A 104,673-nucleotide genomic window follows, 5' to 3' on the forward strand; every position below is an offset into this window, starting at 1 on the left:
ACACACACACACACACACATACACACACAAAGTGAAAAATAGTATGCTTTGATCTGCATTCAGAATCCATCAGTTCTTTCTCTGGAGGTGGATAGCATTTTTCATCATGAGTCCTTTGGAATTGTCTTGGATTGACAATGAAGTGATATTAAAAATTTTCATAGCAAATTTCTCTGATAAATGTCTCATTTCTCAATTACATACTGTGTATAGAACTGAGTCAAATTTATAAAAATAAGAGCCATTCCCCAACTGATAGTCAAAAGATATAAATGGGCAGTTTTCAAAAGAAAAGAAAAAGCTATCTATAGTCATATAAAAATGCTCTATTGGAACTATGCCCAAAGGGCTATGGAACTGTTCATACCCTTTGACCCAGTAATATCACTACTAGGTCTGTATCTCAAAGAGATCATAGAAAAGTGAAAAGGACCCACATGTACATGCAGTTCTCTTCGTGGTGGCAAAGAATTGGAAATCGAGGGAATGCCCATTAATTGGGGAATGGCAGAACAAATTGTGGTATATGAATGTAATAGAATACTATTGTGCTGTAAGAAATGATGAGCAGGCAGATTTCAGAAAAACCTGGAAAGGCTTAAGTGGACTGATGCTGAGTGAAATGAGCAGAACCAGAAGAACACTGCACACAGTGAAAGCAACATTGTGTGATGATCAACTGTGATAGACTTGGCTCTTCTCAGCAGTGCAATGATCCAAGACAATGCCAAAGAACTCATGGTAGAAAATGTTTTCCACATCCAGAAAAAAGAACTTTGGATTCTGAATGCAGATTGAACTATACTGTTTCTACTTTTTGCCTGTTTTTTTTTCCTCTCTTTTTTGAGGCTTTTCCCTTGAGTTCTCGTTCTTCTTTCACGATATGACCAATGCAGAAATGTGTTTAATGTGAGGGAGGGAGGGAGAAAAATTTGGAACTAAAAATCTTATGAAAACAAATGTCAAAAACTATCTTTATATGTAACTGGAAAATAAAATATTTTTATGATTAAAAATTCTCTAAATCATTATTGATTAGAGAAATGAAAATTAAAACAACTCTGAGATACCATCTCACATCTATCAGATATGACAAATGTTGGAGAGGATGAGGGAAAAATAGGTACGCTAATGAATTGTTGGTAGAATAGTGAACTGGTCGAACCATTCTGGAGAACAATTTAGAATTATACCCAAAGGACTACAAAACTGAGCATACCCTTTGACCCAGCAATGCCACTGCTGGGTCTGTATCCTGAAGAGAGCAAAGAACAAGGAAAAAGACCTATATGTATAAAATATTTAGAGCAGCTCTTTTAGTGGTGGCAAAGACTTGGAAATTGAGGGAATTTTTATCAATAGGAGAATGACTGAAAAAATTGTGGTATATGATTGTGATGAAGTACTATTGTATTATAAGAAATATCAAGGGGTGTGGTTTCAAAAAAATATGATAAAGCTTATATCAACTGATGCAAAGTGAACTGAGAAGCAGGAGATCATTGTGTATGGTAACAGCAACATTATAATGATGATGAAATGTTCAAGACTTGGCTACTCTGATCAATTCAGTGATCCAGGGAAAACACCTCCAGAGAGAGAACTGATGAACTCTGAGTGTAAACTGAAGTATAATTTTTTCACTTTCTTTATTTTTCTTCCTTTTTTGGGAATATGGTTGATATGGTTAAAATCATGTTTTGCATGATTTCACATGTCTAAATGATATCATATTGCTTGCCTTCTCAGAGGATGTGGGAGGGAGGGAGAGAATTTGGAATTCAAAATTTTAAAAGAATGTAAAAAAATAACTAAATTTGAAAATAAAAAATAAAGATACACACATATATGTACACATATATAGAAAGAGTATAACAAAAACAATTTCTCCACTCCAAAACTTTGGGAGGTGACACTTACTAGCTGTGTGACCCTGGGCAAATCACTTAACCCCAATTGCCTCACACACACACACAAAAAACCCAACAAAACTTTGGGAGGGAAAAGCATAATCCTCCCTATACTTTCTTTTTTCTCTGGGATGGAGTAGGTTCATATATGCTCAGTTCCTATAGAGCAAAGTTGTCACCATGGCTTTAGCTCCACGGTGTGGGAATGCCTCACCTTCTGCATCTGGAACAAATGAAACAGACCCATACCCCAAGCCTGATTCTCAGAGTCACCCGCACCTCAAGTAAGAGGAGGAAGGTACCCTTCCTGCATGGTCTTCATGCACCATGAGGTGAAGAAAACCTCAATTCTGGATGCTGCCAGAAAGAGACATTGAGATTGTTCTGGGGCGGTTGTTAAAGATACAGACTGTTCAGCTGTGCAGCCAATGGTCAAGGGCTGCTCCCACCCAACTACCCATAGCACGGAAGCACAGAATGTCTTTTTCCAGAATCAGGTCCTTCATGCCTCCCATATCAGATGCTGCCTCCATCTTAGGTGATCTGGGCCTATGCAGCGCCCTATTACACGATTTTTTTTACATTTAATTTTATTTTTTCTCAATTACATGTAAACAAAAATGATTAACATTTTTTTTTTTAGATTTTGAGTTTCATAGTGTCTTTCTCCTGTTAAGGGCTAAAATTCTAGCTAAACTGTCTAAAATATCTAATGAGTGGTAGCCAATAAATTATAAGCTTTAGCAAGAGTTAGACTTTTAAGCATTTATTAAGGAGAATAAGAATTTGGTAAAGAGGGAAGAAAGGCCTAGATTCCTCTATCTATTAAAGGGAGAGCGCATTTCTAGCTGCCTTCTCCACCAGCATCCCCAGGAAAAAAAAAAGAGCGAGACCGAGCGCCAGTCTCTTCCTTCTTCCTTCCACAAGCCAACGTCACTTCCTGATGCCCAAGAAAAGACTCCTGGTCTTGCCCTCAAAGACCTTCGCTTCATGAGCGGAACTCTTCTATGGTAAATCTCCAACAGGTGGCGTCATTCCAATCATTACAGTTCCCTGCTTTGTTTCCTCAAGAAATGGGATGTTTCCTTGATGACAGTCAAAAAATAACAGAATATAATAACCTATGCTAACTAACAATATGTTAACAATGATATAGAAAAGGAAGAGAGGAAAGTTTTGTCCAGAGGGGCGATTTTTTTTTTGTCCTCATGAACCGGCACTTTGACATTGGTCTTGCAAAGGGAGGGCCTCTGCAGAGAGTACATGTTACAGATGGTGTATATTATAACAGAAAGAGAAAAAGAAAAAAAAAACCAACAAAAACAAAACAAAACTGTTCATTTAAAGTCTCTGAAAGTCTTTTCTCAGATGTCCTCTAGGTGTAGTCATAGAATGGAAGTCTTTTCAGGGGTTGATATGTGGATACTGGTAATCAGCCAGGAAAATTTCCTACAAAATTGAGCTTAACACAACTTTAAAATAGCTTTGTCAATAATCAAATCAAACAATGTGAGTTCTCAAAAACATGTCTAAGGGAATTCAGAATCTTAGTTGTTACACATGAAACATATAATAAAACAAAAATTGAAACATTCTTTAAAATTAATATTAATACAGCCCCCCCTTATGGAGGGTAAATTGAGAAGACAATTGCTGTGATATTAATTTCTAAAAATAATTTTTATCTTTGTTTCATCACTTTTTGCATCATCTGCCTAATTATCCTCATGCCATTATGAGAAATTTAAAAATCTAATATAATTAGTTACGGATGTCAAGGCCAAATTCAACACTGTTATTTATCATGACACCTGAGATAATTATGGGGGTTACCATAAAAGAACAGAGAAATGATGGGATATGAGCATTCCCACACTTGAGCAATATATACTGCCCATGCAGTATGCCAGGCTTAAAATAGGTGGATGGAATATATGTCCATGCCACCGAACATATTGGAGGAAACTGAGTCAGACTTAATCAGATGCATGGGATTGAGATGTCCATGGCATCAGGCATATAGGAGGGAGCATAGAAGCCAGGTGTAGAAGTAAGATGGGTGGGATCAATACTTCCAGCCATCTGTACAATATTGTGGGGAAAAAATAAAATAAAATATTAAACCAAGAGAATCCAACCTCAACATTTGTCAAAAGCCGTTCCCTCGGCCATACCTTGACTTCATGCATGTCTCCCCTCATGTGACAGTTCAGTGTCTGCTCTTGCATGTATTCCTCTTGTGATTGGATGGCATCTTGGCCAACTGGTATCTGATAACTCAGAATAAAGGCAATTAATGTCTTAAATGATAAGTTCCCATAATCCAAGTCTCATATGGATTTAAAAATTGAGGATAATAAATGATTGCAAAAAATGTGAATACATCTTGACTCAGAATATAATATATAATTATGCAACAATTTCAAATAATACCTTTTTTTTACTTAGTCTACAATTACTTTTGTGAAAAATCTGAAGATATTTAAATACAAGTTAAAGCACAACACAATCCTAAAGAAAACTTTTTTTTTTTAATTTTTTAATTTTTTATTTTTGTAGGGCAGTGAGGGTTAAGTGACTTGCCCAGGATCACACAGCTAGTAAGTGTCAAGTGTCTGAGGCCAGATTTGAACTCAGGTACTCCTGAATCCAGGGCCGGTGCTTTTACCACTGCGCCATCTAGCTGCCCCCGAAAACTTTTTTTGAAAAAAGAAAACTTTTACAAACATTCCCCTTTTTTTTGAATATGCTTATTAAAAATAATACTTCTAGAATCAATTTACACTTGCCATGGCAACCAATTTGCCAAGGAAATGATTTAAAGAGTTTGATCAAATAATCAGTTGAGAGAAAAAAAAATAGCAAAAACAAACAACTCAGAAAATGGGAGCACAATACTCCTAGAATTAAAATTGTATTATGAAATCAAAACCACATTTCACAATTAGATAGATGAATGAATATAAGAAAATACACGTGGAATAATAAAAGACAATGAAATTCAACCTAGAGAAATCTAAATGAACATGAACTTAATATTAATAAGAGTCTTATAAAATATAAACTTGATCACATGACTATAAAAAGCTTTTACAAATATTCTCCTTGTTTTAAAAACTAAGTATAAGACACAATATCAAAAGCATGAAAATCTCTATGAAAATAAACCCATACCATTAATTTCAAAATGTAGGTATAATAGCATAGAAATCCTATGTAACCGCTGAACTGATACTATTACTCTGAGTGAATTCAGAACACTCTTGATTCCGATATCTAAAATCCCCAATACTCATATCAATACCTTGCTGTTTACTTCTACATTTCTGTAAAATATATACCCTTCCATGGCAAAAGCGGAGTCTTGAACCATGGTGATGATTGTCATTCTTATTCAGCTTAAGTTTTTCTTCTTTAACCCCTCTATATTGTCTGTCAGTCTTTTCACTATACAAATGCTTTATAAGATTACTAATTAAAGACAAAAGCAGGTTAGCAAAATTATGAACAAAACGAGTATATCTGGAATTTAAAGGGTTTTCTAAGGTTGTCTCAGAAGCACAGCCAAGCTGGGGAAGGGCTGAGCCTGAAGCTGCAAATGTAGTTAGAGAAAGTTGAGCATGGGCATTAGATCTCTGGACTTCCTGGGCAGGGGAAGCAATGGGATCGGTCATGGGAGGAGTAGAGGGTGGGGTCTGGAGAGAAGGGGAGGGGTTTGAATCATACTTGATTTTGAACTCAGGCCCTACCCCCACTGCTAGGGGATTAAAAGCTTCTTGAGGTTAGGTCGTTGCCCCCAGGCATGCAAAATTAGAGAATCTCCCAACATTAGAATTTGGAAAAAATTCCAGAGTGCTTGAGGTTTCTCTGAAAAAAGCATGGCTTGGAGAGGGTAGATAGTCCCTGGTCTGAGCACCTTGCTGGCTCTTCTAACAAAAAGAAAAAGAAAAATAGAAAATCCACAAAAACAAAGCATTAACATGATCTTATCCCCCATTTGTCTGGTTAAACAGACTAAACTCAAAAATAGGGTAATTAGGGAGTTTAAAAGGTCCATTTGAAAAAATTTAAAGGGAAAACACAGCCAGTACGCCCATACTTAGCAATTTAAAGGGTAAGGGAAATTTCTTACCCAACCGGAAGATCAGAAGCGTGAGATTCAGCTTTCCTCTTCGTGGTCAGCCATCTGTTAAGGGCTAAAATTCTAGCTAAACTGTCTAAAATATCTAATGAGTGGTCGCCAATAAATTATAAGCTTTAGCAAGAGTTAGACTTTTAAGCATTTATTAAGGAGAATAAGAATTTGGTTAAGAGAGAAGAAAGGCCTAGATTCCTCTATCTATTAAAGGGAGAGCGCATTTCTAGCTGCCTTCTCCACCAGCATCCCCAGGAAAAAAAAAAAAAAGCGAGACCGAGCGCCAGTCTCTTCCTTCTTCCTTCCACAAGCCAATGTCACTTCCTGATGCCCAAGAAAAGACTCCTGGTCTTGCCCTCAAAGACCTTCGCTTCATGGGTGGAACTCTTCTACAGTAAATCTCCAGCAGGTGGCGTCATTCCAATCATTACACTCCCTTCCCTCCCCAATCCTTGAGAAGGCAAGCAATTTGATAAGATTATATACATGCAGTTATGCCAAACATTTCCATATTATCCATGTTGCAAAAGAAAAAGCAGACCAAAACCAAACCAAACATCTAGAATAATAAAGTAAAAAAAAAAGTATGCTTCAATCTGCATTTAGGCTTCATCCGTTCTTTCAGTGGAGGTGGATAGCATCCTATTACACTATTAATGTAAAACACAGAAGGTCAGACTTCTGGATTTAATCAAGTCCTTAATCCATTTGGGAGAAGTAAAGAGCTTTTGATTCAATTAGATGATGACACACTGAAACTGTATTGCAATTGGCTGAATGAATTAGAAACACCCCTGGGCCTAGGTATGTTACAGAAAGGTTCTGAGCAGAAAGGCAGTCAAGATTCCAGAGGGCTTGGAGGAAGTGGACCCCTTGACCCTTTACCAGAGGACAACAAAAGGGTAGTGTCACATCCTGCCCCCCCCCCAACCCCATTGACTATGTCATCAAAGAGACTGGGCCAGTAATAAACAATGTTTCCAGCCAGGCGATGAGAGAGGACCAACAACTAAATAAGCTGAGAAAAGGCAGCTTTTCTGGGTGGGGTTAAGTTCAACTATGGATTCTACAAAGGGATTGACCTTCAGAGCACCTGCAGAGATCTGTACCTTGGGGGAATTTCATGAGGATAACATGGAGAGAGAACAGGACTTCTAATAATCTAGAGCTGTGAGTTTACCCTTTTACCACGTTCTCTACTTGTGTGATTTGCTGTTGTCTTTAAATTTATGCCCACTTGCCCGTAGACTCTGTATTTGTGGGGCTTGATTTGGTACAAACTTTTATACCAACTTTTCTTACTCTACCAACTTAGTAAATACCCCTTTTTAAAAGCGAATTAAATGTCTGGTAATTATTGAGAAGCACATGTGATGGAGTCTTAGAAGCAACAGTATCAGAAGGCCCCTAGTTACCATTAGGGGTAACAGTGTTGCCTCTTGGACTCCACCAATGTGAGTGGGAATTGGGAGAGTAAGCTCATAGAATGTGCTGGACTTTAATAAAAAAGCAAACTCTAAGTAAGAAATTTATGGTTTCATCAGCATTCCTCTCTGTTCTACTTTTTTTTTTTTTTTTTGCTGGGCAATTGGGGTTAAGTGACTTGCCCAGGGTCACACAGCTAGTAAATGTTAAGTGTCTGAGGTCGGATTTGAACTCAGGTACTCCTGAATCCAGGGCTGGTGCTCTATCCACTGCGCCATCTAGCTGCCCCTCTGTTCTACTTTTTAAATGGAAAAAATTTGATTTGTCAAGTTTGGAATTTTAAAACGAACAAAAAGTTTCTGTATACAAAAATATTCACAAAAATCCTTTTGTAGAAGAGTGGAAACAAAGCAGGGGCTCATTGATCATTTGAGGATCAACAGAATGGAGAGCTTATTGTGTGTATGTGGGACTCACAATGCAAGATGTGATAGGAGATGGAGATGGGGAAAGAAAAGAGGAGTTAAGTAAGGATCATGCGAAAGTTCCTCTTGAAGGGTTTTTAACATTTTTTCTTTCTGTCGTGGACCTCTTTGGCAGTATAGTGAAGCCTGTGTCCTACTCAGAATAATATTTTTGTTTTGTTTTGTTTTTTGGGTGGGGCAATGAGGCTTTAAGTGACTTGCCCAAGGTCACACAGGTAGGAAGTGTCAAGTGTCTGAGGCCAGATTTGAACTCAGGTCCTCCTGAATCCAGGGCTGGTGCTTTATCCACTGCTCCACCTAGCTGCCCCCCAGAATAATATTTTTAAATGCATAAAATAAAATACATAAGATTACAGGGGAAATCAAATTATTGTTAAAAGTTATCAATATTATTATTTTTAAATAAAAGGACTTCCTGAAATCTCCACGGACCTGAGAAGCTCTGCTTTAAATGAACCTGCCCCAGGGTTCCAGCCTAAATCTGGGCCTAAATCATTTTGGCTCCCTTTCTCTCCTTCCCGAGGTGCTTCCTATCGCAGCTGAATGATAGAGCTAGGACAGAACCACTGAGATCACCCAATGGCTGGGCTGGAGGGAAAGGCGAGTAAGAGATTTGGGGCGGGAGCAGGGGTGAGGCATTGGGAATTGGAGAGGAGTGGGAAGTCGAAGCGAGAGGTGCAGGCACCGGAGCAGAGATACAGAGACACAGAGCTCAGAGATAGCTGCAGAGATAAAAGATAACGATGATGAGCCAGACACGTCGATGCAAAAAGAACCGGCCGGGGGAAGAAAAGAGTCGGAATGGCGAAGTGAGAAGCTGGACGCCGGGACCCGCGGAGCTGTCAGTCAGTCAGTCAGTCTGCCTCGGCCCCGCCCTCCCCCTTTGAGGATCCGCCCCTCACTCTCCCCTCCCCCTCCCGGCCACAGCTGCTTCCGGAGTCTGCTGTTCGGCTCTGGTCTCCGACTGCGGTCCAAAAGCTTCCACCCAGGTACCCCGGAGGGGACGCTGCGCGCAGGGTCTTGACTCCTGGGCCGCTCCCTCTGCCGCCTTTGGGGGAGGGGTCTCGATCGCCGTCTCTGGACCCTCCGACACCCAGCAGAACATTCCCTGACCTTGGCCAAAGGCCCGGCTCCGCTGCTGGCTCAGAGATTGGCCTGGACAAATTCTGGGGTTTTGAGACCTCCTAAATCCAAAGCGTGCGGGGGAAACTTGAATCCAGAGAAGAGTTTTACAGGAGGGTGGACCACAGCACCCCATTTCTATTTCCAGACCTTCCCTCCAGCACAGAAGCAGATCACAGGGCATACAGCCCCCCAACTCTAGATACAGAGGAACCTGTGGATCCTGGAACACTTTGAGGGGCCTCATCTGCTGTGAGCACCATCGCCCTTTTTTCCAGTGGCATCTTGGGCTGTGGCATTGGTGAGTTGAAACTTGGGGTGCCACTTTATAGGGCCCAGAATCCTAGAGTCAGCAGGAAGACTTTTGTGGGAGTGCAAGGCTTTGCTATACCCCAAAGCATTCTTGGAATCTTTGTTGGGCGTTAATGAATTTGGAGGCCTATAGCTTCCCCAGTCTCTACCCTGGAATCTCCAGTGACGTTCTTGGGAGTGGAAAGTGCCCCCTCAGACCCTAAGAGGAGGGAACTGAACCTGACTGAAAATTGGGAGTCTTTGCAGAACTACCAGGGACACCAAACAGGCCCCCTTCCCTGAAGCTGGAACAGAACCTGGCATCTGGGGAGTCCAACCTTCTGCCTGAGGGGCAGAGGAACACTTGGCGGAGATCCTTTAGAAGTCTGGGGGGTTCCCCTTGCCCATCACCCAAACTATGTTTCGACGTCTTGGTGGCTGGCTGCCCCGTTCCTGGGGCCGCCGAAAAGATCCCTTGCCTGAGCCTGGCCCCGTAAGGGAGGATAGCTCTCTTGAGAACTCAGGAAGCAACTGGGACAGTGCTCCAGAGACCATGGGAGATCAAGGCCAGCCTAAGACTGGGTTCTCCAGGAGACAAATGGGTAGGGGGACTCCTCCTGAATGGAGCAGGGACTCTCCCAACTATGGAGATGCTGAGCGACTCGGGGACAGAAGGAACTCCCCCAAACTGAGCATGGCTGTGCCCAGCTTTGAGGAGTCCAGGAAACTGGAGGCTAGGGGAGTGATCCCCACAGTGGGAGGCAACCCCCCAAACTCAGAAGACTCTATGGGACAAGGGGTACCTCTTAAATGGGGAACAGACCCCTCCAACCCTGAGGCTCCTGTGGAGAAAATAGGGCATCACCAGAGGCTACTGGGCTGGCTTCAGGGGGAAACAAATAGAGGGTTGGGGGCCCACCCACAGTTCTTGGGGGGCTCCGAGGAGTGGCTTCAGATCTCCACCAACCTGACCCTGCACCTGTTGGAACTGTTGGCTTCAGCCCTGCTGGGTCTATGTTCCAAGCCCCTGCGCCTGGTCCTAGATGCCTTAGGTCTTCGGGGGCCTTTGGGGCTCTGGCTGCATGGGCTTCTCTCCTTCCTTGTTACCCTCCATGGACTTCACGTGGCCCTTACCCTGCTCACTGCACACCCCTTCCACTTTGCCTGCCTCTTTGGCCTTCTGCAGGCCCTGGTCCTGGCTGTCAGCCTCCGTGAGGGCACCCAGGTATCAGGGGAATACAAATCAGAGGGGGGGAAAGGAAGAGATAGGGAGGAAGAAGATGAGACTAAAGGAAGGGAGGGCCTCTGACTGTGTTGTTGGGGCACTGCCTTATGGATGAGGAACACATGGGCTTCAGGGAAGGGAGAGCGATCCCCAGGGTAGGGAAGGTGGCCCATAGAGACCCCCTTCCCCCTGCAACAGGGCTGGGGCACTTAAAGTAGGGAGAATTACCCTCTAATTCACCAGCTATTGTCACTTTTTTTTTCTTTAGTGTTATTCCTCTATCCCCCAATTAAAACATTCAAAAGGAACTTCCCCCCCCCCCCCCATCCCTTGTAATTTTCCAAGGGGATAAGGATGCTAGTAACAGGACACTCCTCGTCCAGGGAGAGGGAGGGGAAGCAGGGGGAATCTATCGGATACTAGGATCTGAGCCATAAATGGATAAAGGGGAGGGGTGTCAGCTATAAAGCTGATGGTTCAGAGAGGTGAGAGCTGAGATGTGCTTGGAACTGGAGATCCAGTTAGTATTCAAAGGAGAATCACACTGCTCTGGGAAACCCAGCAGAAATCCTTGAGATGTCATAGCAAAGGCCTAGGGAAACACCTATGCCCACCTGGAGTGTTTGGAGGCTTGATCACTGAGCAGTCACTTTTGCACTGATCTCCTAAATATACCACTACAAAAGGGAAGTTAACACTGTGGTCTCCTTCCTATCGACGATGAAGCTAAGGTTGGGTGACTGGGGACAGTGAATGATCTTCAGGGGAGAAAGGGCAGGGGTACTGAAAGGGTGGGGAAGGAGGGTGAAACTAGTGCCTGTAGACCAGCCTTAGGAAAAGACAAAGGTCAGAAAATCGTCTTTATTGTTCTTGAAGGGAGCAAGGGATCTCCAACTCCCTAAAGGGCACAGGTCAGTCACTGGACACCTCGCAGGCCTCTGGAGGGAAGAGAATAGGAGTGGAGAAGAGGGGGTGAGAATGAAAAAATGAAGGATAAAAGTGAGGAAAATCTGGAGGGATGTGACTCCCTCCTGAAAAAAAAATTAAGGCCTTCTGTGTTTTATACATCACTTCCTATATCTACTGAGGTCTCTGAAATGATCCCCTCTGGGAGGCTGAGGCTTACTTTGACCCACCTGGTCCCCTCCCCTTACCCCACCCCACACCCAATGACCATACAATTCCCTTGGCCAAGATCCTTTCTCTAAATCCCAACTCTTTCCCTTTGAAGAGCCCACCCCTCTTTGTTGATATCTTGGATATCTTCTCACCTAACTCCCTTGGGGTGAGCAGGAAGGCCTTTGAGTCCAGACAAAAGGTCAGGGACCTAAATTCATTCACACATTCTTCAGGAGGTTGTGGGGATCGGTCTGGAGAGGGAGGGAAGGAATGATATTGATCCCCCCAACAAAGACACTTCCATCCCCTTGCTCCCAGATCCCAGATCTCTGGGAATGACATCATAGACCTCCAGAGCACCACTCCCCTCTGGTGATGTCACCATGCTCTTTCCAGGTATTAGTGTGAGAGAGTAAAACTTCCTTCACCTTCTTTTAGAATTTCTACCTCCTACTTTGCATGGACACTCACTGTAGAGGAGGAAGCGCTGATAACCTTGTCCTGTCTCTCTCAGCATGATCCCATCTGGGCAAGAACTGGAGAAGAGTTCAGTCTTCATATCAGGGCGGCCTGTTGTGAAGCAGGGGGACAGAGATTGGAGTAGGAGTGGATAGAGGAAGAACTGGGTAGGGAGGGAGCTGGAGGACACAAAGAAAAGATCTGGAGAATGGGTAACCAACCTTCGGTCTTGAGATCTGTGCTCCCTTCAGTCAGATGGTAAGTCCATTCTCGGGGTACACAGTGCCCATTTTTCCTGGGAAGTTTGGAGGAATGAGTGACCCCTCCACACAAACAGATACAACCTTTCACCCATCCTCTCCTCCCATTTAATCTAACCCATTCAGCAAAAAGCCCATTTTCTTCCTTTGAGAGAAGACAACTGGGCTGGCAGGAAGATTTTGTATCTGTTATTCAGGATACTACCTAGGAACAAACTAGAGATGGTGGCTAATCAGGGTGCTTGGAGTCCTAATTATCTAATGGGGAAAAAAATCACTGCATTTAGCAGCTGAGAATGGCCCAATTAGAAACCTAACCTTAGCTCAGACTTTGATCTTGAAATAATAAATGGAGAGAAAGGTACCTGATGGGATGCCCTTCCCCACAACTTACATTCTGATGGTGGCCCGTAGTTGGAGCTTTTGGGGAATATGGCTAGCAGCCATATTGAAGAGAATGTTGTCCACTGGGACAAAGATCGCCAGTTCCTCCTGGGTAGGAGCTGCACCCGCAATGAAGTACCATTGACCCAGGTAGGGTCCAGGGAACTGGATGAGCAAGACAGGAGAAGAGGGGGTGGAATCAATCATAAACCCTCCCTTTGCAGGTAGTTTCATGTTGGTGTTACCCTTCCCTCAGCCTGATCCCCTAGTGGTTCAAGAACCAAGGGTGCTCTTCCATTTCACTTGCCCCAAGTCACTCCTATCCCTCTTAATAAGGCTTTTTCAGTTGTCAAGTCCTTTGGGCTTACTACCCTAATGATCTCCGTACTCTTTTCTAGCTCCTTTCCTTGTCATCACAATCCCCATATCATTTTGTACCTCCAGATGGTCCCCTAGGTTCTTCATCTGAAGTCCCTTAAAATCTCTTCTGCAGATTACCAAAGCCCAATTTAAGTCCCTCCCATTGTCTTTCCCCTACCCTCCTCCCTGCCCCCATACCTCTTTTCCATTTATTCCCAGAGGATTTAATTGATCAGTCTCAGGACACTGGTAAATGGAGTCATAGAAAATCCCGTAGAGGTAAAGGAAAGCTGCCCAAATTTGGTGGAACATCCTCAGAGATTATAGTGCAAGGGTGGCAGCTGCCTGAAACCGCTCTCCTCTAGGAGTTCTGTCTACTGCAGCCTCTGGCCCCCTTTCCCCAACCCTTGACCCCCTGGACCTGCTAATGAGTAACTCTAGTCTTGTTTTCCAGCCCAAGTCTGGGTTGTTGACAGTGTTCTGAGCTTTCCTCCCCCTCCTCACATTATATACCAGCAGCATAGCTGGGAATTTAGACCTGATTGGGGGATGGGAAGGGTACAACCTTCTAACTGGAGGAGTGAACCCTCCCCCCCAATTCATTCATTCACTACCAGTATTTATTGTATACCATGTACATAGATAGCACCATGTCTGGTGAGGGACAGAGAATATATACAGAAGCCCTGTCTTCAAAGAGGTTATTATCTAATTAAGGAGACAAACACTAGAAAACCACTACATTAAAAATAGTATCTTCGATATAGAACACTGTGCTGGGCATAGAGAGAGAGAAATAGTATTAAATTACAAAGGGACCTAAAAAGTCACCCAGTTCAAACCCTGCATATTTTTGGGGGGGTTGGGTGGGACAATAAGGGTTAAGTGACTTGCCCAGGGTCACACAGCTACTAAGTGTCAAGTGTCTGAGGCTGGATTTGAACTCAGGTCCTCCTGAATCCAGGACCTGTGCTCTGTCCACTGCGCCACTTAGCTGACCCACAAACCCTGCATTTTTAACAAACGAGAGCTTAAATCCTGAAAAAGGGGAGTGATTTATCCAAGGTCACACTGCTACTAGGTGGCTGAGTTGGGAATCAATCCAAGTTTTCTTACTTGAAGTTCAGTACTTTTTCCATTAAACCAAATTACCTTCTGATAGCTATCCTCACTGAACTCACAATCTCATAGTGCATAAAATATATATAAGTATAGTACAAAGAGCAAAAGTATATAAATGCAAACAAAATGTACCTCACTACAAAATAGTAGGGTTAGAGAAAGGATCATTTGGGGGAAGGACAGCGAGAAAGCTATTACTACCTGAAGGAGTTGTCACTTGAAGGTGGCCTTAGAGGATGAATAGGATCAGGAGTTGAGAAAGTTTGGGAAGCAAATAATTTAGTTTTGTAGAAGCTTAAAAAAAGAAATGCATGCAAGGATTAAACAACAGCGGGAAACAAGGATTCCAGAGAAACTTTTGGACAATAAATCATAGCCAAACTACTCAGAGTTGGAACCCTGCTCAACAGGGAACATATATCCCACTACCCCTGTTACCCTCAACCCACAGAGGCCACCATATACCATATGCCTTAAAAAGAATACACTCTACATTATACCCTACTACTGGCTGTCCAGGGTTTGCTTGAATATCTCCATTGAGGGGAACCCATCACTAAAGAGGGAGTAGCCCCTTCCACTTGTGAAGGGCTCTGTTAGGTAGAAACCCAGTATATATGTTCATTTCTCCAACTTCTGCCAGTTGGGGCCAAGGAAAAATGGCATAATAACTCTAATAGATGACATCACTCTTTAGCTACTTAAACAGTTATCATATCCCTTAAGACTTCTATTTTCCAGTTAACAAATCTATTCCTTCAACCAACAGTTATGTATATATATGTATGTGTGTGTTATGTATACTAGGGACAGCTAGGTGGCACAGTGCTGGCCCTGGGGTCAGGAAGACCTGAGTTCAAATCTGGATTCAGACACTTGTGTGACCCTGGGCAACTCACTTAGTCACCAGGCAAAGCTCAGTTTCCTAATCTGTAAAATGAGCTGGAGGAGGAAATGGCAAATCACTCCACCAGGATCTTTGCCAAGAAAACCCTAAATAGGGTCAGGAAGAGTTGGACACGATTGAACAACAAATGTAAATGTGTGTGTATGTGTATGCAAAATTCCTCCAAGTCCTTCACCACCCTGGTTGTCTTCCTTTGGATGCCCTTCAATTCCTCACTGTCCTTTCTAAAATGTGGTACCTCGAAGTGAACACAGGACTCCAGATGTGATCTGACCTGGACTGAGTATCACAAAACTATTTCCCACATCTGGACAACATACCCCTTTTAATGCAGCCTATGATAAATCTTATATGGGGAAAAAAGAGGACTTGAGCTGAGATCTAATTGATTGGATTTAAGTAGGCAATTAATGAAATTGCACTGTGTAAATCAGTTTTTGTCTTTAGCACAAACGAAGGCCCAACATAAGAAAAATCCTCTTGACAATGAAAGCTATCGAAAAGCAGAATGGCCTGTTAAAGAGTAGTAGTTCTTTCATCCAGGGCTTCAAAGCCGTCTTGATAACCACTTAGCTGGTAATTTCTTAGGGAGGAGCTTTTGTTGAGGTATGTGGTTGGTTGGAAAAAGGTGCCTCCTAAATCCTTTAGCGTTCTAATTTGTGACCCTCCTGGTCCAGGGGGACCTCCAAAGGTCAACCCTAACCACCTAGTACTATTTTCTCAATCTGTCACTTCCCTCTATGGTCCTATCTATTCACCAGACTTCCTCTGGTTCCCCCATTCTCGATCTGTGGTTTCTCTTGACTGCCAGTTACCACCCGTCCATTTCCCCTCCCCCACTAGCCTTTAACCAAGAGTAACAAAATGGCAGCAACCCCCGCCCTCAAAAATATGGTGACCTCGTTTCCTCTTCCCCATCAGACAGTCCCTCAACAAAGCTATCAACGAGTGGCTTTACTGCCCCCGGGACTCTTAGGATGGGGGGAAAAAAAAAAAAGAGGGTAAACCCGCCCACGCATCCGTTCCACCTTGGAAAAAACTTCGCGTTGCCCAAAAGGAATATGGCCGCCGGCTCGTGCTCCCTGAATCAACATGGTGGATAGCCCCAATATTCACCGCCCCTAACCGCCTTGTTGGAAGGATATCTAAGAAGGGGAGTTATTTTAGGTATCTAAAATATTGCCGTCTGATAGACGCTGCCAACCACGAATTTCTTCACATATTAGAGGAGCAACCAGCCTGCCAAAGGCACACGTGATCAAACAGAAAACAGGCCTTTAGCGAGGTAGGCAGCAAGCCCCAGGGGGAAAATTACTTTCAGGCATTTGCTGTAGTCATCCGCAACGCGACCTCTCCCCACCCTCCTCGCGGTGTGGCGCAGGCGCACACTGTAGGCTGGTAGACCCAATCAGTGGGGCGGGTTCTCAATCATGTACGCAAGCGCAGTGTGGTTTGCGCAAGCGCAGTAAGGTCCCCCGGGAGGCGGCGACGGTGGCTCTTCTGGGTGCTCGGCTCCCTCCCACCTAGGCCGGGCCCCGACTCGTTTCCTCTTAGGGGCTCCCCGGTGCCCGGGGCCGCCCCTCTCCTCGTCGTACCCCACAGAAGGAAATCTTGGGGACCGGGGGAACCGGAAGTGCCGTCTCGCGACCCCCCAACCCCCCAGTTTCTATCGGGGAACAGGAAGTGTTCGTAGGCGGAAGCTTGGGGGCAGGACCGGAAGTGGCGTTGTCGCCGGGAGGCCGGGGGCGGAGCCGCGGGGCAGGTGTGTGTGTGTCTGTGTGTCTGTGTGTGTACCATCTAGTGTGTATGTATGTATGTATATATACATATATGTACGTATGTGTGTTTGTGCGTAATTCTCGCTGTACCACCGAGGGTAGGGGGTGACATCCAGCTAGACGGGGACCTCTCTTTTCCTTTCGTCATTGTCCCGATTTCCCGATCTGTCGCGACAGAAGCAGGCTCGAGGGCTCCTTATCACTGTGGGCGTGGTATAGCGCTCGTCCTTGGCGCATGCCTCCCTGGTCCCTTCTCACCTTCTTGACAGAAGGGGCTTGTCCCAACCTTATTCAGGCCTTTGCTCTGCACCCCTTCCCTCCCCTTCCTTTTCTCATCCATGTCAACCTTTGAGTCATGATTACTGCCTTGATAGATGCTGCTTTGATGTCATTATAGGCATTATTTTAAATCTTCTCCCTTGTCTGAGTGCCTGCTCCTGTGTTTTTTTTTCCTTTCTTTTCCCCTTCATCCAGGATTGGAAGCAGGACGTGTGTGCTTGGAGGTGTGTGTGTGTGTGGGGGGATTCTTTGGGGAGCTGTGGCAGAGTTTGGATCAGCACTTGGAATATAGGAACTTAGCTAGGCCCTGTGATAATGTGTTAGTTTTCCTCTCTTCTTTCTCCAGTGTGTTGGTCATGGAACCCAGTGACAGTAGCAGCAGTGCTATGGAGGAGCCAGCCAGCTTGGAGGTACTGGTGAAGACCTTGGACTCCCAGACTCGAACCTTCACTGTGGGGGCTGAGGTGAGAACTGAGGATTCAGAGGTCTTGGAAAATTCAGTAAAAGGCTTTCCTTTAGCTACCTTTTCATCCTGGGGCAAGGACACCCAGATTCTCTGTCTTCTATTTGCCTACATTATTCATATTGAACATTAGTGGATTTTAGAACTGGAAAGTAGTTTAGAAGTCATCTAGTTCTTTTCATTTTGTAGAGAAAGAAACATCTTGTGTAGTATTCTGATTATTATTTGGGTCATAGGGAGATATGTTTCCTAAGAGCATAGTGTCTCTGCCTCTTGTATATACACATATATTTTTAGGAGAATCCTCAAGGGGCAAAAAGAGTTTCTATATCCTGTCCTTGAAGATACTTCAGCCATAATGAGAAAGGATCTGGAACTGGGGAGCAGGGGGGTAGGGCAAACAGGCAGAAATCACAAGTAGATAAGAAAGTATGAGAATAACTAGGGATGTTTCTTCCCCTAACATTGCTGGTTTATTAGTTTGGCTCTCTAAGGCAAGGCCAAGAATACTACAAGTTTTCCAAGTCCCACCAAGCTGGAAAGGCTTTGATTATGAACTCAACAATGTACAAATTTGTGTTTTGAGAAATACCCTAACTCAAAAAAGGTTGATCATCACAGGATTGGCCTATAGACAATAAATTTTTGTTAAGTATTAGAATAATTGTGATCCATATCAAGAGAGAAAGTATCTATCACATGAATGAAATTGAAGAGCCTAGAAGTAGAGTTGTTTGGGGATATTCCCAACTTTTGAAATTTCATGGAGAAAAAACATGTTTCACTTCACTTCAAATCATTCCCTGGTATCTGAGACAGGGACAAAATACTGAGTTGGGATACATCATAAATCTGGCCTAGTTGATCAGTATTGTGGAAATAGTAGTACCCTTGAAGTTAGGAAAGATGTGGGTTTGATTCCTGGTTCTGATACAAGCTAAATGACCTTGGTTAAAATTACTAAACATTTCTAAACCTAGATTTCCTTATGGGTTAAATAGAGATGATAAATTTATAATACCTATCTTACCATGTTTGTTTTTATGAAACTGTAAAATGCCATGCAAATGTTTCTTGTTAACTTCATGTAAATACAGCAGTGTATTTGTGTGTATGTATATACATATACATATATACACATACGTACTCACATAAATATGTATATATCTATAGCTAGCTAGCTATACAAAAAGCCCATTTCTTTGGGCATGCATGAGTCACTAATCTAATCTGATAAACTGAACACAGTCTGGAACCCTGTGCCTTATTCTAGTTCCTTTTCCCTCACAAAATGTTCCCTCATTAGTCATAGCTATACCTCGGGTAAGGACCTCCCTACCTGTAACTCTAGACATAGAACCAAAGAAAAAGGAAAGAATAGAGAGTTTTATGGGAATCTGTTGTTCTTATATCCTAATTCTCTCCTGGGCCTCCCATCTAATTTCCATTTAAAGCCATTGCTGTGATTTCACATGTATAATTGATATCATATTTCTTGCCTTCTCATTGGGTGTGGGAGGGACTGTGAAGGAGGAAGAGAATTTGGGATTTAAAATTTAAAATGAAAAGAATGTAAAAAATAAATAATAAATTGCATTTTCTTTTTTTAAATCACTGTTTTCTATGAAGTATTTCTTAGCACAGGACTTTTCAGGCAGTGGATACTTCATAAATATAATACAATGGGCAGTGATTTTTATAACTGTTGTATGACTCACCCCCCACTAATTGCCTGATGTTCTGCATTAGATATTCTCTGACCTTTCTTCCTGTTCCTTTTCATTTCTGCAGATGACAGTGAAAGAATTTAAGGAGCATATTGCTGCCTCTGTCAGCATCCCTTCTGAGAAACAGCGACTCATATATCAGGGCCGAGTTCTGCAGGATGAGAAGAAGCTACAGGAATACAGTGAGGGGCTAGATGGGACTTTAGGAGAAGGGCTACTTCCTGGGTAGGGGGCAGGGTTGAGGTACTTAGCTGACTCTTCTCTTTTCTCCTTTTCTCCAGATGTTGGGGGAAAGGTGATCCACCTAGTGGAGCGGGCCCCTCCACAGACCCAGCCTCCATCCTCTGGGGTTGCCTCAGGGGCAGGATCTCCCTCAGCCACCCATGGTGGGGGGCCCCCATCTGGTCCTCGAGGTCCTGGCGCACCTGTCCACGACAGGAATGCTAACAGTTATGTCATGGTTGGGACCTTCAATCTCCCTGTAAGCTGGAGGGAAAAGCGCTGTCTTTGGCGGTGGCAGGGAGGGAGTTGATGGAAGTGGCTGGGTGGGGAAAATTGGAAGGCCAGATACTTAGGTCTTTGGGTTGGAAGGTGGGGGATCTAGAGGGCCTGATAACCTGTCTCTTTCTTGGGTAGTGAGGCTGGAGGGAGAGAGTTGGGGGTGGGTGCATGGATACCTGAGTTCTCCCAGAGCTCAGTTGTCATGGCATCCTCTCTCCCCCCCCCCTTCCCCCTGCCCCTCCCCCTTCCCCAGAGCGACGGCTCTGCTGTGGATGTTCATATAAACATGGAACAGGCGCCAATCCAGGTATCCAGGGGCTGGGAACATCAGGGCAGGGTATTTGGGAGGGAACGAGCTTGAGATGGGGATTTTTACACAACGTACAGCATATGCAGTAGAATTACTTACTCATTGTAGAGACTGCATCTGTTATGTTGTGTCCTGGGTGCCACATTTTAGGAAGGACGTTGATAAGCTGAAGAGCATCCAGAAGAGGGCCTCAGCATGTCATATGAGCATTGGTTGAAGGAATTGGGGATGTCTAACATGGAGAAGAGAAGACAGGGAGGACATGATAGTTGTCTTCAAGTACTTGAAGGGCTGTCATGTGGAAGAGGGATGAGACTTTTTCTGCTTAGCCTCAGGGCAGAATTAGAAGCAATGGGTTGAAGTTGCAAAGAGACAGATTTAGACTTGCTATAAAGAAAAACTAACCAACAATTAGATTCCAGTCCAAATGTGGAATGGTCTGTTTTGGAAGGCAGTGAGTTCCTCCTCACTTCAGGTCTTTGAGGAAAGGCTGGATGAATAGTTGCTGGATATGTAGTAGAATGGATTCTTTTTCAGGTATGGGTTGAACTATCCTGCCTCTGATGTTCCTTCCAACTACAGATTCTGTGAGAAAGCAGAGGCCTGGTTTGGGTAGGATCATGGGTCTAATGTCTTCACCCATGTTTGACCATTTGCTTTTTCTGTGCTTGATTTTTTTTTTTATATCCAGAGTGAGCCTCGTGTTCGACTGGTTATGGCCCAGCATATGCTGAGAGATATACAGGCTGTGCTATCCCGTTTGGAGGTATATGGGGAGAAGCTGATGCATTCTTGGGCTGCTCTTCCTCCTCAGGATTTGGCTGGTGGTGTGGCCATATTAAGTTTCTGTGTCTCCATCCTTGTCCCCATATCAGTTTTTTCTATTTTCTTCTGAGATTTTGGGAGGAAGCACAGGGACTTGGAGATGATGTCTTATTCATATTCTACCTGGTCATGTCCCTGAGTCCAGGAAGCTCTTTCCTGGTTCTACACAAAGAACCTTTACTGTTTTTAAAGCCTTTTCCCTTCCATGTGGGAAAATGTCCCAAAACCTTTTTTAAGGTCCCTTATTCCAGTACTTTAAACAACTTAGTAGAAGATTTTTTATTTGGTCTCACCTGAGTTGCTCCTATGATAGCATCAGCCAGTTAATTAATTATCTTGGGCTCTGTTCTCCTTGGATTTGGAAAATAGTTCTCTGCCTCCCTCCTTATTTTCTGCTGATGATATGTTCAGAGAACTTAAATATTGAAATTCAGTCTTGTATTTTGAATTGTATAATCTACTTTTGACTCAGTCTCCCCTCAGTAACCTTTCTCACGCTTAATCTTTAGGGCCGAGCCAACGGAGGGCAGCATCAGCAGCAACAGCCACCACCACCTCCTGCTTCAGAGTCACCATCCTTAAGCTCAGAGACTCCTGAACCATCAGAGGGTGAAGCTCCCTCACGAGAGCCCATGGAAGCAGGAGACCCAGAGGAAAGCACCCAGCCCCGGAGCCCTGAGTCCTCTCCTCCTGGCCCAGCCCCAGCTCCCAAGTGAGTGCTTCTGAATGGGAAGTAAGGTTAGAGGATAGGAGGAAGGTGAATGATTTAGAGCAAGGCTTTGTTGGGAAGGGGAGGTTGCATAGGGGCTGAACTTTTCCTATTGATTGGCAAGGGAAATAGATGAAGATTCTCTTTGGGTAGGATAGGTAAATAAAGAGGTATGTAAGTATGAACCTAAGAAGCAGGGTTATGATGAGCTCATTGGAAGTGCTGGCTTCCTGGGTAGGAGAACTCTGAAGTTACTCTCTTCCCATGAAGATGTATCTTCCCCCCGTTTTTGGCTAGGAAGGAAAGTTGTTTTTGCTTCTTCTGATAGAAAAACTAAGGAGCAATACCATGCCCTGGGTTAGAGGAATGGGTAAGGGAGGGAAAGGCCATGCACAGTGGGACCTAGGAGACCTATGAAATCCTTAATGAATGCCCTGCCGTCATTTCATGTAGCCATCCATCCCCTTTGGAGTATGTTGAAGTACTTCAGGAGCTACAACGGGTAGAGAGCCGGCTCCAGCCCTTTCTACAGCGTTACCATGAAATACTGGGATCTGCTGCCACCACAGACTACAACAACAATGTGAGCAATTTCTTCTCCATTCCCTTCCTTATCCTTTGACCTTCAGGTAGGACTGGTTTTGAAATTTCCCAGCCTACCCAAGATGGATAGCACATTGCCCATTTATTGTTTCCCCTTCACACCAGAGTATACCAGCTGAGGATGATTATTTGGACTATTCCAATGTTATGCATACATACAGTAATCTGAACATTTTTTTCCTCTGCTCTCCATCTCTGTTTTCCTAGCCCAGTACCTGGTATACTCTCCTTTAAGTAAATAAGCTCTTACATGCAATTTGAATATGAGAACATGGATTTGAAAAATAGATAATTTACTGGCTAATGATTTCAAAAGGAGTTACCATGAAGAGTCCTTCCAACAGCTAGCTCCTTTTACTGCAATTAAATTGGTAGAAATTCAGTTTCTACATAATTGGTCTGAACATAGCTCTTTAGTAAAGGTAGAAACACTTCCTGCTTTTCTCTTTTTTCTTCTTGTTACATGGAATTGGCCTTCTTTATTTCTATTTTTATAAAAACATTTTATTTGAAATTTAATATTAAACATCAATCCTAACAACTATACTTAATAACTAGCTACATTTTCTTGAATTTCAATGCTGAATGTATCATAACATTTTTTCAGTTTTTTTCCTTTAAGTCACTATTAGGATTCTTTGTCCACTCAGTCTTTTTTCTTCATATGATTCTAATTAGTGCATTTTCCATTCTTCTGGTTATGGTTTTTTCTTTTTTTAAAAATAATGCAGTATAATAATATTAACTAAATTATGCAATAATTTTATATTGTTTTATAAAGGTCTTTCTAGATTTCTCTGTATTCCTTAATGCTTATTAAGTGTAATCACTTTGTAATGTTTTATGGTGTTAATGTGCCTTAATTAAACTGTTCCCCTATTATAAGATTTTTAGGTACTTCAATGTTTAGCAATTATTATATGTATAATGCTGTTAGGAAAATCTATAAACAGACAACCTTTTTAAAAAAAAATAAGTATTAGGCATATTCCCAACAATGGAATTATTGGGTCAGAGGGTATGATTGGCTCTTTCTCTACAGAAGGTGATACCATTTCAAGGATACATGTGGTAGTTCCAAGCAATTCTTCTCCCCTTACATTTTCTTTTCCTTTCTCCCTGTTTCTGGGTCTGGGGGAATGGCTTCAGACCGAGGGGCGTGAAGAGGATCAGCGAGTGATCAATTTGGTTGGGGAGAGCTTGAGGCTTCTGGGTAACACCTTTGTGGCATTGTCTGACCTTCGCTGCAACTTGGCCTGTGCCCCTCCTCGACACCTGCATGTTGTCCGGCCCATGTCTCATTACACAGCTCCCATGGTGCTGCAGCAGGCTGCTATCCCCATTCAGGTTGGTGTAACAAGAGTCTGGGGTGAAGGGTAAATGTAGTATATACAAAGGAATGATCTGTGGGGTTTTGTGGGATGGGAGTGGGAGTCAGTGCTAAGTGAGTCAGAGGAGGGCAGTGAGCCTGAGAAAAGGCTCTGAAGAGAGAGGAATGAGGAGTGAACATCAGAATATGAAGCAAGGGAGGAGCAAGAGATGTGTGGACCGGACAACTGATAAAAAGCAAGAGAATTACATGGATGAAGAGTTATGTTTGTGTCTCCAATTTGTCTTGTTATTCTCTGTTTTTCTTTTTCAACTAGATCAATGTGGGGACAACTGTGACCATGACTGGGAATGGGACCAGGCCACCGCCAACCCCTAACTCAGAGGCACCACCCTCTGCTCCTGGGCAGACTTCCCCTCCGGCACCTTCCCCTACTACCGGGGAGCCTGCAGCTGAGGGGTCTCCTCCCACAGGCCCAGCCCCTCCACCTGGGCCTGGCCATCCCAGAGTTATCAGGATTTCCCATCAGAGTGTGGAACCTGTTGTCATGATGCACATGAACATCCAGGGTGAGCTGGAAGAATCCATGGTTTGGGGAGAGAACAAAACAGATCAGAGTTAGGGTTATTTGCAGCAGGAGGAAGGAATGAGTTGAGTTTAACAGTGGAGGAGAGGAGTGTGGGTATAGTACAGTAGGAAGATCCTAGGAGCCAGGGATCATTGATTCTAGAACTGGCTCCACCATGAACTTGGGGATCTTTTCACCTCTTGGTAAATATGTGACATGTTCTTATGCAGGGGATTGAACATCTAAGGTCTTTTCAATTTAAAGACTGGTGATATAGGGATTTCACTACCAAAGTTTGCTGTGGAATTGGGAAGCAGGCTGAGGGTAGCTTAGGAAGAACAATGCAAAGCTTATCTGATTGGAGCTAGATACTAAGAAACGGAGGACAGGAAGACCTTTGGAAAGGAGATGATAGTAAGTCCCTTAACCTGTCTCTGTGTTTGACTTAATGTTTTTTCTTTCCTTCCAGATTCTAGTTCACAGACAGGTAGTGTTCCCAGTGCCCCAACTGGTCCTTCAGGCCCTCCTGGTCATGGCCAGGCCTTGGGTAAGAGTGAAGGAATTTCTGGAATCGGGGAGGAATTTCTGGAGGCTTAAGAGTTAGAAGACTAAGGGAGTACAATGGTCAGTCTTCAGTTTGTCCCTTTCCTTACTAGGCTCCACTCATATTCAGTTGCCCTCCCTGCCTCCTGAGTTCATGCAAGCTGTTGCTCACCAAATCACTCAGCAGGCCATGGCAGCAGCTGCTGCCTCTGCAGCTACAGGTAACCAGGCCCACTGGAGAGGGGAAGGTCTGGGAAAGAAGGTAGTGAGTGGGGGCAGCTAGGTGGCGCAGTGGATAAAGCACTGGCCCTGGATTCAGAAGGACCTGAGTTCAAATCCGGCCTTAGACACTTGACACTAGCTGTGTGACCCTGGGCAAGTCACTTGACCCTCATTGCCCCGCAAAAGAAAAAAAAAAAAAAGAAGAAGGTAGTGAGTGGTCAAGTAGCAGGTTTAGGTCATTTCAGGAGGGTGGGAATTGGGAGGAATAGGACCTCAGCTCTTTTGGTTTCTCCCATATGTACCACCAGGACAGCAAGTTCCAGGCTTTCCATCAGCTCCTACAAGGGTGGTGATTGCTCGGCCTACCCCTCCCCAGGCTCGTCCCCCCCATCCTGGTGGGCCACCTGCCCCTGGAGTTGTGGTGAGTGAGGTATAAGAGAAGTGGGTAGAGATGGGTATTAAAATACAACAGAGATTTGAGGGGGTAAGATAGAGGAATGTTTTGATGGGCATGTGATAGAGGAATCTTGGTTATAGTTGTAAAGGGCAGGACACAAACCTTCCCCTTTTTCTTTCAGGGTCCAGGCTTGGGGCCAAACGCATCTCTGGCTCAGATGGTGAGCGGACTGGTAGGCCAGCTTCTCATGCAGCCTGTACTTGTGGGTAAGATCTTTACCACTCTACTTCTTGACCCTTCCAAAAAGAGAACAATTCTCATCCCTTCTCTCCCTTTAAGTCTTCCTTTGCCTCTCTAATCTCTTGCTTTTCCCAAATTGTCCAAATCTTATTTTTCTCAATCCAATTTAAGATGTGAAAGTCTAGAGGAATGCTTTATTCCAAAAACATGATTTTTCCTTTTTAAAAGATTGAATGTTTCTCTTTTGTCCCTATTTGTTTCTTTGTATAGCAAAAGAAAATTTTATGGAGAAAATCATACATAATTTTTACATGTCTGAATGAATTCCAATTTATATTCTTTAAAAGGAATTTCTGGGGGCAGCTAGGTGGCACAGTGAATAAAGCACTGGCCTCCTGGATTCAGAAGGACCTGAGTTCAAATCCGGCCTTGACACTTACTAGCTGTGTGACCTTGGGCAAGTCACTTAACCCCCAATTGCCTCACCCAAAAAAAAGGAATTTCTGTGGCTTCAGAATTAATACAAAATCATAGCAGTTAAAAAAATTTTGCTGGGAGGATTTAGCCAGTTCTTTCCATTTATAGGTGGGGAACTGAGGCCCAGAGAGAAATTATTTAAGGTCAAGACTAGAACACTGGTCTCCTGAGTCCTAGTCCAGTACTTTTTCTGCCATATCATTATGTCTTTCATCTCCATTTCAGCCCCCCACCTCCAAATTTCCACTAGACTTGTCCATTTCCCTTTCTGACTTCTCCAAGTTTTTTTTTTTTTACCATTTGTCATCTTCCTGTCTCTCTACAGCTTCTTTTTCTTCCACTTTCCCTAGCTCCTTGGGCCCCTTTCTGGTGGGTTGGTGGCACCTTGTATTCTTCTCCATGCTGATTGTCTCTCCCCAATTCCTCCTTTTTATCTTAATAGCTCAGGGGGCCTCAGGCCTGGCCCCACCCCCTGCCCCAGCTACAGCCTCTGCAAGTGCTGGTACCACCAACACAGCCACCACTGCTGGGCCGGCCCCAGGAGGACCTGCTCAGCCTCCACCACCACCTCCACCCACTGAACTTCAGTTCTCTCAGCTTCTGGGGAATCTGTTGGGGCCTGGAGGACCAGGAGTTGGAGGGGCCAGTGTAGGCTCCCCCACCATCACTGTGGCCATGCCAGGTGTCCCTGCCTTCCTCCAGGGCATGACAGATTTTCTTCAGGTGAGTGGTGAAGGTGTTGAGGCATCTCCTCCTCATCACTTTGGATAGGCTGATCTTACAATCACTGTCCCTACCCCTGGAAGTCTGAGCCCTGTGATCTCTCCCATGGGGCATTGAGGGGGTGGAAGAAGGTATCAAATTCGTCATTCTTCCTGTTAGTACACCAGTTAGTCAACAAGTACTTATTGAGTGTTTTGTGGAGATGGAGTACAAGATACACTTGGGATTTTTAACTTAAAGGCCTTAAGAAAATATGTTCTGGTAGTCCCTTACTTTGTACTGTTGGCACAATCTCTCCAGTCTTTTGCATCATCTTCACCCCTCTCCCAGAGGTGGGGTCTCAAGATACATTTTTAACATTTTTAAGCTTGTTTAATCCATTCTTCTCTCTAGTTTGTGATTTATTTTGTTTTCACTCTCTGCCACCAATTTCTTTGCTTTTTTACAGGCGACGCAGACTGCTCCACCCCCCCCTCCTCCACCTCCACCACCTCCTCCTGCTCCAGAACAGGCACCCCCACCACCTGGGTCTCCTCCAGCTGGGCTGGGGGCACGAGGCCAAGGTGGAGTGGGACCTGAGAGCCTGCCTCCTGAGTTTTTCACCTCAGTGGTACAGGGGGTACTGAGTTCCCTGCTAGGCTCTCTTGGAGCAAGAGCAGGTAGCAGCGAGAGCATTGCAGCCTTTATCCAGCGTCTTAGTGGCTCCAGCAACATTTTCGAACCTGGGGCAGATGGAGCTCTTGGTGAGTAGGCTGAAAGAACAAAGGGAAACCTTGAGGGAGAAGAAACTTAAAGGTGGGATTGGATCTCCTTCATAGGAAGCTAAGTGTCATCTTCAGGGGGAAGCCTTTGGTAGGAGTTACTGGTCTGCCTCAGTGTGGTGACTAAGAAAGAAGACCCCAAAATGAGCAAAAGAACTGGGGGGGGGGCGGGGATGTAGAAGGTACATAGGGTAGGAGATCTGAGCATGTGAATTCTTCAAGCCAGTCCTTTTCCTAGATTGGTGCAGCTTTGTGGGGCATTTGGTAACTTTTTAACATTTGTCTCTCTCCTTAATGTTTCCAGGGTTCTTTGGGGCATTGCTCTCTCTTCTGTGCCAGAATTTCTCCATGGTAGATGTAGTAATGCTTCTTCATGGGCACTTTCAGCCGCTCCAGCGACTCCAGCCTCAGCTTCGGGGCTTCTTTCATCAGCACTACCTGGGAGGCCGTGAGCCCACACCCCACAACATCCGGGTGAGGGGAGCTTATTTTCCCAAAAAGACTCAATTCTAGTTCTGCAGGAGCCTATACAAATCACATGACTTTTGTGGGCCTTAGTATTCTTATCTGTAAAATGAGTGGGTTGAATTGGATTAACTAAGGCCCCTCCCAGCTTTAAATCCATGATCTATTTCCATGACTTGCTGTAACGTTTAGCTTCGAGCCCTCTATCCCCGCCCCCAGAAATACTGGCTGAGCATGGTAGGAAGGGGACCATTCTCCAGAGGCTAGTGGCTGACCTTGTCTTGGTCTCTCCCACAGATGGCAACCCATACACTGATCACAGGATTGGAGGAGTATGTTCGAGAGAGCTTTGTGAGTGGTGAAACACATGAACTCTCACACTCAGCCACTGTCCTTCTTTCTGCTTTTTGGAGGGGCCTGAGGCAATTATGTACCTCACAAAAAAACTTCTCTTCCTTCCCATCCTCCCTCACAATCACAAGCTGCAGTCCCTTGGCAGCTTTGTGGTGTGGATTCCCCTCTTGTAGATCCTTGGATAGCCAGTCCCACTCTTGTTACTGTCACTGTTGCTGATAACCTTGTCTCCTCACTTTTTGTCTTTGTTTCTCAGGCCTCTGTGCAAGTACAACCAGGTGTGGATATCACCAGGACAAATCTGGAGTTTCTCCAGGAGCAATTCAATGGCATTGCTTCCCATGTACTGCATTGCACAGGTTAGGGCCAGGGGTTTGTAGAAGTCAAGGATTGGGGATTAGGTGTGATGAGGTAACAGCTCCTCTCCTTTCCCTTACAGATGGTGGGTTTGGGGCACGGCTGCTGGAACTGTGTAACCAGGGGCTGTTTGAGTGTCTGGCCCTGAACCTGCATTGCCTGGGGGGACAACAGAGTGCACTCACTGATGTCATCAATGGTAGAATTGTAAGACACAACCCTTTCTAGGCTCCTTTATCTAGTCTCCTACCTTTTCCTGGGACTCTTTCCCATTTTACTAAAGAGGTATTAAGAGTTTGGCATGGACCCTTAATAATTTTCATTTTTTACCAGCGCCGGATGTCTGGAGGGGTAAACCCATCCCTGGTGAGTTGGCTGACGACCATGATGGGACTTCGGTTGCAAGTTGTGCTGGAGCACATGCCTGTAGGGCCTGATGCTGTCCTGAGATATGTTCGAAGAACTGGTGATCCCTCCCAGGTGAGGGTGGTGGAGGTCTTATGCTTGGGTCCTCCATACTGTGGTGGTACATGGTGGGGAGATGGTAACAGAAGGTTTGGTCATACTGGGTGGGGGGTGGGAAACCTTTAAGAAGAGCTATCACCTCTCTTCACCTCTGCCAAATTTCACAGCCAGTTCTTGAGGAACCAATGGAAATCCAAGGAGCAGAAAGAACTCCTGAACCTCAGGTATTGGGGAAGAGTTCCTTTGGGAACTGGGTATCTACAGATGGGGGAAGAATGGGAAAGCTGAGATTTGATACACGGGTACTCTTCTCTCTTCCCCTTTCTCCCAGCGGGAGAATGCCTCCCCAGCTCCAGGCACCACTGCAGAGGAGGCCATGTCCCGGGGACCACCTCCTGCTCCTGAAGGTACCTCTCAGGAGGAACAGGATGGAGCTACAGCTGAGACAGAGCCCTGGGCTGCCGCTGTTCCTCCAGTAAGTGTGTGGCATGGCTTTGTGTTGTGGAGGGGGATGGGTGGAACAGCCCTTAACTCCCTGACTCTTCCCCAGGAGTGGGTTCCAATTATCCAGCAGGATATCCAGAGCCAGAGAAAGGTGAAACCACAGCCTCCCCTGAGCGATGCCTACCTCAGCGGCATGCCCGCCAAGAGACGCAAGGTTTGGCTCCTTTTCCCTTGGGGAGATGGTATAAAAAGTCAGACCATTCAGCTCCTCTATGGGGGTGATGAGGGCAATTCCTTTGCTTGCCTTTTAGGATATATAATACTCCCACCCCTGTCCTCCCCTCCACCCCCCATTTTTTGGTGAATGCAATGCAAATGTGAGCTAAAGTCAATATAATTCAGTGATAAGCATTTATTGAGCACCTACTTGGTGCCAGGCAGTCTGCTAGCATGGCATTCTCCCCCTTCAAATGTATTCACGTAACATGTCCTTTTCTCTGCTAGTATGGAAACTTAGGAGTTGTTAAGTTTGGTGTGGGGTGAGGTGAAGAGCTGGTCTGATGCTGAAAGCCATTCTTCTCCCCTTAGACGATGCAGGGCGAGGGCCCTCAGCTGCTTCTCTCAGAGGCTGTGAGCAGGGCAGCCAAGGCAGCTGGAGCCCGACCTCTGACTAGCTCGGAGAGCCTGAGTCATGACCTGGAGGCACCAGAGGTTCAGGAGAGCTACAGGCAGCAGGTGCACCCTCTCAAAGCAGAATAGCAATTCTTTAGTGACAAGTTTCATAAGGGACGTTCCTTCCCTTTCCTAGTGCTGAAATGGAATAGTCTAGGGCAGGCGGGTTCATTTTGAAAAGAGGGTGGATTCAAGTGGAAGAGACCATTAGATCAGGTCAGCAAGGGGGAAGATTAGCTGGGATGGACTGGATCACCGTCATTATTTTTGATGCCTCTGGTGAGCGATATTGCCATATACAATCTGCATGGGGAAGATGGATAAGATTTGGCTTCTGAGTCACCATCCTACTGGAACACAGGTTTAAGGGAGAGGGAGGGGGTGTGGGCATATGCTAAAGTGCCCTGTTCTCAACTCTGTTCTTTTTCCCCAGCTCCGTTCTGACATCCAAAAACGACTTCAGGATGATCCCAACTACAGTCCCCAGCGCTTTCCCAATGCCCACAGGGCCTTTGCTGATGACCCTTAGGTTCTCGCTTGATGGCCATCCCTTACCATCTTCTCCCAGGGACCTCTCTCTCTTCCCTTCCCCAGTCACAGTATTTAAGAAATAAAGTCGGATTTTCCTGGCTTTGGCTGTTTTTATCCCTATACTTCGCCACCTCCACTTACTCATCATCACCAGTGAGGGTCTGCACTATGATCCAGTGCTGCATTATATTACTTCTTCGTTTTACAGGATCTTAACCTGTTCTGTCCCACCCCCTTCCCCATGGCCCAGCCTAGTTAGTGAACTTGCTCCAAAGGGTGGGAGTTGGGCTGAAGGAAACAGGATGGATTTCTGTGGAGTTTCTTTTCCTTCTGATGGTCATTCAGGAGGAATCTGTCCTTCTCACATTCATTCTCTAGACAACTTGGACAGAGATATTTTTTAAAATCCTTTTATTCTTTTTTAAACAAACGGCCCCAGGGATAGGGGCCCAGGGGAAGAGGGGGGAGGGGGAGGGAGGCCCCAGCCCCACAACCCCTCCCCACCCACCCCCTTCCCCCTTATATATTTATATCTATGTACAGGCCCCAGGGGGGGGGCAGCTCCCTCAGCGGGGTGGGGGCAACCCAGGATCCTTGTCCCCACGGGGCCCTGACTCCTCTGCCCGCCGGGGTGGACCCTCACGAGAGGGTGGCCCTGCCCGCTCCCAAGGCTTCGGCATCCATCGCAGGGCATCCGGTGGGGAGGCCTGAGGGCAGGTACACATGGAGTCAAACTGGGAGGGTGAGAAACAGACTTGGGGATCATTGAGGCTAGTAGGCCAGTTTCCAAACTGTGGGCAAGAGTTAGGATTTGGGTAGTATTTATTTTACATGTCTGGACAAGTGGCTAAAGGGTATATTATCTTCCTCACCTGCTGGTAGAGGTCGAAGCGCTGGGTACGGAACACGCCAACACCACTATATCCAGTGGGTGGGGCCTTGAGTCGGGAGCTGAGACCAGAGAAGGGCCTATGAAATATAGAATCATCATCACGGGCCAGACTAGAAGAAATGACCCTAGTCCTGAGTTTTCTAGGGTGAGCTAAAATCCCCAAATTCCTCACCTTCCAGCTGGGGGGGTCCGAGCCCCAGGTCCTCCAAGGTTGCTCAGTTTTCGATAATCTTGGAACGGCTTTAGTTCCATTGGGTGCAGCTGCGGGGAAAGGTGGAGAGGGAAGAACCTCAGGACCTGCCTTCAAGCTTCTAGTTACAGTCTAATCCCTCTCTTTTCCTGTTCCAAGTCCTAGCCTCTCACCTCTGCTCTCCCCAAGCTGGGAGGGAAGGGCCGGGCGGGTGAGGGTAGCACCCGGGCTGCCGGAGCAGGTGGGGGCCGGACAGCCAGACTGGGGGGCTGTAGGGCAGGGCCCACAGGCAGCAGGGAAAGTGGAGGTGGGGCAGGAGGTGGGGCTGGAGGCAAGGAGCTGAAGTTCACCACAGGTAGCTGGGACTCCACTACTGGTAGCAGCATCTATAGGAAAAAGTGAAGTATGACACTAAAATTTAAAAACCATCACCACCACTACCATCTAGAGTTTTTTTGTTTGTTTTTGGAGGGGGGACCGGACCAGTTCTAGAAATACAAAAAATAAGGCAGTTTACTTAGGACTAGCTCTATTAGAAGACTTGTCGGGGAAGATGAATGAGGATCATAAAACAGAGAACCTAGGGAAGGTTTGAGGGGTGCTACCTGCTGGGTGGGGGCAGCCGGGGGCAGGAAGCCATTTTGGCCACCAGGCTGCAGAGGAGCAGAGTAGAAATCTGAAGGGGAAGGCAGGTCCTGGCGCACCTGGAGGAAAAGGGTTTTTTAGCTCAGGGTCCCCATATTCCCAGCTCCAACCACCCACACCAGCATCCCTATTTCTCACCTGCAGCAAAGGAGGGTCAGGCAGGGGACTGGGGCAGAAGGCCGGTGGGTAGAGGAAGGAAGGTGGGGGATAGAGGACACCTCCAGCTGGCAGCTTCCCCAGCTCTGCTGCTTGCAATGCTGAGAAATCCAGGAACTGGCCCTTGAGGGCTACACCTGAAAGCAGTGCTGAAGCAGGGGCTGGGCCAGGGGGTAAATAGAGGGGCTGTGACCTGTAGAAGAAAAACAAAGTGTAGAGAAGGAAAGTCCAATCACAAATCCCTACTTAGGGACTTCTCAAAGTACCCAGATTTGTCTGTCTTTACCTGTAGGGGTGCAGTGAAGGGGTCCCTGGGCGGAAGCCACCATTGCTGGGGTGCAGCTGAGAGTCCACTGTTCCCCCTGGGACCTGAGGGAAACAAGTGGGGCTGGGATAGCTCTCTGCAGGGCCCTTTATCTCCCTGCGAGAGATCTTAGCCACCAACTCATGAAGATTTGCCTCAAAAAGTGTTTACTGGAAGTTTATCTACTGTGTGCTAAGCACCGTAGGTTGCTCTTACAGAGCTTACAGTCTAGTAGAGATAGGACACAGAAGTAACTTAAAGCATGATGTGAAATGAGCATTATAGCTCAAATGGGGAAAGCACAGATAGGGAAGCCTGGTAGCCAGTTTTCCAGGACTCTCTGGTAACAGTGATATCTAGGGAATCTGGCCAAAGAGACTGGGATGGGGGCAGGGATGGGGGAGGGGGAAATATACCTGGGTGCCTGGAGGCCCTGGGCTGCTGTAGAAGACCTCAGGGTACAGGCGGGGACCCGAGGGGTTGCCATCTGGGCCACAATGGTTGGGGCCCAGGCTTCTGGATGTTGACTCAGCTGAGGTGGGACCAGAGGGGAGCAGTTCCCAGTCTCGGGGTCCTGGGGCAGGCTGAGAAGAAAGCCCCCGTTTCACGGGAGGGAGCCAGGCACCTGACCTCCCTTCCCAAATTTCCTCTCTCAAACGCCTGACCCCGACCCTTCCTCCATCTACTTACCACCTCAGGCCCAGATTGTGACAACTCTTTCTCTGGCTTTAAGCTGTCTCCCACCACCAGGCGGAGGTCCGAGTCCTGAGATCACAGCAGGGAGGAAGAGGATATCAAAAGACATCAAGTCCCTGGAACTTCTTTACCCCAGCCCTTTCTCTACCCCTCAAAGTTCCCAAAAGAAATATATGAGAGAGAATGTGCACGCATGCTTATGTTGTCCAGCTTCAGACCAACCTTGTCACTGGTTCCAAATTGGATAGGGGGACCAGGCCGGTGAGAGGGCCGGAGGGGACCAGGCTCCGGAACTCGATCTGCTCGCTGGGATCGTTCTGTGCCAATGGGGCCAGGGGGCAGGGGTGGCTCCTAGGGTAGGAAAGACACACAACAAAGAGGAACAAAATCAGGGGAGCCCAGTGCCTTTTGAGGCAAAGATGGAAGTGAGGGACTGTGTTACAGGTTGCACCTCCCTTCTTTTCTTCAACCCTGTTACCTTCTTGTCCCCATCACGGGAGGCAGGAGGACGTCTCCTTGGAGGATCGGAGGGTTCAGAGCCAGGTGGACCCTCACCAGGGGCAGTGCTCAGGGGTGAGGGGCCTCCAGGCCGCTTGGGTGCACCCTCCCCTGTCCCCTTTAGTCCCCCATCAGGGGAACTTCGCTGGCTGCAGGGGCCTGATGAAACCTGAGAGTCGCCACTCAGATCCACCCCACTGTCAGACTGGCTCATCTGGCATGGGATGGGGGAGAAGAAAGTAATCAGTCTCCAACTGAAATACAGTCTTCCCAAGTCACCCCATAAACGAAGGACAGACAGATGAAGAAGCTGAATACACAGATGTGAACATGTACAGACATATTGAATGTGAGGCAGTAGAGCGGTCAGCCCTTATGGATAGCCCCACTCCATATGCCCAGATTTCCCCATCTTGCTCACCTCTGTGCCAGCCACATCTTCGAAAGGGCTGAGGGGCTCCATCCAGGGCTCCACTGATCCGGGTCGATAACTCTTTCGGCTGGCGGCTACAGTGGGGCAAGGAGGGGAAAATTAGAGCTTGCTTTGGACAATCCCAAAATCGTATCCCCTGCTAAAATTCCACTCACTAGTATGAAGACGATTCCAGATATGGGGAGCCAAGGCCTCTGTGCCTGCATCTCTGGGCTCTCCCCGTGGAGTTGGTCCCTCTGGCTTGGGACCTAGGAATCCAGGGCTATGAGGAGGTGGCAAAGACTCCTGTAGGGAAAAAGATCAGAAGAAAAGGGAATGTTAAAGGTGGAGGGGAAGATATGGGGTAAAAATAAGACAGAGACAAAGAAGTAGGGACAGTAGGGAGAAAAATGGAATATAATACAGAAAATAAGGGAGATTGAGACAACAAACAATAATACCAAAAGCACAAGATGAGCGCAGGCCCGGAAACCTTTAGAAGGAAAATAGAGTATAGCCCCAACCCCCTCTCACCTCCTGTAGCAGCTCCGGCTTTCGAGGAGGCCGATCACGACGTTTGGGGGGGAAGGGATTAACCCCAGTAGAGTCCCGGGAGGTCCCACTCACCCCCCTCACCAATGGCCCTGGCTCCGCAAAGTGGGGCTCTGAGAAAAATGGGGAAAACCTGGTAGCATATGGATCCAGAGTCCTAGGGTCTCCACCATCCCAACCTTCACAGTTTTTTTTGTGGGGGGAGGAGGGGAAAGGGGTAGGGAGAGAAGAGATCCTAGCACTTTGGGCCCTCAATAAACACACCTCCCACTTGGACTCATTTCCCTCTGGTGACAAAGGCATTGCCCACCCTACCCCACCTCCAATCCATTTCTCCCAGCTCACCGGTGCCACCTACACCGTTGCTGCTGGCCCTTGGGGGCTCGAATCGTGCTGGGGGCCGGGGAGAGGGGCCCTGAGGGGCTGGGGGGGCCCCTGGCTTGGACCTTGGGGGGCCCCCTGGGGCAGCTGCACCCCCCTGTCGGCTGCTGAGTTGGGCCAAGGCCTGCTGGATACCAGCCGGGTCGCTGTGGATGACTCTGTCCAGGCGGAAGACGGCAGAGCTGCTGGGGGGTGGGGGAGGCAGGGGAAGTCCCGGGGGACGCTCCTCTGGGGGTCGGCTGGGGACATGGCAGGGGGTGGCTGGCATCAGTCCCAGTGCTAGCCAAACCCCTGCCCTCTCCCAAGCATCCAAGGTATCTGAATTCCTAAACTTCTGCTGCCTTCCTGTTCACTCTCCTTGAAACCCCAAATGTCATTTTCTCCCTCAAAGGCTCCATTCCTTTCCCTAGCAGCCTCCTTGTGTTGGGACTGGAGGAGCAATTGTCCCCTACCCTGAACTTGCCCTAGGCACTTACTCCTCCTATCTAGAAACCACATGTCCTGCCTCATCCTTCAATCTCCATAAGGGCCCAAATGACTTAACAATCCAGCCCACTTCCCCACGAAGTCCACCCTGACCCACAGGCTACTCACCTTCGATTCTTGGGTGAGGGCCAGCTCCTTTTGTCCCCTCGCCCAGGGCCAGCCCTCCCCCCAGGGACCCCGCTGCCTCCGCCACCACCTGTCTTTCCCCCTGGTCCTGGGCGTCGGTTCTGCCGTTCCATGCCAGGTCGCTGGCTGGAGAAACTCCGCTTGCTCAGGTCTTTGGCTCTCTGGCTCAGCTCACCTCGGGGCACGGCTGGGACCCCGGGACTAGCCCCAACCCCTCCGCCTCCACTGCCAGGGGTTCCCACCGCTTTGGGAGTTAGTAGGGTAGGTGGGGGGGCCTCTTTGTCTCCCCGACGCTCGCTGGCAAAATCACTGCTCTCTGATGCTGTCTCCCACTCCTCATTGGCCTGGTCCGAGTTCTGGTTTGACAGGTCAGGTGATTTGGCAGCTGCCCTTCGTGGGGGCGGGGGCACCACTGATGCTGCTGGTACTTCCTCAGGACCAGGGGGTGTAGTTGTGAGGGGCAAGGGTGGAGCCTTTCCCTCCGCTCCCCTTGCTGCGTTCTCCCTCTCTTGTTTCAGTCTTCGGAATCGAGGTGGCTTGTCCTGCTGTTGTGCCCGTCCATGCCTCCTCCTCCGAGGACGCTCCCCATCTTCTATACCACCACCACCGCCACCACCACCACCACCACGAGCCTGGGGTGGCAGAGGGCCTGGAACCAACTTCTCCTTTGAGGCTTCTTTGCCTGGTGGCAGTGGGCCAGGCGGAGGTTTCTTGGGAGCGAGGGACTTGGCAGGAGGGCTCCAGCCCGGTCCAGCAGGGGGAGGAGGTCGACCACCCCCTCGACCCCTTCGTGATGGGACACCTCGGGGAGTGAAAACACGCCCACCCCGAGGAGCAGGGAATCGAGCCGGAGCTGGTGAAGGTGGGGCTCCTGTTTGTGAGGGAGCCACAGGTACTTGTGGTGGTGCCCCCTCCTTGGTCGGAGGGGCCTCCTTGTCCGAAGGAGCCAGGTCACTCTCATGGGTCTCACTGCCTGTCTCTGAGCCCCGTTGCCGGCGCCGTTTAGGGATCTCCTCATATTCCGAGCCCTCGCTCCTTGTCTCACTGGCAGTTCGGCCCCGGGGAGGAGGGGGGTGGGATGGTCCCCCAGCCCCACTGCTACGTCCGTCATCTCCTCGGAATTCGCGGTAGCTACGGAACTCCCGGCTTCGTGCACCCCTGCCCCTTCCCCCATAGGTCCCCCTGAAACCTCTACCCCGGGCAAAGTACTCTCCACGACCCCTGCCCCGGCAGGAAGTTGGCCCCACACGCTCATACGAGTAATCCCGACGAAGCCGAGGTGCAGGAGACAGGGCTCCAACTGGAGGAGCTTCCTTGGGGCCTCCTGTTTTCCCCTTGGAGACCTTGGGAACATCTGGTTTGGGGACCTTAGAGGTTTCATCACTTGGATCGAGAGGCTTGGGAGGCAGTTCTTCTGCCTTTGTAGGGGGCGGGGGTTTTTTGATAGGCCCAGCACGTCGAGGAGGTGCCCCTGCCTCCTCGGGTGGTCCACCACGGCGGCTGCTACCTGGGCGGGGACCCCATCTGGTCTCTGTTCGGCTCTCACGACGTGGTGGTGGTGGGCCTTGGCCCCCACCCCCACCGCTCCGGGGGGGTTTGCGCCCAGTTTCTGGTCCCCCAAGCTGTTGGGACTCTTCTTTGGGGGGTTCCTTCTTGGGTGGGATTGACAATTTGGCCGATTCGTCACTGCCAGGAGGCCAAGGAATTGGACGAGGGCCTGGGGGGCCTGATTCCTCCAAGGGAAATCGGGGAAGTGGGGGACCAGGGGCTCCATTCTCAGGAAAGCCTGGATAAGTGGCCAGGTAGGGTGGTGGAGGAGGAGCTGGAGGGGTCTCACTCCTATATAAAAGTGATATTGGAAAGTAGAAAAGAAACCAAAATGGTATAGAATCAGCATACTGGGATACGAAGGAAAAAAGCTAGGATTCATTATGAAGACAACCATTTCTAGCAATTCAAATCTTCCCTTCTTCCCAAAGGTGTGCAACATGCCAACCAATCCTTCCCACCCAGATAAAAAGTCTATCTGTTGAGTCTATGACCCCTCCAAGGACTTTGGCTTTCTTCCTTGTCTCATCTCACCTTATGCCCTTGTCATCCTCTTCTGGAGCCTGGCGCAGTGGAGAGGTGAGAGGGCGACTGTCAGCAGGTGCAGTGGCAAAGACATCTCCTGCCCAAGCCAGCTTTGGGTCCACTGGTGGGGTACCCCGTTCCCTCAGGAGGGGGGGTGGGTGCCGATCAAAAGGCTCTGAACCTGAGCCCCCACTATCTGAGCGCTCCCGGGGAACCAGACCTAAGATACAGGATGGTGGTTAGGAAAGATGTGGCTTTGTAACCATGTTCCCATATAAAAGGTACAACCACTCAGAACTCTGGAAAACCTCATCAAAAAATTAAAAGAATTTCTTCTTAATGCTAATTCTATCTCAGAGATTTTCTTGTTCTCCCTTCTCCTTTCATTGGCCCATTTAACAATGCATACTTCTGGGGCAGCTAGGTGGCACAGTGGATAGAGCACTGGCCCTGGAGTCAGGAGTACCTGAGTTCAAATCCGGCCTCAGATGCTTAACACTTACTAGCTGTGTGACCCTGGGCAAGTCACTTAACCCCAATTGCCTCACTAAAAAAAAAAAAAGAAAAGAAAAAAAAAGAAAACAATGCATACTTCTTACCAGAGGGATGTACGCCTGGAGGGTAAAAATCCAGGGGGGGTCGCCCCTGTAGCAGCCTGGGATCCATGTAGGGCGGGATCATCATCCAACGAGGGTCAAAGTTCATTGGGGGCATAGGTGGTGGCCGGCCCAGTGAGCCAGGGTATAGGGCCTTAGGTGGTGGGGGTGGAGCCTGGGGGGGTGGCACTGCACCCATGGCCACAGGCTGTGGAGGTGATGGGGGCACTGGAGCAGGAGGAGTGGGACCCTGTTGGTGCTGCTGCCACTGCTGTTGCTGTTGCTGCTTCAAAAGCTGCTCCTGGGAAGAGTGAGAAAACAACCCCATTAGTAGAAAGGAGCACTGGGTGAGACTGGTGTGTGTTCAGTGAACTGCAATGGGAAAGAAGAATAAATAAGAGAGATGAGGAAAGGAAATATCAAGAAACCAAAGAAATGAAAAGAGAAAGAAGAATAAGGGCCCTTAAGCTAGACTGAAATGAAACAAGATAAATTTGAATGGAGACAAATAGAATAATCTAAAAAGTGGTCAACAGTCATAGCAAACACTGGGGAACTTGGAGATGGGGGGGGGGGGAGCCATGGGGAAAGGGCCTCAAGCTCACTTGCTGCTGACGTTGGAAGCGAGGCGGCAGCGACTTCTGGTATTTGGGATAGCCCAGCCCCTGGTTAGGGGGCTGTCGGGTTGGCCCAGCTCCATCAACCTTGGGTTCCACCTTGGGAACTGGGGGTGTGGTAGGTGGGGGAACCTCTTCTGGTGGCTCAGGGGCCTCCTTTGGTGGTTGTGGAGGCTCTGCTAAATTGAGGGAGAAGGAAAATCAAGGTGGCTCAGGAAAAGATTCCTATCTATACTCAACACTAACCACCTTTCTCCCTTCAAAACAAACACAAACTGTTCTCAGATGGCCCAGGAAACCCTCAAACATAGTGTTTATCAAGACGTTAACATCTTCTCTATAAAGCTATAGTATTCCTGGCAAAACCAACTGGAAATCTGAACCAACTCACTTGAGAGTATTTAGCTCATCAAACCACCCTTTCCCAGGTGAGGTCTATTCATTCATCCTACCACTAACTGTCCACTGGCCCCACACCAGGCAAAAGAACCCCACCAATAAGGAACATTCATCTGGCTATGTACCCCATACCTGGGCTAGTGTCAAAGCTGCTGCTGCTAGTACTGCTACTGCTGCCCCCGCTCACAAGGGTGGGAGCTGGAGCCAAAACAGGGACAGGGGTAGGCTGAACAGGGGTAGGGACTGGGGCTGGCTCTTCAGGCTCTTTCTCAGCAGGTGGGGCTAGCACTGGAGGGGGTGCTGGGGGTGCTGGGGGTTCTTTGGAGGCAGCAGGAGGTGGAGCTGGGGTAGGTGGGGCAGCAGGGGGAGCAGAAGGCTCTGCTTTAAGTCGTTTGTCTGGTGCCCCAAACTTCTCATCCAGTCGCTTGAGCTTCTCTGCACAGGCTGCCCGTCGCTCCTCTTGCATACGTCGTTCTTCTTCTTCTCGGCGCCTCCGTGCCCGTTCAACTGCCAGAGAGATCTCTGATGATGACTGCTTCCGACGTTGCCGCCAAGCTTCATCCTCATCTTCAGGTGCTGGTGGCTTACAGGGTGGGCCTCCACGATCCTAACGACAGACACAGACCAATGTCGTTTCCACATAGCTTTTATACTAATATTTGGCTCTCTGGCTCCATAGTCCACCACATCACCTAAACCCTGCCAAATGTGGTGAATAAATAACTATGAGACAAAATTCTGGATAAGTCATAATCAATTTTATCAACCAAGACCAGTAAGAGATTGACAAAAATGGCTCTAACCTCTCCTTAGGTTTTTATACCCTTTTCATTAAAGATCAGGGAGCAGCTAGGTGGCACAGTGCATAAAGCACCGGCCCTGGATTCAGGAGGACCTGAATTCAAATCCGGCCTCAGACACTTGACACTTACTAGCTGTGTGACCCTGGGCAAGTGACTTAGCACTCATTGCTCCTTGATCCCCCCAAAGCAATCAGACCTAATTGGTTAATGTAATTGGATGTGGATTATCTTAAAGTGAAGGACTAGGTGTCTCTTGGATCTGGAAAGTATCTTCTCTATATAAGGTCATCAATTCAAAGAATGTAGACCCCACCTAAACTGAGTTGAACACAATAGCTTCCACCTGGGTGGGGTCATGACAAAGTCCAAAACTCATCAGCAAAGAAGGTAAAGGTTAAAATAAGGTATTAGTAAGAAGGGGAGAGATATGAACCTCCCCAAGATACTGGTTATTAATGATCATTTTTCACACTCCTCTCAGCTTTGGATGAGATGGAGGAACACCACTAGTCTTCCCCTCCCATTTCTCTCAGAGGCTCATTCTCGGAGCTCTTTTGATCACCCACCTCTCTTCTTTCCAGATCTCAGGCTTGATCCACCCTCAACCAATTCTCCACTATTTTGCCCTTGACTTCACTTTACTTCCTCCATCTCTTCTTTTGGCATTCTTAAAACCCCAGTATCTCATGTCAGAAGGCGCCTTAGAGATCATCAGGTCCAATTCACTTATTTTAGAAACTAAAGCCCAAAGTGATGTGACTTCCCCAAAATAGAGAAGTACTAAGTCAAGGATTTATACCCAGGTGTATTTGCCCCTAACTCAGTGTTCTGCCAACTTCACATTACCTTTGCCTCAAACAATCCTGGCTCTCTCATCAGCCCATGTTATGTTAACATTATACTAACTTTCTTATACTAACCTTCCATAAGCTACTGTCCATCCCCCCATCCCCCACCTGTTACCACATTCCTCATAGATATCACAATGCTCCCTATCAAAACTCACTGGGTAGTCTCCAGGGGGCCCCCAATTCCCAGTGGGGCCTCTGTGAGGTGGGGGTGGGGGAGGCTTAGGGGCAGGAGGCCCAGGCTCTGCCTCGGGAGGCCGGGAGGTCTCTGTCCAAGCTGTCTTGGGAGGGGGTGGCTCACTTCCAGGGGAGCAACCCTTCTTGCTGTCTGTAGTATCGGGAGGCCGGTCCTCATTAGAAGGACGAGACTCCTTGCTGTGGGAAGAACAAGGGCAATCAGAGCAAGGTTAACAATACCCCTTTCCCCCCCTTGATCAAAAGTCATTTACTCCAAGAACCACAGGAGCTCAGCCTTCAGAGAACTGGAATGCCCCCAACTTCTACCCCCACTCACTGGCCCTCTGCTCCTTCTTCATCAGAGTCGTGACCATCCTCCTCATCGCTGAACTTGAGCTTTTCCGTGTAGTCTACCTCCTCATGGGCCCCTGGAGGGAGGGCATAAGCTGGTAAACCTATTCTCTTTCTACTGGGACCTGGGCAACTTTGGCTTGGATTATTTGGCTGACTACTCTTCCCTCTAGGGTTGGGACCAAGACCTGGGGGGGAAGGGTAGTGGTGGTGGACAAATTACATTAATTGGTAGATATACTGATTCAATTTCTGTCTCTTTCAACTCTCCCATTCCAACTGACCCCTCAAAGTGTCTCCTTTAACACCCCTAATTCCCCAAACTCTTCATCATTGCCTTTTCTACTCCCCCCCACGCCACCGCCAGCCTCCCATATATCCTGAAAGATCTTATCCTTTCCCTCATTGGTCCTAGCTTTTTTTTTTTCTCCCAGCAGATCCTGTTTCATAGGTTCCCTTTATCCAGCTCTCCTTGGATTCTCCACTCACCCGCCCAACCGTCATCATTCTCCTGATCCAGCTGGTCAAATTCCTTGAGGTTATCCTCCTTGAGGATGGAGGGTCGGCTCACAGGCTCTGCCAGGCGCATGGGGGGACCTGAGCCCCGGGGGCCAGCCAGCCGGGGGAATCGGCTGCATTAAGGGTATGTGAACGGATTACACCTCTAAATGGGGCTCTGTTTCCTAGGAGATACATCTCATTCCCTCATAGGTCCCAGTCTATCCAGTCTCCCAGACTCTAGGTATCCTAACCCTCAGCCCCACAACCCTTCCAACCCAGGTCCACACCCAGTGCTTGCTCTCTCACCTGGGCCCATCAGGAGTAGGGTATCGGTAAGGCCCCTGTGGTCCATAAGGAGGGAACGGGAGATATGGGGGGTACATCTGCAAGAGGTCCCAACACTTGCACTCAGAAGAGAATTCAAGAGGTCCAATCCTTCCCTCCAAATCCCTGGTCCAACCCTCTTGCTGTTCCTTTATTCCCTAGACCACCAAGATCACCTTCTCTCAAGACCCACAACTCACAAAGGGCGGCATCATCCCGCGGTAGGAAGGGAACTGGGGGGGGCCGGAGGGCTGGAGCCCCCCCCGGGGGTCGTGACCATGATGGAGTTTGGAGTCCGGGCCCTCCAGCTCATCAGGGCCCCGCCCACCTCCATCCCTCCAGGTTGTGGCATCTGTTACAAGGTTGGGGGTTAGACAGGAGGAAGGGAAAGGAAAAAAAAAAAAAAAAAGATGTGACTACTCAAGAGCAAGTGAACATAGGTAACAGGAATAGGGATGAACAAAGCTCATCAGGTCAGCAACTGGTTCTGGAATAGAAACTGAAGACCTTATTGGGAAAGGATGTATTGGAAAGACCACACAGGTCAAGAATAATGGAATGAAGAAAGCAATTCTGAGTTACATCTTGAAAGGGGGAAAAAGGGAAAATGGGTAGTGAAAACGAACAATTTAAAAGTAGCAATAAAACTTTTTTTTTAAAAAAAGAGGGACACACTTTGGGGGCGGAGGCTTGGTCCGGGCCCAGACGACTGTTCGGCAGACTCCCTTTCCTTGGCAGCCTTGTCCTGGTCGCCAGCCGCCTGCAGGGTCGGAAATTCCTCTCGAGAGAATCGTGACAGTAGGTTTGATGCCCTTCCACCTACAAGGGATGAGTTAAAGGCCAGAGTATTATCAAACATATCAAACATTTGCAGTGCACCCAATTATCAGATTTTAGATTCCTTCTCCCCCACCTCATGGGTGGCTCTGGTGATACCTGCTTATCAGTCAAGAATGAAAGCTGGTTCTGCTAAGAGATGTTCTGCTTATTCCTAAAAAGCCTAACAGGACAGAGACTTAGTTCCTGGGAAGATAAACCTAGATGAGAATCAGGACATGGCCAAGGAAAACCTGACTGTTTTTAGGGGGAGGGTAGCACCACCGTCACAAAGCATAGGCTTTAGAAAGAGTTACTAAACAGAAGAAGGCAATGAAGGAATATTGCAAAGGAAACATGCATATCTGTCCTTCAGAAGAGCTTATTCCAATATCCCCACTTACCATCCCCGTGCGCTCCATGGGTGACGCTGGCTTGTGCCCAAGACTTTACCCCGCTTGGAACCGAAGGGGCGTTCTGTTGGGAGAGGCATAAAGTTAAAAGTGAGCTAGGGGCCTTGGATGCCTTTATCTCTCTATCCCAAGTATGGCTGAACCTTCCTAAAAAATACCTGGGGGTGATGGCTAGGTGGCGCAGTGGATAAAGCACCAGCCCTGGATTCAGGAGTACCTGAGTTCAAATCCAGCCTCAGACACTTGACACTAGCTGTGTGACCGTGGGCAAGTCACTTAACCCCCATTGCCCCCTGCAAAAAAAAAAAAAAGGGCATGTAAAAAAAAAATACCTCGGGGACTGCTGGGGGGCGCTTCGGCTGGCTGGAGGCAGGCGTCTGTGAAGCCGGCAGTGGCTGCGATTCCGGCGGCTGAGCAGTTGAGGCATCGGAACTGGAGGAAGATGGAAGGACAGAGTGTTTAAGCCTGGGTTATCCACCTCTTCCATCAATTTAAAGAAGACATTTCCAGAATCAAATGAGACAGTAATGAAAACTTAGGCCCCAACCCTCTTCGTGTCCCCAATGTTTACGCATGAAGAGCTAATCCAAACTCCAACTCTAATACACCATTATCCCTATGAGAAAAGCTGAAGCCCCAACACCTCTTCTGTTCCCCACACCTCTTGGGGTCGGGCTGCTCCTGTTTGCTTGCCCATCCTGTCCCGTCTTTCGGCACTAGCGAGACATTGGGGTCATTGCCTTTGTTCTCGGCTTTCAGACTCGGCAGATTGGCTGGGGGTGGCATGCGCCGGGCGATGGCAACTTTCCCAAGACTCTGTAAGCCATGTCGAGGAGCAACTAGGGGAAAGAGATGGAGAAGGGTCATGAGTGTCTCCAACCTAGCCCATGAAAGATCTGGCTCAGATCTAGAAGACTCAAATGCCAGATACCCATGATTTACACCATTCTTTGATCAATTTGACCATAAAACCCTCATCTCTGGAATTAAGGCTGAGACTCTATCCCCCTAAGAATTAATGTAGGACTGGAAGTCCTAGGCTAGCAAGGGTAGGGTAAGCCAGCCCTGAACTGTTCCTAGCCCTCATTTCTTTACCTCCAGTTCTTACGCATCTACGGATGGGAAGCCACAGACACGCCTTTGTGGGAGGTAAAATAACTCTTACCCAGAATCAGGTATCTACCCCCTCCCACTCTATCCCTAGGGTAGGCATGCTAAGCCTTCGGTGTTCCTTTGGCCTCCCATGTCTCCTCTATGTCTGGTTCCCCCAAAGGACCTTAAGCACTCCCATCATTTCTGTCCCCATCCCCTCCAACATGGCAACATTCCCATAAGGGCCCTCACCAGCGGGTTTCTGGATCTCTAAGGACTTGCCCTTGTATGTATCAAACAGGTTGAGCGAGGAATACTTCTTTCCATCCTTCCCCTTGGCAGTCGGCCCCGAGCGATCGGACATCGCGCTGGAAGCTCATTGAGTACGTTGGGTCCTGCAGGCGCCTCCCCCGAAACGTGCTGGAGCCTGCAGGTGGGGTTCCAACACCTCACTCTATTTTCTCAGGAACCCAAGAGGAAGGCTATGCCCAGATCTCACTTCCTTCATTGTCAAAGATATCTTGGACCCCTGGCTTATTTAAGCCTTCTATTACCCTCAGACACCCAAAAAGTCAAGTTTCTCACACCCTCCAAACTCGGTCAGGATGTTCTGAATTTCAAATCCTGTTGCCTTTCAGCAATTGATATTTCTACCTGCCTCATCCTCAGAGACCACAATGAAAAGTCACAGATTATGAGAGGTGGGGAAAGAGGTGGAGGGAATATTAGCAACTTAAAGACTTCATTTTAGAGTTCTATGGAAAACATTAGATCTCTCCTTTGTCCTTTAGCTCTTTCCATCTTCCAACAACTAAAGCAAAAATATTTCTCTTTCCCTCAGAGGGGATACACTAATGCTTATTCCAAAGAAAACCAGTAAGATAACATAGCTCACAAAAAGCAGAAATTGACTCAGTTCCATCACTTTTCAAACCTGAACCCTCCATTCAGTTTTAAACTCCCCAACCCAGTTTCAGGGCCCAAAGCCCCAGGGTCTATTCCCAGCATGCCTTCTGTCCCATCTGGGGAGGGTTAGGAAAGAGGAATGCTGGGAGTTTGGGAATTTTATGAGCTTGCATAGCCAGAATGGAGAAATGCTCAGAGGAACAATCAGTGTTCACCCACACTCTCTGGCTGAAGCACCCAAACTACCCGCACAACTGCCTGCCTTACAGCCAAACCCCTGGAGAGTCCAGCATACCGCAGACTCAGATCCTGGGCCAAGGTACCAGCCAACTTTTATCTTTCCAATCCAGATGGTGAAGAAATAAAGTAATATGGACCACGCACCTGAACATTTCCCTCCCCACCAGTCCCAGAACCTTCCCTTTTAACTTCCCTCTTCTCAGAACTTAAAAATCCCAAACCCATGGTTGCTTGCCTATCTTCAGGCCCAGCATTCCTTATCCCCCACTTGCCCAGACGCAGTGTGACTGCCATGTGTAGGGGAAGGGAGGCAGCACATCCCCTTCCTTTAGGGCTGCCACCGGGATTGGACCCAAAGCATGAGAGACACAATTTCTTTTTGTCAAGCTGGAGAAGGGGGAGGGGATGGAATATCCTTTGAGGAAGAGAGCAGTTTGCTTTCTTACAGAGGGCAAATGAGGGTGTAAATAACCATGTACATCTTCCCAAGGGGAAGGACTGGCCCATACCCAGAAAGGGGGAAGAAAGGAATAGGGAATCATCCTAAAAAAGAACCTACTCAAGGTGGGCTACTTACTAATGGTGAAGGGCTGGACTGGGAGGGGGGTACCTAGTTTTATCAGAGGATATGGCAAAAAATGAGGGGAGGGGGAAGTGAAAAATGTCCAGGGGGGAAAAAAAGGCTTTAAGCGGGGGGAAAAGGAGGGTGGGACACATAGGCCCTAGGTGGGAGAAAATGTAACGTGGGAGGTTAAGTTTAGAGATGATGTGAAGAAAAGGGCAAGAATGGGGGCACATCGAAATTGGAGAAAGGGATGGAAAAGGGGAATGGTGAGGAGAAAAGGAAAGGTGGGGGAAAGACAGGGAGAAAGGTTATCTAGGGGAGCCGGGGTCTGAGTGACTCAAAGGGAGAGGGGCGACCCGGAAGGAGGGGAAATGAGGTGACACCGGGAGGGGGAGAAGAGACCTGGCAGCCTGGGAGAGGGCTAAGTCCCAGCGAATCGGGAAAGCGCTGGGCCAGGGGGGCCGGGGTACAATATGGAGGAAGGGGATAGAGAGGAGGTTGTTTTTGAGGGGGAAGCTGTTACCCCTAGTTGAGAGAGATGGAGGCACCCCCCCAAGAGGGAGTGAAGGTAGCCCCGCTAGAAGCTGAGGAAGGCAGGTTATCCCCCTCCTAGGGAGGGGGGAGGGGACCAGGAGGGGGTGGGGGGCCCTGGGGGAGGGGCGGCCGGGCCCCGGCAGCGAGAAGAGGACAAAATGGCGGCGGCGGCTGATGGCTGCTGCTGCTTCTACCTCCTCCCCCCGTCGCCGCTGCCGCCTCTAGCGCCAGCCTCTCCGTCGCAGCCGCCGGCCGCCACCCGCGCCGGGAATGAGGTGGCCGCCCCGCTGCGCGCCCCCCAGACTCACCTGGCCGGGTGCGCGGGGGTCCGGGGCCGCGGTCTGGGGCTCCCCGGGGCGGGATGGCGGCGGGGCGGGGGCGGATGGCGGCGGATGGCGCCGGCTTCGGCTCCTCCCGTCTCCCTCGCTCGCTCGGCGGCTCGGCTCCGACTAACGGCCCATCCGGGCAACCGCCGCCCCCGGGAGCGCCCCCCCCAACCTCCCGCCTCCCTCCGCGCCGGGGCACGCCCCCTTCATTTGCATAAGGGGTGGGGTTCCCGCCACCCGGCCCCACTCTTTAATGGCTGTGCTGTTCGTTTAAAAAAAGGGGGGGGGAGAAAGAAAAGGAAAACCCTGGGAAGAAAAAATAAAGGAGTGGGGGGGACAAAAAACGAGGACAAGCGAAGGGGGAGGGTGAGGGGGTTATTTGCATAAAGGGGTGGGATAGGCTGTAGCTGGGACTTTGGTTGGCTAAGGAGGTAGGCTCCCTCCCATCCTCAGTCGGCCGTTACGGCATGAGACGTGAGGCGTAAGGCGTGATCCGTGCGGGAGGGGCGGGGCCACGGCGCCGGCCTGTTCGGCGGTTGGTAGATGTCGAGCGTAAGCTACGGAAGGAGGAGCAAAGGGGCGGAGCATGCGTGTGGCGTACGCGGCGGGAAGAGGCGGGGTAGACGTAAGCGGCGTAGCTGGAAATAGGGGCGGAACGCGTGGAACTAATGGAGCGGTAAAGGGGTGGGAAGGGATAGTCGGATTACTCGTATAGTATATACCGAGATTGAGATCTGTGTGGGCCTCATGATATTCTCGCGAGAGTTATGTAGACAGTAATGGGGCGGGGCTTCACGCGGTTTCTGTTAATAAAACACGCCTCGGATTTATTTACACGTTTATTTTAATGTAAATCAGTTGAGAGGACCCAGATCCAAAGGATGAAGAGGCCAACTTTCTGTGGCATTAGCGGGATTCATTCGAAGTCCTATCTTATATAGAGAGACAGGAGTTCGAGACGACCTGTGTGTGATTTCACCGATAGGAGGGCTCGGGACCAGCGCAGGTCCGCATCTTCTGCCTCTTACAGTCTCAGGGTTCAGTGACTTGCCCAAGGTGACGGAGACAGGCCTTGAGCCCAGGTATTTCTGGCCTCCAGGGTTGCTTTCCATTCGCTATTCCTTGCTACCTCTCTGCTTTGTACTGAACAGTTCTTAACTTTAAGGACAACCCTTCTGCCCCACGAAGACCCCACCCCCACAGAACTTTTGTTTATGTCGGATATATCTCAGTATTTACTGTATTAAAAATAAGAATTGTTAATATTGTGAAAATCGCTTAATTCCAGCACAGCCTAAAAGCATCTAAGGGACACCCAACCCCGGGCATTGAGAACCACTGCTCTAGCTAGTTCTTCTTGGCATAATATATATGCAAACCAGAGGAACAGTAACAAAGAAGGGAGCTATTTTGTCAGAATATCTGTTTAGCATAATATAAGCAACCAGTGAAGAAAAACAATGTCATTTGTATGACATAATTGTTTTTAAGTAACCTTTTTTTTGAAATTTCTTTTTAAGAATTTTCAATTCCAAATTTTCCCCCTTCCAGTCCCTCTCCCTTTGAGAAGGCAAGCAATATGATAACCATTATAAATGTGATGTCAAGTAAAACATTTCCATGTTAACCATGTTGAAAAAAAATCACGAAAAAGTGAAATAAATATGCTTCAATCTGCAGTCAGTTCTCTGGAAGTGGATAGCATTTTCCATCATGAATCCTTTAGAACTCTATGACATAATTGTAATAAAAGAGAGGTAGGTTCCTAGTGCACTTAACATATTATAACAGGTTTTCAAAAGATAGACAATACTCCATCGATCTTATTTCAAAACTTCTCCTTGACCTAAATGCCTTGCTCCAACCAGACCTGAGTAGTGAGTGGCCTACTCAGTTACAAAACATTTTCTGTGGTCCAACCATACCTGAGAGAGAGGCTCAAGTGGCTGTATTTGGATGGAGAAAGGAAGACCTAGTTTCAAATACTACCTCTGACAAGATGTATAACTATAGGCAAGTCATTTGACCTCTCCAAACCTCAGGAAACTTTTAAGACTATAAGCTGTAGACTTGTTGCTCAAGAAAATTCTCACATACATGAAAGCACAAGGTACTGTAGAGGATACAGAAATAGACATGACCCAGTTCTTGCCCTCAGTGGCCTAACAATCTGGTAGGGGAACTATCTTCAGAACATACTTCCAGTTTCAATACCAAAAAAAAAAATTCTCTCAGCTACAACCCTACCTACCTAGTCTTTGAGGTCCATCACTTCTTGTATTATGTGCTTTGTGAAACCATCCCTGAAGTCCCACTTCAGCCTAAAGTAACCTCTTCCTCCTCTGTACTCCCTAGGACATTCTGCAGCTAATGGGGAGGGTCCTGTGTTAATTGTAGCATTAATTATCACTTGAAATATAAGTTGTTATCTTTCTCCATCTAGCCTGAGAATCAGAAAAGGTCTCTGAATGTGTAGTCTGGAGACTTCGTTTGGTTCAAATGGGTGGGTGGGGGTAGTTAATACTTTCACTTTCTATTCCATCAGGTGGTTGTGATAAAAACACTTTGCTAACTTCAAAGCACTAAGTAACTTCAAAGCTGGGTAGGTATTCACAACATACTTTTTATAGGGTCCTTCTAGCCTATCCCAATTCTACCCCCCCCCAAATAAATCAAATAAAGCTTAATTTTGAGGGTAAGGGAATGTATTTCATTCACAGCTTGCTTTCCAGTTTTGATTTCCCATTTTGTTGTTGGGGGAAGATGAACCCCCTGAATTAACCTTCCACCCCTACCCCATCAAGGCAAGTCAGAGATTGCTTTCTTGGCCGGGGGGGCCATTGGCTTCTCTTGTTCTCTGTTTTTCTCCTCATACATCAGGATCCTGAATTGGAGAATTAGAAAGATAGAAAGGGATGGGGGTGGGGAAGAGTCTGTTTGAGAGAGGAGTTAGGGGTCAGAACCAAGTGAATTAAGAAGACATATGTTGGGGTATGAAAGTAAGGACCTCAGAAACATGGGAGGAAGTAGAGTTGGTGGAAGGGAAAAGAAGAACCTTTGTTCTTTGTTGGCGAGAATGGACCAGACTGGGGAAGTTGTAGTTGGGAGGTCTGGGAAATGGATAGGGAGAGGCAGAACCCAAGAGAGAATTCAGATGAAGAATGTGGGACATCAAAAACAAAAACCAAATCAGACAAACAAACAAAAAGAATGTGGGGGATCCAGGAGAGTTTAGAGGGTCTAACACTTACATTTTAAGAATGGCTGATCTCTTGCCTAGCATCATCCTGAGGAAGTCAGGGTAACAGAAGGTCTCCCCAGAGCCACCTGCCACCTCTCTAATTAGTTTCTTCAGCTCCAGGTGAGTCTTGGGGACTCCTAGTTTCTCCAGCATTCTCTTCAAGGACATTATATCTTCCAGATTGATTGGAGAGGATCATACAACACCATTCCTTTAGATTCCCATCCTCTTCTTTCCCACCCCATGAAGGAAGTAGATTCCCACCCTACTGAGTGAGTAGGACTGAAGCAAATGTCAGGCCCCTGGTAGTTTGGCAAAGACTGGGGATAGCTTACCCTCCCCATTGCTAGACGTGTTTTGGGAAGAAATACCCCATTCTCACCTATATTGCCATCTCCATTCAGGTCAAACTCCATATATTTCTCTGGGGGGATAAGGAGAATAAAAAGAGAGCAGGGAGGGAGGGTGAGGAGAAGAAACTCATTTATTAATAGGAGAGACAGGTTTTTGGTAAGAGGGTGGTTGAGAAGGGTGGAGTTGGAGAGATGGGGTGGGAGATAAGAACAATTAGGAAACTTGGGGGGGGAAAGGAGGGAAACAAATGGATGCTATTGGAGGTTAGGTTCGAGTACAGGGGAGTTACGGGATAGGAGATGGTGTCTCCCTAAATGCAGAGAGATTTCGTGTCTATTCCTGGCTCCCCACCCTTACCAGGACTCTTCCCTTTCTCTTACTCTTAAAGGCTTCTAGTTTGGCGGGTAGATCCTCATCATTGCTATATTTGGGGTCATCCAGGAATTCCTGTGGGGGACAGGCAAGGAAGTGAGCAATCCCCTCCTCAAATCCTTGCTTTCCTTCCCTTTGTGTTCCCCTACCCTCCTTTTTCACCTTCTTACCTGGTTGATTCTATCCAGTCTCTCCTCCTGCTGAGCTTTCAGCAGTCCAAATTCCTTGCCCCCTAGGAAGGGTGGAGAAACAAGAGATGAATAGTACTCAACTGACTTTCCTATTACTTGCCTTCTTTGCCACACATAGTACTCTAAATAAACTCACCCCACCCTACCAGTTGTCTCCCAACTCCTAGAGTTCCCCTCTTACTCCTCCCCTATTCAACTCTACCAGTTCTGCCCCTACTACCACTACCCTGTCTCTTACCCTGAAAGTCTCTGGTCTGGTTCATGACCTCCAAGTGGTTACAAGAGAGCTGGAGCCAGGCAAACCTGTCTGTCCTTCTGTCAATCCTCTCCAAGCCAATATCCTCTGCTGCCTGCCTCCTAGACTTCCTCTTTCCTGGAACCCCTTCTCCACCACCTCCTTGTCTTCACTTCCCCATCTGCTTTAGCTGACTCCAGCACCCTAAGGGAGGGGCTGGACTTGGGTAGAGGTATATAGAGTGCGTGAAAGAAGAAAAGGAAAATAATACATGATGGATGAGCCCTCCCTTTCATCTAACCTTTCTCCTTCTTGCTTGTACTTCTCAGCTCATCTCCTCCAAGGGCCACTGAGATGACAGTGGACTCCTTGTTTCCTGATATAAGGCTATAGCCTTCTTCTGAGGTACTCGAGGCTGTGTCCATTTTCAGCTCATATAACTGATCGCTGCATCTGTGTCTGGAAGTTTTTACTTCCTATTGCTCCCACTCTGACTCTTGGTAGGCCAGTGTGAATTTGTGACACTCTAACCAGACTCTCTCACTCATATGTGGTAGGTACTATTAATGGAACATATTCTTTCCATTTCTTCCCTTCCTCCCCCGCTCCTCCTCCCAGGTCTGTGTCTTTTCATGGAAATTTCCCAGGGCCTGGTGATTAGAACTTTTAAATAGAGAAATGAGTAGGGGAGAGAAACTGTTGAAGGTGGAGAAGAAAAGGATAAAGTCTGAGGAAGAGTGTGCCAGCTGAGGTGTGTGGTATGTAAGTGTTCAGGGATGGATAGGAATAAGTTATGGGTTTCATGTAAACTAAAACAAAAATGGAAACAGACCAAGGGCCCCATAATGAAAGGAATAGCTTCTTGAAGTAGGAAGCATTAGAGGAGTCCCCAATAGCTCTGGGACTGATTAAAAATGTTTAGCCCTGGGATAGAGGAGACAGGAGGAAAGAAGTCTGGTGAAAGGAAAGGCAGGGAGGGAATCTACAAGAGAGGCCAGTCTGGGGAGGGAGAAACATCTCATGGGCCCTGTGGCATAAGAGGAAGAACACAAGTCTAAAAACAGATGTGAAGGGAGGACTTTGAAAAGTAAATATGTAAGTACATTCTCAGATCTAGGACCTAGGCCCCTGGTTCCCACTGACTTCAAAGACAGGATGGCATAGAGGTAGAGATGGGGTGGGGAGAGTAGCCTGGGTTGGGAGTCCTGGTAATACTTGGTGGGAGAAGGTATTCACATCCTAAGAAGAAAGGGGGACAGGAAAGTTAGGTAATTATTTGGGTAATTAGGTGTTGCCTTGGAAGAAGAAAGATCAGGTTATTTGGAAATTCAGGGAAAGAAGATGCTTGGGGGAGATCAGAAATGAAAAGGTGCCATGGTAGGGCATATGACCAGAAAGGGCCAGGTATGATGTACAAATTCTGCTTAGCATCTTCTGTAAGCTCACTTTCTTGGGGAACTGTGGGCATAGCCCCTTGAATTTTATCCCCACTCAGGTAAAGAAAGATTTTAGTAGAAGTGGGAACAAAGGGACTAGGAAGGAAAGGGGACATTAGGCAGGAGAGCCTACTCCAGAGAAGTAAGGCAGTACAGTGGAAAAAGTGGAGAACTTGGAGTCACAGGACCTGAGTTCAAATTCTAGCTTGGTCATTTACTACCTGTATGATCTTCGTGCTTCATCTCTAGGCCTCAGTTAGAAAACTGTAGGATGAGAGGGTTAGAAATGAATTATCTCAAATTTCCCTTTTATGACCCTGCTGTCTCTAGGTTTCCCAATTCCTAGAGATTCTGGCCCAGGAAAGGGAGCTCTTCTGTTCTTTCATCAACAGCCAGGGGAGGCCTACTATTGATTCAGCCATTTTTATCAGGACAGGGATTGTGCCAGCTTTCTCTGGGAACACATGGCCACATTATGGATTTGGACTATCCATAGCTATATTACTAAGCCATAGACTTCACCAAGGCAGGGTGGTAGAGGCACAAGAGCAGGATAGGCAGTGGGCCACAACATGGATGTTTGGTTCTGGCTTTGTAAGTGTTGTCTATCACGATGGTTACAATCCAGTCAGTAGTACATATCTGAAGTATCCACCAGATGGCGAGCTGTTCTAGCTGTAGGCCATATGTGGGGAAATCAGAGCATCAACCGAACGCAGTATTTCCTCTGGCTACTAGAGAATACTGAAATCCCCAACTGCTTACACACACACACACACACACACACACACCCCAATTTATTATTTATTTTTAATGTTCTTTTAAAATTTTGATTTCTAAATTCTCTCCCCTCATACACCCAATGAGAAGGCAAGCAATATGATAGCCATTATGAATGTGATGTCAAGTAAAAAATATTTCCATATTAACCATATTTCAAAAAAGGAAAGAAAAATAAAGAAAGTGAGAAAATTACATGTCAATTTGCATTCAGAGTTCATCAGTTTTATCTGGAGATGGATAGCATTTTTTTTCATTATGATCTCTTATAATTGTAATTGATCTGAGTAGCCAAGTCTTTCACAGTTGATTATTGTTACAACATTGCTGTTGCTGTGCACAATGATCTCCCCAGTTCTTCTCATTACACTTTGCATGAGTTCATATAGTTCTTGGCCATTTCTTTTTTTCTGAAACTACCTCCCTCATCATCTGAGCTGCTTTTTCCATTGGGGGATGCTTTTCACCTTCATGTCAGGCATGAAACTTGGTCCTTATATCTGCTATTGCTTCCTAATACCTAGCCCACCTGATGAAGTTTTCTAAGTAAGTAAAGTAGCAAGCCGTTATAGTTATCTTGGTTCCATTTGCAATCTCCTGCAGTAATTTATTAGATAGATAGATAGAAAGATATATATATATAGATATATAGATAGAAGATATATATAGATATATATAGAGAGAGAGAGAGAAAGGGAGGGAGATAGGTAGATAGATAGATAGACAGATAGATAGATATAGAGAGAGGTAGGTAGATAGATAGGTAGGTAGAAAGGTAGATAGATAGGTAGATAGATAGGCAGATAGATCCACCTGACATGTGGATCACTGTAGGTTTTTTTTTTTAGTGAGGCAATTGGGGTTAAGTGACTTGCCCAGGGTCACACAGCTAGTAAGTGTCAAGTGTCTGAGGCCGGATTTGAACTCAGGAACTCCTGAATCCAGGGCCGGTGCTTTATCCACTGTGCCACCTAGCCGCCCCCTGTAGTTTTAATAAATATGAAATTAAGAAATTAAATCAGGAAAGTTTCTTACATGCAAAAAATAAATAGATTTCTTTTCCCTCTAATCTTTTCTGAGGAGAAGGAAGGTCACATACATGTCTGAAGTTCACAGAGAATAGGAGAGGAAAGGGGGTTTATGTCATTCATTCTTCAGGAAGAAAGGAATACAGAGAGATCAGAGGCCTTCTAGATCCCTACTCTGATTGCTGAACAGGATTCATAGCGGTTTATGGAGGTTCAGTGAGTAAGAGCTGCTGGTCTTAGAATCAGGAAGACCTGAGTTCAAATTCCAGTTCAAACACTTATTAGCTGTGTAACCCAGTCAAGTCACATAACCTCTGCCTGTTTCCTTATCTATAAAATGGAAAGAGTAATAACAGCTACCTCCTATTATTGTTAGGATAAAATAATACTCTTAAAAGTACTTTGCAAACTTTAAATGATGATATAAATGCTAGTAATTACAATAATTTTCATCATCATCAAGCTTATTAGTGATAGTAGTATAGTCCTTACCATACTGTGGGTGGCAGACTGTTGTGTGGCAAGTTCTCTTCATAATGTCTGCATCAGTACTAATAGTCTGGCAGACCCTTCTCTGGTCATACCTGTGGTCTTTCAAGTGTAACCTTGAAGTTCCAAAAAAGAAAGAAAGGGTATAGGTTGTAGCCAGGATCCCTTTTATAATGTTCTCCTTCACAAAGAGAATCTATATCACCAAAGGGCAGTCTGATTAACTGTAGGAGGGTCTCAGAATATGCTCTACCTAGACCCAATAAAAGAGTTTTTGTCTTATGGGAAGGTTATTTTTTTAATTAATTAATTTATTTATTTATTAATATTATATTTTTTAATTAATAAAGTATTTTATTTTTTCTGTTACATGTAAAGATAGTTCTCAACTTTTCTTTATACAAGCTTTACAATTTCAGATTTTTCTCCCTCCCTCCCCTCCTTCCCCCCTCCCCTAGACAGCAGGTAATCTGATATAGGTTATATATATATATACACACACACACACACATAATAACATTAATCCTATTTCTGCATTAGTCATGTTATAAGAGAAAAAAATCAGAGCAATGATGAAAAACCTCAGAATAGAAAAAAAACAGCATCAAAAACAAAAGAAACAGTATGGTTTATTCAGCATCTATACTCCGCAGTTCTTTTTTTTTTTTCCTCTGGATTTGGAGATCCTCTTCTATCACGAGTTCCCTGGAACTCTTCTGTGCCATTGCGTTGTTGAGAAGAATATAGTCCATCACAGTAGATCAATACTCAATGTTGATGTTACTGTGTACAATGTTCTTCTAGTTCTGCTCATCTCACTCATCATCAGCCCACACAAGACCCTCCAGGTTTCTCTGAACTCCTCCTGCTCATTGTTTCTTATAGCACAATAGTATTCCATTGTATTCCTATACCACAACTTGTCCAGCCATTCCCCAATTGATGGGCACCCCCTCAACTTCCAATTCCTTGCCACCACGTAAAGAGCAGCTATAAATATTTTTGTACTTGTGGGTCCCTTTCCCCCTTCCATGATCTCTTTGGGAAAAAGACCCCAAAGTGGGATTGCTGGGTCAAAGGGTATGCACAGCTTTATCGCCCTTTGGGCATAATTCCAAATTGCTCTCCAGAATGGTTGGATCACTTCACAGCTCCACCAACAATGGATTAGTGTGTCAATTTTCCCACAGCTTCTCCAACATTTATTGTTTTCCTTTTTTGTCATTTTAGCCAATCTGATAGGTGTCAGGTGGTACCTCAGAGTTGTTTTAATTTGCATCTCTTTAATCATTAGAGATTTAGAGCATTTTTTCATATGGGAATAGATAGCTTTGGTTTCTTCATCAGAAAACTGCCTGTTCATATCCTTTGACCATTTCTCAATTGGGGAATGACTTGGGTTCTTATAAATTTGATTTAGTTCCCTATATATTTTAGAGATGTGGCCTTTATCAGAAGTACTGGCCTAGAGGGCGGCTGGGTGGCGCAGTGGATGAAGCCCCGGCCTTGGATTCAGGAGTTCCTGAGTTCGGATCCGGCCTCAGACACTTGACACTTACTGGCTGTGTGACCCTGGGCAAGTCACTTAACCCCCATTGCCCCACAAAAAATTAAAAAAAAAAAAAGAAGTACTGGCCTCAAAAATTGTTTCCCAGCTTTCTGCCTCTGGAAGGTTATTTCTAAAAAGTGTATGTATGTATATGTATGTGTTTGTGTGTGTGTGTGTATATATATATATATATATATATATTTACATGCATCTATAATCTGGCCCTTCCACTATCCTCCATTAAATAGAAGAAAGGAAAGAAGGGAAAGGGAGGAAAAAAAGAAAGGGAAAGAAAAAAGAAAAACAAAACTCCAAAGCCTTCATCATAAACATACATAGTCAAACAAACAAAAATTCTTATATTTGCACACCTGAAAATTTTTCTGCATTTTAATATCATCTATGTGGCAGGATTAGTTGTCCCACCCAACTAGAGAACCTTACAAATATATTTTTTTAATTTTTAAAAACATTTTTATTTAAAGTTTGGAATTCCAAATTCTACCTGCCCCCCCTTCTCTTCCATCCTCACTCCTTGAGACAGTAAGCAATCAGATATGGATCGTACATGTACAGTTATGGAGGGCATTTCCATGATAGTCATTTTTGCATAAGACTCAAATAAAAGACTGGAAAAAAAAGAAAACTACCTGTTCATATCCTTTGACCATTTGTCAACTGGAGAATGATTCTTGGTTTCATAAAATTATGTCAATTCCATATGTATCCTATTTATGAAACCTCAATCAGAGAAACTTGTTGCAAAGATTTTTCTCCATTTACATGTTTCATTTCTAATTTTAACTACATTAAATTTGTTTCTACAAAAACTTTCAAATTTTATTTAATCAAATTTGACCATTTAATCTTGTGTGATCCTCTCTTGTTTATTAGTTAAAAATTCTTCTCCTATCCATAGAGTCCGAAAGGTAATTTCTTCTTTGCTCCTTTAATTCATTTGTTATATGACCTAAATTTCTCCATTTGGAAATTCTCTTGGTAAATGATGTGAAGTACTGGTATAAACCCAATTTCTGCCAGACCATTGTCCAGTTTTCCCAGCAATTTTTGTCAACGAGTGAGACCTTCCCAGTGGGAGGATTCAAAGAGTCAACAAAGATGAGGCAAAATTCCTTTAGGTTATAAAAGCAAAACAGGTAGTGAAGAAAAGTAAGGAGTAGGGATGAGAGCCTCCTCCTATGGAGTCACTGAGATAATATTTGTAAAAGTTCTTAGCATGGTGCCTGGCACATGGTAGGTACCATATAAATGTTTTTTCTCTTACCTTTCTAACCCTTCAGAGAGTTAGAAGATTATTTGGCTAATGAGGTAACTTAAATAGTTGACTAATTCATCAACTTTTTAGTTAGGTTGGTAGAAAGATAGTGACACATTAATTTATTTCAAAGTGAAGAAGGAAGCCAGTTGTGTTGATTGGTTGTTTTCATTCTTTTTTTTTTTTTTTTTGGTGAGGCAATTGAAGTTAAGTGACTTGCCCAGGGTCACACAGCTAGTAAGTGTTAAGTGTCTGAGGCCAGATTTGAACTCAAGTCCTCCTGACTCCAGGGCCGGTGCTCTATCCACTGCGCCACCTACCTGCCCCTTGTCCTTCATTTTTTTTTTCAACATTCATTTTCATAAGATTTAGAGTTCCAAATTTTTCTCCTTCCCTCCCTCCCTTTCCTCCCCCCTCCACAAGATCACAACCAGGTTATATATATGAATAGTAAGCTTCCTCATTAGTTCTTTGGGATTGTCTTGGATCATTGCATTGCTGAGAGTAGTTAAGTCATTCACAATTGCTCATTGAACAATACTGCTGTCACTATGCACAATGTCCTCCCAGCTCTGCTCACTTCATTACACATAGATGTTCATTAGTCTTTCCAGGTTTTTCTGGGATCATCCTGTTTGTCATTTCCCATAGCACAGGACCATTCCACCACAATCATATAGCACAGCTTCTTCTGTCATTCCTCAATTGATGGACATTCCCTTGATTCTCAATTCTTAGCTTCCACAAAGAGTTGCTATAAATATTTTTTGTACAATTTTTTCCTCTTTTCTCTTTTTCATGATTGTTAACTGTTTCCCTTCCATCCTATTCCCTTCCCCATGATGTTTATTCTATTATCCATCTTCTTTCATCCTATCACTCTTCAAAAGGATTTGTGTTTCATTCTTAAAGAGGATCAAAAAGACATCACTATGTTGAAGTCAAGGTACAGTGTGTCTAACTGTGGCTGATCAGATCAATATGAGCTTGGAAGGCTCTACCACAGGTTGGGTACAAATAATCCATGTTAACATTTGGAGTGGAGATGTGTCTAAATTTGCACATCTCACATTTCTTTTGAGCTCCTGAAATTCTTCTTTGATGTGGGCACACCATGCTGGGTGGTCCTTTGCAGTGTCTTCCACATCATGCAATCAATTCCAAAGTTCTTTAGCAAAACCTTGAGAGTATTCTTGTATCATTTCTTCTGACCACCATGTAAGCACCTGCCTTCCATGAGTTCTCTGTTAAATAGTCTTTTAGGCAAATGGACATTTGACATTTGAACAATGTAGCCAGCCCATCAGAGTTGTATAGTAGAGGTTAAATGCTTGGCAGTTTAGCTCAAGAAAGGACCTCAGTAGGGGTAGCTAGGTGGTGCAGTAGAGTACTGGCCCTGGATTTATAAGGACCTGAGTTCAAATATGGTCTTAGACACTTGACACTAGCTGTGTGACCCTGGGCAAGTCACTTAACCCCAATTTCCTCACCAAAAAAAAAAAAGAAAGGACCTCAGTGTCTAGTACCTTATCTTGCCGGGTGATCTTCAGAATCTTCCTAAGACAATTCAAATCGAAGTGATTCAGTTTCCTGGCATGGTGCTGGTATACTGTCCAGTTTTCACAGGCATACAACAATGAAATCAGTACAATGGCTCTGTAGACCTTCAGTTTGGTAAGCAGTCTAATACCTGTTCTATCCCATACTTTCCTTTGGAGTGTCCCAAACACTGAGCTAGCTCTGGCAAGGTATGTGTCAACCTTATCGATGTGGACAACCCTGGAAAGTATATTGCCAAGGTAAGTGAACTTATCCACAGCGTTCAGAATTTCTCCATTTGCTATAACTGATGGTTCCACATATGGAAAGTGTTGTGCTGACTAGTGGAGAATCTGTGTTTTCTTAGTGTCAATTGTTAGGCCAAAATTATCACAATCAGCAGAGAATTGATGCATATTTTGTTTCATCTCAGCTTCAGAGGCTGCATTGAAGGCACAATCATCTGTGAACAAAAAAATCATACACCAACTCTCACTCCACTTTAGTATTGGCCTGTAGCCTTTTCAAGTTAAATAATTTACCATCAGTGCAATAGCTGATCTTGATGCCATTTTCATCATCTGACAACATTGCTGATAACATCATGCCAAAAAGAATGGGGAGCAAGCAGACAACCTTGCTTCACTTCATTGGTGACTGGGAAGGCATGAGAGCATCATCCATTATCTAGAACCTAGGGAAGCATACCATCATGAAATTAATGTACAATACTGATGAATTTCTCTGAGCAACCAAATTTTGGCATGACTACAGTATCAAAGGCTTTGATTAGATCAACAAATGTGTACAGAACTCTGTTCTGATCTTGGCATTTCTCCTGGAGTTGTCAGGCCACAAACACTATATCGACCATTCCTTAGCCCTTTTTTTTTCTTTTAGGTGAGGCAATTTGAGTTAAGTGACTTGCCCAGGGTCACACAGCTAGTAAGTGTTTAGTGTCTGAGGCCGGTTTTGAACTCAGGTACTCCTGACTCCAGGGCCAGTGCTCTATCCACTGCGCCATCTAGCTGCCCCTCCTTAGCCCTTTCTGAAGCTACACTAGCTCTCAGGTAGATGACCGTCTTTCAAGTGAAATATCAGTCTATTAAAAAAAAAAAAAAAAGAAATATCAGTCTATTAAGGAGGCAAGAATATTGCCAGAAATGACTAAGAGAAGGACCCCCACTATGATTGTCACATCCCTTTACTGTTATAAGGATGGATAAAGGAGATATCCTTGAAATCCTGGGAGATAACCTCCTCTTGCCATATAACTCAGAAAATTTTAGTCAGCTTTTGTATGAGCAATGGACTCCCTCAAGTGCTTTGCCACAAGAAAGAAACCTAATGGCATCCAAAACCTCTTCTTCACTTGGAAATTTGGCTAGAGAGGGATTGACTTCAAACTGAGGTCAATGACTTCAATATTAATTCTTTTGGGGGGAGGGCAGGGCAATAGGGGTTAAATGACTTCCCCAGGGTCACACAGCTAGTGTCAAGTGTCTGAAGTCAAATTTGAACTCAGGTCCTCCTGAATCCAGGGCCAGTGTTTTATCCACTGCGCCACCTAGCTGCCCCAGTATTGATTGATGTTGGTCTGTTGAGAACACTATGTAACTGTTTAGCCCATCTCTCCAGGATCATGTCCTTATCAATGTGCCTCCGTCAGTACTGAGTAGTTGAGAAGCACCACAGGTCTTTGGCCCATAAATAGCCTTCAGGGCATCATAAAAGTACTTTGGATTGTGATTATCAGCATAAAACTGAATTTCATCTGCCTTCTTACTGAGCCAAGAATCCTGCATCTCTCTAAGCTTCACTTTTACTTTATTATTTATTTATTTTTGTGGGGGCAATGAGGGCTAAGTGACTTGTCCAGGTTCACACAGCTAGTAAGTGTCAAGTGTCTGACGCTGGATTTGAACTCAGGTCTTCCTGAATCCAGGGCTGGTGCTTTATTATCCACTGTGCCACCTAGCTATCCTTTTCACTTTATTTTTATTTTTATTTATTTCTTTTTTTCAGTGAGGCAATTGGGATTAAGTGACTTTCCCAGGGTCACACAGCTAGTAATGTTAAGTGTCTGAGGCCAGATTTGTACTCAGGTACTCCTGACTCCAGGGCCGGTGCTCTATCCACTGCGCCATCTAGCTGCCCCTTTCACTTTATTTTTGATGGAGTTAAACACTGCCTTCTTAGAGATAGATGAACAATCCTGGTAAACCCTATAGAGTTTTCATTTTTCATTTACTGGCTTCTGAATTTCCTCATCATTTTGATTAAACCAATCTTGATGTTTGCAAGTGTTCTGGCCCAGACTTTTAAATGTAGTGCTGTATATCAAATCTCTGAAAGCTATTCACTCCTTTTCTGCTGCATTCTTGTCAAACATGTTGTCTCAGCTTTCTCTCCAAATTAGCAATGTATTGTTCTAGTTGGGAGAAGCACTCTAATCTCTTGACATTATCTTTTGGTAGTTGTCTTGTGTTGGGGTCACTGCTTTTGTTGAATGTGAGGATTTAGCTTGGAAAGGATAAGTCTATGATCAGTTCAGCACTCTGTGCCATACATTACCTTTGTCACTCTCACATCCTCTCTGTCTCTTCTCCTTAGAATGACATAGTCTATTAAATGCCAATGTTTGCTGCAAGGGTGCATCCATGAAGTTTTATTTTGTTTAGGTAAATGGAAGACAGTGTTAGTGATGAGAAGGTCATGAAATACACAAGTCTTCCCTAGGACTTCCTGCCAGGTCTGATAGTCTGTGCCTACATTAGCATTAGAGTCACCCAGAATTATAAGCTGGTCCTCTTTTGGCACATTGATGATGAGGATCTCCAAGCCTTCATAAAACTTTTCTTTACCTTCATCAGGATTTGTCATGGTAGGAGCATATGCACTGATGACAGTGATGTGGCATTTTCCTGCAAGTGGCAATTGCATTGTCATGAGCCTGTTATTCACTCCTTTTGGGAAGCATATAAGCTTGTTGACTAGATTAGTTTTGACTGCAAAACCTATTCCAGCTTCATGGCACTTCTCTCCACTGCAGCCACTCCAGAAAAAACTATATTTAACTCCTGACCTTCATTTGTCAGCCTTATTTCACTCAGTCTGTTATTTGGATGCAACACCTGCAACAAGAGCTGTTTGTCTTTCAGGTCTACTAGATTTTGTGTTGTCAATAAGCATGTGTACATTCCATGTACTGATGGTAAATGGAATCATCTTTTTAAAATTTTAATAAACATTTTTATTTAAAGTTTTGAGCTCTAAATTCTATTCATCCTTCCCTCCCTATCCTCTCTCCTTCCTGAGGTAGGAAGCAATCAGATATAGATTATATATGTGCAGTTATGTAAAACATTACCATATTAGTCATTTTGTATAAGAGAACTCAAAAGAAAAAAATGAAAGAAAGAAAGTGAAAAATAGCATGCTTCAGTCTTTGTTCAATCAATATCAATTCTTTCTTTGGAGGTGGATAGTATGCTTCATCATTAGCAGGAGGAATCATGGACTCCCTAAACTTTTAAAAAGGGAGTAGCTCTATCACTGGTTCTCTCTTCCCTGATCCCCCAAATGGCATCATGTAATTCTGAATTTGGAGTCATAAAATTTGAGTTCAGATCCTAATATTGTCTGGCTACCAAGTCACCAGACCTTTCTGAGCCTTATTTTCCTCAACTGTAAAATGAGGGGATTATGTTTGATTATTCTAAGGATCCCTTCTAGTTCTAAAACCATGATCTCATTGTTCTACCCAGCAAATGTTTAGTCATTCCAGCCTTTGTTTGAAGACCTCTCTGAATAGGGTATACTCATCTCCCAAGGCAACCAATTCCATTTTAGGATAACTCTATTTGTTAGGATGTTTTTCCTTATATAAAGGCCCCTGTGTAATTTACTAGATATTTCTTCTAGTTCCAACCTTTGGTGCTAAGGAGAACAACTGTCATCCCTCTTTCATGTGACAGCTATATTCACAATCAATCAATGAGTAGTCTCTGGTCATTCTCTAGCTTATCAATATATCCACACTTCCATGGGTTCTGTGATTTCATCAATGTGGATACCTCATTCAAGGATACATATTGTGATCCATTTATGCCCCTTAATCCTTTGTGACTCTTGTCCGTGCCTTCCCATAAATTCCTTACAGAGGAGCCACCTAATGTCCTAGAGGTCTTCTTCTAGTTCTCTAGACATTGCTTAGATATCATTCAATATTTGGGCTTTCCATCAGATCTCCTTCACTCTTGACCCATGACTAGCATACCTCTTCTTCTCATGTCTCTAATAACATCCTTTATGTTTCTTATTGCCACCTCCTTACGCACAAGATGTATCTTTTCATTGCCCTTTGGGTTTTGCTCAACTTGAAATCCTCAGAGTCTATGGTATTTAGTGACTTGAAGCCACATGGCCATTGTTATCAAAAAGATGGGCCTTTGTCTTAGGAAGAAGCATGGTGATATTAAAAACACTGTGAAATTTTCCAAAGGTGATCCAGTCTATCCATGTCTTTTCTCAAATATAGAGGTGGGGCAGCTAGATGGCACAGTGGATAAAGCACTGGCCCTGGATTCAGGAGAACCTGAGTTCAAATCCGACCTCAGACACTAGACACTTACTAGCTGTGTGACCCTGGGCAAGTCACTTAACCCTCATAACTCTCATTTCCCTGTCCTCCCCAAAAAGAAAAGAAAAATGGTAATAATCTCAAATATAGAGGTAAATAAAACATTACAGAATTGGTCTGACCAGGACAGAAGACATGGAGATTATCACTTCCCTAATACTGAATACCATAGCTCTATTCAAACAACGTAAGAGTTCATCTTTTCTTTCCTCTTCATATCATAGTGTTGACTCATATTAAGTTTACAATTCATGAAATTCCTCATATCTTTTTGAAATGGTCTGCCACCTAACAACTTGTACTACTGAAGTTGATTTCTTAATTCCAAGTGTAAAACTTTTCATTAATGCACATCAAATTTTATCTTACTAGATCTGGTTCAGAATCCTGGACAGAGACAGAGACTCCCCCTAGCTCTTGCTCTGGTCTCTGCAGTTGCTATCTCCATGGTTGGGAATTTCTTTGTTTATGTCTTTCTGGGAGTAAATGGGAATAGGTTCTATGGATCAATCCTTCCTCAACAGTTCTCACCCCTGCCCTCCCATGTCACCTGATGGATAATTCTGACCACCAGGTCAGGTCTTGTTGGGTAAGTACTAAATTCTTGCAGTCTATTTTTGTACCCCACTCTATGACCCACTCTTAGTGAAACATCATAAAGGGAGGTGAAGGTGAAGAGGCCTTTGGAAAAGAATATGGCCAGGATCAGCCTCTAGATGACTACCCCTTACCTATAGACCCTCAGAGAAATCAGACAGAAGGACAGTATGCGGGGGGTTTTCTTTCTGTATTAATGGTACTTAAGAATGGTGACATAATACTTAAATATGAACATAACGAATGAAAGCCTTGTCCTCTTCTGAAAGTAGTAACCCTGAGCTGTACTGAGGGAGCCGAAAACCCAATTTTGGAGAAAAAGAGAAGGATCACAACTGAAAGGGACCTTATAGGTTATCTAGTCTAGTACCTTCATTTTATAGATGAAAAAATTAAGGTCTAGAAAGACTAAAAAACTCGTCCAAGGTCACACAAGTAATAAGTAGTAAAGTCAGGATTTAAATCCAGGTCCTCTGACTCCAAATCCAGCATTTGCCTCATGCTTCCAAGAACTAAGTTTCAGGGACCAGGTGACTTGCAGGTGGAGGTAATGCATCAGAATAGATGGAATGAAGTATTCACAGCATGAAAAAGGCAGTTGTGAGTGGTCCAGACGGGAACTTCCTTCACTGAATGTTTTCTTTACCATGGGAATCTGATTCTAAAAGGGGAAGATACAGAGTCAGGAACTTAGACACAAAGACACACAGACAAACAGAGATAAAAACTCAGAAAGTGAGACCCAGAGATGTGAACACACAGAGGGATAGAGGCACAGAGACCAAGAAACAGATATAAACTCAGAGATATATCCAGGTAGAGATGGATACAGAGAGAAACACAGAGAAATAGAGATAGAAACAGTGATCCAGATGTAACATGTGACCTGATGGATAATTCTGGCCACCAGGTCATTTCTTGTTGGGTATTTGGGTAGATCCTAAATTCTTGCAGCCTTCAGTGATGTGTTGTTGGGCCATTACCAGTTGTCTTGACTCTTGTCTTGCCATTGGACTCCCATGACTCTGAAGGAGAGAGTGAGGCTGATAACTTTGCCCAGCTCCGTTTCACGTAAACACAATTCTCTCAAGATAATCACTCTTGTGATGTCATTGGTCCTTTTCTAGAACAAAGGACAAACAACAATGACAGGGACAATAATCACAACATTCACTGTTCTGTTTCTATTCTTGCATAATTTGCATTAATCACTAAGTCCAGAATAGTGCACTCTACCCCTAAAGAAATTTTTTTAAACACTATTTTTAAAAAATTTTTCCCAATTATACACTGACAATTTTTTTTTTTTTTTTGCGGGGCAATGGGGGTTAAGTGACTTGCCCAGGGTCACACAGCTAGTAAGTGTCAAGTGTCTGAGGCCGGATTTGAACTCAGGTACTCCTGACTCCAGGGCCGGTGCTTTATCCACTGCGCCATCTAGCCGCCCCCCCCCAAAGAAAATTTTTAAAAGGTGAAAAAGACCCATGTGTATAAAAAATATTTATAGAAGTTCTTTTTGTATTGACAAAGAATTAAAAACTAAGGAGTGCCTGTCAATTGGAGACTGGTTGAACAAATTATGGCATATGACTGTAATGGAATATTATTTAGCCATAAGAAATGACAAAAGGGACAGTTTCAGGCACAGTTAGGAAAACCTGATACAAAATGAAGTAAGCAGAACCTTTATTTAGTAACAACAGCATTTAAAAAACACTAAGAAAGGGGCAGGTAGGTGGCACAGTGGATAGAGCACCGGCCCTGGAGTCAGGAGGACCTGAGTTCAAATCTGGCTTCAGACACATGACACTTACTAGCTGTGTGACCATGGGCAAGTCACTTAACCCCAATTGCCTCATCCCCCCCCCAAAAAAAAACCACTACAAAAGATTTAATAACTGATCAATTCAGTGACTAACAAGAATTCCATAAGATCTTTTTTTTTTTTCCAGTGAGGCATTTGGAGTTAAGTGACTTGCCCAGGGTCACACAGCTAGTAAGTGTTAAGTGTCTGAGGTCGGATTTGAACTCAGGTCCTCCTGAATCCAGGGCCGGTGCTCTATCCACTGCGCTACCTAGCTGCCCCCCATAAGATCTTTGATGAAACATGTTACCTACTTCCTGACAGAGAAATCCTGAATTGAAAGTGCAGAACAAGATATGTTTCCAGATGTAGCTAATGTGGGGATTTGTTTTGTTCTACTATGCTGATTCCAAAAGCATCCCTGTAGATTTTTTATCTATGTACCATATGCTCTAAGAATATCTGTCAATCCTCCTCCTTTTTGGCAAGGACATGTTCATTTTCTACAGCTGCTTTAGAGTGATTGACCCTATGTGTTGTTATTATTGTATGGGTTTTGTCAGGATACTTTCCAAACCTGTGATAGTTTCATTTCACAGTTCCAGGAAGACTGACATTGTATAGGTGTTAATTGCATTCAATATACTCTTCCCGTTTAGCTGTGATTTTAGGATATTATAGAATAGAATAGGTAAAATGGACTCCTGATATGTAATGTGTTACTTTAGCCTAGGATGTTATCTCACAGTGTTGTGGTGTAGATCAAAAAAGATGATGCATGTAAAGTGCATTGTAAAGCATTATATCTCACTGTCATAAATTCTTGGTGTCCACAACTATTCAAGAATCCATCAACAATAGATCTTTTGGAACAAGGATTCCTGGGAGGACATTGTGAAGGCATCTGAGATTGCAGAATGTTCTGGGGAAGAAAGATGTCAGAGGAAGAAGATGAGGGAAGAGACAGAGTTCAATGTGTTTGGGTGTATCCCCCATCTTGGAAACAGATGGGGAGATGCCAGTGCTCAAATTTGCCCCATTCCTTCATTCAGAGAGACTCTGAAGAAGAGCTGATTGCCATGGCCAAGGGTGGTGTGACTGGTGCAGTGGTCAGGGTTGAATGGACTTGGTTTGGTGACATTGTCTCTTAGAGACATCCTCCCTCCCCTGTGACTCTAAGCAGCAGAGGAAGTAACTATTAACTGCCCCCTCTCCAGCAGCATCGAAGCAGGAAAGAGCCATTTCCTGCCCTTGTAGTTAGAAGCTTAGTACTGGATGTCAAATTTGCAATGAAGTGCACTGGCTTGACCTTTTTTTTTCTCCCTCCTTCCTCTTTTACTTTCTGTCTGCTTCTTCTTGCTATTGGTGATTCCATTGTTTGATAAAAGAAATGAGCATGCTAACCTTCATTCTTGCATGTTGTTATTTGGAGAATAGAGTCTGGGAACTAAGATGAGTCTGGAATAAAAGCAATAGAAGTCTTTATTCTCTTCCCCCTTTCCTCACAGTGGGAAACATGGTTTTCCTCAGATCACCACCTGGTGGAACCACCTGAGATAGTTTTCTAAGCCATCTCAGAGTGACAAGCAGGGAGAGATTATGAACCTAATAAGAATTATAAATAACCCCTAGACTATGGGTCAACAAACTATGACTGGGTGGGTCAAATCAGGCCCACCACCTATTTTTGTATGAATTTTGAGCTAAGAATGGTTTTTACATTTTTGAATGGTTGAAAAAATCAAAATAATAATAATATTTCATGATACATGAAAATTATTTGAAATTAAAATGTCAGTGTTCATAAATCAAGTTTGTGTGGAACACAGACACGTATTATCTATGACTGCTTCTGTAGTACAGCAGAGTTGAGTAGTTGTGACAAGGTCCTTAGATGGCGCTGTCACTCGCTGTCATCATGCTGCTAATCTATACTTCAAATTGCAATGGCACAGTTATAGAGTGTTTTGAATGCTACATACATCACCATAGCAAGAAATTTTATTATTATGTCTTATTCTCAGTGCACAGCCATCATGTCAAACAAGAAAAGTAGATCTTTAATGTCACAGTTTTAAGCCACAGTGGAATGTGGATTATTTTATCAAATTAAATGGAAAAGCATTTGGTTTAATATGCAAATGACACTATAACTTTGATTTAAAAAATACAATGCAACTTCAATATTACCAGACTAAGTAAGCATCACAAAAATATTCCCAATTCATAGTAAAGCAATCGTCAGAAAATTTAGAAAATTTAAAGTGGAATACCTCATCACAGCAGAAATTTCTTGACAAAAATTAAAAATGAAAATTAGGCTGCAACCAAAGTAGATTTTTAACTGGATCATTCAAGCTATTTACCTATCGTAAGATAATTAAATTGTTTGATTGCAGCAGCTGGTGAAATGTGTCTAGAGAAAATAAACTTGTTTAAGACTATTGAGTCTTTTGCCTCAATCAAAATCGTATTCTTGAGGATTGATATCAGTATTTGGCAATGCCTCTCCATGTGAAAAGACATTTTCAGGGGGGCAGCTAGGTGGCACAGTGGATAAAGCACCAGCCCTGGATTCAGGAGTACCAGAGTTCAAATCTGGCCTCAGACACTTGACACATACTAGCTGTGTGACCCTGGGCAAGTCACTTAACCCCCATTGCCTTGCTCAAAACAACAACAACAACAACAAAAAACAACACACACACACACAAGAGAAAAGACATTTTCAGAGATGAAATATGTACTATACTCAATTTTGCATCTTGGCCCACAAAGCCTAAAATATTTTCTCTCTGGATCTTTACAGAAAAAAAGTTTACTGACCCTTGCCCATGACCATTGTTGCTAATGAATCAGAAGCATAGGATTAAAGGGGGAAGAGGAGAGGGCCTAACTGTATGATATCCTGGTTTGCTCTAACCCCCTTCAATTCATTGCTACATGTGGGTATTTATTACATGAGGACCCATCATCAGGGCTCACCTAAGGCATTTGTAGGATTACCCAACAAAAGCAACCCTGTCACATGGTGTAAATATACTTTGTTCTCGAGGAGGATAATGTCATGACTTGCAGTGAATTAGATTTAAGTGAGGGAAGGCTATGCAAAGTCACCAACCTCACTCCCTCCTCCAGAGCCATCTGGGTCCAGTGGCAAGATCTATAGCAGGATGACTGGAGATGGCCCCAGATGTTTAAGGCAACTGGGGACAAGTGACTCTCCCAGGGTCTCACAGCCAGTAAATATCTGAAGTCGAATTTGAACTCAAGTCCTTCTAACTTCAGGGCCAGTGCTCTACCCACTGCACCTTCTAGCTGCATCTCTATGATCTTATAAAAAGAGAGAGAAATATTAAAATGGCAGAAAAGAAGTAACTTGGTTATCCCAGTTTTGGAGAGGAAAGTTATATCAAACAAATGGAAGAAATTCACTAGACAAAAATGGATGCATGACTTTGTAAGAGCGCTTGTACAATAAAAAGAAATATCACAGGGCAGCTAGGTGGCACAGTGGATAGAGCACTGGCCCTGGAGTCAGGAGTACCTGAGTTCAAATCCGGCCTCAGACACTTAACACTTACTAGCTGTGTAACCCTGGGCAAGTCACTTAACCCCAATTGCCTCACTAAAAAAAAAAAAAAGAAATATCACCAAAATATGTTTAAAGGGAGATTCCAGAGGGATTTTGTAGCAAATGTATCTGATAAAAATCTGATATTCAGAACCACAAGAAATTGATACAAATTTGTAAAAGTAATAGCATATATTATAGTCGAAAGAAGACTGGTTCTGGAGGATCAGAGTTCAATGATGGCTCGGCCACCTTAGACAAATTCCTTAAATACCTATTATATGAGTAGAATAACATTTGTTATTTTTATAGGATGTAACATATATCCCTGGTATGTGACATACTACAGATTGGGGGGGGGGGCTTTTCTCTGTAGAATCCCCTGCTTTACATTGGCACCAGATGTGGAAAGGTAAGTAAAGGACAAGGCAAAGAACATGTTTCTCTTAGGAGGTGGGGTTTTAAGCCCTCCTGAAGGTGCCATATCTGCATAAACTTCCAGATGTGTGCAGACAGGGTTCCCTGGCTCCCAGCCTTCTTTTTACTCTTCATTTGAGTCCCACTTGATATTTATAATTTTGTTACATTTACTTTTTTTTTCTTTTTTTTTTCCTTTTGGTGAGGCAATTGGGGTTAAGTGACTTGCCCAGGATCACACAGCTAGTAAGTAAGTGTCAAGTGTTTGAGGCCAGGTTTGAACTCAGGTCCTCCTAAATCCAGGGCCGGTGCTTTATCCACTCTGCCACCTAGCTGCCCCTGTTACATTTACTTTTGATTTTTGTGTGTGATGTTCTTTCTGTTTACCTTGTTGTAATTACTGTATATATTGCTTTCTTGGTTCTGATTATTTCACTCTGAATTAATTTATGTAGATTTTTCCATGGTTTTCTGTATTCATCACTTTTTTTGTATCATTTTTTTATGGCACAGTATTCCATTACATTCATGTACCACAATTTGTTTAGCCATCCCCCAATCAATGGACATATACTTTGTTTCCATTTTTCAATGTGCTGCTATAAATATTTTGGAGTATATGGGCATAGTTTTTCTTATCAGTGGCTTCCTTAGAGTATAAGCCCAATAATAAAATCTTTAGTTCAAAGGGTATGGACATTTCAGTCATTTTATTTTCCTAATTCCAAATTGCTTTCCAAAATGGCTGTACCATTTCACAGCTCCACCAACAATGTATTAGTGTATTGATCTTCCCATAACCCTTCTAACACTGACTTGCCATTTTTTTGTCAAATCTTGCCAATTTGCAGGGTGTAAAGTGAAACCTCAGAGTTGTTTTGATGCGCATTTTTCTTATTGATAGTGATTCAAAGTATTTTTTCATGTGGTCATGAATACTCTGCAATTGTTCATATCCTTTGACCATTAGAGAATAGCTATTAGTCATATATATATATATATATATGTGTGTGTGTGTGTGTGTGTGTGTGTGTATGTGTATATGTATGTATGTATATGTATATATAAATTGTTTATGTATCTTAGATATCAAACTCTTGTTAGAGTATTTTAATACAAAGATTTTTCCCATTCAATTCCCTTCTTATCCTAGCTGCATAGAATGTTGTCTGTGCATAAGTTTTTCAGTTATAAGTAATCTATTTTATCTTTTGTAATTGTCTCTATCTCTTTTTTGATGAAAGATACAACTTTTGCTCATAGTTGTGAGAGATGCCTGGTTTCTCTTCTAATTTTTTAATAGAATGATCTTTAATATTAGGGTCATGTATCCATTTAGACTGTTTTCTTCTTTTTTGAAGGTTTCTAATATGTACTACAAAGAGCTATTTTAATCAATATCTTTTATATTAAAATGCTCTGGGCAATACAACTCCAAACAACCTATTGAGTTGGGGCCTTCAGAATGGGACCTGAGGATGGAGGGTGGATACAGAAATGGACAGAATAGCCACACAGAAGTTACATAATAAAAACCAGATTTTGCTTGATTTTTTTTTTGAGTTAAAAAAATAATTGTCATGGGGAGAATGGGGTAGGGGGTTTGGGGTCCTTAGGAATCCTCTTTAAAGAATTACACTCTCAGGGGGTAGCTAGGTGGTGTAGCACTGGCCCTGGATTCAGGAGTACCTGAGTTCAAATCCAGCCTCAGACACTTGACACTTAACTAGCTGTGTGACCCTGGGCAAGTCACTTAACCCTCATTACCCTGCAAAAAAAAAAAAAGAAGAAGAATTACACCCTCTTGTACACAAAAGCAGTTAGAATAGTTTATTTCAGGACTGAGGAAGGGAAGGGGAAGGGAAGGGAAACCATAAAAGAAATCCTTAGACTTCTCATGGGGAGAAAGGCATGGCACAGAGAGAGTGGCTCTGAAATACCAATCTCCTTGAGCAGGAGACAGGCAGGTACTTTTATAGAGGACTGATGGGGGTGACCATCTGACTGTGGAAAGTTCCTTTAATGAGGGAGGACCATCCCCCACTGGTGGTGCCTGGAGGAATTGGGTGAGGGGTGGTTGTAGATCTCTCAAGTCATCTCAAGACACAAAGGAAGCAGCCACACCTAATCTTATCACCCCAGGGTTGAGGGAGACTAGAATGAAAGGTGGGGGTCCCAGAGCTAGTTCAGTTTGATCTGGTTCCACTTACCTCTCTAGGGTGTCCTCTGGTTTAGTTTCTCAAGGAGAAGGTTCTTTGATGTGCCCCAGAGAACTTCTGGGGTGCTATGGGCCCATAACATAATGATTTGTTATGAACCTCATTGAGCGCCAGATAGAAATAATTAATCTTGCTTTGTAACAGTTTATATGTAAATCAGTGAAATCCAACTAATAAAATATCAACTTTTCAGTCATTACCAAAAAATCTTTATCAATATTCTTTGTCTATATATTTTTGTTTGTTTTTCCTGTTGTGAGGGGAAAATCCATCCTCTTCTCAATAATTCTCAGGAACTCAGCAGCAAGGTGACAAAGGCTTTATTTTCTTCTCATGAGAAGGAGGCACCCTAGTGTGCAGCTAGTGGGTGCCCAGAAAGAGGGCTCGAAGGCCCTATTTTATACCCTAGTCCCTAATGCAAATGGACCCTCCCCTTTTTCATCACTTTTCAGTCACTTAATCCCCACTGCCCCGCAAAAAAAAAAAAAGAGAGAGAGAGAATTAGCCTTGGCAATTGGGAGTCAAATTGCAGAAGTAATGGGCCCGGGGAGCCCAGCTAAGTCTGTATAGTAAGGATGCTGAACCCAGAGGGGCTCAGCATGAAGATACCACAAGAGAAAGGACATAATAGCCCTGTAGTACCAGAGGTTGGGTTGCTTTGGCTGTGCTTGTTCACTATATTTGTTCTTTTGAGTAGAGTATATTATGTATGTCACCACTCTTCTTAACTGTGCTATTTGTTGTTTTTTGAGTGAGGCAATTGGGGTTAAGTGACTTGCCCAAGGTCACACAGCTAGTAAGTGTCAAGTATCTGAGGGCAGATTTGAACTCAGGTGCTCCTGACTCCAGGGCCTGACTCCAGCTACCCCCTTATTGGTTTTTTTGTTTGTTTGTTTGTTTGTCTGTTTGTTGTTATGGAAGAACATGACCTAGGTTTAGGGGGGAAATATTTTATTACTCTTTTCCATGCTATGCCATTCCAGTAAATGCCTTTGCTTTGAGCTAATTGTATCAACTGATTGATTATTAAAGGTAAGTGCAGAAGTGGGGGATCTTGAGTTATCATTTTAGAAATGCAGACCCACAGAATATGTTGAATCTGGGAGTAGTTACCCTCCTAGTGGCCCAACCTATTTTTTCAAATTGAGGTGGGGGGAAGTCTGGTAGGGGTGCTATACTATGAGGGCTAATCCAGGATATATTTGTGTTACTCTTTGCTTTTAGACTATCTTTCCCTTCTGTTTTCAGACTGAAACTGATAGTCAAATTTCTGGTGTGTTTCCTTTTCAAGTCAGACCACTTTCTTTAAGATAATTTGTGCATGACTGAATACTTAAATACTAATATCTGTGGTCTTAGTGTATTTTTTATATGTATAAAAGCTGATCTAAGTAATTGCATCTTGGCAATGCATATCGAGTCACACAGCAGTGTCTTAATTAAAGGATTGCTTCATAAATTAAGGGAAAAGGATGAGAGCTTTCCATAGGATACTACATTTCCACCCTGTCATACCCGCCTCATGTTCTGTTACAATTGTTCAAGCCCAGTTCTTTACCCCCCACTATTTGCTCCTTTTTTTTTTTTAACCATCTCCCTTGACCTGATTTCCTTAATGTGCCACTCTAAAGCTACCCAACCCATCCGCTGTGCTCTCTGGAATGCCTGCTTCCTAGATAACAAAGCAGCTTTCATTTTAAACCTTTTCCTTTTTTTTTCCATCTTCTTGCACTAACTGAGACCTGGCTCTCTCCTGATGACACAGCTTTCCTGGCTTCCCTTTCCAGCACTAGTTGCCCTTTCACCACCCCTTGCTAGTATGGTAGGAGAATTGGCATACTCCTTCCTCCTACCAGCCACTTCTGTGCTCTGCCTCTACCACCATTACTCACTAATTTCTCCTCCTTTGAGGTTCATTTAATCCATTATTTATGACTCAATGTAGATTCTGGTAGCTGTTACCTATTGACCTTCAGGAAACTCTTTCCTTCTTTAGCAAGTTCAGTGCCTGGTTCATAGTCTTTCTCTCTTCCCTAACTCCTGCCCTCAGACTAGGGAACTTCAACATACACATTGATACTTCCTCAGACAGTCTAACCTCCCTAACATACTCATTTCCCATGACCTGTTTCTCCATCCCACCTGACTTTACTCACAGGAATAGTGGTATCCTTGATTTTGCCTTCATCCACAAGTATTCCACATCCATGTTAATGAACTCTGAAATGCCTTTATCTGAGAATAATCTATTGTTATTCTATCTCTCCCCTCAGTCAAATCCTGCTCTTTGTGCTCAAAACAACTTTCAACCCCCTGACCTCCTCAATTCGTTTCCAGGCCATCACCATTGCACTGGCTTCATTCTCTTCCCTTCCCCATCTTGACTCCTTGACAAGCCAGTTCAACTCTCTTCTTCCCTTGAGTCCCTTATCCTATCACTGATCTAGCCCTGCCAAATCTCAGCCTTCTATGCTACCATCTGCTGCCTTTGCTCCAATTCACATGCTGCTGAGCAAAGCTGGGGAAAATTAAAAAAAAACATACTAACTGGTCCACTACAAATTTATAATACAAAATCTCAATTGATTCTTTACTGTTGTAAGATAATCCTCCCAATATCTCCAAAATTGATTTACTATCCCTTTCACCACAGCAGATATTCCAAACCTTTGTATCCTTCCTCAAAACTCCTGTGACTCCCATTTCCTCCATATCAGTTGAGAATTGTAATGATTGGAATGACGCCACCTGTTGGAGACTTACTGTAGAAAAGTTCCGCCATGAAAGGAAAGTCTTTGAGGGCAAGAACATGCGTCTTTTCTTTGGTGTCAGGAAGTGACCTCTGCTTGTGGGAGGAAGAAGGGAGGAACCTAGCACGCTGACTGGGTCTCTCTTCCTTTGGACTCTGGTGGAGAGCAGAGCTAGAAATGCACTCTCCCTTTAATAGATAGGAATCTAGGCCTTTCTCTCTCTCTTTACCAAATTCTTATTCTCCTTAATAAATGCTTAAAAGCCTAACTCTTGCTAAAGCTTATAATTTATTGGCAACCACTCATTAGATATTTTAGACAGACTAGCTAGAATTTTAGCCCTTAAAAGAATCTTGCCTCATATTTCATTGAAAAAAAATAAGGCCATTTGCCAAGAGCTTTTTCTTTCTTCCTTATCTCACACAACTCAATTGCTTTCTGCAACTATCTCCCCCTTCACCCCTGTCTCATGAAGAGGTGACCCTTCTCCTTGCAAAGAAAAGCACCCTCACATGCAAAAGTGATCCCATTTCATCCCATCTTGTCCACAAGATTTCCACCTCTGTCATCTCCTTTTCTCTTACTTATCTTCAATCTCTCTCCATCTACTAGCTATTTTCCTACTGACTAAAAAAACAGTCATGTCTCCCCTATCCACAAATGAGATAAAATTTGTCAAGCACTTAGCACATGGCCTGGCACATAGTAGGTGCTTAATAAATGCTTGTTCTCTTCCCCCCCCCCCCCCCCGCCTCAAAAAAACCCTCACTTGATCTTTCCATCCAGCTAGCTATCATACCATTATGTCTCCACCCTTTTGTGGCCAAACTTGAGAAGGCTCTCTTAAAAATACGTGGCTCTACTTCCTTTTCTCTCATTCTCTTCTTAACTTTCTATAACAAAATTATCAAACATGCTGCATGCCACCAGTACTCTGTAGTGCTGCCCTGATGGAATAAAAATGTAATTGGGAAATATTTAACAAATAAAAATACAATAAAACATAGATAATATTAATACATGGTTTTCTTTCTTTCTTGTGGTTTTTTTTTGGGGGGGGGAGCAGGGCAATGAGGGTTAAGTGACTTGCCCAGGGTCACACAGCTAATAAGTGTCAAGTGTCTGAGGCCGGATTTGAACTCAGGTCCTCCTGAATCCAGAGCCAGTGCTTTATCTACTGCACCACCTAGCTGCCCCAATACATGGTTTTCTAAGTGAATATGTACCTACATGGATCCTTATCATGATCCTCTTTGAGTTTGACACTATTGCTCTGTAGTATGGTGTCTAACCTCATCATTCAACTGAAATTGATCCCTCCAAAGTTACTAACAATCTCTTAATTGCCAAATCCAATGGTCTTGGGGGGGGGCAGCTAAGTGGCACAGTGGATAGAGCCTGGGCTGGTCACTTAATCCCAATTGCCTCACCAACAAAACAAAAACAAAAACAAAATCCAATGGTCTTTCCTTAATCCTCATCCTTCTTGACCTTTCTGCTTCCTTTGACACCATCAATCACCTTCTTCTCCCTAGATTTTTGTGATATCATTTCTCTCTTGGTTCTCCTGCCTGTCTGATCACTCCTCAGCCTCCTTTTCTGGATCTTCATCTAGGTCATGCCTGTTAGCCATGGGTATCCCCCAAGGCTCTGTCCTAGGCCCTCTTCCCTTATCTCTCTATACTATTTCATCTTGTGACTTCCAGACTCACATCTCCAACTGAGTACTGGACATCTTGAAGTTGACAGGTCCAAAAGTGAACTAAATATCTTTCCCCACTATACTCTCCCCTCTTCCTAATTTCCATATTACTGTTGAAGGTACTACCATCCTCCCAGGCCTCCAGGCTCACAACCTAGGTGTCATCCTCCACTCCTTACTCTCTCTCAAGCTCTCCCCAACCTCCATATCCAATTTGTTGTCAAGGCCTGTTGCTTCTACCTCAGTTATATCTGTCTATATGTGCTTCTCTTCTCTGACATTGCCATCACCCTTATCACCTCATGCCCAGATTTCTGATTGGCCTCTTTGCTTCAACTCCTTACTCCAGTTCATCCTCCATTCATCTGTCAAATGATCTTTTTTTTTTTTTTTGCACAGGGCAATGGGGGTTAAGTGACTTGCCCAGGGTCACACAGCTAGTAAGTGTCAAGTGTCTGAGGCTGGGTTTGAACTCAGGTCCTCCTGAATCCAGGGCCAGTGCTTTATCCACTGCGCCACCTAGCCACCCCAAATGATCTTTCTAAAGTTCAGATCTGACCATGTCACACTCTCCCCATTCAATAAACTCCAGTGATTCTCTATTACCTCCAAGATCACATAAAAATCCTTTGGCTTTGAAAGACCTTCATAACCTGGCCTCTTCCTACCTTTCCTTCACCTTGTACCTTACTCTTGCCAATGTACTCTGTAACCTAGTAACATTGGCCTCTTTTCTTTTCCTCTTACAGGACACTCTATCTCCTGACTCCAGGCATGTTCGTTGGTCATCCTATGCCTGGAATTCTCTCCCTTCTCACCTCTGTTCCTGACTTCCCCAGCTTCCTTCAAGTCTCAGCTGAAGTCTCACCTGTAGGAAGGCTTTCCTTGTCCCTCTGAGATTGTCTACAGTTATATGGGGGAGGCGAGGGGAGAGAGAGAGAGAGAGAGAGAGAGAGAGAGAGAGAGAGAGAGAGAGAGAGAGAGAGAGAGATTTGTTGTTGAGGCTTTTCAGTTAAGTCCAACTCTTTGTGACCTCATTTTAGGTTTTTTTTGGCAAAGATCCTGGAATGGTTTGTCTTTCCTTCTCTAGCTCATTTTACAGATGAAGAACTGACGCAAATAGGGTTAAGTGACTTGCCCACAGCTAGTAAGTGTCTGAGACCTGATTTGAATTCAGGAAGATGAGTCTTTCTGACTTCAGGCCCAGCATTCTATCCACTGTGCCACTCATATTCTATATCCCACATAGAGATATAGGATAGATGTATCTATCTGTCTATGTCTTATTTGTACATGGTTGCACATTTTTGTGTACATAGTTATGCATGTCATCTCCCTCATTAGTCTGTGAGGTCCTTAAGAGCAAGGTTTTGGGTTTGTTTGTTTTTTTTGTCTTTGTATCCCTAGCACTTAGTAACCACATAATGGATGATTGTTGACTTGTTGACAGTTGGCTTGGGAAAGTCTCTAGGCTGTCCTGGCTTCTGCTTACCTCACTTTTATAGTGCTGTGGTTTCTGGCTGACATTGATAGAGGTGTCCAAAGTTTTTCAGGTGCCCTAGCCACCAGCAGGCCATTCTCCTCCATCAAGGAAGACAGTGAAAATGGGACCAGAAAAGGTTTAGGTAGTGTTTCTTCTCTCATGTGACTTCTGATCAAAACCCTGGATGCAGTTGGGGAAGTAGCAACCAATTTCCTGTGCCACAATCATCAGAAATTCCTCTGACAATTTTAAATATACACACACATATACACACATACATACTAACATATATACATACATACATACATATATATGTGAATCATTCTGTTTTTGCCACCAATACCAATGAACATGAACATTTCCATGTGCAAAGAATAGAAAAAGAGAATTATACATGAAATCGCAAATCCCCAGTACAAATAGCTTGTTCTTTTTAAGAAGCACGTAATAAATTTAGCATGTTGGTTTTAAAACTTCTTGACTGTGTCTCCCTCTGAACTTCTTTTTTCTTCTGTATTTTAAAAAAATGCTTAGAGGACTCTTTTCCTTGACCTCCCCCCCCCTTTCTGCACTTCCCCCCAAAATTCCCCCAGTACTTAAAAAAAAAAAAGATCCTCCTTTGTGACAAATAAGCGTAGTCAAACAAAACAAATCCACACATGGACCATCCCTGCAAATGTATGTTTTACTCTGTCCATCCTCTCTCTCTGTTAGAGGTGGGTAACATAGCATGACATCATTGGTGCTTATAGTGATCTAACAGTCTTTTTTCTCTTTATGAATTATCTCCCTGGGCCCAGAATGAAAACAAGTTTAGGAGATAAGCAGGGCAAGGAGAGGAACAGGTTATATCCTCTTAATTATTTTATATGTTTTAGACTAATTTCAACAACTAGATTCCAAGCTTCCTGAGGGCAGGGATAATGTATTCTGCATCTTCCCATCATCTCCTATAGTGCCTAGAGCAGCTTCTGGGTGAAGAAAAGGTGATTCAGTCCAATCTAATGCAATTCAACAACCATTTAATAAGCACTTACTCTGTGTCAGGCATTGTTGCTGGCAAAAAGATAGGTACTTGATGCTCAGATGATTTGTTCCTACAGTGTAAAACATGTGTCATGTGTAGCGCTGATATTTAACATTCCCTTTCCTCTGCTCTCTCTTTTTCAGTTCTTCAAAGTATCTTTTCCAGCTTGGAGACCTTCCCCTGGGTAAGGTTGGAGAATCTAGTTTTTGGAGAATTTAAAGAAAGGTGATGATCGGGAGGCAAGAGGATGAAAGGCTGTTTCTAGGACTGGGTATCGTGTGGTAAAGTTTAGGAGCCAGTCATAGCCTTATATGGGGTCCCTGTGAGGCAGAGTCCTGCCCTGCTGTACCTCAGAAGGACAGAGAAGCCACATCCTGTAGAGGTCCTGGGTAAAGGTGAGGAAAGAGAAGAAGTCGAGTTTTTGGAAATGAGATGAGAGAATACTGACAAAAGGGAGGTAGGGGGAAGAACAAAATATCTGTGCGTTCAGTCCTGCAGCCTTTGCCCCCACCCCCATCCCATTTAAGAATGCATGGGAGGGGGGACGGCTAGGTGGCGCAGTGGATAAAGCACCGGCCCTGGATTCAGGAGTTCCTGAGTTCAAATCCGGCCTCAGACACTTAACACTTACTGGCTGTGTGACCCTGGGCAAGTCACTTAACCCCAATTGCCTCACCAAAAAAACCCCAAAACCCTAAACAAACAAAACAAAAAACAAAAAAAAAATAAAGAAAAAAAGAATGCATTGGGCTGACTAGCTGTGTGACCCTGGGCAAGTCACTTAACCCTTATTGCCCCACCCAAAAAAAACCCAAAACCAAACAAACAAAAAGAATGCCTTGGTTTGCTCATCAATCAGTCAATCATCTAACATTCATTTTTGTTGTTCAGTTGTTTTTCCATTGTGTTTGACTCTTCATGAACCCTACTTGGGTTCTTTTTAAAATAATATTTTATTTCCCCCCAATTCCATATAAAACAATTTTAACATTCATGCTTTTAAAATTTAGAATGTTTAAAAATTAAAATTCAAAAATTTTTTAATTTAAATTATATTTTTAAAATTATCTCTCTTCCTCCCCCACCCCTTCCCATTAACAATAAGCAATCTGATATAAGATGTGTAATCATGTAAAAAGATATTTCCATATTAGCTATTTTGTAGAAGGAAAGAAAGAAGACAGGAAGGAAAGGAGAGAGAGAGGAGAGAGAGAGGGGAACAAACAGTATGCTTCTGTATGTATTAAGACGCCATCAGTTCTTTCTCTGGAGGCAGATAGCATTTTTTTTATCATGAATCCTTTGGGATTGTCTTGGATCATTGTATTGCTGAGTCATTCACAGTTTTTTATTGTATAGTATTGCTGTTGCTGTGTACAGTGTTCTACTGTTCTATACACTTCACTCTGTACCAGTTCATGTAAGTCTTTCCAGGTTTTTTCTAAAATTATCCTGCACGTCATTTCTTTAACACAATAAAATTCCATTACAATCATATGCTGCAACTTAATCAGTCATTCTCCAATTGATAGACATTCTCTCAATTTCCACTTCTTAGCTACCAAAAAAGAAAGCTGCTATAAATATTTTTGTTCAAATAGATCCTTTCCCCTTTTTGAAAATCTCTTTGGGATACATACCTAGTAATGGTATTGCAGGATCCAAGGGTATGCACAGTTTTATAGTCCTTTGGGCATAGTTCCACATTGCTCTCCAGAATGGTTGAATCAATTCACAGCTCCACCAACAGTACATTAATGTCCCGATTTTCACACATCTCCTCCAACATTAATCATTTTCCTTTTCTGTCATATTACTCAATCTGATAGGTATGAGGTGGTACCTTAGAGTTGTTTTAATTTTTATTTCTCTTATCAATAGTGATTTAGAACTTTTTTTCATATGACTACAGATAGCTTTGTTTTCTTCATCTGAAAAGTACCTGTTCATATCCTTTGGCCACTTCTCAACTGGAGAATGACTTGTATAGATTTGACTCAGTTCTCTCTCTATTTTTTTTGGTTTTTTGTTTTATGCACTGTGCCACCTAGCTGCCCCCCAGTTCTCTATATATTTGAGAAATGAGGCCTTTATCAGAAATATTGGCTGTAAAATCCCTCCCACCCAGTTTTCTCCTTTCTTTCTAATTTTGGTCACATTGGTTTTGTTTGTGCAAAACCTTTTAAATTTAATATAATCAAAATTATCTACTTTACATTTTATAATGCTTTCTATTATTTGGTCCTAAATTCTTCCCTTCTCAATAGATTTAACAGGTAAATTATTCCATGCTCCCCTAATTTGTTTATGGTATCACTCTTTATGTCTAAATCATGTACACATTTTGACCGTATCTTGGTATACAGCATAAGATGTTGGTCTAGACTTAGTTTCTGTCATACTGTTTTCCAGTTTTCCCAGCAGTTTTTGTCAAATACTGAGTTTTTGTTCCCAAAGCTTAGATATCTGAGTTTATCAAACACTAAATTTCCATGGTCATTTACTACAATGTATTGTGTACCTAATCTATTCCACTTATCAACCGCTCTATCATTTGGGGTTTTCTTGGCAAAGATACTAGAGGAGTTTGCTCTTTCCTTCTCCAACTCATTTTACAGATGAGGAAACTGAGGCAAACAGGATTAAATGACTTGCCCAGGGTCACACAGCAAATAAGTGTCTGAGACCAGATTTGAACTCAGGAAGATGAGTCTTTCTGACTTCAGGCTACTTAGTTGTCCCTAATGAACATTCATTAGTTGACTAATATGTGTCAGGCACTGTGTTAGTGCTGGGGGTACAAATGCAAAATATGAAATAATGCCTTCTCTCAAGGAGTTTACTTTCTTTTTTCTTTTTCTTTTTTTAGGGCAATGAGAGTTAAGTGACTTGCCCAGGGTCACACAGCTAGTAAGTGTCAAGTGTCTGAGGCTGGATTTGAACTCAGGTCCTCCCAAATCCAGGGCCAGTACTTTATCCACCATGCCACCTAGCTGCCCCCAGGAATTTGCTTTCTAATGTGGAGAGGGGAAAGAACAAATCATTAGATAAGTATATACATACTATTTAGATAGAATAAATGCAATAATAAGTGGGGGATCAGGAAAGACTCTGTACAAGGGGGTACTTAAATTTTGTCTTAAAGAGAAAGGAATTCTATGAGATGGAGGTGAGGAGGCAAAGCATTCTAGACACAGGGAATAGCCAGTGCCAAGGTCTAGAGACCAGAGATGAAATGTCATGTATGAGAAGGCCAGTGTTACTGGATTGCTCACTGAGGGAGGGGGAATAATGTTCAATGAAGCTAGAAAGAAAGTTTGGGGCTGGGGCCTTTATTTAGCCCCTGTATAGGGCTTTAAAAGCTAAACATAGTTTATATTTTATTCTAAAGGTAATAGGGAGCCACTGGAGTTTATTGAGTGAGGTTTGATCTGTGCTTTTCCTCATAACCATCCCCCACCCCCAAACCACACAGGGAGAGCCCACTACTTTCTGAAGCAGCCTATTTATCTTTTGAGCAGTTCTAATTATGAGTGTAGCTGGGATGTACTAGAACACTTCCCTTGGAGCTAGAAATGCCCTCTGGCCTCTTTCTGTGGGACATGTGTGCTGGTCCCTTATAAAGGACATGTGTAAATGTCTAGCTTCATAGGAGATGCTCTCCACCCTTTGCTACACTGGGAGGTTTTCTCTAATTTAATCTAATGTTCCTCTCTCCACCTTCTACCCCCAATCTAATCACTGCAAACTTTTCTTTTTAGAAACTGAAGTGTTTAGTCCCCTAACTCCTTGCTTCCTATGAGACTCAGTCTTTTACATTGCCTGAATCTATCTCTGAAGTTTAACACCCTAAAGTGTTTGTGGTTCTTGGCATGTAGCATGAACCCCATGCTGTGGCAGAAAGCTTAGCACCCTGCCATCCGGTGAAGAGAAGGCTTGGTCACTGAGAAATTGGTCGTTCTTTTCCCATACGCACCTCCATCCCTCAACTGCTCCACTTGTCATACTCTCCAACATGGCATGGAAGCTGCTTTTCATCTTTCTCTCTGCATGCCCAGGTGATGGGGACAGTTCCATGAAAGGAATGGGGGAGCTTGTGAGAGGGTGGAAGTTACCAAATTGTCCAAGGGAAATAGGGATCAGGGAAAAGAAAGAAGGTCAAGGCTCCTAAGGAATCATAGATAGGTAAGAACTGCGGGCTAATGGGCCAGATACCTGGGCTCAGAGTGGGAATGGTGATGAGGAATGGAAATGGGGGCTACTGTCCATGGAGATCGGACACGGTGCTCCTTTCTTTCACTTTCTCTCCTCTGAGTCTCCCAGTTCAGGATTTTTTGTTATTTGCCGTTGCTATTCCCCTTTCCCTCCTCCTACCGCCTTTACCTTCTGAATTTCTCCACTTCCTGACTGGGTTCCCTGAACATCTGATGTTCCATAATACTTCTCTAAGAGATGAGACACTAAAACACGGCCCACTTAAGGCTTATTACTGACCAGGAAGCTCGGTTTCCCCCTAAACAGGAGAAGGGACTGGAAGAGAAGGTTTTATTAAAAACCCAATAATTTAAGTGGATTCTCTGTCATCTAAAGAAAGAAATGGGTTATAATTATTAGTTAGAATGGTAGCCTTCTTACTGAAGTTAATTTTTTTTTTTTTGGCGGGCAATGGGGGTTAAGTGACTTGCCCAGGGTCACACAGCTAGTAAGTGTCAAGTGTCTGAGGCCGGATTTGAACCCAGGTACTCCTGAATCCAGGGCCGGTGCTCTATCCACTGCACCACCTAGCCGCCCCTGAAGTTAATTTTAAATAAATTTATTGCCTCAATAAGAAGCATGGTTTTAAAATGAAGAAACAATTGATAATGTTCACTAATATTTAATCATTTGTTTTAGCTATAGAACTTAATCGCCAAAGCTAATTAATTAGTGAGTGCTATTCCTCAATCATATAGATAAATTAGGGTTGTTCATGAATGAAAAGTTAGTGAGATTTGTTTACTATCAAGTATTGGGGCTTTGCTGAAGACATCAACTAGAGTCAATTAATTAGACTTGTTCACAAGACTGGATGAATTGGTCAGCTTGAACTTCCCTAAAAAATAACTACTTTAATAAGTCAACCAGTGAAGAAAGATGAAGAATAACATAGTGAGGAGAAAAAATTAAGTTTCTTATTCAAATAAGCAGTATTAAGAAACTTTGGGAAAGGAAGCTGGGGCTCATCTAGGGTCAAGTCATTAGGGCCCTCAGTTACTTAATCATATGGCTTCTTCCCACTAGAGCTCCCACTCCTAGGGTGTTAAAACCTTTCCTGCATCCTCTTCTCTCCTTAGAATAGAAAAGCCTCCTTCCCCTCATCTTCCTTTGTCTATTCCCTAGGTTCCTCTTCTCTTTCCATCTTCCAGCCTCCCAGGATCCAGGCCCAGGAGGGTGGTTCCGTCTCCCTTTCCTGCTTATTCAATATCAGTCAGGAGGGCCCTGCCATTGGCTTTGCCACCTGGTACCTGGATGTGGTAGTCCCAGACAGGGAGGTGAATAACAAGACACTACAATTCAGGGGCCGCCTAGTCTTCTCTGATCAAGCCCAATTCCTCTGGGACCGGATGATTGAACTACAGATACAAGACATCAGAGTATCCGATGCTGGACTCTACTTGTGCAGAGTGGAGATATTGGGGTCAGGGATCGAGACTGGAAAAGGGACCAGGCTGGTGGTAAAGGAAGGTGAGGAGCCTTCTACCTTAAAAACATACACACACACACTTTTCCCTTTTACCTCTTTCCTTGGAATTGAATTAGTCTTCTCAGGCAGTCAACAATCATTTATTAAGTACCTACTATGTGCTAGGCACTGCTAAGCACTGAGAATGCAAAGAGAAACAAAAATACATCCTCTGTCCCCAAGGAGTTCACATTCTGTTTTTGTTTTTGTTTTTGTTTTTTTTGTGAGGCAATGAGGGTTAAGTGTCTTGTCCAGGGTCATACAGCTAGTAAGTGTCAAGTGTCTGAGGCTGGATTTGAACTCAGGTCCTCCCGAATCCAGGATTGGTACTTTATCCACTGTGCCACCTAGCTGCCTCCCTGGAGTTCACATTCTGATGGGGGAGACAGCTATGTACATACAAGATATATAGAGTATAAAAGCAGGAGTAATCTCAGAGACAAGGCACTACTATGTAAGCTGAACTGCTCTTTCCATTCTCTACTTGGAAGGCAAGAAATTTCTTCTTTCCTATGTCTCCACTACACCAACTTCTTTCAGAAATGAAAATGTTTTTTTTTTTTTCCCTACAGCCCTCTTTCCTTAACTCTTTCCCCAAATCCAGGCTCTCCTTGGCCAAAGGTGTTCCCATTCTTCCTCCGGGCAGCTCTCTACATTTTCAGCTTGGCTTTTGTGGTAGTAGGGACCACTCTGTATTACAAGAGACAAGTAAGTAACAATGTAAATGGGTGTGGAAGGAAGACAATGGTTGAGAGAACTGGGGAGAAACAGAGATGGAAACAGATAAAGGGCTAGAGTCCTCTGTCACTCTACATCTCTCTTCTCCTAGGTCACCATCACCAAAGGACACCAGGGTACCCTGTTACCTCTTTCACAGTGCCCTGAAAAAGACATGTGACAGCTGGAACTTCCCAAGAGAATCCCAATAAACCTCCAGCTACCCCATAATCACCTACTTGTGTCTTTTCCCTTTTGTCCTTCTAAAGGCCCTCCTCTACCCACCTGTTTGTTCCCATGTTCTCCATAAACTCTCTTCCCTCAAGCTCAGAATTGAGTTTAGTTGGTTGGGGGAGGGTAAAGGAAACTATTGTTAACAAGGAGGCTATTCTTAACTCAGGCTAGGGGTGAAGAACACCATGGATTTGGAGTCAGAGAATCTAGGTTTGAATTCTGGTTCTGAAACACACTAACCTGCTCTATGTCCTTGGGCTAGTCACATCATCTCTAAGACTCAATTTTCTAATCTATAAAATGAGGTTGTTGGACTATATTATATCTAAGGTCTTTCCAGCTCTCACCTCAACCCACTCCCACCGCATGCTAGAGTAAAACTCAAAACTTTGCTCCTCTCTGGGATTCTGGTTGGTGAGAATTTTAAAAAAATATATTTTTATTAATTTATATGTTTTTATATATATGTGTGTGTGTTTATTCCTATTTATTTAATTATTTATTGGGGGAGGGGTATTTATATGTTTGTTTTAGCAATGGGACCATATATCTACTCTTCCAGTTCTTTAACCTTGCTAAAACCTTGTGGGTCAGGGGTAAACAGAGAAGTTGTTCTCCAGCCTTCTGAAGAAATCCGGGGTCCTTAGGTTTTCCCTTCTTAGCTCCTTTCTAAACCACAATCCCCCCCAAGAGAAAATTGAACCCCCTATCCTAGAGAGGAGAGGGGATAGAGAGACCATTATGAACCTGAAAGTACCTCTTTTGAATTTAGGTCTTGCAATACACTGGGAGGCCTGAGACAACAAAACACTCTTTATTGGGTTCACTGAGAGTCTTCCTCCTCCTCCTCCTCGTTGGGGTCTTGGGGGAGGATAGGAAGATGGCAGGGCCATCACTGAAGCTTGGGCCTCCCCATTGTCACAGCATTTTTGGTGGGCTTCATCACTATTTCTGGGGTCCTGCTGATACATACTTCTTGGATATGACCTCTGCAGTTACACTTAGGCAGGGCTCTTCTTCTTGACACAGGCATAGTCCCCAGTGGAATCATTTTGAGGCTCTTCCCCAGCCCATTCCCTTAACGCAACTGAAAGCCCCTGGAGAGATGCATAATGAAGTTGTTTCTCCAAAGAACCATCCTAAAGGAATGGAGAAGGAGGGTCAGGAGCCACCAGTTCCTTTCTTAGTTTATTCTTTCCCACCTTACCCCCATTCTCCACATCTTTAGCTCTAGGCCCTTTTCCCACATCCCAACAGACCCCTAGAACTCACCCTGTCCCTCTTCAGCCTCATCCCTGTTAAAAAAAAAAAAAAAAAGATTCAACCCAGCAAATCTTTTTTTAATGAATGAATAAAAAGACATTTATTAAGCACTTACTACATTTCAAGCACTATGCCAAGTGCTGTAAGAATACAAATAGAAAATTGAGACAGTTTCTGTTCTCAGAGAGCTCTCTTCTAGACCATTCGATCCCCTCACCTTCCTATGTATGGAACTACATCCCAAGTGAACAACTGCAAGTTGCCCCTCTTCCTCCATTTCTATCCTCCCAAGGATTCTTTCCTAATTCCATGCTACTCCTGAGCTTAATAACCTCCTTGCCCTGAATCTCTCAGGCAGAATTGTCTTGGGCACTGGGGGGACAATGGGAGGGCCAATGGTGTTGGACGAGGGCATTTGGAGAAAACTGAGTGGGGTGTATGTATGAAGAAATACTAAAACCATAAATTTTTCTTGACATGGCCAATATGGGAATTTGTTTTGCTTGACTATGCATATTTATTACAAGAGTTTTGTTTTTGTTTTTTTCTTTCTTCAGTTAGACGGGTGGGGGGTGGGGGGAGAAAATAAATTTTTGCTCATTGGGAAAAAAAAACCACAACACAACACCTTAATTCTTTTTTTAAAAAAAGAGGAGTTTGACCTAAATGACTGGTAGGAAAAGCTTGGTCCCCAGAGACAGATGCAGCCGAGAGTAGAGAGGGGAGTGAAAAAATAAAATTGATCCTATTTTGTAATTTATTCTATTCTGTAGCACTGCCTACTTTTTGTATACTGCCTAAGTCATACTTCCTCTCTGAATTAAGTTCAGAAGTTCAGCCTTCTTCTATGAGTTAAGTTTAGGACTTCGGTTTTCCTGCTAATCACTGTTCTATTCTTGTGTTATCTGTTATCCCTGAAGGATGCAGGTGGGTGCCAGGGAGTCTGGTCTGTTATTTCTGCAACATTGGCTGTGCTTCAAGAAAGTCTGATTTGTTATGGCTTGTGATACTAAACTAGTCTTGCAGGTGGATACCACCAACGAGCTTTCCATGGTGACAAGATAGAAGGAGGGGTTGTCACTTTCCCACATTCCCAATTTCTAACTGTTAACCTGGAAATTAAGGAAGCAATCAATATAGGAGAAATAAGGTCTTTAATGGGGCAGAGGAAGCTAGGAATACCCAAAGATGGGAAACAAGGATAGAGTTTTTATGAGGTAACAGAACAGAGAGAGCTATGAAACTACCCTTGGGAAAGGTAAGTTTCTCACAGACAGAAAATAATGTAAATGAATCTTTTTACATAATAACCTAAAGTCCAGGAAGTAAGCTTGGGAATCTTTGGTAGGGGATAGTTTGTTTGGGGGAGATCCATAAGTCAAGAGTCTGGAAATGACAAAGACTGGTCAGCCCAAGGCAATTCATTTGTCTGTGGAAAAGGGGACTGGGTGGGGAATCAGTTCTCAGTAAATTTTGCATTCTCATAGCCAATCATATTGTTTTCTCCATCCATGATGTTATAGGCTTTGTAGACGATTCATATTGTTTTCCCCATCTGTCATGCTACCTTCTAGCTTTTGGATGCTCCTTCATTTGTCTGTAAAAATAATCTGTCTGCCTTCATTTGAAGTCTTTTGATTTGCTAGTGAGCTAAAGACCCCTTTTATTGGCAATTTACTCAGAAATTTGTGCCTCAGTTTACCTTAATTTCAGTTGTTACAGGAGAGAGAGAGAAGGGTTGCTTGTGACTGGTTCCAAGGCTTACCTCTTTTTCGGAGCTGGCATGTACAGACAGACAGAATGAATACAAGCAGGAGCAGGAGGCCCACCACCCCTCCTATTGCCCCGAATATTTCTACAGGAGAGAAAACAATTTGGCAAGTATTAGCATTCCATGTCTCCCTTATCTCTAGATAATATACCCCACCCTCAAATTAGAGAAAGTACCACCTTGAACAGAAACATCTCACAATACTTCATTTCCTATAAGATTGTCTACCATTCACAGAGTTAGCTCATATTAGAGCTATCTTACCTTATATCTCTTCCCTTGTCTCTCTCTCTCTCTCTCCCCAACCTCCCCTCTCTTCCTACCCCAAGTCCTCATTTTGTCTTCCCTGGGCACCTTTAGTAAGGCAGATCATGGTCGCTTTGTAGAAGAGAAGGTTCTCACACTAAAGGAGAAGGAATCTGGAGCAATGGGTATGGGGGTTGGTGAATATAGGAGATTGCTTCATCATATTTCTTGAAGCAGGAAAAGTTCCTTCAGCTGTAATTCAAGAGGGGGTTGTCCTTATACAGGAGGCAACTGACACTACTGTGACGAATAAAAATATGAGACATGGTTTCTGGGTAATTTAATCATTTAATTAAAAAGACCAGGGGCAGCTAGGTGGCGCAGTGGATAAACCACCAGCCCTGGATTCAGGAGTACCTGAGTTCAAATCTGGCCTCAGACACTTGACACTTATTAGCTGTGTGACCCTGAGCAAGTCACTTAACCCCCATTGCCCCGCGCAAAAAAAAAAAAAAAAAAAAGACCAGCAGGTCTTTTACAAGGATTGTCACTGGCCATCTCTCTCAGACCAAAGACAATCATGGCAGCAGGGCTTACAGCTTAACCTTTGAAACAGTAGGTGGTTCATCAAACAGCAATCATATTTGATTGGTTAACTTTAATTTGGAGATAGGCTGTTGTTGTTGTTGTTTATCCTTCTTTCTTTAAGAGGACCATGACATCAGGGAAGTAATGTCATGACTTGCAGTGAAATGGATTTAACTGAAGAAGGGCTGTGAAAAGATACCAGCCTCACTACTCTGGAGCCATCTGGGTCCAGTGGTGAAATATACATCAAGAGATGGCCCTGAATGAGGTAGGCTACATTAAATGAAGCCATCCCAGACCACCCCCAGCCTCGGGCTATCAACTCAGAGAATGTATACCCTTTTCTTTCTTTCTTTTTTTTTTGGTTTTCTCTTTCATCGTTCTTTATTTTTTTTTGTTTAAATAAAAGTATTTTATTATTTTCCAGTGACATGTAGAGATAGCCTTCAGCATTTGTTTACATAAGATTTCCAATTTCAAATTTTTTTCCCTCCCTCCCCTCCCTCCCCCCCTTCCCCAGACAGCAGGCAATCTGATATAGGTTGTGTGTGTATGTATATATATATATATATATGTGTGTGTGTGTGTGTGTGTGTGTATGTATGTATATATGTGTGTGTATGTATGTATGTGTATATATATTTATATGTATATATATATACACACATACACATATACATATATATAACAACATTAAACATATTTCTGCTTCAGTCATGCTACAAGAGAAGGATCAGAGCAATAAGGAAAAACCTCAAAATAGAAAAACAATAGCAATGGGTGGGCTGAGTGATGCCTCCCTGGACCCAGAGGCTTTCCTATCTAGACAAAAAGTTCTGTCTCCACCCAAGCCTGAATAGAACACAATGAGCTTCTCTACCTTAGATTAAATTCCTTGCAAGGCTGGATAGGCCTGACCAAGATTGAAAGTCAACTTAATCTCATCAAGGACTTTGGAGTGGGGGGTTGGGGGCAGTAGGACTTTGAAAGAAGGGGGTAGTACTGAATCTCACAAAGATATTGGTCACAAATAATTATTTCTCACAGTAGCCTAACCCCAAATCCCCAGCTACTAGGGTAAGAACTGATTATTTGACAAAAACTGCTGGCAAAATGGGAAAGAAATTTGGCACAAACCAAGCATGAACTAACCACTACATAACATGATAAGATCCAGTTGGGTCTGTGACTTAGACATAAAGGATGACATAAACAAATGAAAAGAGCAATAAAGAAATTACCTTTCTTATCTATGGATAAGGATAGAGTTCATGACCAAACAAAGGATAGAGAGGATCACAGAATAGAAACCATTTTGATTACATAAAATTAAGATTTTTTTTTTTTTACAAATTCAATGCTGCTAAAATTAGAAAGGAAATATCTTTACAGCAAGTTTTTCTGAATAAGGTCTTATTTCCAAAACACATAAGGAAATAGTTCATATTTACAAGAATGAGAGTCATTTCTCAATTGGCAAATAGATATGAACAAGCAATTATCAAAGAAAGAAATCTAAGCTATCAAGATGCTTTAAATCACTAATAATTAAAGAAATTAAATTTAAAGCAATTCCAAGATTCAAGTTCATACCCATCAGATGGGTAAAGTTGATTTAAAAGAAAAAAAAGGAAAATTACAAATGTTGGAGACACTAGGAGAAAACAAGCACATTAACTTGGTGGAACTATGAATTGTTATAGCCATTTTGAAAATAAATTTGGAACTATTCCCCAAAAGTCATTAAACTGTGTATACCTGTTGACTCAGCAATATCACTACTAAGCCTGTACCCCAAAGGGATCAAATAAAAAGAGGGAAAGGAGTCATGTGTACAAAAATATTTATAACAGCCCTTTTTATAGTAGAAAAGACCTTGACTCTAAGGGGTACCCATCAATTATGAAATGATTGAACAAATTATGGTGAGTGTAATACAATACTATTGTGGCATAAGAAATTATAAAAGGAACAATTTCAGTTAAACTCAGAAAGACTTGCATGACCTGATACAGAAATGAGCAAAATATGGGGAACAATTTATACAATAACAATGATTAAGCAACTAAAACCAAACTTTAAAAGACTTAAGAACTCTGACCTATGTAATGACCAACCATGATTCCAGAGGATTCATGATGAAACTACTTCCTGACAGAAAGGTCATATACTCTGTGTGTAGAATGAGACATATGTTTTGTATCTGGCCAATATGGAAATTTGTTTTGTTTGATTGTGCATATTTGCTACAGGAATTTGGTTTTTATCTTTTTCAATTGGAGGAGTCAGAGAGAATATAGATGTCTGTTCATTGAAAAAAAAATTTTTTTAAGTGGGGGTTGCCCTACATAGCTGATAGGAAAAGCTGGTCCCCAGAGACACACACAGCTGAGGGTAGAGAAGGGAGGGAGAGAGGAGGGTTGCCTATAACTGGCCCCAGGGTTTCTGCTCTTGCACTTCCTGTCCTCCAACCACTGGTTCCTGTTTCAGAGGAGAGTGGGGCCCTTGACTCCACCCCAGGGCCAGACATAACTGACCAGAGCTTGGGAACTGGGAACTCATTAGTTCTACATTGTGATGGGGGCAGGGTAAAAAGACTTACTGTCCTGTGGGGGAGGGCAAAGAGTGGGGGGAAAGGACAGTGATTGTAAAAATTGGGGGGAACTTAAGAAATTCCTCTACCTCCCCCACCCACCACTACTTATTCCAGGCTCTTCTCCCTCAAAGGACCCAGATATTCAAACTCCCAGATAGAAATTCTCCTTCCCTGGGCTAGTCCTTCCGTAATACTCTTGAGAAGTTAGCCATGTGACCCTGTACCATCTGTCCTGGGTCCATCCTTCCTCAAGCCTCACCTCCACTAGAGATCCAGTTTTGCAACTAGCAAGGGTTTCTGACCTGGAAAATGTACATACTCCAGAATGATCTTTGCTTAGTGGAGCAGAGCAGAAGATTATTGTTCCTTTACCTCTTTTTTTCCCAGTCTCTCATTGTAGATCATCCTAAAGTACTCAGAAGAAGTTGGGCAGTGGGGTTTGAGGTTGGAACATATTTCCTTCTATAAATCAGGGTCCCCCCAGATGCTTCCTCCCCATAACCCACATCCTTTACATCCAAGTCGTAGGGACCCTGTATCCTCTCTCCTCCATCAGAAAGGGATTGCCTTGAGGATGAGAACTGGCCTTGAAGTTCTCTTGAGGGTGATAGGCGGAAGGTATACCTTGTGTTTGTTCCTTTTTTTTCCTCCTGAGTGACAACACAGGGCACTATTCAGAGGAGTACTTGACTAACCAGTGGGGAAGACAAATGTCCAAGGCTTCATCCCTTCCCTTCCAGGGAATTCCTTTTCTTCACCCACCAAGCAATTAGCCTTAATCCAGGTCACTGTCTCCAAAAAACTAAATTTACTTCCCTTTCTTCCTCTTATGTGTAGAGTCAGGCCATCAATTAACAAGTCTTTTCTTCTCCAGTTCATTTTACAGATGAGGAACTAAGGCAAAAGGTTAAGTGACTTGCCCAGGGTTACACAGTGTCTCAGTGTCTAAGGCCAGATTTGAACTCAGGAAGATTAGTCTTCCTGACTCCAGATCCAGCACTTTATTCAATGTGCCACCTAGTTACCCCAAATCAAGGAGTGAATATCATATATAATTTGTCCAACAAGTGGCAATCTTTTCAATCCAAGTGGTCCCATCAGAGTTTCTCTGGAGTCTGCCTAAAATGAAAGAACCTTTCTCTGAAATATCCCATGATATCTCAGATCACCCTCCCACTTCCACCAAGCTTGTATACTGGCTGGATTACCCACCTTCTCTCTCTTTCCTTTCTTCTTCTTCTTCTCTTTCTCCTCCTCCTCCTCCTTCTTTTCCTCCTCCTTCTCCTCCTCCTCCTTCTTCTCCTCCTCCTCTTTTTCTTCCTTCTCCTCTTCCTCCTCCTCCTCCTCCTCCTTCTTCTCCTCTCTCTTTCTCTCTCTCTCACTCACACACACACACATGCGCACACACTCACACGCACATACACACCCATACCACCACCACCATTATTTAATGAATTTTACCTCGAGAGTTATAAAATATTTTCAGGATTATTAAAATAGGAAAATCTCTAGCTTGTTATGCTCTACCCTGTATCTGAGATTTTCCTTCTTCTGTCCAAATGACCTTCCATGTTTGTAAAGCCCAGTCATTCAACTTTCTGCAGCCATATATAGTTTATTTAACTTAATGAAGTTGCAGGGGTAAAAGTTTCAATGCTCTTATACATGTTAGACATGGCACATCCCAGAATCTCCTTTCAAACCCAAAGATTCATTGCACCTAAAAGGCATAAGTGCAATAGTGCTTGATGGAATCCAGGTCCCAGTTCTAGGTCTGGATCTAAATCAGTTAATTTTTTTATTTATTTATTTTTATTTTTATTTTTTTAGTGAGGCAATTGGGGTTAAGTGACTTGCCCAGGGTCACACAGCTAGTAAGTGTTAAGTGTCTGAGGCCGGATTTGAACTCAGGTACTCCTGACTTCAGGGCCGGTGCTCTATCCACTGTGCCACCTAGCTGCCCCTAAATCAATTAAAACACTGAAGAAACTTGGGGGAGTGACAAGAGATGGGTCAGTCTCCTGGTTTTCTCATCAGTACAGGTTACCCAATGTTTTGGTTGCTGTCTCTGCACAATGGTCCTTGACTGGTTGCTCTCTAGTTGGTCTCTCCTCTCCCAGGGGTCTGGTTCAGATGCATCAACAGTGGCAGCATAGCCCTCCTGAAGTTCTAAGTCTATAGGGCAAAAGGTCAAAAGTCAAAGGCAGACATGCCCATGCTGAGCCCCAAATCTTTCCATCATGATCCTCCTTCCCTCCTCCTTCCTCCTGTCATGAGTAATGGAAGATGAAGGAAGAGAATAGCCATTTTCAGAGACTTGATGTTTCCTCATTCTGCTCCCCAAAACAATATCCTGGGAAAAATATTAATTAGGATATAAGAAAGTAGGATGACCATCAGTTACAGTAGTGTAGTACTTTGGGGTTTACAGCATGTTTTCCTTAAAATAATACTGCAAGGAAAACTTTCTATGTCACTTTTTCTCCCTTTTAACACCTCCTGCTCATTTCCCAACCCTGCATATTCTGGCTTCCATCCCCACCATTCAATTAAAACTCCTCTCTTCAAGGAACTCTTTTTTTTTAAACAACTCTTTTTTTTCCTTTTTCTTTTCTTTTCTTTTTTTTTTTTTTGGTGAGGCAATTGGGGTTAAGTGACTTGCCCAAGGTCACACAGCTAGTAAGTGTTAAGTGTCTGAGGTCGGATTTGAACTCAGGGTCCTCCTGAATCCAGGGCCAGTGCTCTATCCACTGCACCACCTAGCTGCCCCAAGGAACTCTTTAAGGAACTCAGTAAACTCTTTATTGACACACCCAGTGGCCTTTTCCCCATATATCATTCTTTGTGACCTTTCTACAGTATCTGACAATGCTGATAACCCATCTTCTTCTGGACACTTTCTCTTCATTGGGTTTTATGACATTGCTCTTTCATGGATCTCTATCTGCCTAATCCTCTGTCCTTCAGAGCACTATTATCACCATGCTGTCCCCCATTGAATGAGTGTACCCCAGACCTCTGTCCCTGGTTTTTTTCTCTTCTTTCTCTATGTTCTCTCTTTTACTGATCTCATTAGTGACCCATGGATTCCAATTATCATTTCTTTTGCAGATGACTTCCATATTTGCACATCTAACCCTCATCTCTCTCCTGAGGACTATTTCTGCATCTTTGACATGTCATTATTTTCCCTTCTATCTTCCCCACTTTTCTCCCCTTCGAATAACGTTCCTCTGTCTCTTAAAAGGTACTACCGTTCTCTCAGTCACCCAGTTTCAAAATCTAGGTGTCATTTTTTTACTTTTCACTTTCATTATCATTCTACATCTAATCAATTCCATATCCTGTCACTTCCACTAACTCAACATCTCACACATTCAACCCTTTCTCTTTTCTTACATAACTAACCTGATTCAAACTGTCATCTCACCTCTCTTTAAACCTTCATCTGGACTATTGTAATAGTCTTTTTTTTTTTTTTTTAAGTGAGGCAGTTGGGGTTAAGTGACTTGCCTAAGGTCACACAGCTAGTAAGTGTTAAGTGTCTGAGGCCGGATTTGAACTCAGGTACTCCTGACTCCAGGGCCGGTGCTCTATCCACTGCGTCACCTAGCTGCCCCAATAGTCTCTTAATTATTATTCTTACCACCAGTCTCTCCCCTCTCTAAACCTTCCTCTGCACAGGTGCTATACTGATACTCCTGAAGTTCATTCTTCTGCTTAAGAAGCCTCAGTGATTCCCCAATAGCTTGAGGGTAAAACACAAACTCCTTTAGCCTTTAGAGTCCATAATCTGACTCTAGCCTGGTTTTCTAGGTGGATTACCCCTTATTCCTAGTCACAAATTCTACACTCCAGTCAAACTGGCTGACTTGGTATTCTTCATGCCATCCTCTGATCATGGGCCTTTGTACAAATTATCCTTCACGTCTGGAATGTTCTCACTTCTCACCTCTGCGTCCTGGAAACTCGAGCTCCCTTCAAGGCTCAGCTCATTAAGAAGTCTTTCCTGATTCCTCCAGATGTTACCTCCCACCACTCCTATTACTGGGTATACTAGCTGGCACAGAGGATAGAACACTGGGGTCAGTGTGGAGTAGGGTGGAGTGGAGGCCTGGAGTCAGGAAGACCTGAGTTCAAATGCAGATTTAGACACTGACCAACTTGATGATCCTGGGCAAGTCACTTAAATTCTGTTTGTCTCAGTTTTTTCAACTGTAAAATGGAAATAAAAACAGCACCTACATCTAAGGGCTGTTGTGATGATCAAATGAGATAATGTTTATAAAGCACTAGCACAATGCCTGGTATATAGTAGGTACTAAAAAATGCTTATTCCTTCCTGCCTAGGTAATCACCTGTAAACATTGTATTCCATTAGTAGAGACCAGAAACAGTCTCACTTTTATATTTTTATCACTGGTACTTAGTATGGTAGGTGGCACATAGTAAACATGTGCTTATTAACCAATTGATTGAAGAGGGAAGTGTAAAGCTTAGCCTAATAGAATCAGAGAAAGGTGAAATAATTTGCTCAAGGTCACAGTAAGTAGAATATCAAGAATCCCAACTCAGGTCTTCTGACTTCAAGTCCAGTGCTCTTTATGACAAATTCTACCATTAGCCTCTTTAAGGAGCATTGGAAATGAATCCCTTAAGATCTAAGAATCTATTTCTTCCTCTGTTAAAATGGTAATAAAACTTGTACTGCCTGCCTCACAAAGTGGTTGTAAGGAAAGAGCTTTGCTCTCTAAAAATGTGAGTTATTCTTGTCATTTTTATACATATTACTATCTGTCACCCAACCTTAGCACCTAATAGACTGTAAGTCCTTTGAGGGCAGGGACTGTGTATTATATTTTTACATACCCGTAGTATCTTGTACAAAGCAGATGTTCGGTAAATATTTATTGGCTGATTAACTCTTTAGATATATATTTCAGTAGCTCTTCACCTGCTGCATTTTATTGTGACTGGGACTGAGCCCTTTTATCCAATATCCACTAACAAGACAAGGTTGGGGTATTGACAAGAAAATGTAGAGGGTCTGCCTCTATCCCAGCCCTTAGGCTATGATGCTTCCCCTGACAATATAAGCAGAGGCCACACAAATCTTATCTCTTTTCTCTTCCCCTCCCCCAGCCCCCAATCCCCTAAGGCACCCAAGCATCAAGCCATATGGCACCCTACCTCCTTCCCGAGTTCAGAGAATCTAGGCGTCTAGTTGCCCTGCCCCATCTCTGGGTAAACAGGAAACCTGGTTGGGGGTTGGTGGGGAGGAACCATGATGAGAGGAGAGGGGTATTTGGAAAGTCCCAGACAGGTGTGTACATGGTGTGTGTGTGTGGGGGGGGTAACCCCACCCCTGGGGTATGAAAGACCCTCCTCTCCAGCAGGCTGCAGCTCAGTGCATCAATGGGGGCTCCGGGGCTGGAGGCCCGTGCTGGTGGATCTAACAGGAAGAGTCGCCTTTTGCTGGCCTCAGTAGGAGCTGCAGTATTGGGGACTCTGCTGTTGTCTGTACCCCTCACTGTCATGGCTGTGTTGGCCCTGATGCCCCAAGAACAGGGGGGACAGGTGAACAGTGGCTGTTTGAGTCTCTCTGTGTAACCACACCTTTGTTGTGGAACATCTTTGTTTCTCTCTCTACCCTGGTTTCTTTGTGAGTTTCCATGTCTTAGGCTCCCCTTGTCCACCTTTGCGGAAATACCTTGTGTCCCTATATCCCTCTGTGTCCCTGTGTGAGCATCGATTCCTCCCCTCCCCCCAGTTTGCCTCATCCATTGTCTTTTGTTTTCCTGTGGATCATATACCCTGAACTTTTCTCTCTCTCCTTGGGCTATCAGAATTTGATGCCCCCCTTTCTCTTTTCCTGTGACTCTCTGGCCCTGGGAAATGAGGGTTGGCTGGGGGGAAGAGAGCTTTGAGCTGAAGGATCCAATTCTTGGATCCAAGTGGAGGAGGAGGTAGTGATGGCCGTGTTTGAACTTCAGGTCACTCTCTCCCCACCCAGGTAGCTGACCCCTCTGGTCCAGGAGGACAATTGCTGCATCAGCTGGGTAAGGGTGGTTCCCAGTATTTAGATGTGGTCCCCTCCCAGGTCCTTCTTCCTACCCCCTTTTATCTCACAAACCCAGATATCTAGCTCCTGATCTCCAGAATCTTGGTTCCCTCAAGGATTCTCCCAACTCTTCATTGCCTTTCTCCCTCCATCCCCACCCCCTCTCTTTCTCTCTAGGATTTCAAAAGCCGCTGTCGGTGGAGTCCAGATCAGATCTCAGTCCCATTCCCCCAGCTGCACACCTCATAGGTAAGAGTCTGGATTCACCAAAGGAGATGAAAATAGACTTGAACTTGGGAAGATCAAGATAAGCCTGGAGTGGATGTATAGTAAGCCTGAGTCGGAGTCAAGACCCATCCAGCTCCAGCTTTTCCATAGGGCTTTTTGTCTCCCCTTCCCTTTCCCTATTGGCTTCCTTTTTCATCTCCCATTATCTCGTATCCACACTGCCCAGTTGGTTCCCCAATCCTTTCCTATTCTCTTTGTTCCTGTCCCTATTCCCTATTGGCATCCTTCCTTTTTTTGGTCTCCATTTTCCATCAATTTCTGTCCTATTGCCCCAGACTCACATCTTAGCCTGCCACTGCTTCTCTCATTCCTTTAGTCTCCTGGCTTTTGGGCTCCTGAGATAATCTAACCAGAACTTGCAAAGGTTCCCTCTTCCATAAACCCAGATCTGGATTACCATATCAAGACCTACCTGTGGTCCACAAAACTCAGCCTTGAGTCCCTTGGGCTTTTTAGGACTCTCCTCCCCACCCCCCACCCCGCCGCCCCCACCTCACCATCCCTTCCTGAATCTCCCAACCTTTCCCCCATTCATTCAGCCTGTTCCTACTCAGATTCAAGGCAACTTGCTTGAATGGGACAGAATTACTTAGTTCAGGAGTCGATTCTTAAAGAAACAGTGTTCCCCATTTCGCTCTTATTTTTCCACAGGTATCTCAAAAACAGGTCATGGGCTGCACTGGGTGTCAGGACACGAGGAAGCATTTCTGAAGAGTGGAACACAATTCTTGGGGGATGAAGGGCTACTGGCCCTTCCCCAAGATGGAATTTATTTCCTCTACTGTCACATCGGGTACAGGGGCCGAGCTCCCTCTGGTGGACAACAGCCTGGCTCTCATCATCAGGCTGGGGACCCTGGAATTCCTCTCACCCTCAGCAGTTGGCTATATCGGGCTGGGGGGGCCTATGGCTCAGGGGAGCCAGAACTGCTGCTTCAGGGGGCTGAGACTGTGACCCCTCCTGTGCGGCAGGTCAGGGGGGGTGGGCAGGGCACTTTGTGGTATGCCAGTGTAGGGTTTGGAGGGTTGGCTCAGCTTCGAGAGGGTGAGAAGATCTACGTTAATGTCAGTCACCTTGACATGGTGGACTTCAGGAGGGGGAAGACATTCTTTGGGGCTGTAATGGTGGGATAAGGGACATCTAGATCCTGTGAGAAATCTTTATTGTTGGGAGTGTCAGTGACTTGGTTGGGGAGGGGGGGTTGTTCAGGTAAAGGGTCCTTAGGGGAAGTGAAGGCCAGATGGGTAGGTCCTAGAGGGATTGAGGGAGGGAGAAATGAGTCATAATTGTATTAGAGTTTCTTGAACAAGGAACCCAAGAGTATCTTGTAAGTCTCGCCCTGACAATAAAGATGGCTGTTGCCTCCTCTACCCTATCTCTTGTTCTCTATTTCCTTTGCTCGCCACTTCACCACGACACATTCCATTTCCATCCCATGGTTATCCCATCTGTGACACTACCTCCATGTTATATAATCACCTCTTCCTCTACTCAGCCTGATCAGAGATTTGGGATTTAAAGTAATCTAGTCCAAATCCTTCATTGCCGTGGGGATTGAGGCCCAGAGATGTTAAGGGAGTTGTCTGGCGCCATGCAGGTGGTAAGTGGGAGAGACAAGATTCAAATCTAGATCTTCCAACTCTGGATCGAATGCTCTTTCCACCGTGTCATATGCCACTTTAGACTAAGGGTAAAGGGAAGAATCCCTGCTCAATCTCAATGTAAAAACACCCTCCCAGCACTCTGTAAAGCTACTGGCACTCCTTTTTTTTGTCAAGAAGTCCAACCTTCTGTCAGTCATCTTCCCAAGCATACTTTGAGAGAGAACAGTCTCTCAGGGGGACCTAGACCCTCAAGCTGCATTCATCAATCTCTGCCCCTCCCTCCAGTCTCTTTATGGTATCCCCAAATCAGCTTCCCCCCGCCCTGATCAATAATCCAAATGTCTTTAGCCTAGGCAGACTAAAAACAAGAGAGAACTAGGGGAGTTGGAACTGTATGTGTTTTGGCAAAATTCTCCCATCAAGAGAAGGATTTTGGTGTAATTGGTAGTTAGGTTTACCACTCAAAATTGCCAGGGCTAGAATGCTGGCAAGACCATACAGGGATTATGTCTGGGTCCCACTCAATGGTCTCTTCCCGAGTTAGGTCAGTGGAGCTATGATGCTTCTTTCCCCTGAAGAGTTCTGGGGCTAGGGCTTTCATGACAGAGAGGAAGAGACATATGGGGGGGGGGGCAGAAGAGATATGGAGAGAAGGGTCTCATTTCACAGAGAAAGTCTCTCCATGGCAGAGAGGAAAAGCTGTCATGTCCTAGACAGGGGAAATAGGGGTGGGTGGTTGGAGAAAATTATCATGTCATGGGGAGGCAAAAGAGAGGAAGAAAAAAAAGTTTCAGGGGAGAATACTCTCAAATCCAAGGCTGAATGGAAAGTCCTAGTCCCCAGTTCACACCTTAGGTCCCCAGTTCCAAGAAGAGTGGGGGAAATGGGGTGAGTAACGGCAACAGCATCCGCCCCACCACCATTGACCCATTTAGAGCCTCAGTGTGGAGGAGGTAGATGGGGGACCCAATACTCTATCTAGGTCAGTCTTGTCTTAGGAGGCCTTGGCTCCTTTCATTCCTCCGCAGAATTAGTTGCCGAGAAACATAACATATTTGTTCATCTATACAGCAAAACTCTGGGTGGGGGTGGGAGTGGGTGGGGAGAAGAAAACTGTCCATCTATAGTTTCGTCCATCTCTGTCTCTCTGTGTCTCTGCCTCTGTCTTACATCCTCCTTTCCCCATTGCATTCCAAATCAGAGTGACCAGACTGGGCTGCAGGCTCTATTTCAGAATCATCTTTGTTGCTCTGGTTTTGATTTCCTCAAATACCTTTAACCTCACTCCTTAGAAAACAGGAAAAATAAGGGAAAGCTGCAAGCACAGGAAACCTAGATGCCCAGTTCGGGGAGGGAAATTGGGTAATTGGACACCTGGCTCCCAGGAAGTTCTTTGACTGTGACTCAGGTCACAGAGAATGTTGTCCTTCCTCTGCTCTCTCAGGCCACAAAATCCAGAAACTTCACCTTAGATGTGGGGAATTCCCCTGATAGCAATTGGAATTCCCAGAATTGGAAATTCCCAATTCTCCAGGTATGATTTCCTTTGCCCGGTTCCACTCATAGATGTTCATAGGATTTAGAGCTGGAAAGGAAATTGGAGACCCTCAGCTGCAGGAATTGGGGACGTTTAGCTGGGAGAACAAAGGACCTTTTGTTGGGGCTCGGGGTGATAACTCTTTTCAAGTAATTGAAAGGCAGTCTTCTGGACAGGGATCAGACTGATTCTGATTGGCCCCAGAGGGCAGGGTGGGGTAGAATAGTTGTAAAGGTGCCACTGTTTTGGCTTGATTTCAAGTAAAACTTCTTAACATTTGGAGTTGTCTCAAAGTGGAATGGGCTACCTTGAGAGGTGAGGCATTTCCCCTCCTTTCCCAGGAGAGGTTAAATAATTACCCCTTGTCAGGTATGTTATAGTGCCAATTCCTTTTGGTTATGAGTTGGACAATGACAGTTGCTATTTGATCTAATTCAACTCCCTCATTTTACAGATTAAGAAACTGAGGTGGGGGCAGCTAGATGGCGAAGTGGATAGAGCACCGGCCCTGGATTCAGGAGGACCTGAGTTCAAATCCGGCCTCAGACACTTAACACTACTAGCTGTGTGACCCTGGGCAAGTCACTTAACCCCAATTGCCTCACCAAAAAAAAAAAAGAAACTGAGTTGGGGGCAGCTAAGTGGCACAGTAGATAAAGCACTGGCCCTGGATTCAGGAGTACCTAAGTTCAAATCCTGTCTCAGACACTTGACACTAGCTGTGTGACCTTGGGCAAGTCACTTAACCTTAACAAAACAAAACAAAAAACAAACAAACAAAAAGAACCTGAGGTACAGAGACATTATTGATTTGTCTAAGGTTACAGTGTCAAAGATGGGTGTATGACTCTGTTGAATTCTCTCTCTGAGATAACACATTTCCCCTCTTTGTTGGTAACACTTGAGAAATTCCATGAAAGGAGGAAAGTCACTCTGGGAGACTCAAAAACTATTTACATTGTGTTGGATGACAACAGCTGACTCCCAACCACATCAAAATCTCTCTCTCTCTCTCTCTCTCTCTCTCTCTCTCTCTCTCTCTCTCTCTCTCTCTCTTTCTCTCTCTCATATGAGAACATTCTCAATACATATAGAATCCCATTTCCTCTTTTTTCTCTGACATGAGACCCTCCTGCTCCCCCACCCCAGACTTCTGCCTTCTCAGAATAAAGAAATTTTGGCTATTGATATTGAAGCGGAAAAGTTGATTTCAGAATGAGATGAGGGGACTACAGGTATGTGGGAGAAGGCAAGAAGACAGCTGCATGGGATCTAGGAAAGTATAAGAAAAAATGAGACTGAGAATAAATGAAGTTTTCAAGCAGTTGGCAGTGAGATGGAGGACAGATGTGTGATGAGATCAATGGTCAAGAGACAAGGGAAGGTTTTTATGGAACTGGGGAGACCTGAATATGTTTGTAGGAGATGGGAAGGAGTCAACCAGATGGGTACTGGAGGTATGAGGGGATGAGAT

The 104,673-nt window shown here is 44.4% G+C and overlaps 7 protein-coding genes and 1 non-coding gene across 24 annotated transcripts; 3 read left to right on the plus strand and 5 right to left on the minus strand.

The window, feature by feature from the left end:
* The first annotated feature begins 9,384 nt into the window (after positions 1-9,384).
* C4H6orf47 (chromosome 4 C6orf47 homolog) lies at positions 9,385-11,283 on the plus strand. The gene has a single exon (XM_043999844.1). The coding sequence runs from the start codon at positions 9,787-9,789 to the stop codon at positions 10,675-10,677; it is 891 nt and encodes a 296-aa protein (XP_043855779.1). The 5' UTR covers positions 9,385-9,786; the 3' UTR covers positions 10,678-11,283.
* Positions 11,284-11,440: 157 nt separating this feature from the next.
* Positions 11,441-14,565, minus strand: APOM (apolipoprotein M). 2 transcript variants are annotated; one of them, XM_043999846.1, is made up of 6 exons: positions 14,499-14,565; positions 12,826-12,980; positions 12,393-12,466; positions 12,184-12,282; positions 11,865-11,963; positions 11,441-11,531 (listed from the first exon to the last, which is right to left on the minus strand). In XM_043999846.1, the coding sequence occupies exons 2-6, from the start codon at positions 12,876-12,878 to the stop codon at positions 11,506-11,508; spliced, it is 351 nt and encodes a 116-aa protein (XP_043855781.1). In that variant the 5' UTR covers positions 12,879-12,980; positions 14,499-14,565; the 3' UTR covers positions 11,441-11,505. The 2 variants fall into 2 exon arrangements, with proteins under 2 accessions (XP_043855781.1, XP_043855780.1); XM_043999845.1 differs by lacking the exon at positions 14,499-14,565 and adding an exon at positions 13,374-13,569.
* A 2,110-nt stretch (positions 14,566-16,675) lies between these two features.
* Positions 16,676-31,048, plus strand: BAG6 (BAG cochaperone 6). Of its 5 annotated transcripts, none has more exons than XM_043999838.1 (26): positions 16,676-16,966; positions 17,608-17,725; positions 19,516-19,633; positions 19,733-19,932; positions 20,206-20,259; positions 20,954-21,028; positions 21,597-21,799; positions 22,250-22,379; positions 23,549-23,746; positions 24,046-24,298; positions 24,767-24,844; positions 24,954-25,061; positions 25,371-25,483; positions 25,641-25,725; positions 26,619-26,899; positions 27,348-27,642; positions 27,965-28,134; positions 28,423-28,476; positions 28,736-28,838; positions 28,919-29,043; positions 29,170-29,316; positions 29,469-29,525; positions 29,633-29,776; positions 29,852-29,959; positions 30,334-30,480; positions 30,851-31,048. In XM_043999838.1, exons 2-26 carry the CDS (start codon positions 17,618-17,620, stop codon positions 30,944-30,946), a joined length of 3,450 nt encoding a protein of 1,149 aa, XP_043855773.1. In that variant the 5' UTR covers positions 16,676-16,966; positions 17,608-17,617; the 3' UTR covers positions 30,947-31,048. The 5 variants fall into 5 exon arrangements, with proteins under 5 accessions (XP_043855773.1, XP_043855772.1, XP_043855770.1 ...); XM_043999839.1 differs by lacking the exon at positions 16,676-16,966 and adding an exon at positions 17,218-17,485; XM_043999837.1 differs by lacking the exon at positions 30,334-30,480 and having other exon boundaries at positions 16,838-16,966.
* On the minus strand, positions 30,474-48,025 carry PRRC2A (proline rich coiled-coil 2A). 10 transcript variants are annotated; one of them, XM_043999834.1, is made up of 31 exons: positions 47,850-48,025; positions 45,549-45,723; positions 44,866-45,043; positions 44,537-44,636; positions 44,196-44,268; positions 43,651-43,794; positions 43,176-43,327; positions 42,958-43,034; positions 42,640-42,782; positions 42,137-42,227; positions 41,781-41,997; positions 40,104-40,578; positions 39,561-39,751; positions 38,959-39,256; positions 38,369-38,579; positions 36,269-38,125; positions 35,639-35,913; positions 35,276-35,406; positions 34,918-35,047; positions 34,751-34,836; positions 34,310-34,543; positions 34,054-34,182; positions 33,826-33,900; positions 33,552-33,719; positions 33,118-33,200; positions 32,814-33,024; positions 32,636-32,734; positions 32,204-32,416; positions 32,013-32,101; positions 31,821-31,899; positions 30,474-30,720 (listed from the first exon to the last, which is right to left on the minus strand). In XM_043999834.1, the coding sequence occupies exons 2-31, from the start codon at positions 45,658-45,660 to the stop codon at positions 30,679-30,681; spliced, it is 6,363 nt and encodes a 2,120-aa protein (XP_043855769.1). In that variant the 5' UTR covers positions 45,661-45,723; positions 47,850-48,025; the 3' UTR covers positions 30,474-30,678. The 10 variants fall into 10 exon arrangements, with proteins under 10 accessions (XP_043855769.1, XP_043855768.1, XP_043855761.1 ...); XM_043999833.1 differs by having other exon boundaries at positions 31,821-31,917; positions 47,850-48,024; XM_043999826.1 differs by lacking the exon at positions 30,474-30,720 and adding an exon at positions 31,396-31,739 and having other exon boundaries at positions 31,821-31,917; positions 39,561-39,748.
* LOC122727127 lies at positions 45,221-45,355 on the minus strand. The gene has a single exon (XR_006353079.1). It is a non-coding gene; the product is annotated as a small nucleolar RNA SNORA38 (small nucleolar RNA).
* LOC122752883 (lymphotoxin-beta-like) lies at positions 46,852-101,428 on the plus strand. 3 transcript variants are annotated; one of them, XM_043999842.1, is made up of 5 exons: positions 86,186-86,296; positions 99,106-99,286; positions 99,723-99,768; positions 99,948-100,019; positions 100,710-101,428. In XM_043999842.1, the coding sequence occupies exons 2-5, from the start codon at positions 99,125-99,127 to the stop codon at positions 101,189-101,191; spliced, it is 762 nt and encodes a 253-aa protein (XP_043855777.1). In that variant the 5' UTR covers positions 86,186-86,296; positions 99,106-99,124; the 3' UTR covers positions 101,192-101,428. The 3 variants fall into 3 exon arrangements, with proteins under 3 accessions (XP_043855778.1, XP_043855776.1, XP_043855777.1); XM_043999841.1 differs by lacking the exons at positions 99,106-99,286; positions 99,723-99,768 and adding an exon at positions 84,118-84,630 and having other exon boundaries at positions 85,952-86,296; XM_043999843.1 differs by lacking the exons at positions 86,186-86,296; positions 99,106-99,286; positions 99,723-99,768 and adding an exon at positions 46,852-47,006.
* AIF1 (allograft inflammatory factor 1) lies at positions 50,555-52,409 on the minus strand. The gene is made up of 6 exons (XM_043999847.1): positions 52,264-52,409; positions 52,005-52,066; positions 51,843-51,909; positions 51,491-51,532; positions 51,119-51,281; positions 50,555-50,751 (listed from the first exon to the last, which is right to left on the minus strand). Exons 1-6 carry the CDS (start codon positions 52,286-52,288, stop codon positions 50,667-50,669), a joined length of 444 nt encoding a protein of 147 aa, XP_043855782.1. The 5' UTR covers positions 52,289-52,409; the 3' UTR covers positions 50,555-50,666.
* LOC122752888 (leukocyte-specific transcript 1 protein-like) lies at positions 88,044-90,873 on the minus strand. Its single transcript, XM_043999848.1, has 4 exons — positions 90,634-90,873; positions 90,274-90,363; positions 88,518-88,540; positions 88,044-88,384 (listed from the first exon to the last, which is right to left on the minus strand). The coding sequence occupies exons 1-4, from the start codon at positions 90,650-90,652 to the stop codon at positions 88,247-88,249; spliced, it is 270 nt and encodes an 89-aa protein (XP_043855783.1). The 5' UTR covers positions 90,653-90,873; the 3' UTR covers positions 88,044-88,246.
* Positions 101,429-104,673: the final 3,245 nt, after the last annotated feature.

The sequence above is a fragment of the Dromiciops gliroides genome, chromosome 4 (assembly GCF_019393635.1).
Source record: "Dromiciops gliroides isolate mDroGli1 chromosome 4, mDroGli1.pri, whole genome shotgun sequence".
NCBI lineage: Eukaryota > Metazoa > Chordata > Mammalia > Microbiotheria > Microbiotheriidae > Dromiciops > Dromiciops gliroides.

What these genes read in the sequence shown, in the direction of transcription:
- C4H6orf47 (XM_043999844.1), top strand. Translation starts at nt 9,787, where the DNA reads ATGTTTCGACGTCTTGGTGGCTGGCTGCCCCGTTCCTGGGGCCGCCGA.
- APOM (XM_043999845.1), bottom strand. Translation starts at nt 13,487, where the DNA reads ATGTTCCACCAAATTTGGGCAGCTTTCCTTTACCTCTACGGGATTTTC. An exon ending in CACAGATCTCAAGACCGAAG is followed by an intron (nt 12,283 to 12,392) that starts GTTGGTTACCCA and finishes GCTTCACAACAG; the next exon opens with GCCGCCCTGATATGAAGACT. An exon ending in TCAGCGCTTCCTCCTCTACA is followed by an intron (nt 11,964 to 12,183) that starts GTGAGTGTCCAT and finishes CTCCCTCTCCAG; the next exon opens with ACCGATCCCCACAACCTCCT.
- BAG6 (XM_043999838.1), top strand. Translation starts at nt 17,618, where the DNA reads ATGGAACCCAGTGACAGTAGCAGCAGTGCTATGGAGGAGCCAGCCAGC. An exon ending in AGTATGTTCGAGAGAGCTTT is followed by an intron (nt 28,477 to 28,735) that starts GTGAGTGGTGAA and finishes TTTGTTTCTCAG; the next exon opens with GCCTCTGTGCAAGTACAACC. An exon ending in TGCCCGCCAAGAGACGCAAG is followed by an intron (nt 29,960 to 30,333) that starts GTTTGGCTCCTT and finishes TTCTCCCCTTAG; the next exon opens with ACGATGCAGGGCGAGGGCCC.
- PRRC2A (XM_043999825.1), bottom strand. Translation starts at nt 45,660, where the DNA reads ATGTCCGATCGCTCGGGGCCGACTGCCAAGGGGAAGGATGGAAAGAAG. An exon ending in GGCCCCCTGGAGACTACCCA is followed by an intron (nt 40,579 to 41,780) that starts GTGAGTTTTGAT and finishes GTCTGTCGTTAG; the next exon opens with GATCGTGGAGGCCCACCCTG. An exon ending in CCCTCACCCAAGAATCGAAG is followed by an intron (nt 35,914 to 36,268) that starts GTGAGTAGCCTG and finishes CCATGTCCCCAG; the next exon opens with CCGACCCCCAGAGGAGCGTC.
- AIF1 (XM_043999847.1), bottom strand. Translation starts at nt 52,288, where the DNA reads ATGAACCAGACCAGAGACTTTCAGG. An exon ending in CCAGACCAGAGACTTTCAGG is followed by an intron (nt 52,067 to 52,263) that starts GTAAGAGACAGG and finishes CACCCTTCCTAG; the next exon opens with GGGGCAAGGAATTTGGACTG. An exon ending in GACTGGATAGAATCAACCAG is followed by an intron (nt 51,910 to 52,004) that starts GTAAGAAGGTGA and finishes TGTCCCCCACAG; the next exon opens with GAATTCCTGGATGACCCCAA.
- LOC122752883 (XM_043999841.1), top strand. Translation starts at nt 84,588, where the DNA reads ATGGCATGGAAGCTGCTTTTCATCTTTCTCTCTGCATGCCCAG. An exon ending in CTTTCTCTCTGCATGCCCAG is followed by an intron (nt 84,631 to 85,951) that starts GTGATGGGGACA and finishes TCTATTCCCTAG; the next exon opens with GTTCCTCTTCTCTTTCCATC. An exon ending in CCCAGCTGCACACCTCATAG is followed by an intron (nt 100,020 to 100,709) that starts GTAAGAGTCTGG and finishes ATTTTTCCACAG; the next exon opens with GTATCTCAAAAACAGGTCAT.
- LOC122752888 (XM_043999848.1), bottom strand. An exon ending in ATGCCAGCTCCGAAAAAGAG is followed by an intron (nt 88,541 to 90,273) that starts GTAAGCCTTGGA and finishes TTTTTTTAACAG; the next exon opens with GGATGAGGCTGAAGAGGGAC. An exon ending in TGAGGCTGAAGAGGGACAGG is followed by an intron (nt 88,385 to 88,517) that starts GTGAGTTCTAGG and finishes CCATTCCTTTAG; the next exon opens with GATGGTTCTTTGGAGAAACA.